Source organism: Stomoxys calcitrans, chromosome 4, assembly GCF_963082655.1.
Source record: "Stomoxys calcitrans chromosome 4, idStoCalc2.1, whole genome shotgun sequence".
Lineage (NCBI taxonomy): Eukaryota > Metazoa > Arthropoda > Insecta > Diptera > Muscidae > Stomoxys > Stomoxys calcitrans.
Window position 1 is genome coordinate 83,467,914 of NC_081555.1, and position 144,179 is coordinate 83,612,092.

The window sequence follows — 144,179 nt, forward strand, 5'->3', positions numbered from 1 at the left end:
AGTATTCAGAGCGCACAACAAGCCGAATACTTGCTTAGGTGTATGCCCATATTGGCACGGGCAGATAAATATCCGCACCCTCTTTTCAACCTAACCTAGCCTTAAAACACAAAATTGGTCTAAAACTTTTGGGGTCAAATAATAATGGTGGACGGAGGCCCTAGTCTAAAACCCACCCAAACAGACATGTTTGCCGATTGGGACAATATGGGTATCAAATGAAAAATATTTAAAAGTAGAGCACGAAATTGATATAACAATTGGCCCCAAGTTTCGAGAGTCCCGCCTCACCCCCCAAAAAAGACAAAAAATTAAATGTTTGCCGTTTGGGGTAATATGGGTAACGAATGCAAGATAATTGGAAGTAGAATTCAAAACTTATATACAAATTTGGGGGCAAATTCAAAAGGGACTGCCCTATGCCAAAAACCACCCCCAAACGGACATGAAGGCAGATCGGGTGTATAACAAACTTATGCTTCAAATGGACAGGTACCCCGAACGGGACAATAAAGGACTCAAACGAAAGGTATTTAAGGGCACAATACGAAATTTATATAAAAATTTGGGTCATTTCACGGGGTCGTCTATTATTTATTGCTCAAAACTTTAAGATGACGGCAACCGTTCACTGTTGTCCGAACGCCGTGGGTTCAAGCCGCGGCCAGGCTCAGCAGAATTTTTTAATTTCTAATTTTATTTGTTCGTCTCTAATGAGAAACAAACAAAAGTTGTAAAAATTAATGAACTTCGCCCTAACAGCAAAAAAAAAAAACTTGAAAATGAAAAAATTTGGCAGAGCCAGGACAGGATTCGAAGCTGGGCACACGGAACAGCAAGAGCAGTTGTCTAGCGTTCCAAGCCATCAAAAAAAATATCCAACAGCTGCACAGAATCATATGTATACCATGACAGTAGTGTAATTTGTGTAGACAAAATGTTTCATTACACAAAAACCCATGCATTGGGAAAAGTACAGCTTATAGACAGGTTTGTCTAGCGTGGTTAATGTGGTTCTTTTAATAATAGAGGTGTTTTCGCTATAAATAAAATAAATAAGTATAACATTCCAACGTACGGCCTTCATACCTTCACACCTAATAGGCTGATGAGTAATTCTAAACCAAATTACGAAACGCGTCAAATAGTGGTTGGTGTATGTTGCGATCTGTGGCTTTCCTTTTCCATTTGCGAAGACAAATCATTGAGCTCGTCTTCAAAGAGATACAAACAAAAAGTATGTTTGTTTTGCCGAGGTGTCGAAGCGCGTCAAATCAAATTTGATGTAGTGTTTTTCTTGTGACTTTCATTTTTCCATATAAATTAGGACCGATTTTAATGAAATTTTGCGCACGTACTGGGATGTCAATTTAAACGTCTCATATAAAATCGGGCGAAAATTGTGGATTCTACAGCCTTAAAAGGCCAAATCGGACGAAAGATATATATTGTAGCTATATCTAAATCTAAACCGATTTTTATGAAATTTTGCACACATATGAAGACGTCAAATAAAGCACCTCATGCAAAATTTTGTAAAGATATTACCAAAATTGTGGCCTCTACAGTTTTAAAAAGCCAAAGCGAATGAAATATATATATGGAAGCTATATCTAAATATGATCCGAGTTTTATGAAATATTTCAGATATATTAAGTGCGGTAACAAAACAGCCCGTGCCAAATTTTGTGCAGATCGCTTGAAAATTGAAGCTACTACGGCCATTTAAGTGCAAATCGGACGATACATATATATGGGAGCTATATCTAAATCTGAACCGATTTTTATGAAATTTTGCACACATATGGAGACGTCACATAAAATACCTCTTGCCTAATTTTGTAAAGATCGGTAAAAAATTGTGGCTTCTACAGCCTTAAACGACCATATCGGATGAAAGATATATATGGGAGTTATATCTTAATATGGACCAATTTTTATGAAATTTTCCACACATATTAGGATGTCAAATAAAACACCTCGTGCCAAATATTTTAAAAATGGAACTAAAACTGTGGCTTCTACAGCCATAAAAGTCCATGTCGGATGAAATATATATATGGGAGCTATATCTAAATCTGAACCGATTTTTATGAAATTTTGCACACATATGTAGATCTCAAATAAAATTCCCAATGCCAAATTTTGTTAAGATCGGACGAAAATTGTGGCTTCTACAGCCTTAAAAAGACATATCGGATGAATGATATATATGGGAGCTATATCTTAATCTGAACCGATTTTTTTTTTCAAAATCAATAACGTTTGTCCTTGGGGCAAAAAAGTGACATGTGCAAAATTTGGTGACAATCGAGCGACAAATACGACCTGCACTTTGATTACAAGAATACAGACTCACAGACGGACATGGCTAAATCGAATCAGAAAGTGATTTTGAGTCGATCGGTATACTTATCAGTGGGTCTTCTCCTTCTTAGCGTTGCAAACAATTGCACAAATCTATAATACCCCGTACCACAGTGGTGGTGCAGGGTATAATTACCAATGTAAATTATTTCATCATTTTTGGACATTATTAAAAGGGGACCGCAAACACTTATGAGTGTAACGATGCACACATTGTATTTGAGCGTACAATGGGAAACTTCGAATTTTTTCAATTACTAAGGAGTCGCCCACCCCAAAATTGTGACCAAAAGGCACATGTGTACAAAACGGGACAATATACATGGTTAAATACATGGTTTTTGAGGTGTCCGCAAACTCTTAAGGATGTAGCGAAGCATGCCTGTCCAGCTACAACTAAATTTCCCATGAAGGAACAGGAAATACAACAACAGGGAACAATAATAAGGGACCTCCTTTTTATGCCGATTCTAAACGGCGTGCCGCATAACGACACCACTTTAAAAAGAAGTTTTAACATTGCAGGATACCTTACAAATGTTGCCAGCATTAGTAAGGGGATAATCACCGTTGAAAATTTTGTTTATGTTCACGCCAGTATTTGAACCCAGGCGTTCGGCGTCATAGGCGGACATGGTAACTTCTGCGCCTCGTTGGCCTCCGTCAGCCAGCTAGTCTAATGTATAAATGGCAGGGTCCTTCCCTAACCCACCTTAATAAAGACCGATTGGTACAGTATGGGACTTAAATGAAGTTTGCAGAGTGGGGCGGATCTACTAATTCTTGGCTTCTAGTTTAGTATTTCAGATTCGTACTCAACGCTCAAATAATTTTCAAATAAGACCCAATTTGTGCCTTTTGCTACTATTTTTGCATGAATTGGCCCACCTATCTCTGATATATCTTGGATATACCATCGAATATGGTAACCTTTTACTTTCGGTGCTTTTATTTTCCAATGCAATACCATAATCTTTTGGAGACCACCGTAGCGCAGAGGTTAGCATGTCAGCCTATGACGCTGAACGCCTGGGTTCGAATCCTGGCAAGACCATCAGAAAAAAAATTTCAGCGGTGGTTTTTCCCTCCTAATGCTGGCAACAATTGTGAGGTATTATGCCATGTAAAACTTCTCTTCAAAGAGGTGTCGCACGCCGTTCGGACTCAGCTATAAAAAGGAGACCCCTTATCATAGAGCATAAACTTGAGTCGGATTGTACTCATTGATATGTGAGAAGTTTGCCTCTGTTCCTTAGTGGAATATTCATGGGCAAAATTTGCATTTGCATACCATCATCTTTACTTGGAATATCACGCTTCCACATTGACTATTGTGCAGTAATATTCCCAAAATTACTATAACTAAAAATTCCATCATTCCCAAAAACCAAACTCATCAATGTTTATACATACATTAATTCTTTTTTCTCAAGAATTCTCATTATGGCACCTGTCTACATTCTGTCAATGGAGTGCACATCCAAAGTAGGTCTGTAGATGATGTCTTACAATTTTTTCCCTCCCTATTTTCATAATTTTTGTTCACTTTACTCAAGCATGTAGAGTTCTTTTTTTTTATTGAGCTTACATAACTGAAGCAGTCGCTTTGAATATTTGAATTTATATCAACTTATTTCCACTAGCGAAGGATATAATGATTCTCTAATGGCATAGCATGGATGAAAAAAAAGGTAGACGAAGACTGAACTGGCAAAGCCACATCAATGAACCGTCGGCAAGGATAGGCAAACAAAATGTGGGGCGAAAAAAAAAGTAAAAAGACCTAATGTTTTTATTAAATTTAATTAAAATTCCCATTAGCTGGCATACCCATTAATGGTGTAGAAAAATGTTTAATGCATATCCCTACTCTCTCATCATTGCAATGAAAATGCGGATATGTGAAAGTTGGTGGCGTTCCCCCAAATGCAGCTTATAAATGCCACAATAACTTGGTGAAAAGCATTTTGAGCGTATCCTAATTTTCCCTTCCACTGTAGAAGTACTCATTAGCAGCATTACAACCGGCAAAGTAAGGTAATGAACACTAAAATGTTGAAAAGGACTCCTCATATTGTTGAGTAATTTTTCTTTAATAGCAAGAAGGGGTGTTAATGCTTTAGTTTTGCCTCTAATAAAAGAAAAACTTTTACCTGCAGCAATAAAGAAGATTTTGAAATATTTTGAAGAGAGGGACAACTTTAAGGAAAACTATTTTTATATTGTGAAAGATACACATTAGCTGAGTAAATGGAGTGGAGAAACATTTTTAATATTTAATTACACAAACCCCTTAAGAAAAAAGGTCGCAGGCAAGAGCTCTGGCCTGAAGCAATTAAATATCATTTAATTTTTAATTAATTAGTTGGAATTTTTTCTTTGAACATGAACAACAAAATTTCAGGCAGTTCATTAGGCATTCCAGGTAAGAGTATTTAATATTTAAAGCCTTTTCTCTTTACGGTTGTCATGAATCTCATCAAACCGCAAAATGCAAATAATTTACAGAAACAAATCAAAGACAACATGCTTTTGAGCTAATTCATGTTGAACTTAAATCCCCGATGACTACAAATAGAAATCACAATTGATGAACATTGATTTTATTCATGAATTTATTATTTATCATGGGGTTGTCATACCAACAACACACAGGGGTATAGAATCAGAAAAAACTAATAAAAATAAATGCCATTTAAGAATGCGTAGAAATAACTCTTTGAAATTTGAAATGGTTAGAGCTAAGGTGCTATCGGACCCTTAGGTGGCCCCGGCGCCCCTAACAGGGCCCTATAGTTGGTCACCTCGGCATTTCCAAAAATTGTACGGGCTGCCAAATCTTCATGTGGTGTACGATTTAAAAAATTATTTTTTTGCTGGATAGTGCTCAAAAATCCCTACAAAGAAGTTCGTTTGGGATATACAATATTTCCACTGGTTTCGTAAGTCGCAATTCTTATCAAAGCATGTATAAAATCCTGTGGAAATTTCTTGTTATTATAAATTTGACTAATGCGATCCGATCTGACTCCGACTCCGGAGTCAACTCCAAGCACTTAATTGTTTATCAACAAAATACTTGCATTGGGAAAAGTACAGCTTATAAGCGGGGTTGTCGAGCCTGGTTAATGTGGTAATTGTATCATAGATCCGTTTTCGCTATTAATACGATTCAAATACAACATACCAAGGCACGGCCCTTGAAGCCATCACACCTAATATGGTTGAAAAGTCTTCTAACCAAAGATGAAACGCGTCCCATAGTGGTTGGTGTGTGTTGCTATCTTTGGCTTTCCTTTTCCATTTTGCATCTCCGATCAGATCGTCTCGAAAGAGAAACAAGCTAAAAAAAAAAAATTAAAAATCTTGGGAACCCACCACCATAAATCCTGCTAAAAAATTTAAATAAAATAAATTCAGTTTGAAAGTACGGTCTAAATTGGTAAACAACCTAAAATAGCTTCCATATAAACCCATTTCCCGATTGGACTTCTTAAGCCCTTGAATACGCAATTTTTGTCCTATTTGGCTGAAATTTTGGACGTATTGGTTGCCCAAAAAGTAATTGCGGATTTTTTAAAAGAAAGTATTTGCATTTTTAATAAAACTTAGAATGAACTTTAATCAAATATACATTTTTTACACTTTCTTTCTAAAGCAAGCTAAAAGTAACAGCTGATAACTGAATGACAGCTGAGAAAGAATGATTTTACAGAGTCACAAGCTGTGAAAAAATTTGTCAACGCCGACTATATGAAAAATCCGCAATTACTTTTTGGGCAACCCAATAATATTCCTTTATGACTTTTAACAACTGTGCGAAGTACGGTCCGAATCGGTCAAGAGCCTGATATAGCTCCCATTAAAACCGATCTCCCGATTTGACTTCTGGAAGCCTTAATTTTCATCCTTTTTGGCTAATATTTTGCAAATGGTGTTCTGTTATAACTTTCAACAACTACGCCAAGTGCGGTGTAAATCGGTCTTTATCCTGATTTAGATCTCATATAAACCGATCTCCCGGTTTAAATTATTGAGCCCCTGGAAGCCGCAATTTTTGTCCGATTTGGATGAAATTTTCACATATTGTTCAGTATTGGATCAGTACGATCCAAAACGGTCGATAACCAGATACAGATCCCATATTTTATCTGAATCCATGGTGGTGGGTTTCCTAGATTCGGCCCGGCCGATTTTAGCACGCTTTTACTTGTCTATTTTGAATAGATACCATCAAATACAAAGACTCAAAATTGGTTTCTAGAAATCTCACTCCAAAATTTTGAGCTATAAACAAGCTATAGTCCGATTCGGACCACAAATGAATTGAATGCTGAACATTGTAGAAGTCATTGTGCAATATTTCAATTCATTCGGATAAGAATTGCGCCTTGTAGGGGCTCAAGAAGCAAAATTGGGAGATCGGTTTATATGGGAGCTGTTTTGGGAGATCGGTTTATATGGAAACGTATGTTGAAGGTCATGAGAGAAGCCGTTGTACAAAATTTCTACCAAATCGGATAAGATTTGCGCCCCCTAAAAGCTGAAAAAATCAAGACCGAAGATCTGTTTATATGGCAGCTATATCAGGTTATGAACCGATTTGCGCCATAATTAGCACAGTTGTGGGAAGTCATAACAAAACACTTTGTGCAAAATTTCAGCCAAATCGGATAACAATTGCGCCAACTAATAGTTAAAGAAGTCAAGACCACAGAGCGGTTTATATGACAGCTATATCAGGTAATGAACCGATTTCAACCATACTTAGCACAGTTGTTGCGTGTAATACCCAAACACCACGTGCAAAATTACAGTCAAATCGGATAACAATTGCGCCCCCTAAAAGCTCAAGAAGTCAAGACCCAAAATCGGCTTATATTGCAGGTATATCAGGTTATGAACCGATTTCAACCATACTTAGCACAGTGGACGTGGTGCCAAAATACCACGTGCGAAATTTCAGTCAAAGCGGACGTGAATTGCGCCCTCCAGCGGCTCAAGAAGTCAAGATCCAAGATCGGTTTATATGGCAACTATACCAGGTTATGAACCGATTTGAAATCATACTTAGCCCATAAAAACTGCATTTATTAGTGAGTTTTTTAAATATGGTCCAGATCGGACAATACTTAGATATAGCTGTCATATAAACCGATCTGCCGATTTAGGGTGTTAAGCCGATAAAAACCGCAATTATTATCTAATTTCGCTGACATTTGAAACAGTGAGTTGATTAAAATCCCTTCCGACATGCGACTCGAATATGGTTCAGATCCGTCTATATTCAGATATAGCTGCCATAAAGATCGATGTGCCGATTTAGAGTCTTGAGCCCCTAAAAAAGCTGTATTTATTATCCGATTTCGTTGGAATTTGACACAATTTATTGTATTAAGCCTCCCGTCATCCAACTAGCATATGGTCCGATCATCCAATTAAGGGTCTTAATCCCATAAAAGGCAGATTTTTTGTTTTATATAAGAAATATCGAAAAATAATTTAAATAAAAAACAAAAAGACTTTGAGTTTGAATTTAAAATAGCAAAATTTAAAAGAACAGTCTTCTATAACAGTAAAATTTTAATTTCTTACTCCAATAACTTTATAGAATGGATTTTTTTTATGGTTGAAATATTTTCTACTACTTTGTCCGGAGTCGAAGCTAAGATAATTTTCTCGACTCCGACTCGTGACAAAATTTCTGGAGCTATATCCAAATCTGATCCGGTCATTGCCAAATTAAAGAAAGATGTGGAAGGGCCTAAGACAACTCACTGTCCCAAATTTCAGCCAAATCGGATAATAAATGCGCCTTTTATGGCCCCAAAACCAAAAACCGCGAGATCGGTCTATATGGCAGCTATATCCAAATCTGGACCGATCTGTGCCATATTGCAAAAGTATGTCAAGGGCACAACATAACTCACTGTCTCTATTTTCGGCGACATCGGATAATAAATGCGCCTTTAATGGGCCCAAATCCTTAAATCGAGGGATCGGTCTATATGACAGCTATATCCAAATCTGGACCGATCTGTGCCATATTGCAGAAGTATGTCAAGGGGCTTAACATAGCTCACTGTCCCTAATTTCGGCGATATCGGAGAAAAAATGTGGCTTTTATGGGCCTAAGACCCTAAATCGGAGGATCGGTCTATATGGCAGCTGTATCCAAATCTGAACCGATCTGGGCCAAATTGACGAAGGATATCGAAAGGCCTAACACATTTCACTGTCTAAAATTTCAGCAAAATCGGATAATAAATGTAGCTTTTATTGGCCTAAAGCCCCAAATCATCGGATCGGTCTATATGGGGGCTATATCAAAATGTAGTCCGATATAGCCCATCTTCGAACTTAACTACTTATGGACATAAAAAGAATCTGTGCAAAATTTCAGCTCAATATCTCTATTTTTGAAGACTGTAGCGCGATTTCAACAGACAGACGGACGGACATATCTATATAGTCTTAGATTTTTATGCTGATCAAGAATATATGTACTTTATAGGGTCTATATCTTATAGAGGGTCCGATTATTAACTGATTTGGATTACTTTGCAACTTCGAATAGTCATAACAAGTACGGTCCGTAACTTGATGTATCTCCTTTGTCATTGAAAAACTCATTGAAAGAATCTTTCAAGGGAAATCTATGGTGAGGGGAATAAAAGATTCGGCCCGGCCGAACTTTACAAGGTTTTTCTTAATTATATCTTAAATTTAATTAAAATGAGGAAATAAGACAAAGGCATCCACCATCCAACCCCATTTGCTAACTCAAAAACGATATTTGATTACAAATGCTAAGCCAATGGGCATCCTTATGCTCGCGCTTTTGGGACTTCTTATATTGATTAATGATTCCAGGTTATTTCAATTACATTGTCTTTTATGAACCTTCCTTTTTCTGAAGTTTTACCTTGATTACTCTCATTACAAAATATGATTTTTTTTGCCTCCGTTGCCTGACTTAAAGAAAAACTAAAAAAAATAATAACTTTTTTTGACCCAAAACTTGTAGATCCCTTGCCAATGCCATTATCCTTTTAATATTTATGTCAATGCTTGCGATTTTTTTTTTTCACCACAAACTGACAAAAGTTCGCACATGGCATTAATACCACTTCGGCGATTGTCAAATGTGCAAATGCAAATGGAATATTCCCAGATGGCACCTGGATCTGTCTTTCTTAAACTATTCGTAAATATAGAGTAACCCATTAATTTAGCACATCCTCCTCTAGCTGGATATTGAGTACCTCCGGCCCAAACTGCTCACTGCGGTGAAGATGTTGATGGTGATTGTGGAGGTTGTGGCGATTCTCCAGCCTGCGTTGATGATGACCCGTTTTTCGCATATCCAATTATGCCTAATAAATAATGCTGCAGGTCACTGGCGACGGTGACGACGACGACGACGACGACTGAATAAGTTCCGTTGTTACTCCTTGGGTCATCATCAAATGGTCCTTTCGCATGAGCCGCCACAGTCAAGTAGTTATCATTCTGTCATCCACATTTCTGCTGTTTGAATTGGCAGGCAACAACTGGGGGATTGTTGGTGCAACGCCTGCTAGTGCTGCCAGTGGCGGTTAGTGTTGGCTCAAGGGAATCAAACTTTTCCACTATCCCCGAAATGTTGAGGACGATGATAACGATATGCTTGTCACCTCTTTGCAAATGTTGTCAGTCATTCATTTGGCAATGTATATGTGTGGGTGTGGTGTGGCAAGGCATTTGTGGTGCCTGCAGTCACGGCTGTGGCCTTGGGTGAAAACTTGTTGACTTTGCCGCAATCTCTCACCCACGACTACACCACAAAAGTCTACCGTTTGGGCAACTTAATGACACCTCTTTGAGCTAGCTCCTCCTGAGGCGGCTCCTCCTTTAGTTGGCAAACAGCACTGTGAGGGAGGGGTATGTATTCATACCTCATTACTTTGGGTTTGTTTGGTTTTTTTTTTTCGATATAATTCTCATTCAAGTCTTTTTCAGTTCTTCGTCTTCTGCTCCTTCAGAGTTTTTGTGTTTTTGCTTTAGGATTTGTTTGCCTAAAAATAAATTTATCACAGCAATTGTCGTCGTGGCGAAATGCTAGCCGAATTCGTATTGAAGCCCGTTATGGTTGTGGGAAAACTCATCGATGGCGAGGCTGTCACAATGGTCTGACGGGCCGTAGTTGTTTCGTAGACTGCCGCTATACCGCTCTCCCGATAGCCCTGGTCTTTGGTGTGGCTATTTCGGTTATTGTCCTCACTTTGGGGGTCGTGGTGATTGGTGAAGCTGGTACGACGTGATAATAACAGATTGCCCGTGGTGCGATGCGCCGCATTGTAGGGTGGGGGAGGCGGTTGACGATATTCGTAGGAGCTCGTCGTATCGGTGGGGGTGGCCGTTGTGGTGGCACTGCAAACAGTGCGCTGTGGCATAAAGAGGGACTTGGTGGGGCGTGTTTGGATATCGGAGACTGGAGAAGTTCGTGTCAAGTTTAGGGAACTACTGGCGCCGGCACTTAGTTTCTCCTGACTTTTTGTTTGCTGCTGTTTTCTACTCATGGAACCAAATTTGTTCTGCAAATAGTCTTGAGCGCTGGTATTGTATTTACTGCGGCTGCCGACACCACCACCAGTTCCTCCCCCATTGCTGCTAGGGGGCAAAGTCGTTGAGCTGCTAAGGGCAAATTGATGGAGCTGTAGTTGCTGTTTTTGTTGGTCTTCGTTGGAATTTATTGTCTTTGTGGTGGTTGAATTGGTTGAGCCGGGTGTTGCCACAGGACTATACATAAAGTCCTGCTGTTGACTTTGATGCTGCTGTTGTTGTTGTTGTTGATGTATGCTGTTGGCTTTCTGACTCGCATAGGCTGGCAGCAAATCTGGTTGAAAGTCCACCGTTCCACTGGTATTTAATAAACCATCATTAGACTGCGTTAGGCCCTCCGAATGACCAGCGCTTCCTGTGACTGCCGCACAAACTTCCGCCGCCGCAGCTCTTCCATGTGGATATTTAATAGTGAGCATATCTGCAAAGAAAAACGAAAGGAAAGAAAGTCAGCAACAAAATTCAAGTTGGTCAATATTGAAATATTAAAAAGTTTTTATTCATAAATAGCATTTTCTTTTTTGTCGTGTTCTTTTTTTTTTCCTTTGCACTTTAGTCTTTTGAAGGAGCGCCCCGGCTCTTTATAGCAATAAACTTAGGGACTGATAAAGTTTGCGTTTTATGTGCCTTCTTAGGATTACCCTTGCAAGGCCAATACAACATAAAAAACTTAATTATTTGCCGGTTTCAATTTCCATTCAGAGCTAAAGGGAAAGCCTCCAACTTCTTGTCTAAGATCTAAATAGCCAGCGGTCTAAGCTTCTTTCAAATTAAGTCTTATTGAATGTTTCGAGGTGAAAAGAGCTCAAGACTTAGCTCAGTGCTGGGCGACTACCATATCATGGTTTTACGACCATTTCAAACAATAAAATGGCCATGTTACTTAGATGCTTTCTTCCACCCCTCGCCTCCCCAGTCCCAACCATCATGAAAAGTGAGAGATGAATCCCTGTCATTGATAGCAGACATGATGGAGTGAAATGAATTCAAATATGCAAATAACTTAATAGAGTTTTGATTTTGGTTTAATAGATTTGGGACACCTTCGCCAACAGGGTGTGTCCGTTTGTACACACTGCCATTTACAAGAAAAAAAACGAGATTAGGAAAAATTTGCATAACACGGAAACGAAAATCTGAGTGCCATTAAGCGGTTTTGGCCGCATACCACATTGTGGCCTGTGTACAGCCAATGAAACAGTGAACCTAGGTCAGATTTTTATGTAAAGAATTCCCCCCGACAACCAAAAAAAAAAAAAAAGAAGATATCTAGGCACCAAGTGAAACAGATAGACTTCCTTTGGGATTATACGCTTAATAGAATAATTTTAATATATTCCAAGTTTTGTGTCAAACGATTTGGTACAATTTTATTTTTATGAGAGATTTTCTAGTAGCGAAGAGGATTTATTAAAAAGGCCAATTATTTTGCATGAGAAAATTTAGATATTGGTAGCAGAGCAAAAATTAGAAATATGCTTTCATGACATCGTGGAATTCAGACAGGTCTTCAAACAAAAGAAAATCCAAAAAAGTTTTTCGAAAAATTGAATAGAAGTATATGTGAAAAGGAAAATAAAGAGTAAACAAGGAAAAGCGTGCCAAGTTCGGCCGAGCTGAATCTTATATCCACCATAGCCGATATCTCTTTATAGGCAAAATAAGGATAATTGTTAAGAATAGCTATAACATTTGAGCTATATCAAGCGTTGAAACGATTAAGGCCATACTTGGTTTGACTGTTGGAGACCAAAGTGGAATTCATTGTACAAAATTTCAGCCAAATCGTCCTACAGTGGCTCCAGAAATTATGTCGGGAGATCAGTTTATATGAAAGCTATATCAGGTTGTGAACCGATTTGAACCACACTTGGCACAGTTGGCGAAAATCAAAACAAAACACTTTATGCTAAATTTCAGTCTAATCCGATAAAAATTGCGCTCTCTAGCGGCTCAAGAAGTCAATCTCCGAAATGGGTTTATATGGGAGCCATAATAGGTAATAAAACGATTTGAACTATACATGACACAATTGTTGATTTGAGGCAAATTACATAGCAATTGCGCCCTCTAGCGCCTCAGAATTCAAGATACAAAATCCGTTTATATGGGAGTTTTATCAGGTTATTAACCGATTTGAGCCATCCTTGCACAGTTGTTAGCGGTCAAAACAAAATATTCACGCAAAATTTCAGTCTAATCGGAAAATCATTGCGACCTATAGCGGCTCAAGAAGTCAAGATTCAAAATTGGTTTATATCGGAGACTAGCTGACCAGTACCCGCTCCGCTGCTCCTTTTTTTACTTTATATGGAACAAAATTTTCCTTTGAATATTTATTTTCGACAATTAAATAGCTTTTAGTGAAATACCATGCTATGAAAAAAGTATATCACTTGACTAACAGTTTAACAATAAAAGAGCCTTTGTCCGAATCCCATATGATCTTTATTGGTCTACGAATTCAAGTTTGGATGTAAGGTGTACTCAATTCTTAAAATACTTAATTTCAGCCCGATATTCTCATGATGTCTGATTTAGTGGTGTTTTCGGGGTAGAGGTGGTCCCCCAGATACTTGGCTCTGAAAATATCAGCATCGTGCTCTTCTCTCTAATACCATTTATTTAACCCACGTATTGCCATTGGCTTATAAGGAGTTAACAGGATGAGGCATCCCGCAAATATATGGCCCCAAAATAGGTTATCAAATTCGTTCTATAATCTCAAATACCTTTCATTTGAGCCACATATTGGAATGGTCGAAAAATATTTCTCCTTTGGGGTTGTTTTGGGAAAGCGGTGATGCCCTAAATACATGGTCCTACATTTGGATATCAAATTCGTATTCTACTCCCAAATACCTTTTTTTAAGTCCCATATTGCGATGGTCACTAAAAAATTGCTGTTTGTGGGGTATATTGGGAAAGGGGTATACCCCAGAAAATTGGTTCCGAAAATGGGTATCAATTCTTGCTCTACCCCCCAATACCTTTCATTTGAGCTCCACATATATCTATACATCATTTATTTGAACCCCATATTGCCATTGCCTTCAAAATTGGATATCAAATTCGTTTTCTAATCTCATTTAAACTCCTTATTGCAACAGTCAGCAAATATGTACGGATTGGGTTATTGGCCCTAACAACTATGAATATTTAGTTCCACTCTCATTACGACCCAAATTGTCTTGGTGAGCAAATACGTCCTATTTGGGGGTTGTTATGGTGGTGGGACGTCCGCTAGACAGTTGGTCCCTAATGTTGATATCAGATACGTGGTCTACTCCCACATACCTTAAATTTGAGCCCCATATTTCCATAGTCGGCAAACAAGACCGGCTTGGGGGGTGTTTTGGGGGATGGGCGGCCACTCAGTGAGTTGGCCTTGAAAATATATATCGGATTCGTGTTCTACTCTGAAAACCCTCTTATTTGAGCCTCGTATTGCAAAAGTCAGCAAATACTTACTATTTGGGTGGTGTTGTGGGGGTGGGGTGGCCCCATAGACATTTTTCCCAAATATTGACATCAGATTCGTGCTTTACTCCCAAAGACCTCTCATTTGAGCCCCATATTGCTATGGTCGTAAATTTGTCCCCTTTGGGGGATGTTTTTGGGGAGAGGCGTAGTACCCTATTTTCACCACGGGATCATTATGGTGATCTGTGCAAATTTCAAGAAAATCTGTTCAGCCGTTTCTGAGTCTATAAGGAACACACAAACATACAAACCTACAAACAAACACAAATTGATTTTTATATATAAGATGTTCCGATTTGGACCAAATCCTAATAAGTAAAAGTCAATGTTCAACTGTGTTTAACAAAATATTGGTCTTTTTAGTAGCTACATCCAAAAATAAACCGATCTGATCCATATACGACAAGGATGTCGAAAAGCCTAACATAAGTCATTGTGCCAAATTTCAGTGAAATCGGATTATAAATGCGCCTTTTTTTTGGGCCAAGGCCTTAAATCGAGATATCGGTCTATATGGTAGCTATATGCAAATCTAGATCGATCTAGACCAAATTGCGGAAATTGTAGCGGGGCTTAACTTAACTCTCTGTCCCAAATTTCGGCAACATCGGACAATAAATGCGCCTTTTATAGGCCCAAAGCATTAAATCGAGAGATCGGTCTATATGGCAGCTATATCCAAGTCTGGACCGATCTGAAGGATGTCGAAGGGCCTAACACAACTCACTGTCCCAAATTTCGGCGACATCGGACAATAAATGCCACTAAGGAACAGAGGCAAACTTCTTTCACAACTCACTGTCCTAAATTTCATCAAAATCGGATAATAAATGTGGCTTTTATGGGCGTAAGACCCTAAATCGGAGGATCGGTCTATATGACAGCTATATTTAAATTTGGACCGATCTGGACTAAATTGACGAAGGTTATTAAAGGGTCTAACGCAACTCACTGTCCCAAATTTCAGCAAAATCGGATAATAAATGTGGCTTTTATTGGCCTAAGATCCTAAATGGGCGGATCGGTTTATATGGGGGCTTTATCAAGATATAGTCCGATATAGCCCATCTTCGAACTTAACCTGCTTATGGACTAAAGAAGGATCTTTGCAAAACTTCATCCCAATATCTCTATTTTTAAAGACTGCATCGTGATTTTAACCGACATACGGACAGACGGACGGATATTTCTAGATCGTCTTAGATTTTTGCGCTGATCAAGAATATTTTCCTTATAGGGTCGGAAATGGATATTTCGATGTGTTGCAAACGGAATGACAAAATGAATATTCCCCCATCCCTCGGTAGTGGATATAAAAATCTTAATATTTCTCTCTTTTGGTTTCATAGCAATATTTGATTTTAATTATGAAATATTTGTATACCCTCTACCATAGGAGGGTGTATACTAATTTCGTCATTCCGTTTGTAACACATCGAAACCATGATCTCATATCCATCAAAAAGCATGCTGCTATATATACCGATCTCGGATCTAGACTTCCTGAGCCTCTAGAGGGCTCAAGTCTTATCCGAATTGACTGAAATTTTGCATGAAACATTTTATTTTTTCTCTAAACAACTGTGCCAAGTATGATCCACACAGGTTTTTAGCCTGATATGTCTGGTGCATAAGCCAGTGCTCATATTTGATTTCTTAAGCCTCTAGAAGGCGCATTTATCCCCCGGTTTGGATGATGTTTAGCACGTAAATTTTGTTATGACTTACAACAACTATGCTAAGCATGGTCCAAATAGGTCCATAGCTTGATATTTTCTTGAGCACTTAGAGGGCCCAATTAACATTTGATTTAACTAAAATTCTGATCGTGGCATATTTTATAAGTACGGTCCATATCAGTCCATTATGCTACATCCCCATATATTTTAGAAAGTCATTTAAAGAACCATAGGATAGATTCCATAATGAATGGTATATAAGATTCGGCCTGGCAGAACTAAACGCGCTCTTACTTGTTTTCCTTATCTTGCTTTGACTGTTGATATATTTTTAAGAAATGTTCTCAGATTTCAATTTAAATAATAAAAACTCAGTAACGTGAAAAATACTCATCCTTTTAACACTGCTGCTGTGCTGATGCTACCATAAAAGACAAAGCATAACAATTTTAAATGAGTTCGCTTTATTTTTTTACTTTTAGAGGGCAAAGAAGCTTGATTCAACAAAATATAAATTTATTTGCTCCTAGAATATTTACACTGTATTTAAATATTTATGGAAAGAAAAAAACTGCTGGGCCAAGCAAACCCACGTTTATAGTCTTACATTGTCTTTTTTTATGATTATCATCCATTCCCTCATTCTGGCTGTATGGGCAGTTTTGGGCATAAATTATTATTAGGCTAATAATTTTTGGGGAACTGGTAAATTGACTGCGGCGCTATGGTAAATTGTGCTTTCATTATCTACAGCGAATAAGCGAAAGTAGTTTCTCATTAACCAAGAGCAATTTGGATTTCCAGTAATGAACTTGAAGTGGAATTCTTATTTGATAAGGGTCGATTGCTAGAGAAACGCAATTGCCTCACATTGTAGTAGGTTGTTAGAAAAATCAGAATTAGTACAACAACACTCACTGTCTGGGTCAATATTTAAACTTTTCTCGGAACATGAGTTGAAACACAAAATAAAAGCATTGCCTCGGTACTCAAACGAACGCAATCGAGGCTATTCCAAGAATTTGAAATAGTTTTGATATTTGAATACTTTTTAATTAACCATTTTTATACCCTCCACCATAAGATGGGGGGTATACTAATTTCGTCATTCTGATTGTAACTACTCGAAATATTCGTCTGAGACCCCATAAAGTATATATATTCTTGATCGTCGTGAAATTTTATGTCGATCTAGCCATGTCCGTCCGTCTGTCCGTCCGTCCGTCTAACTGTCGAAAGCACGCTAACTTCCGAAGGAGTAAAGCTAGCCGCTTGAAATTTTGCACAAATACTTCTTATCAGTGTAGGTCGGTTGGTATTGTAAATGGGCCATATCGGTCAATGTTTTGATATAGCTGCCATATAAACCGATCTTGGGTCTTGACTTCTTGAGCCTCTAGAGTGCGCAATTCTTATCCGATTGGGATGAAATTTTGCACGACGTGTTTTGTTATAATATCCAACAACTGTGCCAAGTATGGGTTAAATCGGATTATAACCTGATATAGCTGCCATATAAACCGATCTTGGGTCTTGACTTCCTGAGCCTGTATAGTGCGCAATTCTTATCCGATTGGAATGAAATTTCGCACGAAATTTGTTGTGATATCCAACAACTGTGCCAAGTATGGTTCAAATCGGTCCATAACCTGATATAGCTGCCATATAAACCGATCTGGGGTCTTGACTTCTTGAGCTTCTAGAGGGCGCAATTTCTATCCGATTTGGCTGAAATTTCGCAAGACGTCTTTTATTGTTACTTTCAACAACTGTGTCAAATAAAGTACAAGTCGGTTCATAACCTGATGTAGCTGCCATATAAACCGATCTGGGATCTTGACTTCTTGAGCCCCTAGAGGTCGCAATTATTATCCGATTTGCCTGAAATTTTGTACGACGGATTCTCTCATGACCATTAACATACGTGTTTATTATGGTCTGAATAGGTCTATAGGCCGATACAGCTCCCATATAAATCGATCTCTCTATTTTACTTCTTGAGCCCCCAAAGGGCGCAAATCTTATTCGAATTGGATGACATTTTACACAGGTCTCCAACATATAATTTAATTGTGGTCCAAACCGGACCATATCTTGATATCGCTTTAATAGCAGAGCAAATATTTTCATATATCTTTTTTTTTTTGCCTAAGAAGAGATGCCGGGAAAAGAACTCGACAAATGCGATCCATGGTGGAGGGTATATAAGATTCGGCCCGGCCGAACTTAGCACGCTTTTACTTGTTTTTATTTTCTGCCATTACAGTAGTTTGAATATACCGAGGCGATATATGTTTTCTTTTTTTTTCCCAAAAGCATACACAAATTTGACTTGATTTAAAATGAAATGACTAGTGAAAAATTGATATTAATTTCCTGATAGTATTGGTTCAAAGCCAATTACCTCGTTTTCCATAATGTATTTTCTCTGAAGATCCTCTAATATGTTTACGGACTGCTGAACAAATTTGGCTTCAATAAATGGAGAAAAATTGCGTTTACGCTAGCAACGAAGCTTTGCAATGCAGATTTTGCTTCTCATAAATGAGAAATGTGAAGATTTATTTTGAAACCAAAAAATCTTTATTGATTTTTTGTATATAAAAATAGGACAAAAACTAGTAAAACCAGTAAGGAAGGGCAAAAGTCGGGCTGTGGCGACTGTATAATACCCTACACCTACCTTATAAGTATAATGTGGGACCTATATCCACTTCCGAACCAATTTTGATGTTCAAACTGTAAAAACTACGATTGACAAATGACGACATTATGGCAAATAACCCAAAATCTGACGAACGTATATATAGGATCTATATCTAATTCTTAACCGATTCCAACAATGTGGAATCGGTTCAGAACTTCTCAGATAATGTGGTAGTCGTCAAGGAAAAGGTTGTGCAAAATTTTGGCAAGATTGGTCAATAAATGCCCTTGCAGTGGCTCTTAAAGTGAAAATCGGGCGATATACATATATGACAGCTATATCTAAACCTGGGCCAATTTCGATGAAATTCAGCAGTAATATTGAGAGTCTTAAGAAAATCCTTCCGACAAAATTTCGACAAAATCGGATAACAAATGATCATTGTTTTGCAATATTTCTCAAAATCAGACGAACATATATATGAGAGCTATATTTAAATCTGAACCGATTTGGAGCAAACTCCTCAAATACTGTGGCAGTCGTCGAGGAAAGCGTTTTGCAAAATTTTGGCAAGATGGATCAATAAATGCGCTTGCTGTGACTCTAGATATATATATATGAGGGCTATATCTAAATCTGAACCGATTTCCATTAAAATCGCCAGTAATATTGAGAGCCAAAAAAAAAATCCTCCTGCCGAATTTTTAGAAAATCGGTTAACAGACCATTTTGTTGCAATATTACTGGAAATCGGACGAATATTATTGAAAATGGGAGCTATATTTAATTCTGAACCGATTTTGACCAAACTCAACAGTAATCTCGACAGTCGTAAAAAGGTCCTTCCTGCCAAATTTCGTGAGAATCGGTTAACAAATGACTATTTTATTGCATTATTACTAATAATCGGACGAACACATATATGGGACCTATCTCTAAATCTGAACCGATTTTGACCAAACTCTATGTACATTGTGGTAGTCATCGAGGAAAGCGTTGTGCAATATTTTGGCAAGATTGGTCAATGAATGTGCTTGCAGTGGCTCTAGGAGTAAAAATCGGGAGATATACATATATGAGAGCTATATGTAAATCTGAACTGATTTCCATGAAATTCAATAGTAATCTCGACAGTTGTAAAAAAATCCTTCCTGCCAAATTTCGTGAGAATCGATTAACAAATGACCATTTTATTGCATTATTACTGAAAATCGGACGAACATATATATGGGAGCTATATCCAGATCTGAACCGATTTTTTTCAATTTCAATAGGCTTCGTCTCTAGGCCGAAAAACATGCCTGTACCAAATTTGAAGACGATTGGATGAAAACTGCGACCTGTACTTTGTACACAATTTAACATGGACAGACAGACGGACGGGCAGACAGACAGACAGACGGACATAGCTAAATCGAATCAGAAAGTGATTCTAAGTCGATCGGTATACTTGTCTCTCTCTTCCTTTTGGGTGTTACAAACTAATGCACTAAGTTATAATACCCTGTACAACTGTAGTGGTGTAGGGTATAAAGAGGCGTTAAGTTCGGCCGGGCCGAACGTAGGATACCCACCACATAGGGAATACGTGCATCATTTTTGCAACCATGTATCGAAATATGGCCTGATTTGGACCAAATTCGGCATAGACATTGAGTGAAAATAAATGCGCCATTTATGGACCCAAAACCTTAAATCAAGAGATCGGTTCATATGCAGCTATATCCAAATCTGAACCGATCGGGGCCATAGTGAAGGAGGATATCGAATGGCCTAACAAAACTCACTCTCACAAATTTCAGCAAAATCTGTGGATATTTCGATGTATTGTAAACGGAATGACAAAATAAATATTCCTTCATCCTTCGGTGGAGAGTATTACAAGTAAAAGCATGCTTGTTAGGCCGGACCGAATCTTGGGAACCAATTCATGGGAATGAATTTTGGCACAACGTGTTTCGTTATGATATCCAACAACTGTGCCAAGTATGGCTCAAATCGGTCCATAACCTGATATAGCTGCCATATAAACCGATCTTGGGTCTTGACTTCCTGAGCCTCTAGAGTGTGCAATTCTTGTCCTTGGAATGAAAATTTGCACGACGTGTTTTGTTATGATATCCAACAACTGTGCCAAGTACGGTTCAAATCGGTCCATAACCTGATATAGCTGTCATATAAACCGATCTTGGGTCTTGACTTCTTGAGTCTCTAGAGTGCGCAATTATTATCCGATTGGAACGAAATTTCGCACGACATGTTTTGTTGTTATATCAAACAACTGTGCCAAGTATGGTTTAAATCGGTTCATAACCTAATATAGCTGCCATATAAACCGATCTGGGGTCTTGACTTCTTGAGCCTCTAGAGTGCGCAATTCTTATCCGATTGGAATGAAATTTTGCACGACGTGTTTCGTTATGATATCCAACAACTGTGCCAAGTATGGTTCAAATCGGTTCATAACCTGATATAGCTGCCATATAAACCGATCTGGGATCTTGACTTCTTGAGCCTCTAGAGGTCGCAATTATTATCCGATTTGTCTGAAATTTTGTACGACGGATTCTCTCATGACCATAAAAATACATGTTTATTATGGTCTGAATCGGTCTATAACCCGATACAGCTCCCATATAAATCGATCTCTCTATTTTACTTCATGAGCCCCCAAAGGGCGCAATTCTTATTCGAATTGGCTAACATTTTACACAGGCCTCCAACATATAATTTAATTGTGGTCCAAACCGGACCATATCTTGATATCGCTCTAATAGCAGAGCAAATCTTTTCTTATATCCTTTATTGCCTAAGAAGAGATGCCAGGAAAAGAACTCGACAAATGCGATCCATGGTGGAGGGTATATAAGATTCGGCCCGGCCGAACTTAGCATGTGTTTACTTGTTTTTTAACTATATATTTTAACCAAGTGTATGCCAAAACCTATTTGAATACTATCTTTATCAAGCACAAACGAATTATGTATACAGCAAAGATATGCTCAATTGGTCTATATCTTAATATAGACCGCATCTATATGGGGTCTGTATCCAACTCCCTAAAAGCGTACTTGTGATCAAAATTTCGCTGAAATTTGGAACATTAATATTTTGATGTCTCTTTGATCTCCAGATATTAAGTCTTGAGGCGTTAAAAAGTTCGATTTCACTTTAACAGTGACTTGTGTAACACTCTTCTCTATATCGATCTAAATATAGCCCGATCTGAACCATATTTGGGTTGGCTTTAAACAACTCACTACTTCCAATTTCAACGAGATAGACTAGTAACTAAAGCTTTTATGGGCTTCAGACCCTTAATCGGCAGATCGGTCGATGTGGCAGCTATATCTTAAAACCGGGTGATTTTTTAAGAGCCATAGAAAAGTTTTCCAAAAAACAAAAAACACCAAACTTGCGAAAAATGCAAGAAATCTTTATTTGAATCGATGGTACTGCCAATATAAATAATTCAATATTTGAAAGTTTGAACCATCCGCTTGGTCCAATTTTGGCATACGTTTCACCTGGTATCTTACAAAAATTAGCTTCAATCTTGTCTTTCAATGCGTCAATTGAAGCGGGCTTGTCTGCATAGACATGAGCTTTAACATAGCCCCACAGAAAATAGTCTAAGGACATTAAATCGCACATCTAGGCGGCTAATTGACCGATCCCGAACGTGATATAAAATGTTCACCGAACTCGCCTTTCAATGACTCGATTGTTACGCGTGCTGTGTGGAATGCGGCACCGTCTTGTTGAAACCACATGTCATGCAAGTCGTGCTCTTGTATTTGGGCCAAAAATAGTTGAATATCATCTATGGGTAGCGTTCACATTAACTGTTACGTTACGATACGCATCATCTTTGAAGAAGTACGGTCCAATGATGCCACCAGCTCATAAACAGTCCCAAACTGTTACTTTTTATACCCTCCACCATAGTATGGGGGTAAACTAATTTCGTCATTCTGTTTGTAACTCCTCCATGTATTGGTCTCAGATGGCATAAAGTATATATATTCTTGATCGTCATGAAATTTTAAGTCGATCTAGCCATATTCGTACGTCCGTCTGTATGTCAACAGCACGCCAACTAGCCGCTGTAAATTTTTCACAAACACTTCTCATTAGTGTAGGTCGGTTGGGAATGTAAATGGGTCATATCGGTCCATGCTTTGATATAGCTGGCATATAAACCGGTTTTGGATCTCGACTTATAGAGTCACTAGAGGGTGCAATTCTATTCCGATTTGACTAAAATTTGGTACAAAGTGTTTGTTATGACTTCCAATAACTGTATGATTAAAATCGGTCTATAACCTCATATAGCAGTCATATAAACCGATCTGGGGTCTTGGCTTCTTGAGCTTATAGAGGGCGCAATTGCTATCCGATTTGGCTGAAATTTTGCATGACGTGTTTCCAATGCTTGCGCTAAGTATGGTTCAAATCGGTCCATGACCTGATATAGCTGCCATGTAAACCGATCTTAAATCTTGACTTCTTGAGCCACAAGACGTCTTAATTCTTATCCAATTTGGCTGAAATTCCGCATAAGGTGTTTTGTTATGACTTCTAAGAAGTCTTGTAAATATGGTTCAAATCGGTTCATAACCTGATATAGCTGCCATATAAACCTATATTGAATCTTGTGACTTCCAATAACTGTGCAATTATTATCCGATTTGATTGAAATTTTGTACAACGGCTTCTCCCATGACCTTCGATGAACGTGCCAAAATCTAAATCGGTCTATAGCCCGATAGAGCTCCCTTATAAACCGGTCTCCTTATTTTACTTCTTCAGCCCCTAAAGGGCGCAATTCTTACTAGATTTGGCTGAAATTTTACACAATGACTTCTGCTAGGGTCTCCAACATTCAATTTAATTATAGTCCGAAATGAACCAAAACTTTATGCAACTCCAATAGCATTGTAGTTTCTTTCTTTTATCCTTTGTTTGCCCAAAAAGAGATACCGGGAAAAGAACTCGACAAATGCGATCCATGGTAGAGGGTATATAAGATTTTACGCGGCCGAACTTAGCACGCTTTCATTATTATGGTTCATTGGTAGCACTTGCAATGCCTCTGGCTTATTTTCTCTCCAAAATCAACAATATTGCTTATTTACGTACCAAAAATGAGCTTCATCGCTGAATACGATGAACTTTTTTAACAGAGCACGCATTTTAATAATTGAATTCAATAATTAGCAAGCGTTGTTCCTTTTTATACCCACCACCGAAGGATGGGGGTATATTCATTTTGTCATTCCGTTTGCAACACATCGACCCTATAATGTATATATTTTCTTGATCAGCGTAAAAATCTAAGACGATCTAGACATGTCCGTCCGTCTGTCCGTCTTTCTGTTGAAATTGCGCTACAAGCTTTAAAAAAAGAGATATTGAGCTGAAACTTTGCACAGGTTCTTTTTTGTCTATAAGAAGGTTAAGTTCGAATATGGGCTATATCGGACTATATCTTGATATAGCCCCCATATAGACCGATCAGCCGATTTGGGGTCTAAGGCCAATAAAAGCCACATTTATTATCCGATTTTGCTGAAATTTAGAACAATGAGTTGCGTAAGGCTCTTCGATATCCTTCGTCAATTTGACCCAGAACGGTCCAGATTTGGATATAGCTGCCATGTAGACGATCCGCCGAATTAGGGTCTTGGGCCCATAAAAGGCGCAATTATTATCCGATTTTGTTGAAATTTGGGACAGTGAGTTTAGTGAAGCACCTTGAAATACTTCTGCATTATGGCGCAGATCAGTCCAGCTTTGTATATTGCTGCCATATAGACCGATCTCTCGATTTAATGTGTTGGGCCTATTAAAGGCGCATTTATTGTCCAATGTTGCCGAAATTTGGGACAGAGGGTTAAGCCCCATTACATATTTCTGCAATTTGGTCTAGATCGATCAAGGTTTGCATATAGCTGCTATATAGACCGATATCTCCATTTACAGTCTTGGCCCCAAAATGGCGCATTTATAATCCGATTTAACTGAAATTTGACACACATACGACGTCCACGTTGTATATGGTTTAGATCGGTTCATTTTTAGATATAGCTACTAAAAAGACCAATATTTTGTTATACACAATTGAACAATGACTTGTACCTATTAGTGTTTGGTCCAAATCGGACCATATTTCGATATAACTGCTATGGGACGTAAGGTATGCTATGGGACGTAAGGTCAGTGGATTTTGACAACAGGTGGTTTACGTATATACCCGAGGTGGTGGGTATCCAAAGTTCGGTCCTGCCGAACTTAACGCCTTTTTACTTGTATTCCATTATGCTTCATCACTGCCTATCATATGGGACTTTGTGACGTATACGTATTATACTTCTGATATTCATACGCCACACTGGTACCACATAACCAATGCAGCGGTATAGAAGTGGTGTTTGCTTCCTTCATGATTCAACCGCAATACGATGTGCTAAGAGAGTTATCTCAAAGATATAAAATTTTAATTTGAATGTATTTAAAAGCAGCAACATTAACATATCTGTAGGTCTTCTTTTATTATCAAGCAATAAAAAAATTATCTTCGAAATTTGTTCAAATTTATTCGAGGAGCAGCTGTTGGTTAATTCGTAGCGACCGCAAATTTTGCTGTCATAAAGTAAGTAATTTCCTAAGAGATTTGACTCATGTAGACATACACAAACAGCAGCAACCTTCAAATGTTCAGTGCTATGACTAAAAGGCTTTATACTGAACTTTATGAGGTGTAAATATACATTAGCCTTATCTTGAAGGTAATGAATTTTTAATGGAGATTCTACGCCCACAAGGCCGTTTGATAACTAAAACATTGAGGAAATAAGTTTGAATTTATTGTTATATTGAGTGGTAATGGATTTTTTTTAATGTTATTAAATCGTCTCAGTTGCCAGAATGTCGACAATCTACATTAACGAAAATGTAAAATAAATTTTAGATATTTATTTATAGCCTGTTTGACAATGTCGAAAAATAGTCTCAGGCAAACGAAAAACAATCTTTTTGATCTATTGTACATTCGTCTATTTAGACGAATTTCGGTATTACGGTAGACGAAAAATTCGTTTCGATATAGACAAACAGCCTATTGATTGTTCAATGTAGATTTTTACTTAAAAAATGGAAAACTTGGTGCAAAAGAGCTCTTAAATAAAAAACGGTTGGGGATATTAAAAAAATCGGCATTGATTTTTTAAAGTTTAATTAATTAATTAAAGTTTTTAGGAACCGAACAAGGATGATCGAGAGACCGGCATATATGGGAGGTATATCATCTTATAGACTGATTTAGACCGTATTTGGCACAAATGTTGAAAGTCGTAATAGAACAGCGTCAGTAAAATTTCAGCCAAATCGGACAAAAACTGCGTCTTGTAAGGGCTCAAGAAATCAAATCGGTTTATATGGGAGCTATATATCTAAATCTGAATCGGCAATTCCCAATTGCTATAAATTTATTTTATATTTACACCATGCTTGGAACAGTTGTTGGAAGTCATACCAAAAGGACATATGCAAAATTTCAGCCAAATCGGATCGGATTGCGCCCTCTAGGGGATCAAGAAATATAATCGTAATCGTTGATATATCCACCACCATATGGACTGTTTTGAACCATACTTAACACAAAAAAAAAGGTCGGTTGGTATGGCAGCTATATCAAAACATGAATCGATTTGATATATTTAAAATCCCAACAGACCTACACTATTAAGATGTATTTGTGCGAAATTTTATTCGCCTAGCCTTACTCCTTCGAAAGTCCGTGCAGACGGACGGACGGACATGGCTGGATCGACTTAAAATGTCATGACGATCAAAAATATATATACTTTATGGGGTCTTCGACTCATATTTCGAGGTGTTACAAACGCAATGTGGAAATTAGTACACCCCCATCCTATGGTGGAGGGTATAAAAATGCAATTGTTTTGTATTTGTATAGCATTTCTTTCGGCCAATCAACATGAGATTTTTCTTTGAGCGATTCATGCAATACTGAATACTGGTCCCACTAATGCCTAAGATTGCCTCAACCTCACGATATGTCACATGGCGATCTTGCAATATCAGTTCTGATTTTTGACGACTTTCAACGAAATTCCTCTGCAAGTGAACTACGACCTCAGTTGAATTCACCATACCATCGATAAACACTAGCCATTGATGGAGCTACATCGCCAAAAATTTAATTAAGTTCATCGATGCACTGTTGTTGAGTTAATCTACATCGAAAGTTGTAAAACATAATATCAAATGTTTACGAATTAACTCCATTTTTGGGCGGGAAGAATCTTTTAAGTTACTGTAAACAACGCAAAAAGCCCTCGTCAAAAGGTCAAAAAAATTGTCAAAATGACAATTTTCACGATTAAGCTTTCAGTTGGCAGATTGCTACACAAGGGTTGTCCGATCCCGAAATTTAAATGCAATCCTCGTATTGGCGAAACACAAGGCAGATATTATCGCCTTACCGGAAATGCGATGGACTGGGAATGGTGGCACTACAACACCGAACGGTGTCGAACTATACTATGGCTGCCATAACACGAGGCATGAATTTTTATGCGAAGATAGGGAAAGAAGACATCTTAGGTCCAATAGTCGGAAAGTTAGGCCTCCAAGATACAACTTCCCATAATGGGTTGAGGCTAATACATTTCGCCACGGCAAAAATATGATAGTTAGCAACACCAGATTTCAATGCAAAAATATTCACAAAGCCACATGGCTGTTACCCGATCAAAACACGAGGCACCAAATTGATCACGTTGTAATAGATGGAAGGCATTCACCCAGCGTGTTAGATGTACAATCGGTCAGTGGAGCGAATAAATATTTGGATCATTACCTTGTTGCAGTAAAGGTTCGCCGTCGTATTAGCATGGCGAGGAAAGTGCGATCCGACACTGCACGAAAGATGGACACTAAAAAGTTGCACACACAACAGATGGCAACGGCATCCTCCACTCCAGGGACCCAACTGCTTGATGAAAGCACTTGTTCCGATGATATAGTGGCGCTGTGGCAAACCATTGACCACTCCAGACAAAATGCAACGAAATCCGTACTTGGGTACCAGATGCCCTTTCCAAGAAACCCATGGTACGGCCAAGAGTGTCGATATGCTACTGAAGCCAAGAATGCGTAATACAGAGCAACCCTGCAATCAGTAGCAACTCGCCATATGAAGGAGAGGTATTCCCGCAGAAAGGAAAAGCAATTGGAAAGACGTGAGTATGTGCGAATTGAGATGTGCAAGAGTCAGAATGAAGTCCGGAAATTCTACTAAAGAATTAAACATCAAATCAATAACTTTGATGCAGGCATATCCTCCTGTAGAGACAGAGAGATCTGGAAATCTGTTAACTGACACAGATAGCGTGCTGAGGATATGGAAAGAACATTTTACCACAATGCTGGTGTCCGAGGATGGGGGAGAAAAGGAAACCGCAGAGCCAATCCCTAATGATGGTGTAGAATGTGTACCTCTAAGTCAAAATGAGTTCCAAGTAGCAGTGACCCGACGGAAGAACAATAACCAATAAGGCTCTGAAAGGGCGTGTGCATCAGCTTGCGTGAAGAACGTACACAAGAAAGGAAAGTGCAGAGGAATAAGTCTCCTCCCCATCACAAACAAGATACTCTCGAGCGTACTCAAACCTAAAGCCAATAAGATAATTGGCCCCTATCAATACGGTTTTTGACCAGGTAAATCCACCATAGACCAGGTATTCACTCTGCGCCAAATCCTGGAAAAGACCCGAGAAGGACAAATTATCGCCCACCATCTCAGTGATGACTATAAAGCCGCTTTCGATAGCCCTATACGTTCAAGCCATGTGCAGCCAATCCGTTTGTAATACCTCGAAATATTCGTCTAAGACACCATAAAGTATATATATTCTTGATTGTCGCGACCTTGGAAGCCGCAATTATTCTCTGGTTTGGCTGACACTTTTCACGTAGTGTTCTGTTATGACTTCCAACAACTGTGCCAAGTACGTTTCAAATCAGTCTATAACCTGATACAGCTCCATATAAAGTGATCTCCCGATTTGATTCCTTAAGCCCCTGTAAGCCGCAATTTTTGCCCGATTTGGATGAAATTTTGCATATGGTGTTCTGTTACGACTTCCAACAACTGTGCCAAATACGGTCGAAGTCTGTCTATAACTTTATATGACTCCCATCCAAACCGGTCTCTCGACCATCCCTGTTCGGTTCCTAGAAGCTTTAATTTTTGCTGGTTTCATAGAAGTATGGTATGTACAATAAAATAACTAAATTTATTGTGTATAAATGCGAAAATAGGGAAGGAAGACATTTTTGGTCCAACAGTCGGAAAGTTTAGCTTCCACGAGATAACGTTCAGTAATGGGTTGAGCCCGATTGATTTCGATGCAGCAATAAACATGGTAGTTAGTAGCACCAGATTTCAACATAAAAATATTCACAAAGCCTCATGGCTGTCACCCGACCAAAACACGAGAAACCAAATTGGTCGCGTTGTGATAGATGGGAGGCATTCATCCAGCGTGTTAGATGTACGATCGATCCGTGGAGCAAAAATATAGATTCTGAGCATTACCTTGTTGCAGCAAAGGTTCGCACCCGTTTGAACATGGCGAGGAAAGTGCGATCCCACACTGCACGGAAGCTGGACATTGAAAAGCTGCAAACACAACAAATGGCAGCGGCATACTCCACTCGACTGACCCAACTGCTTGATGCAGGCACTGCTTCTTCCGATGATATAATGGCGCAGTTGCAAACTATTGCCCAATCCATGGAAAATACCGCGAAATCCATACTTGGGTACCTGAGGCCTTTCCCAATGAAACCCATGGTACGACCAAGAGTGTCGAGATGCTACTAAAGCCAAGAATGTGGCATATAGAGCAACCCTGCAATCAGTAGCAACGCGGCAGATGAAGGAGAGTTATCCGGAGAAAAGGAGAGAGGAGAAACGTCTATTCCGCAGAAAGAAAAAGGAAATGGAAAGACGTGAGTGTGAGCGAATTGAGGTGTACAGGAGTCAGAATGAAGTCCGGAAATTCTACCAAAGAATTAAACACCAAACCGATGGCTTTGGTGCAGGCACATCCTCCTGCAGAGACAAAGAAGGAAATCTGGTAACTGGCACAGACAACATGTTGAGGATATGGAAAGAACATTTTACACAACTGCTAGTGTCCGATGTTTGTGGAGAAGAGGATACCGCAGAACCAATCCCTGATGATGGTATAGAATGTTTACCTCCTAGTCAGAATGAGGTCCAAGTAGCAGTGACCCAACTAAAGAACAACAAGGCAGCAGGAGCCGACGGGTTACCCGCTGAACTATTTAAGACCGGAGGCTACCCTCTGATAAGGCGTATGCATAAGCTTATCTGCGCAATCTGGCTAGAAGAACGCATACCCGATGATTAGAACCACAGCATATTGTGTCCCGTATACAAGAAAGGAGACAAGACGGAATGTGCCAACTACAGAGGAATAAGTCTCTTCCCCATCGCATACAAGATACTCTAGAGCGTACTGTGTGAAAGATCGAAACCTAAATTCAATGAGATAATTGGGCCCTATCAATGCGGCTTTAGACCTGGTAAATTCACCCCGTACCAGATATTCACACTGCGTCAAATCCTGGAAAAGACCCGAGAAGGACAAATCAACACCTACCATCTCTTTGTTGACTATAAAGCCGCCTTCGATACTCCTTTACGTTCAAAGGTATTTGAAGCCATGTCTGAGTTTGGTATCCCTGCAAAATTAATAAGACTCTGCCGGATGACACTTGTTGATACATGTTCCTCAGTAAGAATAGGAAAGAATCTCTCCGACCCATTCAATACCAAAAGAGGTTTCAGACAAGGAGACCGCCTATCGTGTGATTTGTTTTATATCCTGCTGGAGTAGATTAAACGGAATGCAGATGTGAATAGATATGACACACTACCCCCAAGGCAATAAATGCTATTCGCCTAAGCCGACGACATCGATTCCCAAAATGCCCAGTACATTCGATCAGATAAAAAAATGGAAAATGTTGGCAAGCACAAGTTTGAGACAGTCAGCAACTTTATCTAACTCGACATCGCCGTAACCGAAACGAATGACACCAGTTTTGAAATAAAGCGGAGAATACTACTGGCAAACAGATTCCAATATGGATTAATCAAGCAGTTTAGAATCAATCCCACCTCCCGACAGACGAAGATCATACTATGTGGATCCGAAGCATGGTTACTTATGAAAGCAGACGAGGCAGTGCTTGGAATGTATGGGAGAAAAATTCTTCGCAAAATATATAGACCAGTTTGCGTTAATGGAGAATATAGACGACATAAGCGCTGTATGCGCTGTATGACGACAATTACATAGTTACACGTATCAAAATCTAAGGGCTGAGTCGGCTAAGTCATGTTGTCAGAATGGACGAAGAAGCTACAGCAAAAAAGTATTTAGAAGGTAGGCAAAGGTGGTAAACGGAAACCGGGATGACCAAAATCCCAAGGGAAAGATCAAGTGGTAGGAGACACCCCAAAACTTGGTGTCAGAGATTATAGAATGAGCGCAGACGATCGAGGCACTTGGAACGCTATTATACGTTCGGCTAGTGGAACAAATGTTCTGTCCTAGCTAATTAAAGTAAAGTAAAGTATAGTATAAACGTGTCACTCGATTATTCTTTTAGAGTCTGTGGAAGCGCTTTTGATCCGATTTTGAGTAAGATTGCAATAATGTGGTAAGTTTTGATACCCTCCACCATAGATTGGGGGTATACTAATTTTGTCATCCTGTTTGAAACTATAAGATTCGCGGATAGGGGACTATATCTTGATATAGCCCCCATATAGACCGATTTGCCAATATGGGGTCTTAGGCCAATAAAAGCCACATTTGTTATTCGATTTTGATAAATTTCGGGACGGTGAGTTGTGTTAGGCTCTTCGACATCCTTAGCAAATTTGGCCCAGGTCGGTTCAGATTTGGATATAGCTGCCATATAGACCGATCCTCCGATTTAGGGTCTAAGGCCCATAAAACCCACATTTATTATCCGATTTCGCTGAAATTTGGGACAATGAGTTGTCTGAGGCCCTTCGAAATCCTTCTTCAATTTGGCTCAGATTTAGATATAGCTGTCATATAGACCGATCCTCCGATTTAGGGTCTTAGGCCTACAAAAACCACATTTTTTATCCGATTCTGATGAAATTCGGGACAGTCTATTGAGTTAGGCCCATCGACATTCTCTGTCAATTTGATCGGTTAAGATTTGGATATAGCTGCCATATAGACCAACTTTTTGATTAAAGGTTTTGGGCCCATAAAATGCTCATTTATTGTCCGATGTTGCCGACAGTGAGTTAAGTTAAGCCCCATGACATTATTCTGCAATATCGCACAGATCGGTCCAGATTGGGATATAGCTGCCATATAGACCGATCTCTCGATTTAAGGTTTTGGGTCCATAAAAGACGCATTTATTGTCCGATTTCGCCGAAATTTGGGACAGTGCTTTGTGTTAGGCTCTTCGACATTTTTATGCAACTTGGCCCAAATCGGTCCAGATTTGGATATAATTGCCATGTAGACCGATATCTCGATTTAAAGTCTTGGCCCCAAAAAAGGCGCATTTATAATCAGATTTCACAGAAATTTGACACAGTGACTTCTGTTAGACTTTTCGACATCCGTGTCGTATATGGTTCAGATCGTTTTATTTTTAGATATAGCTACTGTACTTATTAGTATTTGATCTAAATCGGAACATATTTTGATACAGCATAAGGTATGAAATTTTCACCGAATTTTGATGAAAGGTGGTTTACATATATACCCGAGGTGGTGGGTATCCATAGTTCGGCCTGGCCGAACTTAACACCTTTTTACTTGTTCTTCTTGAGCCGAAGAAGAGATGCCGGGAAAAGAAGTCGACAAATGCGATCCATGGTGGAAGGTATATAAGATTCGGCCCGGCCGAACTTAGCACACTTTTACTTGTTGAATTTAGCACCTAACTCTTTCTTATTGTTGTTGGCATTTGTGGCAAATGTTATCAAAATTGGTTGAAATAAGTTCATAGCTTTCATAAAATTCATGTCTCGATTGACACTTATAGAGCCGTAGGTATTATAATTTAGAAATGGGGATTCAAAAATAGATATAACGTGTAATGATATCGCTTATGGGGTATTACATAGTCGACTCCGCCCAACTTTCGCCTTACCTTATACTTTTTAACTAAATTTCCCATGAACATTCCATTAAGGAACAGGAGATACTTCTCCCGTATCAGTGCGTGCAGTCCAATTAAAGTTTAAGATCAATGATAGCTGGCCTCCTTTTTATGCAGAGTCCGAACCGCATAGCGATACCATTTGGTAGAGAAGTTTTAAAATGGTAGGCTACCCTACAAATGTATGCAGCATTGGTAGGGGGATAAGCACCGCTGAAAATTTTGTTGATGGTCACGCCGGGATTTGAATCCAGGCGCCTTACCTTATATTATAGTTTAAGGATTTTATGAAAACAGAACGACAAATATTAGTGTTTGAAAACATTTTTTATATATTAAATTTTTAAATTTTAGGTTTAATGGTTAATAACTTTGTGCTAAGTGTATCAGAGAGTGTTTTTTATTAAAGCGACAGCGAGCTATAGGCAGAATGTTTGCCAATCTTATGCACGCAGGCAGCTAACAATATAAATAATGGAAAAAGAGGAAGAGAATCGTTTACATAAATCCCTTATTTTGAGCTATTTATTACGAGATATTTATTATACTGGAGGTATATTTTATTTATTTATTTGTCGCTTTCATTTCTCTTACGGTATTTGTGGCTGTTGTTGTCTTTTTTCCATCGCTTCATTTATTTGTTTATGGCAATGTGCTTTATTTCCTTCGTTCCACATTTTATCCTCCTTCACATTGTGGTCGTAAATAAAATTTACTGCCATTAAGTTTTATTAAATATCAGTGAAATGCGTTGATAATTTACGTAAGGACTTTTTCGTGCGCCTTGGCATGCTTATGTACAATAGCTGTTGGTTGGCGGTGTTGGTGTTGTTCTTGTTGTTGTTCTTCTCGATGGCTAAACCATCCAACCCTCTAACCTTCGCCATGGGTCACCGGAAGTGCGGTGAAAACGGCACACTAGCATTCGTAGATGGAGAGACAGAGCCATTCGAAAATTTTAAATCTCAACATCAATCACGGACTGTTGGTGGCACATGGTAATGAGTTTTCTCTGCAGTCCTCATTGTTTTCGACATGCATTGTTCTGCAGGCTTTCCATATTTTCCTCGGTCTAGCATGACGACACATTTGCTTTTTTTGCTTTTTTTTGCTTTTTGTTTTCCGGCATGCCTACAGCTCAGCTCACGGTGTAAAAAGGTAGATAATTACTTCCGTCCGTTGAATAGTGAACGGTACCCTCTTCATCAGTTTGATTACTGGGGTGTAATTAATACATTTAAACAGAGTATGAGTGCAAAATGTTTATCACAAATGAGCTGTCACAAAGGACATTACCCATGTCGAAGCAGAAGGACAAGAAGGACAACCACCACGCCATTAAAGTGAATGGAAGGCGAATAAGCGTAGCATTGATGCGTTTTTTAAGAATAATCTTCGGCAGAGGAAATTTATCAGCATTTATATCATGATGACAATTGTCGCTAACAGCTAAATGACATAAATTAGTTAATAATACTATTTTGGAATTAATGAAATATGTGGGGTAAGTGCTGTTTATCAATGTTCATTTAAAGCTCAATGCTTTATTTTATTTAAAAAAATGCAAGATAACAACAACTAATTGGAAGATTAAGTTAAGCCAATTTCAACAACCACCATTATTGATAACTTTATAACACGGTGCCAAGATTGGATAGATATACGAATTTTGTTATTTTAATTGTAATATAATCTTATTTTAGCTTAGGGCCTGTGTAATCATAGCTTTTGTTTTTTATACCCACCACCGAAAGATGGGGGTATATTAATGTTGTCATTCCGTTTGCAACAAATCGAAATATCCACTTCCAACCCTATAAAGTACATATATTCTGGATCACCGCAAAAATCTAAGACGATCTAGCCATGTCCGTTTGTCTGTCCGTCCACCTGATGAAATCATGCTACAGTCTTTAAAAATAAAGATATTGAGCTGAAACTTTGCACAGATTTTTTCTATGTCCATGAGCAGGTTAAGTTCGAAGATGGGCTATATAGGATTATATCTTGATATAACCCCCATATAGACCGATCCGCCGATGTAGGATCTTAGGCCCATAAAAGCCACAGTTGTGTTAGGCCCTTCGACATCCTTCTTCAATTTGGTCCAGATTTGGATATATAGCTGTCATTTAGATCGATCCGCCGTTTTAGGGTCATAGGCCCATAAAAGCCACATTTATTTATTATCCGATTTTGCTGAAATTTGGGACAGTGAGTTGCGTAAGGCCCTTCGACATCTCTCTTCAATTTGGCCCAGATCGGTCCAGATTTGGATATAGCTGCCATATAGACCAATATCTCGATTTCAGGTTTTGGGCCCATAAAAGGTGCATATATGGCCCGATATTAAAAAAAAACAACTAAAAGCGTGCTAAGTTCAGCCGGGCCGAATCTTATATACCCTCCACAATGGATCGCATTTGACGGGTTCTTTTCACGGCATCTCTTCTTAGGCAAAAAAGATTTGCTCTGCTATTAGAGCTATATAAAGATATGGTCCGGTTTGGACCACAATTAAATTATATGTTGGAGACCTGTGTAAAATGTCAGCCAATTCGAATAAGAATTGCGCCCTTTGGGGCCTCAAGAAGTAAAATAGGGCGATCGATTTATATGAAAGCTTTAGCGGGCTATAGACCTATTCAGACCATAATAAACACGTATTTTGATGGTCATGAGAGAATCCGTCGTACAAAATTTCAGGCAAATCGAATAATAATTGCGACCTTTAGGGCTCAAGAAGTGAAGATCCCAGATCGGTTTATATGGCAGCTATATTAGGTTATGAACCGATTTGAACCTTATGCGACAAAGTTGTTGAAAGTAAGAATAAAATACGTCATGCAAAATTTCAGCCAAATCGGATAATAATTGCGCTCTGTAGAAGCTCAAGAGGCCCTCTAGAGGCTCAAGAAGTCAAGACCCAAGATCGGTTTATATGGCAGCTATATCAGGTTATGGACCGATTTGAGCCATACTTGGCACAGTTATTGGATATAATAACAAAATACTACGTACAAAAATTCAATCAAATCGGATAAGAATTGCGCCCTCTAGAAGCTCAAGAAGTAAAGACCCAAGATCGGTTTACATGACAGCTATAGCAGGTTATGAACCGATTTTAATCGTACTTGGCACATTTGTTGGATATCATAACAAAACACGTCGTGCAAAATTTCATTCCTATCGGATAAGAATTGCCCACTCCAGAGGCTCAAGAATTCAAGACCCAAGATCAGTTTATATGGCAGCTATATAAAAACATGGACCGATATGGCCCATTTACAATACCAACCGACCTTCACTAATAAGAAGTATTTGTGTAAAATTTCAAGCGGCAAGCTTTACTCCTTCGGAAGTTAGCGTGTTTCGACAGACAGACGGACAGGCGGACGGACATGGCTAGATCGACATAAAATGTCATGACGATCAAGAATATATATACTTTATGGGGTCTCAGACGAATATTTCGGGTAGTTGCAAACATCCTATGGTGGAGGGTTTAAAAAAGATGTCGAATGGCCTAACGCAACTTGGCTTTTATGGCCCTAAGACCCTAAATCGGCGAATCGGTTTATATGGGACTATACCAAGATATAGTCCGATATAGCCCATCTTCGAACTTAACCTGCTTATAGACAAAAAAAAAATCTGTGCAAAATTTCCGATCAATATCTCTATTTTTAAGGACTGTAGCGTGACTTCAAAGAACACTGAATGGAAAATTGCAGCCAAATCAGATAAAAATTGCGGCTAGTAAGGGCTCAAGACGTCATATTGCGAGATCTGCTTGTATGGGAAATTCATAACGAAACACTATGTGCAAAATTGTAGCTAAACTGGACAAAAATTGAAAGGGCTCAAAAAATCAAATCGGAATGGTATATATGCGAGCTGTATCAGGTCATAGACCGATGACGACCATACTTCTCACAGTCATAAGTGAACACTATGCGCAAAATTTTAGCCAAATCAGACGAAATTTGTAATTTCCAGGGGCTCAAGAAGACAAATCGGGAGATCGGTTTATATGGGAGCTATATCAGGTTATAGTTAGATTTGGACCGTACTTGGCACAGTTATTGAAAATCATAACAAAACACTATATAAAAATGTTTAGCCAAATCGAATGAAAATTTCTGCTTCCAGGGGCTCAAGGAGTCAAATCGGGAGATCGTTTTATATGGGAGCTATATCCAAATCTGAACCGGTATGACCCATTTGCAATTCCCAATGACCTTCATCAATATAAAGTATATGTGCAATATTTTAATAGGCTAGCTTTACGCGTTCGACCGCTATCGTGATGTCGACAGACGGACGGACGGACATGGCTAGATGGTGTCGCAGATTATTATTAGGTTAGTATACCCCCACCCAATGGTAGTGCGTATAACAATTAAGTTGTAGGGCATAATTTTATTCTACATACCAAACTTCTGTCAAACCAGCAAAAATTAAAGCTTCTAGGAACCGAACAAGCATGATCGAGAGACCGGTTTACATGGGAGCTATATCAGGTTACAGATTGATTTGCCGTATTTAGCACAGTTGTTGGAAGTCGTAACAAAACACTCCATGCAAAATGTCAGCCTAATCGGACAACAATTGAAGCTTGTAAGGTCTTAAGAAGTCAAATCGTAAGATCGCTTTATATAGGAGCTATATCAGGTTATAGACCGATTCTGACCGTACTTGGCACAGTTTTCATAACAAAAGATTACATGCAAATTGGATATAAATTGTGGCTTATAAGGGCTCAAGAAGTCAAATTGGGCGATCGGTTTATATTGGAGCTATATCAGGCTCTTGACCGATTTTGACCGTACTTTGGCGCAGTTATTGGAAGTCATAACAGAACACCACATGGAAAATTTCAGCTAAATCGGACAAAAATTCTGGCTTCCAGGGGCTCATGAAATCAAATCGCAAGTTCAGTTTATATGGCAGGTATATCTGGTTATATACCGATTTGGGCCGTATTAGGCACAGATGTTGGAAGTCATAAAATAACACTACATGGAAAATGTCAGCCAAATCGCACAAAAGTTACTGCTTCGGAAGATCGGTTTACATATATCTAAATCTGAACCGATATGGCTCATTTGCAATCCCCAATGACCTACATTAATATTAAGTGTATGTTAAAGCAGCTTCCAGGGGCACAAGAAGTCAAACCGGGGATCGGTTTATATGGGCGCTATATCAAAATCAGAACTGATATGGCCCATTTGTAATCCCCAACGATCTACATCAATATTAAGTATCTGTTCAAGTGGCTAGCTTTACGATTTTGACCGTTATCGTGATTTCGACAGACGGACGTCCATAACCTGATATAGTTTACACGTAAACTGATCTCTCGATTATCCTTGTTCGATTCCTAATAGTATGTAGAATAAAATGATGCCCATCAACCAAAATATATTTTTTTAATATTTTATTTTATTTTTTATTTTTATATTTTATTTTTATTAAATTTTTATTATTCCCAAGATTCGGTCTGGCCGAACTTAGCATACTTTTACTTGCTATTCTTCGAAACAAATGTTATTTTTCAAAGAAATTCATCTTTATGTTTACAACCTATATTATTATTCGTCTCTTCTTAAACCATTTCTACCATCTTTTCGGTGTACTCATGCCATCTCAAAAGGCATTTAGTTATTTGATTCAGTTTTGTCAGTCAGAAACTAAAATATTTGATCTTTTAAAAAGCTTTGTGGGAATAAACAAATATTTAGCTCGAAAGTCCAACAAGACTCTTTTGTAATATTTAGTCTTTGATATTTAAGTATTCTCTGATATTATTTCGAACTTTAATTAAATTTTAAATTGCTTTGGACTCGGAAGCAGCATTTATCATGCTCTGAGTATTTCCAAGAATTCAAAGAAAATTATTTGTTTATGTATCCTTGTTGGGCTGTAGCAGAGCTGAAAGGAAAACTCAACATCAACTCCATATTGCCATTGTGCCTGCGTAGTTTTGTTTGTGTGTGAATGTGTTTGTAAATTTAATGCATGTGCTCGGCAGCGCAAACAGAGTATTCATAGGCCTTTTCTATGACTATTGTGGGAAGTGTCTCAAAGTACTCTTACATTGCCGCCTTGTTGGAACTTGTGGGGTCCTGCCCCCTAGTGTGGGATACTCTAACTCGGTTCTACACTGAAAACTAAATTTTTATTTGATATCAAGAGTCGGGTGGAGCCGATTACATAATTCACTATATCTACTCTACAATTTCTAATTCGGAGAATAGATATAATTGGAGAAAGTTGGGAATCACAACTTTGAGACAGTCAGAAACTTTATCTACCTCGGCACTGCCGTAACCGAAACGAATGACACCAGTTAAGCAGTTTAGAAACAAGGCCATCTCTCGACAGACGGAGATTGCACTATAAAAGACACTGACACTACCCGTGTTGTTATATGGTTCTGAAGCATGGGTACTTGAGAAAGCAGATGAGGCAGTGCTTGGAGTATTTGAGAGAAAGATTCTTCGAAAAAATATATGGACCAGTTTACGATAATGGAGAATATAGGCGACGTATGAACAATAAGCTGTATGACGACGATAGCTAGTTACACGCATCAAAATACAACGGATGAAGAAGCTCCAGCAAGGAAGTCTTTTAAAGGCAAACACGGTGGTACACGCAAACCGGAACGACCAAAAGCCCGATGGAAAGATTAAGTGTTGGGAAACACCTCGAAACTTGGTGTCAGAGATTTTAGAATGAGCGCAGAAGATCGAGGCACTTGGAACGCTATCCTACTTTCTACGTATTCTACGTTCATAGGATGGGAGTATACTAATCAAGTCAATCCGTTGGTAACACCTCGAAATGTTCGTCCGCCCGTCTGTCGAAATCACGATAGAGGTCGAACGCGTAAACCTAGTCACTTGAACTTTGCACAGATTCTTAATATTGATGTAGGTCGTTGGCGTTTGTAAATGGGTCATATCGATTTTGATATAGCTCCCATTTAGATATAGCTTCCATATAAAACAATCTCCCGATCTGACTTCTTGAGCCCCTGGAAGCAGCAATTTTTGTCCGATTTCGATAAAATTTTTCGTGTGTCCTGTTGTAACTTGCAACAACTGTGCTAAGTACGGTTCAAATTGTTCCATAACCCATATAATCCGAAGTCCCGATTTGACTTCTTGAGCCCTAACAATCCCCAACTTTTGTCCGATTTGACTGAAATTGTGCATGCTCTGTTCTGGTATGACTTCCAACAACTGTGCTTAGTACGGTTCAAATCGATCAATAACCGGATATTTAGCTCTCATATAAACCGATCTCCCGATTTGACTTCTCGAGCCCGTACAAGCCGCAATATTTGTCCGATTTGGCTGAAATTTTGCATGTAGTGTTTTGTTACGACTTTCAACAATTGTGCTAAGGAGGGTTCAAATAGGTCTATAACCGCGTATAGCTCCCATATAAACTGATATCTCGACTTGACATCTTGAGTCCTTACAAGCCGCAAAACACTCCCCAAACAGGACTTATTTACTGACCATAGGAATATGGGGCTTAAATAAAAGGTAATTGAGTGTAGAATTAGAATATGATGTCCAAATATGGAACCAAGTGTTTGAGGGGCCGCCTCTCCCCTAAAACATCCCCCAAAGGGGACAAATTTACGACCATACCCATATGGGACTCAACTGAAAGTTCTTTGGGAGTAAAGCACGAATCTGATATCAATATTTGGGAAGAATGTCTACGGGGCCACCCCACCTCCACAACACCACCCAAATAGTAAGTATTTGCTGACTTTTGCAATATGAGGCTCAAAAAAGAGGGTTTTTAGAGTGGAACACGAAACCGATATATATTTTCAAGGCCAACTCACTGAGTGGCCGCCCATCCCTAAAACACCCCCAAGTCGATCATGTTTGCCGACTATGAAAATATGGGGCTCAAATTAAAGGTATGTGAGCGTAGACCACGTATCTGATATCAACATTAGGGGCCAACTGTCTAGCGGACGTCCCACCACCGGAACAACCCCCAAATAGGCCGTATTTGCTCATATTAATATTCATAGTTTTTAGGGCCTTTACCCAAAACCGGACATATTTGCTGACTTTTGCAATAAGGAGTTTAAATGAGATTTGAAAACGAATTTGATATCCTATTTTGAGGGCAATGGCAATATGGGGTTCAAATAAATGATATATAGATATATGAGAATAGAGCACGTTGCTGATATATTTTCCGGGCTTAGTGTTTGGGGGATCACCCCATTCCCCAAAACACCCCTAAATCGGGCATATTTACCGACCATGTCAATGTGGAGCTTCAATGAATGGTTTTTGAGGGTAGAACAAGAATTGATACTCACTTTCTAGACCAATTTTCTGGGGGTCAGCCCCTTTCCCAAAATACCCCACAAGCAGCGATTTTTTAGTGACCATCGCAAACTGGGGCTCAAATAAAGATATTTGGGAGTAGAATACGAATTTGATATCCAAATGTAGGACCATGTATTAAGTGCATCACCCCTTTCCCAGAGCGAAAAACGAATTTTATAACCTATTTTGGAGCCATGTGTTTGGGGGACGCCTCATCCTGTAAACTCCTCTTAAGCCAATGGCAATATGGGGTTCAAATAAATGGTTTTTGAAAGAGGAGCATGATGCTGATATTTTTTTAGAGCCAAGTGCCAGTGGGACCACCTCATCCCCGAAAACACCCCTAAATCAGATATCATGAGAGTAGGGGCTGAAATAAAGTTTTTAAGAATGGAGTTCACCTTCATATGGGATTCGGACAAAGGCACTTATATTGTTAAACAATTAGTCAAGCGATAAACTTTATTCGTAGCATTGTATTTCACTAAAAGCTCTTTAATTGTCGAAAATAAATATTCCAAGGAAACTTTTATTCCATATAAAGTAAAAGAAGGCGCAGCGGAGAGGGCCCGGGTAAGCTAGTTAAGTATATATTTATTGAAATCACGCGACTGCCTTTAAAAATAGAGATAATGAGCTGAAACTTTGCACAGATTCCTTTTTTTGTCCATAGGCAGGTTAAATTCGTAGATGGGCTATATCAGACTATATCTTGATATAGCCTCTATATAGACCGATCCGGCGATTTAAAGTCTGAGGTCCATAAAAGCCACATTTATTATCCGATTTTGCTGGGACAGCGAATTGTGTTAGGCCACTCGACATCCTTCTTCAATTTGGCCCAGATTGAACCAGAATTGTATATGGCTGCCATATAGACCGATCTCCCGACTTAATGTCTTGGGTCTACCAAAGGGGCATTTATCGCCGATGTATTCGAAATTTGGGACAATAAGTTGTTTGGTCCCGATCGGTCCAGATTTAGATATAGCTTCCATATACACTGATCTGTCGATTTGAAGTTTTGGGCCCATAAAATGCGCATTTATGGTCCGATGTCGCCGATATTTTAGATCAGTGAGTTGTGTTGTGCCGCTCGACATCGTTCTGCAGTTTGAGTCCGAGCGGTCCAGATTTGGATAAAGCTGACATATAGACCGATCTCTCGATTTAAGTTCTTGGGCCTATAAAAGGCGCATTTACTGTCCGACATCCGTGTCCTATATGGTTTAGATCGGTCTATATTTAGATATAGCTGCCAAAAAGGCCGATATTTTGCTCTTCAAATTGAACAATAACTTATACTCATTAGACCACTCAATTTCCGTGCCGAATTCGGTCCAAATCAGACCATATTTCGATATACCTGCTACAGGTGCATAAATTAGGCATTTTACACTGGATTATGACGAAATGTGCTTTACATCCTAGGGGATGGGTATCGAAATTTCACCCCTGCCGAACTTAATGCCTTTTAGCATGTTCATTATTATTAACTGCATACCTTCCTCTTTATAATGAAATAAACATCATTTAAAAAATTCCACTTTTCTTTGAATACCCAAATGGATAAACCAACATTTGCATCGGCATATCAAACAAGTTTGCAGCGTGGAACTATCTTTTTTTTTGGCGTTAAGCCGCCTCTGTAAAAACAGGCCTTTACCACTACGCCATGGGGCGTAGTTCATTCATTTATTCCTACATATAACCATACATTTTAAATGGAGAATGATTTTGCGAGATGTTTATGTTGTGAATGGTTTTAGTGGCTGTGGCAGTGGTCCTTTTGACTGGCTTTCGGTCATAGTGGAGCGCCAACACACAAACGCACCCTCACACATTCATGTACTTACCATCATTGTTATGCTCATAGTACTTTTTCTCCATTTGACCTAGTTGCACATCACAGCTTACTGCCTTCTTGCCGCCACTCTCCATTAGGGGCGAATTTCCAGTGCCCATAACATCACCCACACCTGGTCCACCGCCGCTCAGGTCCATACCTCCATTGCCACTATTATGTTTTAGAAGTTCGGTATATTTATCTTTAATTATGGTACTGCCGCCATTAATCGACGTTTGTTGGTGTTTCTTATACTTCATGGTGTCGCCTCCATCAACAACCATGCCGTTGACGACACCCAGCATGACGTCCGTATTGCCAGCCACCACATTGGTGGTACCATGATTGGCCACAACTGTGCCATGAGATGTCAACGGATCATTGCCACTTAAATCGAGGTGGTGGTGGCGATGGTGATGTGATGCCGTCGAGGCTATAAAGCGCTTATAAATGCAACAGGTGACCATGGCCAGGAAAATCGAAACACTCAAAAGACCCAAAGCCATTAGCGAGATGACCGCAGCCAAATTGCCTTGCAGCATATCGCGTGCATTGGGCTTTTGCACCAGCAGACTCATTTGGACGGAGTCTTTGCCTCCGGCATTTTCGGCAATGCAAGTGTAGGTACCCTCGTCTGACTTTTCCGCACCCAAAATGGTGAGGCGTGATATGTAGACATTGCGGCCGAATTCCTTCTCCTTAGACTGATCATCTTGAATGATTTGTATGAAGACCCTTTGTTGTTGTTGTGGCGACTGTTGTTGGCCATTGGAGCTGGTACTGCGATAGACTTGCTTATTATAATCCCAAGCAATGTGGGTATTGGCCGAGGCATGGACTCGACACACCAGAGTAACATTTTCCTTGGAGGTATTGATGGAAGCCCCTTTGGCAGGAAATATGATGCGTGGCTTGCAGGCAAAGGCCTCGGGCTGGTCCTCAATCCAGAGCATACCTCTCAGCTGCGCTGGATAGTAGCAGGCCGTGGGTGGAGTGTAGAGATTCCGCCTCAAAACAAAGTCACGAAAGATCTGCAACTCACAGGTGCAGTTCCAGGGATTGCCATCCAAGGAGAGAGCTGTTAAACGTTTAATATATTCAAAGCTTTCCTTGCGCAAAAAACTCAGGCGATTGTTGTTCATGTAGATTTGCGAGAGCAGCGGAACATTCACAAAAACCTGGTTGGCAATCTTCACCAGGCGATTGTCCTTCAACTCGATTTTGTGGAGATATTTTAAATTTTGAAAAATTCCATCACCCAATGCTTCCAGCTGATTGCCATTCAAGACTATGGCTCGTACTTTGACCAAGCGGGCAAAAACATTGGCCTGCAAAACTCTCAGCAAATTATTCGACAAATCCAATTCAATGAGAATTTCCAGCTGGGTAAAGGTGCGCGGGTCAATGTGCTGCAACGAGCTATTGCGTATGTACAGCTTATGCAGATTGGTGAGGTCCGCGGTGAGGAAGGCATTCTCCTCCAAATAGACAATGCGATTCAATGACAAGTCCAGCACCTGCACCTCATTGCTGAGATTCTCCGGCACCGAGGAGAGGGTAAGATTTTTGCAGTCAGCGGTTTTCTTGCCGGAATTCCATTTGCAATGACAATCGCCGCAATCCATTAGCCAGTCGGCAGATACCAGGGGAGGCATTTCACAAAGCAGCGTAAAGACCACAACCAACCGCCAGAGCCAGCCGAATGGTGATAAGGAGTTGGGGGTATGCTGCAAAAACCGTTTCCAATAGAGACTGTTGTTGACCGGGACCCCGCTGTATGGAATTTCTGTTTCCTTTTTCGTGGAGGTTGGCAATGGCGGGATATTTGATTCTGGCTTTGGCAGTGGTTCCTGTTTTCGTCGACTTTTCACAAATATTTCAAATTTTTGCCCAGACCAATGTTTTTGCTGCGGGTTTAGTTGAAAATTCACAGATGGAATGTTGCTTGGTGGTTTACGCTTCGGCTCACAGTGACGCCTGAGTAATCGCTTTTGGTACAGTGGTGTTGGTGACTGCTGCTCTTGCTCCTGCTGTTGCTGTTGGTGTCGCTTAAGCTGTATTTTATTGCGCTTGTTTCTCATGTTTTTAGACTTTGAAGCGCCTTTATCACTTTCTTGCTGACATCAGTCACGTTGACAATTGTGGCCACCGTTGTTGTCGTCTTAGTCGTTGTCGCTGGCGCTTACGTTGCACTCCGGGCACTGAGGGTGGTCGTGTTGGCTTGGTGGATGGCAGCTCTAAATTTTGTGGTTTCCTCCTTGGTGGTCCTCCTAATAACTCTGTTAGTCTTACTCTTTGCTGCTTTTTCATTTAAAATTTGTTCACCCCGTCTAGGTTAAGCAGGATGACGATGAGTATGATGACGATGTTGTTTTTGTTTAGCTTGTCTGTTGGCTTTTCTCCTTCGTTCGTCCCCCTGGTCGAAGGTCGTTTCGGAAAAACAATTTGTCTATTTTCAACGACGTATTGCTTGCGGTTTCGTTAATGTTGGCACAATGACAGGCAGAGACAGCGGCATGGAACCACACTGAAAATAAATGGAAATAAGGCATCGTTAGGTTAGTTCGGTTGGCTCCTGGTAGTTCTCAAAGATGTTAGAATAAATAATTTATGTTTTATTCGAAAATTAGTAGCAAGGGCTTGTTTCATCTGTAGTCTTGCTGGGCATGCTTTTCAGTCCACAGCAGATTAGGGAACTTATAAATGGCTTTCAACTGGTATGAGGGTTAGACATTACAATATGAATGGAATGAAAAATTTATCAAACCATTATCACATTTTTTATGTTGTGCCTAGGTATTAACATTAAACCATTTTGGATGATTAAGCTAAGCTAAATACAAAAGGCACCTTGCCAATATACCGAATCAGCTAAATTTTAAATTCATTTCTTTAAAAAAATTTTGGCCAAAATTTTATTTCTGTGCAAAATGTTGTCAAAATTGTATTTCTTTAAAACATTCCCAAATGGTACATCAATATTAAGATATAATTAATAAGCTAAATTTTGTGAAAAGTTTTATTTAAATTTTCAATATTTTTTACCAAATATATTTTAATGCCCACCACCATAAGATGGGGTATACTAATTTCGTCATTCTGTTTCTGACTACTCGAAATAATCGTCTGAGACCCCATAAAGTATATATATTCTTGATCGTCATGACATTTTATGTCGATCTAGCCATGTCCGTCCGTCTGTCTGTCGAAAGCACGCTAACTTACGAAGGAGTAAAGCTAGCCGCTTGAAATTTTGCACAAATACTTCCTATTAATGTAGGTCTGTTAGGATTGTAAATGGGCCATATTGGTCCATGTTTTGATATAACTGCCATATGAACCGATCTTGGGTCTTTACTTCTTGAGCATCTAGAGTGCGCAATTCTTATCCGATTGGAATGAAATTTTGCACAACGTGTTTCGTTATGATATCCAACAACTGTGCCAAGTATTGTTCAAATCGGTCCATAACCTGATAAAGCTGCCATATCAACCGATCTTGCGTCTTGAATTCTTGAGCCTCTAGAGTGCGCAATTCTTATCCGATTGTCATGAAATTTTGCACGACGTGTTTTATTATAACTTCCAACAACTGCGCCGAGTATGGTTAAAATCACTCCATGTTTTGATATAGCTGCCATATAATCCGATCTTGGGTCCTTACTTCTTGAGCATCTAGAGTGCGCAATTCTTATCCGTTTGGAATGAAATTTTGCACGACGTGCTTTATTATGACTTCCAACAACTGTGCTAAGTATGGTTCAAATCGGTCTATAAACTCATATAGCTGTCATATAAACCGATCTTGGGTCTTGACTTTCTGAGCCTCTAGAGGGCGCAATTCTTATTCGATTTGAATGAATTTTTGAACGAAGTATTTTGTTATGATATCCAGTAACTGTGTCAAGGATGGTTAAAATCGGTTCATAACCTGATATAGCTGTCATATAAACCGATCTTGGATCTTGGCTTGTAGAGCCTCTAGAGGGTGCAATTCTTATCCGATTGGAATGAAATTTTGCATGACGTATTTTATTCTTACTTTCAACAACTGTGTCAAATAAGGTTCAAATGGGTTCATAACCTGATATAGCTGCCATATAAACCGATCTGGGATCTTGACTTCTTGACCCCTAGAGGTCGCAATTATTATCCGATATGCCTGAAATTTTGTACGACGGATCCTCTCATGAACGTCAACATACGTGTTTATTATGGTCTGAATCGGTCTATAGCCTGATACAAATTACAAATTTTGCCCATGAACATTCCACTAAGTAACAGGGGCAAACTTCTCTCATATCAATGAGTGCAGTCGGATTTATGTTTTATGTTCAATGATAAGGGGACTCCTTTTTATAGACGAGTCCGAACGGCGTGCCGCAGTGCGACACCTCTTTGGAGAGAAGTTTTACATGGCATAGTACCTCACAAATGTTGCCAGCATTAGGAGGGGAAACCACCGCTGAACATTTTTTCTAATGGTCTCTCCAGGATTCGAACCCAGACGTTCAGCGCCATAGGCGGACATACTAACCTCTGGGCTACAGTGGCCTCCATAGCCTGATACAGCTCTCATATAAGTCGATCTCTCTATTTTACTTCTTGAGCACCCAAAGGGCGCAATTCTCATTCGAATTGGGTGACATTTTACACAGGTCTCCAACATTTAATATAATTGTGGTCCAAACCGAACCATATCTTGATATCGCTCTAATAGCAGGGAGCGAAATAGGGAAAAGAACTCGACAAATGCGATCCATGGTGGAGGGTATATAAGATTCGGCCCGGCCGAACTTATCATGCTCTTACTTGGTATAGATACCTTTTCCAACAATTTGTTATACTAATCAACGAAGGAATCATTTCGTCATTCCCTTTGCAACACATCGAAATATCCATTTCCGACCCTATAAGGTATATATTTTTTTGATCGTCGTAGAAATATAAGACGACCTACCCAAGTCCGTCCGTCTGCCTCAGATATTGAGCTGAAACTTTGCACAGATTCTTTCTTTATCCATAGCCTGGTTAAGTTCGGCTATGTCGGACTTATCTTCTGTAAGTCTTCCCGACATCCTTGCTCAATTTGACCCAGATCGGTTCAGATTTGAATATAGCTGCCATATACACCGATCTCACGATTTAAGGCTTTCGGCCCATAATTTTACTGAAATTGTGGACAGTGAGTTGCGTTAGGCCTCTCGAAATCCCTCTCCTATTAGGCTCAGATTGGTTCAGATTTGGATATAGCTGCCATATAGACCGATCTCACGATTAAAAGCTTTGGCCTATCAAAGTCGCATTTATTATCCAATTTAGCTGAAACTCGGGACAGTGAGTTGTGTTAGGCCACTCGATATCCTTGTTTAGGTTAGGTTGAAAATAGCGTGCAGATATTAATCCGCCCCATACCACTATGGACATATACCTAAGCCAGTAAACGGCTTGTTGTGCGCTCTAAAAACTAAAAATAACTTCGAAAAAGAAAATTTTAAGTTGGAACTTACTTGCTACTTAAAAAATCCTTCATTGTTTTCTATGCCACTTCTCTTAGTTGGTTCATGTCTGGTGTAGTGTCCCCCCTAAGTGCCGGTATCTGTTCGACGCGAAAGCCGGGCAATGACAGAGGTGATGTTCCAACGTCTCATCGTCTTCTCCGCATGCCCTACACATACTATCACTTGCCGCACCAAGTTTACGTAAGTGAGCTCGTAGTCCTATGTGTCCCGTTATGATACCAATAGCTTTCCTGTACTTCTATATTTCCTTTGCAGTAATAGCCTCGTCTTCCCACGAGCTGGATCCCCCCGTAGGATTTTTGCCGTCCTTCCGACCGTTTCGCTGTTCCACAGTGTTGCATGCGTATTCGTCGTCCACGCCCTTAAATCGGACTGCGTCGAGTTAACCAAGTTAATTGACGCAGACCTCTGGCCTTCATCGCCAAATCATCTGCCCTTTCATTCCTCCTTACTCCGCTTGGGTGGAGTTTGGGTGCCGGTCCATAGTTTGGCCCAGATAAGTTTAGATTTGGGTATAGCTGCTATATAAACCGATCTCAAGGCTTAAGGCTTTGGGCCATTAAGGCCGCATTTATGTTCAATTTAGCTGAAATTCGGTACAGTGAGTTGTGTTAGGCCCCTCGACATCCATGTTCATTTTGGCGCAGACCGGTTCAGGTTTGAATATAGCTGCCATATAGACCGATCTCAACATTTAATGTTTTGGACCCATGAAATTTTAAACAGTGATTTCAATTTTGTCTTGATTTGGATATAGCTGCCATAAATACCCATCTCCTGATTTAAGTCTTAGGCCCATTAAAGGTTAATTTTTTAACCGATTTTGCTGAAATCAGGCATAATAAATTACATTACCGAGTATGGCGCAGACCGGTCTATATTTCGAAATAACTGCCTTAAGGCTTAAACTTTGGCCCATTAAAGCCGCATTTATGTCCGATTTAGCTGAAATTTGGCACAGTGAGTTGTGTTAGGCCCCTCGACATCCTTGTTCATTTTGGCCCAGACCGGTTTTTAAATATAACCGCCATATAGACCGGTCTCAAGATTTAAGGTTTTGGATCCATAAAAGATTCGTTTATTAACCGATTTTGATGAAATTTAGCACAAGTTGTGTTAGGCTCCTCGACATTCCCGTTCAATATGACACAGATTTGAGTATATCTGCCATATGTACGCGTTCTCCCGATTTAAGATCTTGTCACCATAAAAGCACGTTCATGGTTCGTTTTCGCTGAAATTTGACACAGTGGGCTCTATTAGGCTTTCCGACATTCGTGTTCAATATGGCCCAAATCGGTCTATATTTAGATATAGCTGCCATACACACCGATCTCCCGATCTAAAGTCTTGGACCTATAAAGGGAACATATATTGCCCAATTTCGCTGAAATTTGGTGCAGTGAGACCTGTTCTGTTAAAATGCAATTCCAGCGCTAAATGACTAGTTAAAAACTTATTTTAGCAATTGAGAATTGTAGTTAATATTGAATATTTTGTTAATTTCACATTTGGTTTATCCATTTTCCTAAACAAGCCGAATACGTGCGATAGGAATTGAAAACAGCAAACCTGCGTTAAATCAAATAACAAAAAGGGGAAAATTGCCGAAACTCTTCATCTACAACTCGTTGCTCAAACATGCAAAACTTCATAGGAAACCCATTGAAATGTTGATGTTTTTGGCCCCATGAAAAACTTTTCGGGAAACTGACAAAACTCTCCTCCAAGATTCTCTGAAAGCAAGAGATACGTATATGAAAGCATAGAATACATTGTGCAACAAAGTTTTGCTACATTTAAATGCCATTAAAAGTTTATCCCTTGTATAATGCTTTTGCACAATTCAGTAATGAAATGTTGGAAATTTTTATTTGAATGTTGCCACCGTAAACCCAGAAAATGTTGCTAGGCATTGCGTAAAGATACCAAAATATATAATCAGACCAATGCAGGAACTTCAATTTACACTTATGGTTCATTAAACTTTGAAAGATATGCACGTTTCTGTTCTTCGTAACTTGGAGTTAGATTTCTACAACTTAATTGTGAAGGATTTGTAACAGGTTTGTTGTATTCCCAATGCTGGTCTAAAGTTGCTAAATATTTTTGAAACATTGTTGTTTAAAATTAAACTTTTTCAATTGTGAAAGCGATTTCGATTTGAACTTGGAAAATAGTAGTTGTAAGAAAAAGTATGTTTTAATTTTCGTCAATCAAAATATTTGTAGACGATATATTCTGCTAGTTCGTATAACACCAAAAAGCCTTTGTATAAGAACTTTGGATACCCACCACCACGGGTATATATGTAAACCCCCTTTCGTCACAATTTGGTGAAAATCGGATAACTTAAGCACCCAAATTCGGCACGGACATTGAGTGATCTAATATACATGTCACTATTCAATTTTGTAGAACAAAATGTTGGTCTTATTGGCAGATATATCCAAATATAAAGCCATATGATCCATATTAAGGTCGGATATCGGAAGGTTCAGAAAATCTCACTGTTAAAAATTTCAGCGAAATAGAGTAATAAATAAAGTTTTTATGGGCTTCAGTCCCCTTATCAACAGATCGGTCTATATGACAGCTATATCTAAATATACACCAACCAGAACCATATTTAGGTCGGATGTTGGGAGGACCTAACCTACTCACTTTTTCAAATTTCTGCGAAATCGGGAAGATCGGTCTATATGACAGCTATAACTTGATATAGTCCGATATGAACCACATTTACGTCAGATGTGGGGGGGCTTACAATAACCCACTGTTTTAAATTTCAGCGAAATCGGGTAATAAATAAAGCTTTTATGGGTCTCGGACCCTTTACCGGGAGATCGGCCTATATGACAGCTATATCTAAATAAAGTCCGATCTAAACCACATTTTCGTTAGATGTCGGGAGGCTTAAAATAACCCACTTTTTATAATTTAAACGAAATCGGGTAATAAATACAGCTTTTATGGGCCTCGGACCCTTTATCGGGAGATCGGCCTTTAAGGCAGCTATATCTAAATATGGACCGATCTTATCCATATTTTGATCAGATGTCGGGAGGCTTAAAATATCCCACTGTTGCGAATTTCCACGAAATCGGGTAATAATTAAAACTTTTACGGTCGTCAGACCCTTTATCGGGAGATCGGTCCATATGGTAGCTATATCTTTATATAGTCCAATCCAAACAATATTTAGATCAGTTGTCGGGAAGCCTTAAAGTACTCACTGTTTCAAATTTCAGCAAAATCGGATTAAAACTAAAGCTTTTATGCGCATTAGACCCTTTATCAGAAAATCGGTCTATATATCAGCTATATCCAAATACGGTCAAATCTAGCCCGTTCAAGAACTTAACCGCGCGTGCGTCAAAAAGACGTATCTGTGCCAAATTTCAGCTTAATATCTCAATTTTTGAAGGCTGTAGAGTGATTAGAACAGACGGACGGACAGACGTACAGTCGGATAGACGGACAGACACACGGACATCGTTAAATCGTCTTAGAATTTGAAGACGATCCGAAATATTTATACCTTGTAGGGTCGGAAATTGATTTTTCGATGTGTTGCAAACGGAATGACTAAATGAATATACCCCCTTTCATGCGGTGGTGGGTATAACAAGTAAAACTGCATTATATTCGACCGGGCAGAAATTTGGAAAACCACCACCTCTAGTATATATGTAAACCACCTTTCATCATAAGCCGGAGAAAAATGCATTAGTTATGCACCCATAGCAGCTATATGCAAATATGGACCAAATTCAGAACGGACATTGAATGGTTTAATAAATACAAGTCACTATTATATTTGGTTCAATATTGGTCTCTTTGGCAGCTATATCCAAATATGGACCGAACTGAACCATAAAGGACGCCGATGTCGAAGAGCCTTACATATTGAATAATAAACGAACCCTTTATGGGTCCAAGACCTTAAATCGAGAGATCGGTTTATATGGCAGCTATATCAAAATCTGGACCGATCTGGGCCATGTTTAAGAAGGATATTGAGGGGATTACCACAACTCACACTCTTAAATAATCGAAATCGGACAATAAATGTACCTTTTATGGGCCCAAGACCTTAGATCGAGAGATCGGTCCAGCTATAACCAAAGCTGGACCGATCTAGACCAAACTATCCCAAATTTCAGAAAAATCGGGTAATAAATGTGGGTTTATGGGCCTTAGACCTTAAATCGGCGGATCGCTCTATATGGGGGTTATATTATACAAATACATCTTATTAGTGTAGGTCGGTTGGTATTGTAAATGGGCCATATCGGTCCATGTTTTGATATAGCTGCCAAGTAAACCGATCTTGGTTCTTGACTTCTTGAGCCTCTAGAGGGCGCAATTCTTATTTGATTGGAATGAAATTTTGCACGACGTGTTTTGTTTTGATATCCAACAACTTTGCCAAGTATGGTTCAAATCGGTCCATAACCTGATATAGCTGCCATATAAACCGATCTTGGGTCTTGACTTCTTGAGCCTCTAGAGTGCGCAATTCTTATCCGATTGGAATGAAATTTTGCACGACGTGTTTTGTTATGATATCCAACAACGTTGCCGAGTATGGTTCAAATCGGTCCATAACCTGATATAGCTGCCATATAAACCGATCTTGGGTCTTGACTTCTTGAGCCTCTAGAGGGCGCAATTTCTATCCGATTTGGCTGAAATTTCTCAAGACGTCTTTTATTGTTTTTTTTTTTTCAACAACTATGTCAAATAAAGTACAAGTCGGTTCATAACCTGATATAGCTGCCATATAAACCGATCTGGGATCTTGACTTCTTGAGCCTCTAGAGGTCGCAATTATTATCCGATTTGCCTGAAATTTTGTACGACGGATTCTCTCACGACCATTAACATACGTGTTTATTATGGTCTGAATCAGTATATAGCCCGATTCAGCTCCCATATAAATCGATCTCTCTATTTTACTTCTTGAGCCCCCAAAGGGCGCAAATCTTATTCGAATTGGATGACATTTTACACAGGTCTCCAACATATAATTTAATTGTGGTCCAAACCGGACCATATCTTGATATCGCTCTAATAGCAGAGCAAATCTTTTCTTATATCCTTTTTTTTCCTAAGAAGAGATGCCGGGAAAAGAACTCGACAAATGCGATCCATGGTGGAGGGTATATAAGATTCGGCTCGGCCGAACTTAGCACGCTTTTACTTGTTTAAGACTGTAGCGTGATTTCAACACACAGACTAACAGGTGGACGGACATATATATATTCTTGGTCGTTGTAAAAATCTCGTCTTAGGGTTGGAAAGGGATATTGCAAACGGAATGACAAAATAAATATACCCCATCCCTTGTAGGTGGCTAAAAAAATAAGTACATAGATCCTTGTGACTGCTACAAATCTCTTCATGTGATTGCTGAACTATTATATGGGTCTACACAAATATTTCTGGGAATGTTATGGCAAACCTTTATTTTGATTTTATACCTGTACCCATAGGAAAAAGTTCCCATTCCTCCTCTATGCTTTTTATAAGTGTTAGTATGCATCTTGTGGAATAGTTTCACAGCTGGATTGCGAAGTCTTTACCAAAGGTGTAGCATTTTTATTTGAGAAAAGTTTGCTACCACACTGGTGGAAAAGAGAGCAATGTGGCGAAGGGAAAAGTTAAACAGATAAATAAATAAATTGAAGATAGCGGAAAAATAGTTTATTCACCCCACTTCCACACCGAACTTTTAACGGAAATTACGCAAAAACTTATTCCCAGTGGAAAAAGTTTCTCTTGAGCGTATGTTTTAGCTGGCGAAACTAAATGAGGAGGGCTTTACCCTACTCAGATGAAGAAAATATAGAGAGAAATATTTAAGCTACAATTATATTAGCTACACTATGCCGTGTCGGCACTCTCAGCCAAAACATTGTTAAATAAAGGGTGGATCTTGTGTAACTATCGACTAAAGCAAACAATGCTGAAAGTTCTTTCGTTATACTAGAGAGCGGAAAAATATGCACATTATGTTTATGGGCGGAATTAGTCCAAAATTTTTATTAAGGTGTATATCTTAAATATGCGTTTTTATACTCTACACCACTTCTGTGGTACACGGTATTTTAACTAAGTGCATTTGTATGTAACACCAAGAAGGAAGAGGGTTAGACCCATTGATAAGTATACCGATCGACTCAGAATCACTTTTTGATTTGATTTAGCTATGTCCGTGTGTCTGTCTGTCTATGTTAATTTCTGTACAAAGTGAAAGTCGCCATTTCAGTCCAATCGCCTTTTTTTCGCGTAGAGACTAAACCTTTTTCAATTAATTGATATTCATTAATTGATATTCAAGAATTTGGATCACATACACTGAAATAATTTGTCTTCGGGGTCTTAAAAAAAGACAACACCCAAAACAACACCAAACTGTAGGACGACCGAGAATATATTGTACTCAAATAAAAGAACGTGTCAGAGTGCAATCCCCCTCCTCCTATCCTACCCAAACTTAAAATAATGTATGAAGGCCAATCAGGATAGAATATGACAGCAATAAAAGGTTTTTGGTAGTAGAGTACACTTTTTACCCACAAATTGGGATAGACATAGGAGGACCTACAGATATTTAATAATGTGTTGTCCTAAGTGGTAGCTTTCAAATATGTTTTTGAATGCAGATAACCAAAACAAAACAAGTAAAAAGGCGTTAAGTTCGGCCGGGCCGAACTTTGGATACCCACCACCTCGGGTATATATGTAAGCCACCTTTCATCAAAATTCGGTGAAAATTGCATATCTTATGTCATATAACAATTATATCGAAATATGATCCAATTTGGACCAAATGCTGATAAGTACAAGTCATTGTTTAATTGTGTATAACAAAATATTGGTCTTTTTAGTAGTTATATCTTAAAATAAACCGATCTGAACTATAAACGACACGGATGTCGAAAAGCATAACTAAGTCAGTGTGTCAAATTTCAGTGCAATCGGATAAAAAATGCGCCTTTTATGTGTCAAATTTCAGTGCAATCGGATAAAAAATGCGCCTTTTATGGGGCCAAGAATTTAAATCGAGAGATCGGTCTATATGGCAGCTATATGCAAATCTTGATCGATCTAGACCAAATTGCAGAAATATCTGGAGGGGCCTAACTTAACTCTTTGACCCAAATTTCGGCAACATCGGACAAAAAATGCGATTTTTATGGCCCCAAAACCTAAAACCGAGAGATCGGTTTTAGGCAGCTATATCCAAATCTGGACCGATCTAAGCCAAATTGAGGGAGAATGTTGAAGGGCCTAACACAACTCACTGCCCCAAATTTCCGCAAAATCGGATAATAAAAGTGGCTTTTATGGGCCTAAGACCCTAAATTGGAGGATCAGTCTAAATGGCAGCTATATCCAAATCTGAACCGACCTAAGCCGGTCGGTCTATATGGCAGCTATATCCAAATCTGAACCGATGTGGGCTAAATTAACGGAGGATGTCGAAGGGCATAACACAACTCACTGTCCCAAATTTCAGCAAAATCGGATAATAAATGTGGGTTTTATTGTCCTAAGACCCTAAATCGGCGGATCGGTCTATATGGGGGCTATATCAAGATATAGTCCGAACTTAACCTGCTTATGAACAAAAAAAGAGTCTGTGCAAAGTTTCAGCTCAATATCTCTATTTTTGAAGACTGTAGCGTGATTTCAACAGACAGACGGACGGACATGTCTAGATCGTCTTAGATTTATACGCTGATCAAGAATATATATACTTTATAGGGTCGGAAATGGATATTTCGATGTGTTGCAAACGGAATGACAAAATGAATTTACCCCCATCCGTCGGTGGTGGGTATTAAATTATTAATGTGGATCTGAACGAGACCCGTTGCCCTGAATATCTTGATAGCCACCTTCAAAGTGCTTGACATTAAATGGCCAAACAAAATCGTGATCTAGAACGATGCTGATATTAATTCAGGGTTTGCCCTGTAAATTCCTTTCAAACTGGCCATGTTTGCCTTCTATGGGAATAATGGGCTCAAATAATAGGCATTTGATAGTAGAAAATGAATTTTATATCCAATTTTGAGGCCAAGTGTTTGAGGGACGTCCCACCCCATAAACTCCCCCTAAACCAATGGCTATTGGGTCTCAAATAAATAAAATTTGAGTGAGCACGATGCTGATATTTTTCAGGACTAAGTGCGTGGGTGGCCGCCTCACCCCAGATACCTCTTAAAATGGACGTATTTGTGGATTGTGACAATTAAGGGGGTTCAAATCTGATGTCTGTTTTATGGACAAGTGTTTTAGAGACGCCTCACCTAAACCACACATATATAGCGACTATAGCACTATGTTACTCAAATTTGATTTTTGAGAGTAGAGTATGAATCTGATATCCACTTTCCACTTTCGGGGCAAAGAGTTTGGCTACTCCAATGCACCACAAAAACCAAGAGTATGAAGTAGATCTAAGATCCAAACTATAATGAGTAGAGTCCCCCCTTATCTTATTTGCAAAAACTCCAGATCTCGAAGATGGGTGGGGCTATTTAAAATTTAGTTTGTCTATAATAACTCAAACAGAAATTTGGTATCCTTATTTAGGTTGGGATACTCAAGGGGCCGCACCACCTCCAAATCTCACTAAATGAATATACAAACCAATAATGACAATATGGGGCTCAAATTATAAGTATTTCCCTAATATCCACATTGGGGCGAAATATCCGAAAGGCCTTACCAGCACCCCCCAAAAAGGACTTTCCTGACCGTGCCAGTATAGGGCTCAGATAGAAACAGAAAATGATAGAAGGTGCAGGGGAGCGGGCCCTGTCCAGCTAATATATATATATAAATATCGCCCGATTTTCACTACTGGAGCCACTGTAAGCGCATTTATTAACCAATCTTACCAAAATTGTGTACAATGCTTTCCCCAACTAAGAAATTTGGTCAAAATCGGTACAGATTTAGATGTAGCTCCCATATATATGTTCGTCCGATTTGCAATGATAATGCAATAAAATGGTCATTTGTTAACCGATTCCCTAAAAATTTGGCAGGACGAATTTTCTCTTGAGTCTCGACGTCACTGTGAATTATTAAGAAATCGGTCCGGATTTAGACTCTCATATATACATGTAGTCTGATTTTCACTACTAGAGCCACTGCAAGCACATTTATTGGCCAATCTTCGAAAAAATTTTGCACAACGCTTTCCTCGATGACTTCTACAATATCTGTAGAGTTTGGTCGAAATCGGCTCAGATAATTATATAGCTCGCATATATATGATCGTCCGATTATCGAAATATCAATTTCCGACCCTACAAAGTATATACATTTTCGATCATTGTAGAATCCTAAGACAATGTAACGATGTCCTTGTGTCTGTCCGTCCGTCAGTTGTAATCTCTCTGCAGTCTTCAAAAAATTAAATATTGTGCTGAAATTTGCTTCAGAAACGTCCTTTTGCTACAGGCAGGTTAAGTTCTTGAACAAGTCAAATCGGACAATATTTGGATATAACTGGCGGGTCTAAAATCCATGACACCTTCATATATTACCCGATTTCGCTGAAATTTGAAACATTGAGTTCTTTTAAGCCTACCTGGTGATGTGCATTAGCATCACTTCCTACAATGAGGCACTTTTTCCCTACAGAAGTGGCTTTAACTAGCAACTAATGGTTTGAAGACGGCATCTCCGAATCGTGTGCCATATATAGGGAAGCCAGCCAGTAATGTGACTTATTTATATTAAGGCTGGCTACTACTGAATCTTCAATACTTGGGGACGGAAGAAGAAAACTAATTGAGACTACTCTTTGCAAGAATACAGGATTTGTGTCTTCCACGTTAAATCCCCCTGCCATCAGGAGGACCTGTAGTGCCGCCTAAGCGGCTTTACAATGGAGGAAATTTTTCTGCAGAAACCGGACCATAGTCAGGATTTCGAATTTCCACAAGTTTTGAGTAAACCTCGGCTTCTTAGTCCGCCAGGAGTTCATCCTCACAAGATTCGTTCGATCTTGTCATGATGAGTTTCCTTAAGAATCCATTAGCAGTTGAGAAAGCAGTGGAACCATTCTTCCTCAGGACAGCGGATACTTGCGGTATGGACGATTTCTCCTTAGATTCTTCACTAGCTGCTGCTGTCGAAGTTCATTTTGGGTCCTGTGCCTCCCTGCTGGATCACACATTGAGCCCCATTCAACCGGATGACCTACCCACACATGGCTTGTCGGGTACCGTTTTGAAGACTTCCTTTCCTGTTCCGATCGGTTTCCTGCAATCCTCCACACTTTAGAGATGTGGTCGATATTTCCTCATGCAAGTGTTCAGCAGCAACTGCTGAGTCATCTGCAAATTCCGCAGCCCACCGCTTCTATAAAACTTCAGCTTCAACTTGTTGAATCCGTTGAACACAACTCCATCAGAGTTGTTGAGGTCTGCGATAAAGCCAGAGTTTGTTACGAATACTTCACGCCTCCATTCGCCATCAGCCTGATCCAATCTTCCTGTTCGTGGTTGAAAGAATGGAGTTGCAGTCCCTTAGTCTACCATGTATGGATTCAGGATCTCAGGGAATCCTTGGTACCCTGGTATCCAAGGGTGTACCATTGGTCGAGAAGGAATATTCTTTTGAATATCCAGATCCCACCTATCTTCTTTAACGCGCAACGGTACATTTCAATTGAGCGTTGATCCCCAAAAGCAATTAGTTTGTATCGACCCCAATACCAACTTGCATCGTAGCAGACTGGAGGAGGCCATGTAATTCCTCAAAGACATTGGAATATACAGATGACAGTCCATCCTGACTATCCCACTCCAATTGTTCCTGGGTATGCAGCGCTTGTCCTTAGTGACAGTAGCAAAGGTCATTGGACTCATATTACTATTGTTCGCCTTATTTCTTTTGGGAATGGGATGCGACCCAGGTGAACGCTACCTTTTGGCTGACTGCGGTATAGTTTCCGAATCTAGCGGTGTAGCCTTTAGTATAGAGCGTTCAGCGAATCTCCAAGCTTAATTAACGGAGTCTCTCTCTTTATCGGTGTCTTACGATCATTCGCACCATGCCTCTCAATAAATCTGAGAGCGATGGGCCTCTTATTATTCCAACTTCTAAGAGCGTATTGATTTGCCAGAGAAGGCTGATGGCCTAGGCAAATTATAGGTATGCGAAAAAAAACGGGTTCGGCATTGTCCTTATAACTCTAACCGGGTGTCTTCACCAGTCAAGGTTTTAGAAGCAGAACACATGTTACTGTCTAGTACCACTAAACCTTCTCCGGGGCTCTAGATCTGCTGCTCCACTGGAAACAGATGCAGATCATCAACCGCATAACATATAACCCTATCGTAGCTGTCCTTGAGAGACTTATAGTATCAATATCAAAATATGGACCGAATTGAACCATTTACAATCTCGACTTTGAATAGTGGGAGGTATTTATTTTGCGAAATTTGAAGCGTTTACCTTTATTCCTTCATAAGTTACCACCATATACCACAATTGAATTGAAGTGCTGATCGGACCATATTGATATATAGCTGCCATATAGACCGAACTCCCGATTAGGGCGAATTTACTGCGTTTTTACTTGCATCAATTCATTTCGACAATGTTCAACTCCCTATGTTGCATTTTGCGAAGCTCTTTAGCTTTTGTACATTGTTAACATTTCGATGGCATTCGCATTTTTGGAATCGTAATTTGTTTCAATGCCACAGTTTTGCAACACATTCCCAAAACTTCCTCCAACGAATGTTCATATATTTAAGTGTCCTTTACGAGGTGCGCGAAATATTTGGCATGTTTTCATGTTAGGCATTTAATCGTTGCCATTCGCAGTCTTTGCCAGAACTTTTATGACTTTCTGCTTAACAAGTGAATACCTGTGACAGGTTTATTATGCGACTATTTATGATTGCGCGTTTAGGCTTACGCCGCCAAATATGTTGGCAAGTGTTCATGTGTTGGCGATATGAGTGTGTGTGTGTGTATGTGTGTCTATTATACTTAACAACTTTGATGCACAAAATCACTGGAATAAGGGAGAGCGAGTAAAGAAGCTTTTGCTGTTATAGGACTTTATTTCAACTTGCCGAACAACTTAAATTAGAAATTGCAAATATGCGTGTGCAAGTGAACGTGGAGTAGAGTTCTATGCCATATCGTAAGGCGGTATGTGAATGTGTGTGCGTGCACACAAACACTTCCTTTCATCTGTACATATAGCCCTCATTTCCGTACAGAGTTGCCACGTCTTCACTAACTTTAATATTCAGTTTGTAAATAATTTAAATACAGATTTGAAAATTTCTTTATATATGCAGTAATGAGGAGAACCGAGCAAACATTTGATAAATATGTACATCTGTTTTTGTGTATCATTTATCATCATTTTTGTGCCCTACTCCAAACAAAAAATAAATTGATGTATGTCGTTGGGAATTGCATATAAACTGATTTGACTACTTGAGACTGTGGAAGCCACAATTTTAATTCGATATGGCTCAATTTTTGTATGTAGTGTTTCGCTGTGACTTTCAACAACTGTGAAAGTCAGGTCTATAACCTGAAATAGCTCCCATATAAACCGAGCTCCGGATTTCACTTTTTTAACCCCTGGAAACCGCAAATTTTGTCCGATTTGGCTGAAATTTTGCACATAGTGTTTCGTTATGACTTCTTACAAATGTGCCAAGCACAGTCTTTATCGGTCAAGTATCTGAAATAGCTCCCATATAAACCGATCTCACGATTTGAATTCTTGAGTACCTGGAAGCCACAAATTTCGTCCGATTTCGCTGAAATTTTGCACTTAGTATTCTGTTATGACTTTCAATAGCTGTGCCAAGTACGGTCCGAAGCGGTCTATAATCTGGTATAGCTCCCATATAAACCGATCTCCCGAATTGACTTCTTGAGCCCTTACAATCCGTAATTTTTGTCCAATTTATTTACAATTTTGCACGTGGTATTTTGGTATGACTTCTAAAAACTGTGTCAAGTACGGTTCAATTCGGTCTATAACCTCATATAGCTCCCATATAAACTGATCTTCTGATTTGACTTTTTGAGCCCTTGCAATCCGTAATTTTTGTCCAATATGACTGAGATTTTGCTTGCGGTCTTAATCAGTATATAATCTGATATAGCTCACATATAAACCGGTCTCTCGATTATCCTTGTTCGGTTCCTAAAAGCTTTAGTTTTACTAGTTAGATAGAAGTTTGGTATGTAGAATAAAATTATGCACTTCAACTAAATTTAGTTTGTGGTGGGTTCTAAAGATTCGGCCCGGCCGAACTTAACACGCTTTTACTTGTTCAGATATGTTTATGGCTGAAATTTTGAACATTAAGTTTGGCTTTGACTTTTAACAGCTCCAATACCATAGCTATTCTTATCAATTCAAGATAACAATAGCTAGAGATATGCGATCCGTGGTCGAGGGTGTATAAGATTCATCCCGGCCGAACTTAGTACGCTTTTGCTTGTATTTTCCACTCCTTGAAATGATGGTCTTGGACTCTATAATGTGAATATACTTGATCGTCATGACATGTAACATTGCTCCAGCTATTTCTGTCCTTCCACCTGTCGAAAGCATGAAAACTTTGGAACAACAGCTCGAAATTTTCAAATCGAACCATTTGTAAATATAGCTCCCATATCCGAAATGTACTTATTGAGCTGAAATTTTGCTCTTATACAATATTTCTGGTTTTACGAATATGGATAAGACGCATGGAAGCGCATATTTATGTATCGCACAAAGGACATATGCAACTCACTTTTCGAAAAATTAGATATAGAAAATTTCTGTCTGAACTACCATGATTTCCTTTCATAATCTAACTTAATTTGGAATTACTATTTATCCCACTTAACTTAGCCACTAAATAGCAAAGCGGCAACATTATAGTCCTTTCACATGTGTGTACGAGAGTTTTTCTATTACATTTTGTTTGTTTATTTGCTTATGGTTGTTGTTTTTGTCATTGTCATCAGTATGACGCCGCTGCTATTATCATCCAGAAACCATTGTTGTAATCGCCATTTCTGGTTGCTTCATTTTCTTGTCTTATGCTTGTTATGTTATGTATGCGTGTGAAATTTGCAACAGTATATGTTCGAAACACGCATACACTCAAGTACTCCAACAGTTTTGAGTCTTACAATTTCTTTGTTGCTTTATGAAGACTTTTCTATCAGACTTCCTGTTGAAGTTTGCTTCCATTATCTCTGGCTTCGTTAGATTGTTATGGCAGGAAAATGAGTACTCTTCTGCAGAACTTTGTATAGAATAATAGTAGCTGCTCTTGTCATTTGGCACTAAGTAATGTCTAAGTTTTGGTAGCTTTTTAGGGATGGCAACAACAAAAATTTCGTGAAATATGTTTTTTTTTTAAATTTTTTCTAACTTGAGAGAAATATGTTTACATGTAGGTGCTTTGCGGGCCTTTCGATAGAATGGTATTAACTAACCAATCATAAAAAAAAGAATTCATGTATTTCAACCATAAACATGATTAAAAACTAGTATGGAAAGGCAAAAGTCGGAAGGAGCTGACCATACAATACCCCAAGCCACCTAGTCTACGTACTACTTTTAATAAATAGAACTTATCTCAAAATCCAGTCAGACTTTAATCTTGCATACCTATTGAAATATCGAATAGAACTTTGTAGGATAGACAGTGGATTTCTACAGCCTTAAAAGGTCAAATTTATGGGAGCAATATCTTAATCTGGACCGATTGAGACGAAATTTTGCACACATATTAGGACGTCAAATAAAACATCTTATGCTAAATTTTATAAAGATCAAATAAAAAACACGTAAAATCGTGCTAAGTTCGCCCGGGCCGAATCTTGGGTACCCACCACCACGGATTCCGCTAAACATGCACCCTTATTAACTGAGTTTGTATTTAAATTACTTTGGTCTCAAGAAGTCATATCGGGATATCTGTACTTAGGGGGGCCTATAACACCATATTGAACGATTCGGTTAGAACTTGGCACTGATATTATGAGTCATAACATAGGGTTTTGGGCTAAATTTGAAGGGCTGAAGAAGTCAAATCCGGGGACAGGTTTATATGGGTGCTATATCTGTTTGTACACCGATTCCGATCATACTTAGCATAGATGTTGGAATTCATAAATTAAGTTTTTGTTCCAAATTTCAGTCAAATCGGATGAAAATTAAGGGTACTAAGGGAGCAGGAAGTCAAATCCGGAGATCAGTTTATATGGGGGCTATATCTGTTAATAGACTGATTCAAACCATACTTGGCGTGTATGTTGGAAGTCATATCTCAAGTCATTATTCCAAATTTCAGCCAAATCGGACGAAAATTTGGCTTCTAAGGGGTCATGAAGTCAAATCCCGGGATTGGTTGATATGGGGTTATATCTGTTTATAGACCGATCCAGATTGTACTTGGCAAGGATGTTGAAAGTCATAGCGCAAGTCCTTGTTACAAATTTTAGCCACATCGGATGAAAATTGAGGTTTATATGGGTTTTTATGGGCCAAATCTGGACCGATATGGCCCATTTGCAATCACGGGCTACATAAATAAAAAGTATCTGTGCAAAATTACAAGCGACTAGCTTTACGCGTTCAACCGCTATCGTGACTTCGATTGGCGGACGGACGGACATGGCTAGTTCGAATCAGAATGTCGAGACTCACAGAATATATATACTTTGTGGGGTCCCAGATCAATATTTCGAGATGTTACACACGGAATGACTAGATTAGTATACCCCCATCCAATGGTGGTGTGTACAATGAGGCTTCTACAGCCTTAAAAGTCCATATTAGATGAAAGATATATAGGGGAGCTATATCTAAATATGGACGTTTTTTTTTTTAAATTTAGCGCACATATTAGCCCATCAAATAAAACACCTCGGACCAAAATTATGGCTTTTACAGCCTTCAAAGGCCATATATGATAAAAGAAATATATAGGAGCTATATCTAAATAGGAACCGATTTGTTTAAAATCAATAGCATTCGTCCTTGGACCCTGTACCTTGATCACAAAAATACGTGGACAGACAGACACACGGATAGACGGACGGACATAGCCAAATCGAATCAGGAAGTGATTCTAAACGATTAATATACTTTTCAATGAGCCTACCTCTACTCCTTCTTAGCGTAGCAAACAAATTCAATGCAAAAGTTATAAAACTCTGTACTCTTTAGTGCTGATATAGGGTATACCATTGATACAATATCTATTGGTTGTTGCTAAACAGTTTTTATACCTACCACCATAGGATGGGGGTATATTAATCTAGTCATTCCGTTTGTAACACTTGTATTGATCTGGGACCGCATAAAGTATATATATTCTGGATCCTCTCGGCATTCTGATTCGGTCCAGCCATGCCCGTCCGTCCGTCCGTAGGGCGAAATCGCGATAGCGATCGAACGCGTAAAGCTAGCTGCTTGAAATTTTGCATAGATACTTAATATTAATATAGTACGATGGGGATTGCAAATGGGTTATATCGGTTCAGATTTATATATAGCTCCCATATAAACCGATGTCCCGATTTGACATTTTAAGTCACTGGAACACTCAATTTTTGTCCGATCGTGCTGAAATTTCAAAAGTAGTGTTCTGTTGTGACTTCCAGTAACTGTGAAAAGTACGGTCTATAACCTGGTGATGGGTTCCCAAGATTCGGCCCGGCCGAACTTAGCACGCCTTTACTTGTTTTGATTCTCGCGATTATCCTTCATTTCCATGTATTTTACTATATTATATTAGAACAGCCATAACTCATCCATAAGTGCTTAATCATGTCAAAACATTTTTGTTATATATATTTTTTTATACCCACCACCGAAGGATGGGGGTATATTCATTTTGTCTTTCCGTTTGCAACACATCGAAATATTCATTTCCGACCTTATAAAGTATATATATTCTTGATCAGCGTAAAAATCTAAGACGATCTAGCAATGTCCGTCCGTCTGTCCGTCCGTCTGTCCGTCCGTCTGTCCGTCCGTCTGTCCGTCCGTCTGTCCGTCCGTCTGTCCGTCTGTCTGTTGAAATCACGCTACAGTCTTTAAAACTAGAGATATTGAGCTGAAATTTTGCACAGATTCTTTTTTTGTCCATAAGCAGGTTAAGTTCGAAGATGGGCTATATCGGACTATATCTTGATATAGCCCCCATATAGACCGATCCGCCGATTTAGGGTCTTAGGTCCATAAAAGCCACATTTATTATCCGATTTTGTTGAAATTTGGGACAGTGAGTTGTGTTAGGCCCTTCGACATCTTTTGTTAATTTGGCTCAGATCGGTCCAGATTTGGATATAGCTGCCATATAGACCGATCCTCCGATTTAGGGTCTAAGGCCCATAAAAGCCACATTTATGGTCCGATTTCGCTGAAATTTGGAACAGTAAATTATCTTAGACCCTTTGACATGTTTCTTTATTTTGGTTCAGATCGGTTCAGATTTGAATATAGCTGCCATATAGACCGATCCTTCGGTTTAGGGTCTTAGGCCCACAAAAGCCACATTTATTATCCGATTTTGATGAAATTCGGGGCAGTGAATTGTGTAAGGCCCATCAACATCCTTCGTTAATTTGGATCAGATCGGTTCAGATTTGGATATAGCTGCCATATAGATCGATCCTCCGATTTATGGTGTAAGGCCCATAATAGCCACATTCATTATCCGATTTTGCTGAAATTTGGGACAGTGAGATGTGTTAGGCCCTTTGACATATTTCTTTAATTTGGTCCAGATCGGTTCAAATTTGGATATAGCTGCCATATTGACCGATTTCTTGATTTATGGTTTTGGGCCCACAAAATGCTCATTTATTGCCCGATGTCCCCGAAATTTGGAACAGTGAGTTAAGTTAAGCCCCTTGACATACTTCTGCAATATCGCATAGATCGGTCCAGATTTGGATATAGCTGTCATATAGACCGATATCTAGGTTTTAGGTTTTGGGGCCATAAAAGACGCATTTATTGTCCGAAGTCGCTAAAATTTGAGACAGTGAGTTTGGTTAGGCTCTTCGACGTCCTTCTTCAATTTTGCCCAGATCAGTTCAGATTTGAATATAGCTGCCATATAGACCGATCTCTGGATTTAAGGTTTAGGGCCCATAAAAGAGGCATTTATTGTCCGATTTCGCCGAAATTTGGGACAGTGCTTAGTGTTAGGCTCTTCGACATGTTTATGCAACGTGGCCCAAATCGGTTCAGATTTGGATATAGCTGCCATGTAGACCGATATTTCGATTTAAAGTCTTGGCCCCATAAAAGGCGCATTTATAATCCGATTTCACTGAAATTTGTCACAGTGACTTATGTTCGGCTTTTCGACATGCGTGTCGTATATAGTTCAGATCGGTATGAGGTATATGAGTATAAGGTATGAAATTTTCACCGAATTTTGATGAAAGGTGGTTTAAATATATACCCGAGGTGGTGGGTATCCAAAGTTCGGCCCGGCCGAACTTAACGCCTTTTTACTTGTTTTTTTTTACTCCAAAGAACAATTGATATGTGCAAACGATTTTATAATATTTGGATAAGAGTTGTCAAGGAATAGTTTTGGTAATCAATTTTTATAAAATTAAGCGTTATTTAAATCAATATTCTTAACCATGGTTTTTTTTATCAATAGCAAACCGGCTCTATTACCTCATCTTCCTTACCTTTAACTTTGAAAAAAATCCGCTTCTTCAGTATATTAGTGAATAATGCTTTAGTGCTGTACTATTAATGTACCTTTGGAAAATCTCATTTATCTTTACATTTGGCTCGCAAAGGGTCTTGCATTAACTTACTAAAGTCTCATATATAGGGATGAATATTAATAGCTATAATAGAGAACATGTTGAAATTTAAAATAACCGTATCTGTCCTTTAGTTACCTTGACATATATTGTGTTGTGATGCGTGTATTAGAGTGGGATGTTACCAATGGAAAAGTATCAGATTCAATATAGTTCCCACCTTAAGAATACGCGTAATAAGTAAAAACAGCTGTGCTGAACTTTGGATCCCCACATCATGGATAAGCACTCTTTTAAACTTTCGTTAACATTTTTTAATGTAAAAATTTTTTTTAGGCTAAGGATGTTGAAGGGACCAAAACCACGCACTATTATACATTTTGTCAGTGTTGGTTAGTAAAAGACGATTTTATGTGCCTATGGCATTAAATCGGCTTATACATTAGCTATATGGAAATACACACATAGAAATAAATTTGCTGATATCAGAAAACACTGTCTGATAATTATACCCTCCACCTCTGTTTGTAACTACTCGAAATATTCGTCTAAGACCCCATAAAGTATATATATTCTTGATCGTCGAGACATTTCACGTCGATCTAGCCATGTCCGTCCGTCCGTCCGTCTGTCTGTTCGTTCGTCCGTCTGTCTGTCGATAGTACACTAACTTCCAAAGGAGTAAAGCAAGCCGCTTGAAATTTTTTGGTCGGTTGGTATTGTAAATGAGCCATATCGGTCCATGTTTTGATAAAGCTGTCGTAGTACAAACCGATCTTGGGTCTTGACTTCTTGAGCCTCTAGAGGGCGCAATTATTATCCGATTTGAATGAATTTATTCACGAAGTATTTTGTTATGATATCCAAAAACTGTGCCTAGTAAAGTTCAAATCGGTTCATAACCTGATATAGCTGTCATATAAACAGATCTGGAGACTTGACTTCTTAAGCTTCTAGAGGGCTCAATTCCTATCCGATTTGGCTGAAATTTTGCATGACTTATTTTATTCTTACTTTCAACAACTGCCATATAAACCGATTTGGGATCTTGCCTTCTTGAGCCTCTAGGGGTCGCAATTATTATGCGATTTGCCTGAAATTTTGTACGACGGATCCTCACATGACCATTAACATGCGCGCTTATTATGGTCTGAACGGTCTATAGCCTGATACAGCTCCCATATAAATCGATCTCTCTATTTTCCTTCTTGAGCCCCGAAAGGGTGCACTTCTTATACGAATTGACTGACATTTTCCACAGGTCTCCAACATATAATTTAATTGTGGTCCGAACCGAACCATATCTTGATATCGCTCTAATAGCAGAGCAAATCTTTTCTTTTGTCCTTTTTTGCCTAAGAGAAATGCCGGGAAAATGACTCGACAAATACGATTCAGGGTGGAGGGATAATAAATAAAGCTTTCATGAGCTTTAGACCTTTAATCGGCACATCGGTCTATATGACAGCTTTATTTAAATACAGTCCGATCTTTACCATATTTGGGTCGGATGGCCTAAAACAAATTAATGTTTCAAATTTCAGGGAAATCAGATAAAAAATAAAGTTTTTATTCGCTTCAAACCCTTTACCGAGATATCGGTCCGTATGGCAACTATATCTAAATATAGTCTTTATTTGGGACGAATGTCAGAAGAACTAAGTCTACCCACTGTTAAAAATTTTAGCGAAATCGGGTAATAAAATAGAGCTATTATAGTTCGATTTGATCCATATTTAGGTCAGATACCAGGGGGCTTAAGATAACCCTATGTTTCACATTTCAGCGAAACCGGGTAATAATAAAGCTTTTATGGGCTTCAGACCCTTAATTGGGAGACCTGTCTATAAAGCAGCTTTATCTAAACATAGTCCGATCTGAACCACATTAAGGTCCTATGATAGGAGGCGTAAAAGTAATCAATATTTCAAATTTCAGCGAAATCGCTTAAAAAATAAAGTTTCTTTGGGCTTTAGACACTTTATCTGGGGATCGGTCTATATGGCAGCTATACTTAAATATAGTTCGATTTGATCCATATTTAGGTCAGATATCAGGAGCTTAAGAAACCATCTGTTTCAATCGGGCAATAAATAAAGCCTTCAGACCATTTATCGAACGATCTGTATATATGACAGCTATATATAAATATAGTTCGATATGGACCATATTTAGGTCAGATGTCGGGAGGCCCAAAACTACTCACTGTTTCAAATTTCAGCGAAATCGGTAAAAAGCAAAAAGGCATTTAGTTCGGCCGGGCCAAACTTTGAATACCCACCACCTCGGGTATATATGTAAACCACCTTTCCTCAAAATCCGGTGAATAATGCATACCTTATCCCCCATAGCAGCTCTTTTGAAATATGTTCCAATTTGGACCAAATACTAATAAGTACAAGTCATTGTTCAATTGTGTATAACAAAATATTCGTCTTTTTAGTAGCTGTATCTACTATACAGCAAGAGCGTGCTAAGTTCGGCCCGGCTGAATCTTATATACCTTCCACCATGGATCGCATTTGTCGAGTTCTAAGCTCAGTATCTCTTTTTAGGCAAACAAAGAATATTGAATAATAACTGTTATGCTATTGGAGCAATATCAAGTTATAGTCCGAATCGAACCATAAATGAATGCTGAACGTTGTAGAAGTCATTGTGCAATATTTCAGTTCATTTGGATAAGAATTGCGCTTTGTAGGGGTTCAAAAAGCAAAATCGGGAGATCGGTTTATATGGGAGCTGTATCAAGCTATTAATCGATTCAAACCATATTAAACAAGTATGTTGAAGGTCATTAGAGAAGCCGTTGTACAAAATTTCTGCCATATCGAATGAGAATTGCGCCCTCTAGAGTATCAAAAAGACAAAATCCCAGATCAGTTTATATGGCAGCTATATCAGGTTATGTTCCGATTTGCACCATACTAAGCACGGTTATTGGAAGGCATAACGAAACACCTCATGCAAAATTTCAGCCAAATTGGATGATAATTGCTCGCTCTATTGGCACAAGAAGTCAAGATCCCAGATCGGTTTATATGGCAGCTATATCAGATTATGAACCGATTTCAATCATACCTAACACAATTGTTGGAAGTGATTCCGAAACACTTTGTGCAAAATTTCCTTAAAATCGGATAAGAATTGCGCCCTCTAGAGGCTCAGGAATCAAGACCCATGATCGGTTTATATGGCAGCTATATCAAAACATAGACCGATTTGGCCCATTTGAAATACCAACCGACCTACACTAATAATAAGTTTTTGTGCAAAATTTCAAGCGGCTAGCTTTACTCCTTCGAAAGTTAGCGTGCTTTCGACAGTCAGATGGACGGAATGACGGACGGACATGGCTAGATCGACATAAAATGTCGCGACGATCAAGAATATCTTAACTTTATGGGACGCATATTTCGAGGTGTTACAAACAGAATGACGAAATTATTATACCTTTATCCTATGGGGAGGGTATAAAAACTAAAATCGTTAATGAAAATCTATGTTAGATATTCTGTGCTGCTTTCAAAATCCTAAATTGTTTTCCATTCCACGACCCATAGATGGTTCATGTCTGGTATCGTGTCCCCACCTGAGTACCGGTGTCTTTTAGCTGCGAAAGCAGGGCATAAGAATTTTATACCCACCACCAAAGGACGGGGGATTATTAACTTTGTCATTTCGTTTGCAACACAACGAAATACCAAGTTCCGACCCTATAAAGTATATATATATATTCTTGTTCAGCGTAAAAATCTAAGACGTCTTGTCCGTCTGTGTATTGAAAACACGCTAAAGTCTTTAACAAGTAAAAGCGTGCTAAGTTCGGGCCGGGCCAAATCTTATATACCCCCACCATGGATCGCGTTTGTCGAGTTCTTTCCCGGCATCTCTTCTTAGGCAAAAAAGGAAATAAGAAAAGATTTGATCTGCTATTAGAGAGATGTGAAGATATGGTCCGGTTTGGACCACAATTATATTAAATGTTGGAGACCTGTGTAAAATGTCAGCCAATTCGAATAAGTATTGCGCCCTGTGGGGGCTCAAGAAGTAAAATAGAGAGATCGATTTATATGGGAGCTGTATCGGGCTATAGACCGTTTCCGACCATAATAAGCACGTATGTTGATGGTAATGAGAGTATCCGTCGTACAAAATTTCATTCCAATCGGATAAGAATTGCGCACTCTAGAAGCTCAAGAAGTCAAGACCCAAGATCGGTTTATTTGGCAGCTATATCAGGTTATGAACCGATTTAAACTATACTTGGTACAGTTGTTGGATATCATAACAAAACACGTCGTGCAAAATTTCATTCCAATCGAATAAGAATTGCGCACTCTAGAGGCTCAAGAAGTCAAGACCCAAGCTCGATTTATATGACAGCTATATAAAAACATGGGCTGATATGGCTTATTTACAATCCCAACCGACCTACACTAATAAGAAGTATTTGTGTAAAATTTCAAGCGGCTAGCTTTACTCCTTCGGAAGTTAGCGTGCTTTCGGACGGACGGACGGACATGGCTAGATCGACTTAAAATGTCACGAGGATCAAGAATATATATACTTTATGGGGTCTCAGACGAATATTTCGAGTAGATACAAACAGAATGACAAAATTAGTATACACCCTATCCTATGGTGGAGGGTATAAAAATAGAGATATTGAGCTGAAGCTTTGCACAGATTCTTCTTTTGTTCATTAGCAGGTTAAGTTCGAAGATGGGCTATATCGAATCTTGATATAGCCTTCCTCAATTTGGCTCAGATCGGTCCAGATTTGGATATAGCTGCCATATAGGCCGATCCGCAAATATAGGGTCTTATCCGATTTTGCAAAATTTAAAAAAGTTAGTTGTGTTAGGCCCTTCGACATTATATTTAAATTTTGCCCAGATCGATATATAGACCGATCTCTCGGTTTAAGGTTTTGGGCCCATAAAAGGCGCATTTATTATCCGATGTTGCCGTAGTTTGTTACAGTTAGTTAGGTTAAGTCCCTCGAAATACTTCTGCAATATGGCACAGATCGGTCCAGATTTGAATATAACTGCCGGAGGTCCCCTATGACGCTAAACGCCTGGGCTCGAATCCTGGCGAAACCATCAGGAAAAAATATTCAGTGGTGGTTTTCCCCTCCTAATGCTGGGAACATTTGTGAGGCACTATGCCATGTAAAACTTCTCTCCAAACAGGTGTCGCACTGCGGCGACCCGTTCCAACTCGGCTAAAAAAAGGAAGTCCCTTTTTATTGAGCTCAAACTTGAATCGGTCCCCTGTTTCCTAGTACAATGTTCATTGGCTAAATTTTCAATTGCCATATAGACCGATCTCCCGATTTAGGGTTGTGGGGCCATAAAAAGCGCATTTATTGTCCGATGTTTGGGTCGGTAAGTTGTGTTAAGCCCCTCGGCATACCTCTGCAATATGGCACAAATCGGTCTAGATTTGGATATAGCTGTCAAATAGACCGATCCGCCGATTTAGGGTCTTAGGCTCATAAAAGGTGCATTTATTGTCCGAAATATATGGGAGCTATACCCAAATTCGATTTCTATGAAATTCAGCAGTTATATCGAGAGTTATAAGAATATCCTGCCTGTCAAATTTCAGGAGAATCGGTTAACAAATGATCATTTTATTGATGTATTACTGCAAATCGGACAAAGATATATATGGGAGTTATATCCAAATCTGAGCTGACTTCTATAAAATTCACCAGTAACATCGAGAGTCAGAAGAAAATCCTTCCTGCCGTAGTTCGAGAGAATCGGTTTACTAATGTCCATTTTATTGCTGTATAACTACAAATCGGATGAAAATATATATGGAAGATATATCCAAATCTGAACCGTTTTTTCCAATTTCAATAGGCTTCGTCTCTAGGCCGAAAATATGCCCATACCAAATTTGAAGACGATCCGATGAAAATTGCGACCTGTAGTTTGTAGTTTGATAGACGGACATTGCTAAATCAAATCAGAAAGTGATTCTGAGTCGATCGGTATACTTATCAATGGTTATATCTCTCTTCCTTTTGGGTGTTATAAGCAAATGCACTAAGTTTTAATACCCTGTACCACAGTAGTGGTGTAGGGTATAAAAATGGTTCCAAATTATATATTTTCTCCATCATGTGTTTCTAAAGGTTTTCACGGCGTACTCCAATAAACTTCTTTGTTAAAAAATAGATTTTTCATTCCTTTCACACTGACTGACATACCCCGAACCATATCCATATTGAAACATGCCAGGCACCTACGTGCCACCCATTTGATATATCGTATCATTTGAACAACAATGAAATTTCAACTAAAATACAAATAAAAATAAATTGTAAAATTTATTACATGCCATTTGTGCACAATTCACATACATTTATAACATTCCACAAGTTTACAAATACCTATGTATACATACATGCATGTGCGTATATATTGGTAAATGTGGTCACATACATATGCCTGCACATCCATAGATCTTTTTTGTCATGTGTAAATAAACGAGGAGGAAAAACTCCCAACGACAGACATGCATGGCTGTGGTACTGCCAAAACAACAACAACAAAAATCGAGAAACAAAATAAACAAATTATTTGCAATTTGTATATAATTTATGGAGGTTTAAAAACAACAACAACGACAACAACGTTTGCCTCGGATATATTCATTCGCAACAATTTTCGTTAAAATCCCCTCCCTATTGCTTTAAGAGAGGTTTTCATTTGTTTTTAACGATTTTAAAAAGTTTTATTTTAATATTTTGCCATAAAGTTTCATGATCCATGAGTTCTTATATCATAGATAATGAATGCTACGGTATGTTATTTTACAGCTGCTGTTGAATACAGACAAATGTGTAAATAGATTTAAACTCACGTTGCTGCTTTACCCCTGAGAATCCACCCAACGGTCATATAGACTAATCGGGACAAAATGGGACTTAAATGATAGGCATTTTGAAGTAGGGTAATAATCTGATTTCAAAATTTGTAAATAAATTTTTAGAGCTCGACCTCGTTAGGCCAAGACATAGATTAATCGCAACAATGTGAAACAAGTAAGAGCGTGTTAAGTTTAACCGGGGCGAATCTTATATACCCTCCACCATGGACCGCATTTGTCAAGTTCCATGCGCGGTATCTCTTTTTAGGTATTGAATACGAACTGTTATGCTATTGAAGCTATATAGAGTTATAGTCCGATTCGGGCCATACATGAATGCCGAATATTGTAGAAGTCATTGTGTAATATTTCAGTTCATTCGAATAAGAATTGCGCCTTGTACGGGCTCAAGAAGCAAAATCGGGAGATAGGTTAATATGGGAGCTATTGATTGCTTCAGACCATATAAGACACGTATGTTGAAAGTCATGAGAGAAGGCGTTGTACAAAATTTCTGCCAAATCGGATGAGAATTGCGCCCTCTAGAGGCACAATGAATCAAGATCCCAGATCGGTTTATATGACTGCTATATCAGATTATATACCGATTTGCGCCATACCTAGCACAGTTATTGAAAGTCATAACAAAACACCTCATGCAAAATTTCAGCCAAATCGGATGAGAATTGCGCGCTCTATTGGCTCAAGAAGTCAAGATCCAAGATCGGTTTGTATGACAGCTATACCAGATTATGAACCGATTTTTATGAAACTTAGTACAGTTATTGAAAGTGATACCAAAATCGCCGCAGTGCGACTCCACTTTGGAGAGAAGTTTTACATACCATAGTACCTCACACATGTTGCCAACATAAGTGAGGGGACAAACACCGATGAAATTTTTTTTCTGATGATCACGCCGTGTTTTGTTATGATATTCAACAACTGTGCAAAGTATGGTTCAAATCGGTTCATATATATGATATAGCTGCCATATAAACCGATCTTGGGTCTTGAATTCTAGAGCCTCTAGAGGTCGCAATTCTTATCCAACTGGAATGAAATTTTGCACGACGTGTTTGGGTATGACTTTCAACAACTGTGCCAAGTATGGTTAAAATCGGTTTATAACCTGATATAGCTGTCATATAAACCGATCTTGGGTCTTAAATTCTTGAGCCACTAGAGGGCGCAATTCTTATCCGATTTGATTGACATTTTGCACGAAGTATTTTGTTATGATATCTAACAACTGTACTTAATATGGTTCAAATCGGTCCATAACCTGATATAGCTGTCATATAAACCGATCTGGGGACTTGACTTCTTGAGGTTCTAGAGGAAGCAATTCCTATTCGATTTGCCTGAAATTTTGTACGACGGATCCTCTCATGACCATCAACATACGTGTTTATTATGGTCTGAATCGGTTTATAGCCTGATACAGCTCCCATATAAATCAATCTCTCTATTTGCTTCTTGAGCCCCTAAAGGGCGCAATTCTTATTCGAATTGGCTGACATTTTACACAGGTCTCCAACATGTAATTGAATTGTGGTCCGGAACCGGACCATATCTTGATATCGCTCTAATAGCACAGCAAATCTTTTCTCTTGTCCTTTTTATACCCTCCACCATAAGATGGGGGGTATACTAATTTCGTCATTCTGTTTGTAACTACTCGAAATATTCGTCTGAGACCCCATAAAGTATATATATTCTTGATCGTCGTGACATTTTATGTCGATCTAGCCATGTCCGTCCGCTTGTCCGTCCGTCCGTCCGTCCGTCCGTCTGTCTGTCGAAAGCACGCTAACTTCCGAAGGAGTAAAGCTTGTCGCTTGATATTTTGCACAAATACTTTTTATTAGTGTAGGTCGGTTGGTATTGTAAATGGGCCATATCGGTCCATGTTTTGATATAGCTGCCATATAAACCGATCTTGGGTCTTGACTTCTTGAGCCTCTAGAGTGCGCAATTCTTATCCGATTGGAATGAAATTCTGCACGACATGTTTTGCTATGATACCCAACAACTGTGCCAAGTATGGTTTAAATCGGTCCATAACCTGATATAGCTGCCATATAAACCGATCTTGGGTCTTGACTTCTTGAGCCTCTAGAGGGCACAATTCTTATCCGATTTGAATGAATTGTTACACGAAGTATTTCGTTATGATATCCAACAACTGTGCTAAGTATGGTTGAAATCGGTTCATAACCTGATATAGCTGTCATATAAACAGATCAGATTTCACTTCTTGAGCTTCTAGAGGGCGCAATTCTAATCCGATTTGGCTGAAATTTTGCATGGCGTATTTTATTTTTACTTTCAACAACTGTGTCAAATAAGGTTCAAATCGGTTCATAATCTGATATAGCTGCCATATAAACCGATCTGGGATCTTGACTTCTTGACCCCTAGAGGTCGCAATTATTATCCGATATGCCTGAAATTTTGTACGATGGATCCTCTCATGACCATCAACAAACGTGTTTATTATGGTCTGAATCGGTCTATAGCCCGATGCAGATCCCATATAAATCGTTCTCTCTATTTTACTTCATGAGCCCCAATGGGCGCAATTCTTATACGAATTGGCTGAAATTTTACACAGGTCTCCAACATATAATTTAATTGTGGTCCGAACCGGACCATATCTTGATATCGTTTTAATAGCAGAGCAACTCTTTTCTTATATCCTTTTTAGCCTAAGAAGAGATGTCAGGAAAAGAACTCGACAAATGCGATCCATGGTGGAGGGTATATAAGATTCGGCCCGGCCGAACTTAGCACTCTTTTACTTGTTCAGTCTTTTAATGGCACAACCATTGCTGATAAATTTTGAGATGTTTTCGTCAGCATGTGAAGCCAGTCTTCTTGCGTCACAGAACCAATTTTTATACCCTCCACTATAGGATGGGGGGTATACTAATTTCGTCATTCTGTTTGTAACTAATCGAAATATTCGTCTGAGACCCCATAAAGTATATATATTCTTGATCGTCGTGACATTTTATGTCGATCCAGCCATGTCCGTCCGTCCGTCTGTCTTTCGAAAGCACGCTAACTTCCGAAGGAGTAAAGCCAACCGCTTGAAATTTTGCACAAATACTTCCTATTAGTGTAGGTCGGTTTTTATTATAAATGGGCCATATCGGTCCATATTTTGATATAGCTGCCATATAAACCGATCATGGGTCTTGTCTTCTTGAGCCTCTAGATTGCGCAATTCTTATCCGATTGGAATGAAATTTCGCACAACTTGTTTTGTCATGATATCCAAAAACTGTGCTTAGTATGTTTCAAATCGGTTTATAACCTGATATAGCTGTCATATAAACCGATCTGGGATCTTGACTCCTTGAGCCGGTAGAGGTCGCAATTATTATCCGATTTGCCTGAAATTTTGTACGAAGGATTCTCTCATGACCATCAACATACGTGTTTATTATAGTCTGAATCGGTCTATAGCCCGAAACAGTTCCCATATAAATCGATCTCCTTATTTTACTTCTTGAGCCCCCAAAGGGCCCAATTCTTATTCAAATTGGCTGACATTTTACACAGGTCTCCAACATATATTGGGTTGTCAAAAAAGTAATTGCGGATTTTTCATATAGTCAAAGTTTACAAATTTTTTAACAGCTTGTGACTCTGTAATTGCATTCTTTCTTCTGTCAGTTATCAGCTGTTACTTTTAGCTTGCCTTAGAAAAAAAGTGTAAAAAAGTATATTTAAAGTTCATTCTAAGCTTTATTAAAAATGCATTTACTTTCTTTTAAAAAATCCGCAATTACTTTTTCGGCAACCCAATAATTAAATTGAGGTCCAAACCGGATCATATCTTGATATCGTTCTAATAGTAGAGCAAATCTTTTCTTATATCCTGTTTTGCCTAAGAAGAGATGCCGGGAAAAGAACTCGACAAATGCGATCCATGGTGGAGGTTATAGAAGATTCGGCCCGGCCGAACGCACGCTTTTACTTGTTATACCCTACACCACCACTGTTGTATAGGGTATTATAGATTTGTGCATTTATTTGCAACGCTAAGAAGAAGAAGAGCTAGACCCACTGATAAGTATACCGATGGACTCAGAATCACGTTCTGGTTCGCTTTAGCCATGTCCGTCTGTGAGTCCATGTATTCTTGTAATCAAAGTGCAGGTCGTATTTGTTGTCCAATTATCACGAAATTTTGCACATATCACTTTTTTGGCTCAGGGACGAACGCTATTGATTTTGAAAATATAAAAAATCGTTTCAGATTTAGATATAGCTCCCATATATATGTATCGCCCGATTTGCACTTAAATAGCCGTAGTAAGGACAACCGATCTGCACAAAATTTGGCACGGATTGTTTTATTACTGATTTCAACATATATGCAAAATTTCATCAAAATCGGTTCAGACTTAGATATAGCTCCCATATATATGTATCGGGCTATTTGCACTTAAATGGCAGTAGTAGCTAAAATTTTCAACCGATCTGCACAATATTTGGCACGGATTGTTTTGTTATTGATTTTAACTAATCTGCAACTTTTCATCAAAATCGGATCAGATTTAAATAGATATTGCTCCCATATATATGTATCGCCCGATTTACTCTTAAAAAGCCGAAGTAGCTAAAATGTTTAACCGATATGCACAAAATTTAGCATGAATTATTTTGTTACCAATTTTAACATATCTGCAAAATTTCATCAAAATCGGTTCAGATTTAGATATAACTCCCATATATATGTATCTCCTGAGTTGCACTCATATGGCCGTAGTAACAACAAATATCGACCGATCTGCTCAAAATGTTGTTACTGATCTTAAAATATCTGCTAGATTTCATCAAAATCGGTTCAAATTTGGAAGTAGCACCCATACATATTTATCGCCTGATTTGCAATTATATGGCCGTAGTAATAACAATTTTCAAACGATCTGTTTTAAAGTCGGTTCAGATTTAGATAAAGCTCTCATATACATATTTACTTGTATATTACCCGACTTTTGCCTTTCCCGACTTTGCCCGACTTTTGCCTTTCCTTACTGGTTTTGGTTTTAAATTAACCTAACCAGAGTATCAAACCGTATCGTTGTAGCCTCTTTTTGGTGTCACAAACACTTTCCGATATTAAATTTTAATCTCTTTAGTAAATTAAGTCAAAAAATCTTGCCTTAATATCCCTCTCATACATACATAATGCAAAAGGAGTTTTGTGTGTCCTTCATTCCCTTCGCAAAGGTGTTTGGCTTTGGTGTTATGACATTTCAAGCAGAAATTTTCCGAGAAATTATTTCCTAATACAATCGATAAACATTGTGTGAAATTCGATTTGATTTCCTCACACAATTCTCAACACGTTCGTCACAAGTAGAGCATGTCCAAAGACAAGGCAACAAACTGTTCAACACATCCATTTGAGAATTGGCTTAGACTTTGAATGTATATTTAATTTTCTGGCGGCACCATTTGCAGTATGTCCTTGGGGACGGATACGCCAGGCCATGATGCAAGAAAAGGTTTACATCGGTTAATTTAACACACTCAGCAGAGTGTAAAACCAACGAAATTTTCATCTTGGCAAGAAATTTTCCATAGAGAAATTATTTATTTATACCATTTATCTTTATTGCATGGAACTGATGATGACCTTTAGATGAACAAAAAGACAAAACCATATCACAAAATTGTCTTGGGAAATTTGTCACAAAAGTTGAAATGACATTTGACACGAAAGGATTGACACAAACTTGGAAGAAAAATTTAAGACCAATTTTGAGGTAAAATAAATTTGGGTTATCTTTTGCAAAATCAAAGTAATTTTAACACTTTGGCAAGAGATAATCAAAAAGAATTGAAATTCATTGTTAAAAGTTTACAACATCTGTAAGAAAGTTTTTGTTTCCTACAAGGCTATAAAACCTAAAAATATTAAAATTGTGTTAAATTCTGGCGAGCTTAATCTAATATTCTCTTCAGTATGGATTGCATTTGACCAATTCTTAGAATGACTTTTTCAAATAAATATTTTGCTACATATAGAAGCTATATCAAGGTATGGACCTTTAAGGTCATTCCGTTTGCAACATATCGAAATATCCATTTCTGACCCTATAATGGTTATATTCTAGATCATCTTAAAAATCAACAAGTAAAAGCGTGCTAAGTTCGGCCGGGCCGAATCTTATATACCCTCCACCGTGGATCGCATTTGTCGAGTTCTTTTCCCGGCATCTCTTCTTAGGCAAAAAAAAAGGATATAAGAAAAGATATTAAGATATGGTCCGGTTTGGACCACAATTAAATTATATTTATGTTGGAGACCTTTGTAAAATGTCAGCCAATTCGAATAAGAATTGCGCCCTTTGGGGCTCAAGAAGTAAAATAGAGAGATCGATTTATATGGGAGCTGTATCGTGCTATAGACCGATTCAGACCATAATAAACACGTATGTTAATGGTCATGAGAGAATCCGTCGTACAAAATTTCATTCCAATCGGATAAGAATTGCGCACTCTAGAGGCTCAAGAAGTCAATACCCAAGATCGGTTTATATGGCAGCTATATCAGGTTATGGATCGATTTGAACCATACTTGGCACAGTTGTTGGATATAATAACGAAACACGTCGTGCAAAATTTCATTCCAATCGGATACGAATTGCGCACTCTAGAGGCTCAAGAAATCAAGACCCAAGATCGGTTTATATGGCAGCTATATCAGGTTATACACCGATTTGAACCATACTTGGCACAGTTATTGGACATCATAAGAAAACACGTCGTGCAAAATTTCATTCCAATCGGATAAGAATTGCGCACTCTAGAGGCTCAAGAAGTCAAGACCCATGATCGGTTTATATGGCAGCTATATCAAAACATGGACCGATATGGCCCATTTACAATACCAACTGACCTACACTAATAAGAAGCAGTCGGAAGTTAGCGTGCTTTCGACAGACAGACGGACGGACGGACGGACGGACGGACAGACAGACAGACGGACGGACGGACGGACGGACAGACGGACGGACATGGCTAGATCGACATAAAATTTCACGACGATCAAGAATATATATACTTTATGGGGTCTAAGACGAATATTTCGAGTAGTTACAATCAGAATGACAAAATTAGTATACCCCCCATCTTATGGTGGAGGGTATAAAAACGGTCTGTCTGAGCTATTGAGCTGAAACTTCACACAGATTTTTTTTGCCCATAGGCAGGTTAAATTTGAAGATGGGCTGTGTCGGACTATATCTTGATATATCCCCTTTATAGACCGATCTGCCGGTTTAAGGCCGTAGGCCTCTAAATCTTATTTTCTGATTTTCTGGCTGGCCGAACTTTGGATACCCACCACCTCGGTAATATATGTAAACCACCTTTGGTGGCCACCGTAGCTCAGAGGCTAGCTTGTCCGCTATGACGCTAAACGCATGTGTTTAAATCCTGGCGAGACCATCAGAAAACAATTTTCAGCGGTGGTTTTCCCCTTCTAATGCTGGCAACATTTGTGAGGTACTATGCCATGTAAAACTTCTCTCCAAAAGAGGTGTCGCACTGCGGCACGCCGTTCGGACTCGGCTATAAAAAGGAGGCCCCTTATCATTGAGTTTAAATTTAAATCGGACAGCACTCATTGGGAAGTTTGCCCCTGTTCCTTAGTGGAATGTTCATGGGCAAAATTTGAAAAATTTTACCATTGGATAGGGGGTATATTAATTTAGTCATTCCGTTTGCAACACACCGAAATATCCATTTCCGACCTTACAAAGAATATGTATTTCTGATCGTCGTAAAATTCTAAGACGAATTTACAATGTTCGTGTGACTGTCCGTCCGTCTGTCAGTTGTAATCACTCTACAGCCTTCAAAAATTTACACATTTAGCTGAAATTTGGCACAAACAGGCCTTTTTGCTGCACGCAGGTTAAGTTCTTGAACGTGCCAGATCGAACCGTTTTTGGATATAGCTGCTATACAGACCGATCTGCCGATAAAGGGTCTAAAGCCAATAAAGGCTTTATTTATTACCAGATTTCGCTGAAATTGAAAACAGTGGGATATTTTAAGCCTCCCGACATTTCACCTAAATATGCTTTACATTGCAATGTCTGCCGATAAAGGGTCTAAAGCCCATAAAAACTTTATTTACTAACCGATTGCTCCGGAATTTTAAACAATGAGCTTTTCTAAGCCTCCAACCATCCTCCTAAAATATGGTTCAAAGCTGCATTACCCGATTTCGTTAAAATTTGAAATATTGAGCTGTTTTAAACTTCCCAACAACCCGACAATACGAATCTGATCAAACTATTGTATATTTACTTATAGCTGCCGTATAGACCGATCCAGATTTCGCTGAAACTGTTACTTGTATATGAGTTCTAGGGACCTGAATAAAATATGATCGAGACCAGCTCCTATTTAGGTATAACTATGGACCTGGTATATCATAAATCAAAATTGCAAATCTCTTAGTCAGTAATACCAATTCCTTTATAGGACCGATTTCAGCAAACTTTTTTAAATGAATGTAAACAATTTATACCCACCACCGAAGTATAGGGGTATATTCATTTTGTTATTCTGTTTGCAACACATCGAAATATCTGTTTCCGACCCTATAAAGTATATATATTCTTGATCAGCGTAAAAATTTAAGACGATCTAGCCATGTCCGTCCGTCTGTCAGTTGAAATCACGCTACAGTCTTCAAAAATAGAGATATTGAGCTGAAATTTTGCACAGATTCTCTTTTGGTCCATAAGAAGGTTAAGTTCGATGATGGGCTATATCGGACAGTATCTTGATATAGCCTCCATATAGACCGATCTGCCGATATAGGGTCTTAGGCCCATAAAAGCTACATTTCTTATCCGATTTTGCTGAAATTTGGGAAAGTGAGTTGCGTTAGGCCTTTTGAGATCCTTCATTAATTTGGCTCAGATCTGGCCAGATTTGAATGTAGCTGCCATATAGACCGATCCGCCGATATATGGTCTTAGGCCCATAAAAGCCACATTTATTATCCGATTTTGCTAAAATTTGGGACAACCGGTTGTGTTAGGCCCTTCATCAATTCGGCCTAGATCGGTCCAGATTTGGATGTAGCTGCCATATAGACCGATCTGCTGATTTAGAGTTATAGGCTCAAAAAAGCTAAATTTATTATCCGATTTTGCTGAAATTTGGAAAGTGACTTGCGTTAGGCCCTTTAAGATCCTTCATTAATTTGGCCCAGATCTGTCCAGATTTGGATATAGCTGCCATATAGACCGATCCGCCCATATAATGTCCTAGGCCCTTAAATGCCACATTTATTATCCGATTTTGCTGAAATTTGGGATAACGATTTGTGTTAGGCCCTTCAACATCCTTCATCCAGTCGGCCTAGATCGGTCCAGATTTGGATATAGCCGCCATATAGACCGACTTCCGATTTAGGGGTTTTAGGCCCATAAAAGACACATTTATTATCCGATTTTACTGAAAGTGGGTTGTGTTAGGCCCTTTGAGATCCTTCATTAATTAGACCCAGATCGGTTTAGATTTGGATATAGCTGCGATATAGACCGATCTCTCGATTTAAGGTTTTGAGTCCATAAAAGGCATTTATCGTCCGATGTCGCCGAAATTTGGTACAGTGAGTTGTGTTAAAACTTTCGACATCATTTTTCAAATTGGCCTAAATCGGTCCAGATTTGGATATAGCTGTCATATAGACCGATATCTCGATTTAAGGTTTGGGGGCCATAAAGGGCTCATTTATTGTCTAATTTCGCCGAAATTTGGGACAATAAGTTGTACTGGGCTCTTTGACAACTTTCTGCATTGTGGCCCAGATTTGGATATTGCTTCCATATAGACCGATCTCTCAATTTAAGGTTTTAGGCAAATAAAATTCGCCTTTATTGTCCGATTTCGCCGAAATTTGGGACAGTGAGTTGTGTAAGGCCCTTCGACAGCCCTCTTTAGTTTGGCCCAGATCGGTTTGGATTTGGAAAAAGCTGCCCTATTGAACGATCTCTCAATTTAAGGTTTTAGGCAAATAAAATTCGCCTTATTGTCCGATTTCGCCGAAATTTGACACAGTGGCTTATGTGAGGCTTTTTCGACATCCGTGTCGTATATGGTTCAGATCGGTCTTTATATGGATATGTCTACCAAAAAGTTCAATATTTTGTACTACAAAATAGAACAGTGACATGTACTTATTAGACCACTAAATATTCGTGTCCATGGGTCATAAGATATGCCCCTATAGCAGTGGGTATCCAAAGTTCGCCCCGACCGAACTTAACTCTTTTTTACTTGTTTAAAGTTTAATCATTCTAATTTAATTCCTGCAGACAGTGTTTGCTGATATTAGCATACTAAGTTTTCTGGGCGTGGCATTTTAAAGCTGTGGTAGCCACTATTTTGGTCTGATGCTTAAATAATTTAGCATCATCCGATATGGACTTTTAAGGCTGTAGTCGCCTCAATTTTGGTCCGATCCTTGCAAAAATTTTGCATGAGGTCTTTCATTTGACATCTAAACTAGTGTCATCTTACGATATGACATCAAAACTAGTTTAGGTGATATCGTAAGAAAATGTTGAAAGAATCAATTTGATATTTCAATAGGTATTGACGATTTAAGATTTTGATATGGATTCTGTGTATTAAAAGTAGTTCTACACTCGGTGGTTGTAGGTTATTATAGATTTGCTTTTCCTTACCAGTTTTTCCATTTAATCCATCCAATTATAAACTCTAATAAGTAATTTCAGAACTAAAATGCAAATCTTAAAACTTCTTCTAATATACAAATTTGAGTCACTTGGAAAGACTCTTGAGAGACAGAATAAGAGCAATTAGATTTGCAAAGTTGGTGGCAATACTGCAACTGAATACAGTTGGGAGGAAGACTTTTTAAATAAATTTTATTCCTTCATAGATATGCACTTCAATGGCATCCCACTTCATTAACTGGCTTAGGAAGGGATAAACATAATTTACCGGCACTAAATTTGCAATGCAATGCAATGAATGTTTGGACAAACATCTCTAAGTATTCTTCATCCCAGAATACAATGATTATCACTTATTCTTCATTTTTCATTGAAGGCTGTCATAGACATTAAACCCTTGTTGAGACAGAGATATTAGCTATTCTATATAATTTTATATCAATGCTCTCAAATGAATTTAAATATTACGGTCTGAAGTCAATTGGTGTTTTTCTAATTTAATTAATTGACAACGATTAAAGGAAATCCTTCAGATATCCAAGAATGACACATATCTTGCTGTGCAATAGCCTTTAGAGCGTATCCTGCATTTCATGGCAAATGCAATTATGCAAATATTTGAACCCTCACTTAATGTGAACTACTATGCGGTTTGGTAATAATGAATTGCAATGTTTACACAGATGCGTACTTAGTTCCTTTGTGGCAATATGGTAAATTTTATCTACATATATAAAATGCACATATAGAAAATGTTGATTGGTGTAAACATTTAAGTTTAGTTTATACGAAGAATGGAAATGGTAAATGTAGCAATAGAAAAATTTGTAAACTATATTATGCAAATTGGCCTTTTACTGCATGCAGAAAGTTTATATTGATAGTATGGGTTTTCAGGAAAATTTAATTTAGATTTCTACTTTTTTTGCTAATAATTTTAAAATAATTTTTATGTAAAAACATCGAAAAGTCGACTTTCACTGCTAAGAGAAGTTGAAAGTCACAAAAAGTCGGAAAAAAGTCGCCGATTGCACCTCAGCCCAAAAACCACCTAAAATCAAACAAGTTAATCGGCCATGCCGAACATTGGATACCCACCACCTCGGGTATATACATTAAACCACCTCTCGTCATAATCCGATGTAAAATGCATTATTTATGCCCCCATAGCAGCTGTATAAAAACATATTCCGATTTGGACCAAATTCGGCACGGACATTGAGTGGTCTAATAAAAACAAGTCATTGTTCAATTTGGTAGAACAAAATATTGGTCTTTATGGTAGCTATATTTAAAAATAAACCGATCTGAACCTTGTACGACACAGATGCCGAAAAGACTTACAAAAATCACTGTGTCAAATTTCAGCGAAATCGGATAAAAATATGTCTTTTATGGGGCCAAGACTTTAAATTGAGATATCGGTCTCTATGATATCTATAATCAAATCTGATCTGCGCCAAATTGAAGAGGGTTGTCGGAGGGCCTAACACAACTCACTGTCACAAATTTCGGCGACAGCGGAGAATAAAAGCGCTCTTTATGGGCTGAAAACCTTGAATCGAGAGATCGGTCAGTATGACAGCTATAATCAAATCTGAACCGATCTGGGCCAAATTGAAGAGGGATATCGAAGGGCCTAAAACAACTCACTGTCCCAAATTTCGGCGACATCGGAGAATAAATGCGCCCTTTATGGGCTCAAAACCTTAAATCGAGAGATAAGTCTATATGGTAGCTATGTCCAAATTTGGATCGATCTGGCCCAAATTGCAGAAAGGTGTCGAAGGTCCTAACACAACTCACTTTCATTAACTTCATTAACCCCTTTTATGGGCCCAACGCCTTAAATCGAGAGATCGGCCTATAAGGCAACTATGACCAAATCTGGATCGATATGGCTCAAATTGCAGAAAGATGTCGAAGGTCCTAACACAAATCACTGTCCCAAATTTCAGCAAAATCGGATAACAAATGTGGCTCTTATGGGCCAAAAACCTTTAATCGAGAGATCGGTCTATTAGGCAGCTATATCCAAATCTGGACTGATCCAAATTGACGAAGGATGTCGAAGAGCATAACACAACTCACTGTCTCAAATTTCAGCAAAATCCGATAAAAAATGTGGCTTTTATGGTGCTAAGACCCTGAATCGGACGATCGGCTTATATGGCAACCATGTCCAAATCTGGACCGATTTGGTCCAAATTGAGGAAGAATGTCGATTGGCCTTACACAACACAGCTTCCCAAATCTTGGCAAAATCAGACAACAAATGCGCCTTTTATGGTCCCAAGAACATAAACCGAGAGATCGGTCTATATGAGGGCTACATCAAGATATAGTCCGATATAGCCCATATGGCCTATTGACAAAAACCGAATATGTGCAAAGTTTCAGATCAATATCTCTATTTTTAAAGATGGTAGCGTGATTTCAACAGACAGACATCTTTAGAGGGTCGGAAATGGATATTTCGATGTGTTGCAAACGGAAAGACAAAATCCCCATCTTTTGGTGGTGGGTATAAAATGACCGATCTGGACATTATAGCTATCAAATGAAAGTTACTTGAGAGTACAATACGAATATGATATTAAAAATTGTGGTCGAGTACTCGAGGGGTCGACCCAACCCAAAAACTTCTTCACAGGTATATTGATATGAATGTCCATTCATGTCAATATGGGACTCAAATGGAAGGTATTTGAGAGTAGAAAAAGAATCTGATATCCAATTTGGGACCAACTGCTTGAGCGTACTTCTATGAGCGTAGAAAGGCCTCAAGCTGGGCACTTGAAATTTTGCACAAATACTTCTTATTAATGTAGGTCGTTGGGATTGTCAATGGGCAAATCAGTTCATGTTTTGATATAGGTGCCATATAAACCGATCTTAGGTCTTGCCTTCTTGAGCCTCTAGAGGGTGCAATTCTTATCCGATTTGACTGAAATTTTGCAAGTGTTTTGATATGACTTCCAACAACTGTGCTAAGTATGGTTCAAATCGGTTCATAACCTGATATAGCTGCCATATAAACCGATCTCCCGACTAGTCTTCTTGAGCTTCTAGAATGTGCAATTTTTGTCCGATTTGGCAGAAATTTTGCTCATATAATTAAGGATTGACTTTTTACAACTGTGCCAGATATGGTCTAAATCAGTCCATAAGCTGATATAGCTGCCATAAAAACCCATCTCTTGATTAGACTTTTCAGCTTCTAAAGGGGGCACAACTTATCCGATTTGGCTGAAATTTTGCAAAAAGTGTTTTAATATCGTTGAGAAATGACTTCTATCAACTATCCCAAGTATGGTCTTAATCCGTTCATATGTGAATATCCTATTTAGTTGAAATTTTGCATAGGTCGTTTTCGTATGACTTCCAACTACTGTGCCAAGTATGGTCTAAATCGGTTATGATATAGCTGCCATATAAACCGATCATGAGTCTTGACTTTTTCAGCTTTTAGAGGGTGCAATATATAGCTGACATATAAACTAATCTCAAATTTTACACTCTTAGCCACTGGAGGGCGCAATTTCAACTTGATTTGCCTGAAATTTGGTGGTATTTTTCTATGACTTCTAACAGATAGGACAAGTACGGTCCATATCGGTCAATAACTTAATGTTGCTCATATATATATTGAACAATTAAGAGCGTGATAAGTTCGGCCGGCGATGGATCACATTTGTCGAGTTCTATGGGCGGTATCTCTTCTTAGACAAACAAAGAATATTGAATAAGAACTGTTATGCTATTGAAGCTATATGAAGTTATAGTCCGATTCGGACCATGAATAAATACTGAACTATGTTGAAGTCATTGTGTAATATTTCAGTTCATTCAGATAAAAATTGCGCCTTGAAGGGGCTCAAAAAGCAAAATTGGCAGATAGGTTTATATGGGAGCTGTATCAAGCTATTGATGGATTCAAACCATATTAGACATGTGTACTGAAGGTCATGAGAGAGGCAGTTATACAAAATTTCTGCCAAATCGGATGAGAATTGCGCCCTCTAGAGGCTCAAGAAGTCCAGATCCCAGATCGGTTTATATCACAGTTATATCAGGGTACGAACCGCTTTGCACCTTATTTGGAACAGTTGTTGAAAGTCATAATAAAATACGTTATGCAAAGTTTCAGCCAAATCGGATAGGAATTGCGCCCTCTAGATGCTCAAGAAATCAAGTCCCCAGATCTGTTTATATGACAGCTATATCAGGTTGCAAATTGATTTGAACCATTCTTGGCACAGTTGTTAGACATCGTAACAAAATACTTCGTGCAAAATTTCATTCAAATCGGATAAGAATTGCGCCCTCTAGTGGCTCAAGAAGTCAAATTTCAAGATCGTTTTATATGGCAGCTATATCAGGTTATTGACCGATGTGGGCTAAACTAAGCACAGTGGTTGGAAGTTATAGAAAAACATGTCCAATTTCAGGCAAATCGGATAGGAATTGCGCCCTCTATAAGCTCAAGCAGATCCAAGATCGGTTTATATGGAAGCTATATCAGGTTATGAACCGATTTGAACCATACCTAGCGCAGTTGTAGGGCGTGATATCAAAACACCACGTGCAAAATTTCAGTCAAATCGGATGAGAATTGCGCCCTCTAAAAGCTGAAAAACTCAAGACCCATGATCGGTTTATATGGCAGCTATATCAAAACATGTACCGATTTGGCCCATTTACAATCCTAACCGACCTACACTTATAAAAAGTATTTGTGCAAAATTTCAAGCGGCTAGCTTTACTCTTTCGAAAGTTAGCATGCTTTCGACAAACAGACGGACGGACGAACGGACAGGCGGAGAGACGGACGGACATGGCTAGATCGACTTAAAGTGACATGACGATCAAGAATATATATTTACTTTATGGGGTCTCAGAAGCATATTTTGAGGTGTTACAAACAGAATAACGAAATTATATACCGCCATTCTATGGTGGAGAGTACAAAAGCTACAGGCTAGGTGGGATGCCGACCAAAATTGTAAAAAAACTGCAACGACTCTTTACTCTGGTTTAAAAAAGTTTACATTATAGAGCAAAACCACAATAAACCTAACCAACCAATTTTAATGAAGGTTATCTGTTTAAACCCTAAAGGTGCTCTGCATGGTTTCCATTTTGATTGACAATTTGCTCTTGATAGTCTGTAAAGCTCTGTACTATTTTTTTTTTAATTTCGTTTTCCTATAAGAAAAGTTAAATTAATTTTTTTGTTTGTTTCGTAGAAAATAAATGAGTTTAAAAATTTTGCATATATAATCCTTAGTCGAATCTTAAAATTGTCCTTAGCATCCTGGTGCCACCACCATCCAATAATAATCGTTACCATTAAATAACTTAATTCTATGCATTAAGTTGTTAATGTGCTAGAACTTCTTGAGAAAATGTGAAACCATGGAAAAGAAAAACTCATGAATACAAAGTGTTCGTGATACAAGGATGTCTTGTGTGGGATGGCAGACACATCAAGAAATTTTTATAAAAATATATATAACAGCAAACACATTTATGTCTACACTTATTTGTGTGAGATATGGTAGTTATGTGTGTGTGCGTAAATATAATGTATGACTGTGTATTATAATATCATAAAGCCAAGATTGTTCGTTTCCTTGCCACTCTTCATGTCATCAGGTTAGAGGTGACATCACCACATATACGTACATAATTTCTTGCCTTTTCTATGTGACTTTTGCCATACTACGTTCTCTTGACAATATTTACGAGCACCGCTTTCCTCCTTTTCAATATTTTTTAAGTATATCATGCTACTCCACACTGTGTATAATGTTTTCGTATAATATTAACATAATATTTGAAATATATGCATAAATATACAAACAAATATAAATTGTGGGTGTATTACGTTGGCTTTGCGCCACAGATGGTACACCTGTCTCGGGGCATGCTATGGGGTCGCTTGCACATTGATATTCACACTTGGTAAAGATTATGGGCCTGCTGGAAGATATTTTCATCGCAACTTAGTCATGTAATGTTATTGGAATATTTAAGTGAATTCTGTTGAAAATTTCAAGTTGTTTATTTGAATCGAAGTCTAAAGATAGCTATGACCATGGAATTATTTTAATTTTGAACATTGCATGGAAATCCTGAATTCAAGCCTATCGGCATTTCAATGCCCTATGCAAAATAATGACAACTGCAATGGCATTTGATTTAGAATTGAATGTTCATTACACAAAGTCAGCAATCAACAAGACATATTGGTATTTGATTTCCAAAGAATTTGCCCATATTAAAGTTGATATTGGCTTTGCGTAGAAAATGTTCAATTTGAATAGCAGGATATTAAATTTCACAAAAAGTTCCGTTGGAAATTCTAATAGCAATGCATTTGTCTAATTATTCCTTACATAGGCACAGGAGTTTTGTTATGTGCAAAAATTCGGAGGTCAACGTGGTGCCGAGTTTGTCATGTCCGCCTACAACGCTGAATTTCTTGGTGCGAATCTAAATAAAACAAATAATGACGGGACGAAGCCGACCTTTTGATACCCTACACCACATTGGATATGCAGGCTAAGTCGTCGAATTTAAAATTTCCTTATATTTGACATGTAGAATTTCAACAAAAATTCGTATATATTGTAGCAGCCATAGAGTAAATCTTTGTGAATTTTGAGAAGATCGATTGATAAACGCGTTAGCAAAGGCCTTGAAAGTGAAAATCGGGAGATCCATATATATGGGATGTATATTCAAAACTAAACAAATGTCTATGAAATTCATCAGTCATCAGAAGAGTTATAAGAAAGATTCGTGTCTAATTTTGCGAACATCGTTTAAAAAATTACTAAATTATTGAGTATTATTCAAAATCGGCTGAAAATATATATGAGACCTTTATACAAATCTGAACCAATTTTTATTAAATTCAATAGCAATACCGGGAGTCATAAGCGAAGTCTTTGTGCCAATTTTCATGTGAATCGGTTTACAAATGGCCAAATTATTACAATGCTAGTCCTAATCGGACGAACATATATAGGGGAGCTATATCTAATCTGAGCCGATATCTTTAAAATTCACCAATAATATCGACACATACAAGAGAACCCCTAGTGCAAAATTTCGTGGGAATCGGTTTAAAAATGACGAAATAATTAGAGTTATAGTCTAAAGCGGAAGATCATATATTTGGGAGCTATATCCATATCTAAACCGAATTTTATACCCTCCACCATAAGATGGGGGGTATACTAATTTCGTCATTCTGTTTGTAACTACTCGAAATATTCGTCTGAGACCCCATAAAGAATATATTCTTGATCGTCGCGACATTTTATATCGATCTAGCCATGTCCGTCCGTCTGTCCGTCCGTCCATCTGTCTGTCGGAAGCACGCTAACCTCCGAAGGAGTAAATCTAGCCGCTTGAAATTTTGCACAAATACTTCTTATTAATGTAGGTCGGTTGGTATTGTAAATGGGCCATATCGGTCCATGTTTTGATATAGCTGCCATATAAACCGATCTTGGGTCTTGACTTTTTGAGCATCTAGAGGTCTTTAGTTATGATATTCAACGTCTTTGCCAAGATCCATGTTTTGGTATAGCTGCCATATAAACCGATCTTGGGTCTTGACTTCTTGAGCCTCTAGAGTGCGCAATTCTTATCCGATTGGAATGAAATTTTGAACGACGTGTTTTGTTATAATATCCAACAACTATGCCAAGTATAGTTCAAATCGGTTCATAACCTGATTTAGCTGCCATATAAACCGATCTGGGATCTTGACTTCTTGACCCCTAGAGGTCGCAATTATTATCCGATATGCCTGAAATTTTGTACGACGGATCCTCTCATGACCATCAACATACGTGTTTGTTATGATCTGAATCGGTCTATAGCCCGATACTGCTCCCATATAAATCGATCTCTCTATTTTACTTCTTGAGTCCCTAAAGGGCGCAATTCTTATTCGAATTGGCTGACATTTTACACAGGTCTCCAATATATAATAATATAATAATAGCAGAGCAAATCTTTTCTTATATCCTTTTTTGTCTAAGAAGAGATGCCGGGAGAAGAACTCGGCAAATGTGATCCATGGTGGAGGGTATGTAAGATTCGGCCCGGCCGAACTTGGCACGCTTTTACTTGTTATTCCTACTTCCGAAGGATGGGGACATATTCATTTTGTCATTCCGTTTGCAACACATCGAAAAGTCCGTTTCCGATCCTATAAAATATATATATTCTTGATCATCGTAAAGATCTAAGACGATCTAGCCATGTCCGTCCGTCTGTCCGTCCGTCTGTATGTCCATCTGTCTGTTGAAATCACGCTACAGTCTATAGAAATTGGGATATTGAGCTAAAACTTTGTGCAGATTATTTTTTTGTCCATAAGCAGGTTATGTTCGAAAAAGGACTATATCTTGATATAGCCTCCATATAGACCGATCCGCCAATTTAGGGTCTTAGGCCCATAAAGCCACATTTATTATCCTATTTTGCTGAAATTTGGGACAATGAGTTGTGTTAGGCTCGTCGACAACTTTCTGCATTTTGGCCCGGAACGGTTCAGATTTTGATATAGGTGCCATATAGACCGATCTCTCGATTTAAGGTCTTGGGCCCATAAAAGGCGCATTTGTTTTCCGATGTCGCCGAAATTTGGGACAGTGAGTTATATTAGGCTCTTCGACAGCTTTCTGCATTTTGGCAAAGATCGGTCCAGATTTGGATATAGCTGCCATATAGACCGATCTCTCGATTTGAGGTTTAGGGCCCTTAATAGGGGCATTTTTATACCCTCCACCATAAGATGGGGGGTATACTAATTTCGTCATTCTGTTTGTAACTACTCGAAATATTCGTCTGAGACCCCATAAAGTATATATATTCTTGATCGTCGTGACATTTTATGTCGATCTAGACATGTCCGTCCGTCTGTCCGTCCGTCCGTCCGTCCGTCCGTCCGTCCGTCCGTCCGTCCGTCCGTCCGTCCGTCCGTCCGTCCGTCCGTCTGTCTGTCGAAAGCACGCTAACTTCCGAAGGAGTAAAGCTAGCCGCTTGAAATTTTGCACAAATACTTCTTATTAGTGTAGGTCGGTTGGTATTGTAAATGGGCCTTATCGGTCCATGTTTTGATATAGCTGCCATATAAACCGATCTTGGGTCTTGACTTCTTGAGCCTCTAGAGTGCGCAATTCTTATCCGATTGGAATGAAATTTTGCACGACGTGTTTTGTTATGATATCAAACAACTGTGCCAAGTATGGTTCAAATCGCTTCATAACCTGATATAGCTGCCATATAAACCGATCTTGGGTCTTGACTTCTTGAGCCTCTAGAGTGCGCAATTCTTATCTGATTTGAATGAAATTTTGCACGACGTGTTTTACTATGATATCCAACAACTGTGCCAAGTATGGTTCAAATCGGTCCATAACCTGATATAGCTGCCATATAAACCGATCTTGGGTCTTGACTTCTTGAGCCTCTAGCGTGCGCAATTCTTATCCGATCAGAATGAAATTTTGCACGACGTGTTTTGTTATGATATCCAACAACTGTGCCAAGTATGGTTCAAATCGGTTTATAACCTGATATAGCTGCCATATAAACCGATCTTGGGTCTTGACTTCTTGAGCCTCTAGAGTGCGCAATTCTTATCCGATTGAAATGAAATTTTGCACGACGTGTTTTGTTATTATATCCAACAACTGTGCCGAGTATGGTCCAAATCGGTCCATAACCTGATATAGTTGCCATATAAACCGATCTTGGGTCTTGACTTCTTGAGCCTCTAGAGGGCGCAATTCTTATCCGATTGGAATGGAATTTCGCACGACGTGTTTTGTTATGATACCTAACAACTGTGCCAAGTATGGTTCAAATCGGTCCATAACCTGATATAGCTGCCATATTAACCGATCTTGGGTCTTGACTTCATGAGCCTCTAGAGGGCACAATTCTTATCCGATTTGAATGAGTTTTTGCACGAAGTATTTCGTCATGATATCCAACAATTGTGCCAAGTTTGGTTGATATCGGTCCATAACCTGATATAGCTGTCATATAAACAGATCTGGGGATTTGACTTCTTGAGCTTCTAGAGGGCGCAATTCCTATCCGATTGGGCTGAAATTTTGCATGACGTATTTTATTTTTACTTTCAACAACTGTGTCACATAAGGTTCAAATCGGTTCATAACCTGATATAGCTGCCATATAAACCGATCTGGGATCTTGACTCCTAGAGGTCACAATTATTATCCGATATGCCTGAAATTTTGTACGATGGATCCTCTCGTGACCATCAACAAAGGTGTTTATTATGGTCTGAATCGGTCTATAGCCCGATACAGATCCCATATAAATCGTTCTCTCTATTTTACTTCGTGAGCCCCAAGGGGCGCAATTCTAATACGAATTGGCTGAAATTTTACACAGGTCTCCAACATATAATTTAATTGTGGTCCGAACCGGACCATATCTTGATATCGTTTTTATAGCAGAGCAACTCTTTTCTTATATCCTTTTTTGCCTAAGAAGAGATGCCGGGAAAAGAAGTCGACAAATGCGATCCATGGTGGAGGGTATATAAGATTCGGCCCGGCCGAACTTAGCACGCTTTTACTTGTTTTATATGCATTTAGGCCCTTCAATCATATCCTTCAATTTGACCTGGATCGGACAAGATTTGGATATAGCTGCCATATAGACCGATCTCTCGATTTAAGGTTTTGGGCCCATAAAAGGCGCATTTGTTTTCCCATGACGCCGAAATTTGGGACAGTGAGTTGTATTAGGCTCTTCGACAGCTTTCTGCATTTTGGCAGAAATGCTTTCTGCATTTGGATTTGGATATAGCTGCCATATAGACCGATCTCTTGATATAAGGTTTTGGGCCCATTAAAGGCGCATTTATTGTCCACTTTCGCCAAAATTGAGGACAGGGACTTATGTTAGGCTCTTCAAAAACTTTCTGCATTTTGACCCAGGTCCAGATTTGGATATAGCTGTCATATAGACCGATCTCTCGATTTAAGGTTTTGAGCCCATAAAAGGCGCATTAATCGTCCGATTTCGTCGAAATTTGGGACAGCGGGTTGTGTTAGGCTTTTCAAAATTGTTCTTCAATTAAGCTGAGATCGGTGTAGATTAGGATATAGCTACCATATAGACTGATCTTTCGGTTGAAGGTTTTGAGCCTATAAAGGGCACATTTATAACCCGATTTAGCTGAAATTTTATGTAGTGAGTTATGTTAAGCTTTTCGACGTCCACCCACCCGACATCACGCCAACCCCCAAAACACCCCTAAATCGAACATATTTACCGACCATGGCAATGTGGGACTCAAATGAAAGGTATTTGCGAAAAGAATATGAATCTAAATCAAAATGTGGGACCACGTTTCTGGAGGTCCACCCCTTTCCCAAAACACCACCCAAACAGAACTTATTTACTGACCATGGTAATATGAGGCTTAGATAAAAGGTATTTGAGTGTAGAATACGAACCTGATATTCAAATATTGGTCCAAGTGTTTGGGGGGCCGCCTCTCCCCAAAAACATCCCCAAAAGGGACAAATTTGCGACCATAGCAATATGGGGCTCAAATGAAAGGACTTTGGGAGTAAAGCACGAATCTGATATCAATTTTCGGGAAAAATATCTATGGGGCCACCCCACCGCCCTAACACCACCCAAATAGGAAGTATTTTCTGAATATTGCAATATGAGGGACAAATAAGAGGGTTTTTAGAGTAGAACACGAATCCGATATATATTTTCAAGGCCAACTTACTGAATGGCCGCCCATCACCCAAAACTCCCCCCAAACCGGCCATGTTTACAGACTATGGAAATATGGGGCTCAAATTAAAGGTATTTGGGAGTAGACCACGTATCTGATATCAACATTAGGGACCAACTGTCTAGGGGACGTCCCACCACCATAACAACCCCTTTCCCAAAATACCTCATATACCTCATACCTCATACCGCAATATGGGCCTCAAATAATTGATATCCAAATGTAGGACCATGTATTAAAACACCCCCCAAAGGGTAAACATTTTTCAACCATGCCAATATGTGGCTCAAATGAAGAAAACAAATTTGATAACTAATTTCGGGGCCATGTGTTTGGGGGACGCCTCATCGTGTAAACTGCCCTTAAACCAATGGCAATATGGGGTTTAAATAAATGGTATTTAAGAGCAGAGCACAATGGTGATATTTTCTCAGGGCCAAGTGCCTGGGGGACCACCTCACCCCCGAAAACACCCCCAAATCAGATATCACGAAAGTAGCGGGCTGAAATAAATTATTTTAAGAATAGACTACACCTTACATCTAAACTTAAATTCGTAGACCAATAAATATCATATGGGTTTCAGATAAAGGCACTTTTATTCTGAAAATGTTAGTCAAGCGATATACTTTCGTAGCATGGTATTTCACTAAAAGCTCTTTAATTGTCGAAAATAAATATTCAAAGGAAAATTTTGCTCCATATAAAGTAAAAGAAGGGGCAGCGGAGCGGGCCCGGTTCGGCTAGTTCGTTATAAAATCGAATGATAGCAATCTGTTTGTATACTATGCACAACATCGTGCAGGTCAGTCTCCTCCGACCTCACCTTGACATAGGAATACTGCTTGTATCTGAACATTTCGCTGAGTGTTTTACTCTTTATCTTAATGTCCGCAATGCGCTCTCTGCTCAAAGTCATGGAGCTTAAAGGTCTATAAGACTTTGGTGTCGCACAACTTGCCTTGCCGGCTCAAGTATCCAGTCCATCTTTGCCGCCTGACAGTCATAGTGACGATGTTTATATAGCGGCTAGATAATGTGCCGGTAGTCCACTACCTTCTGTTATAATGCTGGAAATATTCCATGAGGTGCTGGTGTCTTAAATGGTTGCAAGCTTTTCAAGGCTTCTTTACCATATACCTCATTGCCCCTAAATACTGCTGTTTTCGTGAGTTCCATTGTATCCTGTGGAAAATGTACTTTCATCAAGAGTCTCAACATATCATCAATCGTCTTCGCTCTTATTCCCATATCGACTACTAGCATCTCAACTTGAAGATGGATTTTTAAGAGGAACTTTTTCATGTTTCATTATTTCAAAATCCATAATGTATTTTTCTTTTTATCGGGAACACAAAGTTCTTAGAAATCCCCTTTTTAGATCAACTGTCTTGTAAATTTTGTTGCTTTTTCATTTTGGGCCCCTAACTTACTAAGGTATGCTATACACATATAGAAATATTCAAATTTTTTTAGTAAACGAAAATTATATTCTACATGCGGCATATATTTTGCATATGGCGATTACAATTTCTCAAAATTTCTTCCTGGAAATGTGCAAACTCGATTTGTTACTACAACGATACCTTTCGAAGAGATTAATTACCATAATAATTACACTTGATATAGGAATTCGGTTGAACGTTGAAATATTGCTTCCCACATTGATTTACATTTAGAGACAGCTTTCCTCTTGGAATGTTGATCTTTTGCATGTGTTAAAGTTAATTTTTCCCATTTTGTTGTAGAGAGATGTTGCGCAAGCAAATAAACTTTTATATTGCCTCAAATGGAATCCAATAAGAGGAATACGAAATGAAATTGCAAGAAGATACTTGTAGTCGTTGAAAGAGAAAACGATTTCTTAAGTACTACAACTTATCCTTATCAGACTCACATGCTTACATAAGCACACACTCACACGCATGAATACATAAGCTCGTCCATAGAAAATGGATCTAGGAATATGTTGATGTAAAATATACCTTCGTTTGCTAGTTGCGTTTGTGTGCGTATGTGTGCTTTTCAAAATGTCTTACATGCACATGAGTACCACTCTATGTCCTACGGGCAACACAAAACAAACCAGAAATGAGCTTCTTCCACTGCCACTAATTCAATTGAAGACGCTTGCCCTACCCCTGACGACACATAAAGGTATACATTTCCACAAACAATCAACAGACGGAAAGGAACATCTATTGCGATGAGGTTCAAACTAGCCTAAGTAGTAGACTAACATACTTTATCTTTTAATAAATATATTGAGATATTGAATAATTGATTGATTGATAATTAATTGAATTAATAAATGTATTGAGATATTGAAAAGGAGGCCACCGTAGCGCAGAGGTTAGCATGTGCGCCTATGACGCTGAATGCCTGGGTTCGAATCCTGGCGAGACCATCAGAAAAAATTTTCAGTGGTGGTTTTCCCCTACTAATGCTGGCAACATTTGTGAGGTACTACGCCAAGTAAAACATCTCTTCAAAGAGACGTCGCACTGCGGCAGGCCGTTCGGACTCGGCTTCAAAAAGGAGGCCCCCTATCATTGAGCTTAAACTTGAACCGGGACTGTACTCATAGTGCCCCGTTCCTTAGTGGAATGTTCATGGGCAAAATTTGCACTTGAATTGCGGTTCTGTAAAGTGAGGTTGTAGGACCTTCAAGTTGTACCAATTGTCTATCTACTGTAATTATTGCAGGCAATTTGGAAAGTATTTATTATGGCCGCTGGGTCTTAATTGGAAGAACGTTGTATACTTCTAGAAAGTTTTAATTAAGAGTAGAAATTTTTATACCCTCCACCATAGGATGGGAGTATACTAATTTCGTCATTCTTTTTGTAACTATTCGAAATATTCCTCTGAGAACCCATAAAGTATATATATTCTTGATCGTCATGTCATTTTAAGTCGATCTAGCCTTGTCCGTCTGACTGTCCGTCCGTCCATCCGTCCGTCCATCCGTCTGTCCGTCTGTCTGTCTAAAGCACGCTAACTTTCGAAGGAATAAAGCTAGCCGCTTGAAAATCTTGCATGAATACTTCTTATTAGTGTAGGTCGGTTGGGATTGTAAACGGGAAATATCGGTCCATGTTTTGATATAGCTGCCCTATAAACCGATCTTGGATATTGACTTTTTGAGTCACTAGAGGGTACAATTCTTATCCAATTTGGCTGAAATTTTGCATGAGGTGTTTTGTTATGATTCCCAACAACTGTTTTAAGATTGGTTCATAACCTGATATAGCTGTCATATAAACCAATCTGTGGTCTTGACTTCTTCTGCCTCTATTGGGCGCTAAAATTTTGCATGAGGTGTTTTGTTATGACTTCCAACAACTGTTCTAGGTACGGTTCAAATCGGTTCATAACCTGATATAGCTGCGATATAAACCGGTCTTGAATCTTGACTACTTGAGCATCTAGAGATCGCAATTATTATCCCATTTTGGGTGAAATTTTGTATAACGACTTCTCTCATGAACTTCAATATATGATTCAATTCAATTATGGTCTGAATCGGTCCTTAGCCTTATACATCTATATGTAACCACCTTTCGTCAAAATCCGGGAAAAAATGCATACCTTATGCCCAATAGCAGCTATATCGAAATATCTTCCGATTTGGACCAAATACTAATAAGTACAAGTCATTGTTCAATTGTGTAAAACAAAATTTTTATCTTTTTAGTAGCTATATCAAAAACTAAACCGATCTGAACCACATACGACACGGATGTCGAAAAGCCTAACAGAAGTCACTGTGTCAAATTTCAGTGAAATCGGAATGCGACTTTTATTGCGCCAAGACTTTAAATCGAGATATGGATCTATATGGCAGCTATATCCAAATCTGAACCGATTTTGACCAAGCTGCAGATAAATGTCGAAGAGCCCAACACAACTCACTGCCCCAAATTTCGGCGACATCGGACAACAAATGCGACTTTTATAGTCACAAAACCTTAAATCGATAGATCGGTCTATATGGCAGCTATATCCTAAACCGGACCGATCTGGGTCAAATTGAAATATGATGTCGAAAGTCTTAACACAACTCACTGTCCCAAATTTCGGCGATATCGGACAATAAATGCGCTTTTTACGGGCTCAAAACCTTAAATCGAGAGAATGGTCTATATGGTTGCTATATCCAAGTCTGGACCGATCTGGGCCAATTTGAAGAAGGATGTCGAAGGGCCTGCTCTTTTATTTGTTAAAGGTCATGCCAAAACACAAAAACAATGATTTTTTAAGGGGATGCAACTTTGTACTCGGAGGGGGAAACACCAGCTAGTATACAAAATATATCCTCCTTCAGTACTATAATTTTTCCAACGGTACAATCCACGGGGTAAAATTTGCAGCTGTATCCAAATATGGCTTACACAATTACTAAGATTTGCGCTTAATTCGGCACAAAAAACAATTGGGCTTCATGGTAGAGGTAAAAAGTATGCAAACAGCAATGGTAGTGCTTCCAAATTATTATTGTAAAAAGTTTTTGCTAGGAATATTATGAAAGTCCTTTATTCCGTGCTTTAGAGATATGTCGTTGTTTTCCTCAACGCCCTAAGTCCTTCAATCTTCCTATCTTATCACCACACTGGCTCAGACTTCAATGCGACAAAAGTGAATAACATTGTTATGTTTGGCATTTGACAGCGTTGTTCCCATTTGTGTCATGTATGCGAAGTTTTGATGTTATTTTCCCATATTATCTTGTCCTGCAGGTTCTTCTTAGTTTTGATTCTTTTTGTTATGTTAACTTTTGATATTTCACTTGAAGTGTAAGTCTACATAGTTGCCTTAAATTCTGGTTGCTGTTTTAAGAAGATATTGGGTTGCCCAAAAAGTAACTACGTATTTTTCATATAGTCGGCGTTGACAAATTTTTTCACAGCTTATGGCTCTGTAATTGCATTATTTCTTCTGTCAATTATCAGCTGTTACTTTTAGCTTGCTTTAGAAAAAAAGTGTAAAAAAGTATATTTGATTAAAGTTAATTCTAAGTTTTATTAAAAATGCATTTACTTTCTTTTAAAAAATCCGCAATTACTTTTTGGGCAACCAATAGTTTAAATATTGGTTTAGAAAACTAAGAGTATTCTAGCGCTTCCTAATTTTATGTTTAAAATCTGCTTAAACTTTTAATTCTATTAACCATTAAAATTTTTTGAGTTATATTTTATTGTCCACAAGCAATACATCAAAATATTTTTCCTAATACCCTAAAGTGTTAGGGAGATACACTCTTCATGCATCAGCATGTCTGTTACATCTGTGGGATGAAGAGACACAAAGAACACTTTTATTCCGAACACTTTTATTCCACAAGATGGCGAAAGATTTTCTTCCTATTAGTCTGCCATCCTTTATGCTGAAGACTGAGTGACGTTGATAGAAATATATTTTACGGCAAAGATAAGTGAATATCGCCTCTCTCGGCATCCGCATGCATACAGCAAGGGCAAGTCCTCTGAAACAGCCCTTCATGACTAGGGATCTAATGTGAAATTGAAAAGTCAAATTTTTCTGATAATCAAAATTCGACTTTATACCCACCACCATAGAATGGCGGTATACTAATCTAGTAATTCCGTTTGTAATACCTCAAAATATTCGTCTAACACCCCATAAAGTATATATATTCCTGATCGTCTTGACGTTCTGAGTCGATCAAACCGACACTTCGTACGTCTGTCGAAATCACAATAGCTATCGAACGCATGAGGCTAGAAGCTTGAAATTTTGCACAGATAATAAATACAGATGTAGGTCTTAGCAAATGGGACATATCGGTTCAGTTTTAGATATATTTACAATAGCTCCCACATAAGCCGATCTCCCGATTTGACTCCTTGGGCCCTTGGAAGCCGCATATTTTCCGATTTGGCTTACATTTTGCATATGGTGTTCCGCTTTCACTTACATAAACTCTGTCAAGTACGGTTCAAATCGGACTATAACCTGATATAGCTCCCATGAAAACCGATCTCCCGATTTGACTCCTTGAGTTCTTGGTAGCCGCAATTGTTGTCTGATTTGGCTAAAATTTTGCATGTGGTTTTCTGTTACGAATTCCAACAACAGCGCCAAATATGGTCCAATTCAGTATTTAACATGATGACTGTGCCAAGTACGGTCCAAATCGGTTTATAACATGATATAGCTCCCATATAAACCCATCTCACGATTTGATTTCTTGAGTCCTTACAAGCCGCAATTTTTTGTCCGATTTGGATGAAATTTCGCATGCGGTTTTCTGTTACGACTTCCAACAACAGTGCCAAATATGGTCCAATTTAGTATTTAACATGATATAGCTCGCATGTAAACCGGTCTCTCGATCATCGTTGTTAAGTTCCTAGAAGCTTTAATTTTAGCTGGTTTGACAGAAGTTTGGTATTAGGGCTGCGACATCGATGTTTTAAAAAGAAACATTGATGTTTTTCTGTCCATTTGTTTTTTATACCCACCACCGAAGGATGGATGTACATTCATTTTGTCGTTCCGTTTGCAACACACCGAAATATCCATTTTCGACCCTATAAAGTATATATACTCTTGATGAGCGTAAAAATCTAAGACGATCTATCCATGTCCGTCCGTCTGTGTGTTGAAATCACGCTACAGTCGTTAAAAATGGAGATATTCTGCTGAAACTTTCCACAGATTCTTTTTTTGACTATAAGCAGGTTAAGTTCGAAGATGGGCTCTATCGGACTATATCTTGACATAGCTGCCATATAGACCGATCCGCCGATTTATGGTCTTAGGCCCGTAAAAGCCACATTTATTATCCGATTTCGCTGAAATTTGGAATAGTGAGTTTTGTTAGGCCACTCGACATCTTTCTTCAATTTGGCCCAGATCAGATTTGGATAAAAGCTGCCATATGGACCGATCTCACGATTTAAGGTTATGGGACCATAAAAGGCGCATTTATTGTCCGATTTTGCCAAAATTTGAAACAGTGAGTTGAGTTAGCCTCTTCAGCATCCTTCTTCAATTTGGCTCAGATTGGTTCAGATTTGGATATAGCTGCCATTTAGACCGATCTTTTGATTCAAGGTTATGGGGCCATAAAAGGCGCATTTATTGTCCGATGTCGCCGAAATTTTGGACAGTGAGTAAGATTAAGCACCTCGATATGCTTCGTTAATATGGAAGAAATCGGTGCAGATTTTGATATAGCGCCCAAATAGACCGATCTCTCGATTTAAGGTTTTGAGCATATAAAAGGCCCATTTATAGTCCGATGTCGCCGAAATTTGGGATAGTGAGTTGTGTTAGGACCTTCGACATCCTTCTTCAATTTGGCCCAGATCGGTCAAGATTTGAATATAGCTGCCATATAGACCGATATCTCGATTTATAATCCGATTTCACTGAAATTTGCGCAGTGATTTATATTAGGCTTTTCAACATCCGTGTTGTATATGTTTCAGATCGGTTTATTTTTGGATATAGCTACTAAAACGATCAATATATTGGTATACATTATTGAACAATGACTTCTACTTATTAGTATTTTATCCAAATCGGAACATATTTCGATATAGTTGCTATGGGGCATAAGGTTTGCATTTTTCACCAGATTTTGACGAATATTACATATATACACGAGGTGGTGGGTATCCTAAGTTCGGCCGGGCCTTTTTACTTGTTTGAGTTACTTGTTTGAGTTATATTTTATTAGTTCAATACATACAAATATTTTTCCTTATCGCCTTAAGTATTAGGGAGATATACTCTTCATGTGTCAGCGTGTCTAATACATCTTTGGGATAAAATAACATATTATATAACAATAATTTGGCTAACATTTTGCATACAGTCTTTTGTTTCATCAACTATGCCAAGTATGGTCCCAATCGGTTTAAAATCTGATGTAGCTTCCATATAAAATGATCTCCCGATTATACTTCTTGATCCTATAGTGGGCGCATTCTTACCCGAGTTTGCTGAAAACACCTTGTATGGCTCCAATAGCACGGCAATTTTTGTCCATTATCCATCGTTTACCTAGAAAGAGATACTGGGCAAAGAACCAGACAAATGTGATCCATGCTGGAGAGTATACAAGATTCGGCCAAGCCAAACTTTGCACGCTTTTGCTTGTTTATATCTGATTACCTTTAAAATAATGCATTACTGAGGTACTCCTATATTTGACCCTGACATGGAGCACAATATACGTTGAGTTTTCTGTGTTAGAAATGGCTCCACTTTTCGTCTTAACCCCGATTTGAATGTTCAAAATGAGACTCAAATCTAATGAGAACTAAGGGATTTTGACTTCTTGAGCTTCTAGAGGGCGGCATTTTCATCCGATTTGGCAGAAATTTTGTACAACAGCTTCTCTCATGACCTTCAACATCTATATAGTCTGAATCGATCAATAGCTTGATACAGCTCCCATATAAACGTATCTCTCGATTTTGCTACTTGAGTCCCTACAAGGTGTAATTCTTTTCGAATGAACTGAAAATGTGCAAATTTTTAGCAGCATACATGGTGGTGGTTCCCAAGATTTACCCCGGCCGAACTTACCACGTTTTTACTTGTCGACTCTAAAGTCTTCATATTCTAAGTCAGTTTGCATACCAAACATTCAGGCTCTCCCTTTATTGTCTTTAATTTGGCCGCCATAAATAATGTCTCTTAAAGTGAAAACTTTAAATAAGGATAAGTTGATATGGAAACATTGACTGAAAAACTCCAACATTGCTTTTTTTATACCCACCACCGAAGGATGAGGGTATATTCATTTTGTCATTCCGTTTGCAACACATCGAAATATCCATTTCCGACCCTATAAAGTATATATATTCTTGATCAGCGTAAAAATCTAAGACGATCTAGCCATGTCCGTCTGTCTGTCCTTCTGTCCGTCTGTCCGTCTGTGTGTTGAAATCACGTTACAGTCTTTAAAATAGAGATATTGAGCTGAAATTTTGCACAGATTCTTTTTTTGTCCATAAGCAGGTTAAGTTCGAAAATGGGCTATATCGGACTATATCTTGATATAGCCCCCATATAGACAGATCCGCCGATTTAGGGTCTTAGGCCCATAAAAGCCACATTTATTATCCGATTTTGTTGAAATTTGGGACAGTGAGTTGTGTTACGCCCTTCGACATCCTTTGTCAATTTGGCTCAGATCGGTCCAGATTTGGATATAGCTGCTATATAGACCGATCCTACGATTTAGGATCTAAGGCCCATAAAAGCCACATTTATGGTCCCATTTCGCTGAAATTTGGGACAGTGAGTTGTCTTAGGCCCTTTGACATGTTTCTTTAATTTGGTCTAGATCGGTTCAGATTTGGATATAGCTGCCATATAGACCGATCCTCCGGTTTAGGGTCTTAGGCCCACAAAAGCCACATTTATTATCCGATTTTGATGAAATTCGGGGCAGTGAATTGTGTTGGGTCCATCGACATCCTTCGTTAATTTGGCTCAGATCGTTCCAGATTTGGATATAGCTGCCATATAGATCGATCCTCCGATTTATGGTGTAAGGCCCATAATAGCCACATTCATTATCCGATTTTGCTGAAATTTGAGACAGTGAGATGTGTTAGGCCCTTTGACATATTTCTTCAATTTGGTCCAGATCGGTTCAAATTTGGATATAGCTGCCATATAGACCGATTTCTTGATTTATGGTTTTGGGCCCATAAAATGCTCATTTAATGCCCGATGTCCCCGAAATTTGGAACAGTGAGTTAAATTAAGCCCCTTGACATACTTCTGCAATATCGCACAGATCGGTTCAGATTTGGATATAGCTGCCATATAGACCGATATCTAGGTTTTAGGTTTTGGGGCGATAAAAGACGCATTTATTGTCCGATGTCGCTGAAATTTGAGACAGTGGGTTTGGTTAGGCTCTTCGACGTCCTTCTTCAATTTTGCCCAGATCAGTCCAGATTTTAATATAGCTGCCATATAGACCGATCTCTGGATTTAAGGTTTAGGGCCTATAAAAGAGGCATTTATTGTCCGATTTCGCCGAAATTTGGGACAGTGCTTAGTGTTAGGCTCTTCGACATGTTTATGCAACTTGGCCCAAATCGGTCCAGATTTGGATATAGCTGCCATGTAGACCAATATCTCTATTTAAAGTCTTAACCCCATAAAAGGCGCATTTATAATCCGATTTCACTGAAATTTGACACAGTGACTTATGTTCGGCTTTTCGACTTCGGTGTCGTATATAGTTCAGATCGGTATGAGGTATATGAGTATAAGGTATGAAATTTTCACCGAATTTTGATGAAAGGTGGTTTACATAAATACCCGAGGTGGTGGGTATCCAAAGTTCGGCCCGGCCGAACTTAACGCCTTTTTATTTGTTTTACCTTTAAGAATTGTTTTGGGAAATATGTTTAATGAATTAAGCTAAAAGTAATTTTTTTTGTATTGTCTTTTAAAATTCATACTTAAATTGAATTTTTACAATAACTAAAACTTAGAAGTATTTCTTTTTCTCACCAATAGATGTATGGTGCTCCTATTAGAGTTTCTCATTGACAACGGAAGAGGCTTTTTTTTAATATATTTGTCGGCATTAATTGATGTAAGTAAGTGTTCGTGTGGCAATGACTTCTTCACTTGTTCATATTTCCTTAGATAAATTAATCTCCACTTACTTTAACATAGTGAAACGCTGACAAGACACAAGTCAGCGTTCTGTTTTCTTTTTTCTGTGTCAAAAAATTTGTTGAAGAAAAACAAATTCTGTGTAATTTATCTTGAAATTTATGTCTTTTACGGAAGGACGTTACTTAGCACAAACAGGCTCTTTCACACTTCTCACCTACATATACACATACATATGAAGGCACATGCATGTTTAGGCAACACGAAACAGTAAGATTGTGATTTATGGTTACCAAGGAGGCATGATTCTTCTCCTGAACATTGTCGTGGTAATTAATCTCTATTTCAGTCTCCATCCATCCATTCAAACTATAATACTTGGCAAAATTCCCATTTCGAAAACAGGGTAATATTTAATTAATATTTTATGGACAAAATCTTAGACACATACCGATTCGAGTACATGCAACATAAATATGTATTGGGTTGCCCAAAAAGTAATTGCGGTTTTTTCATATAGTCGGCGTTGACAAATTTTTTCACAGCTTGTTACTCTGTAATTGCATTCTTTCTTCTGTCAGTTATCAGCTGCTACTTTTAGCTTGCTTTAGAAAAAAGTGTACAAAAAGTATATTTGATTAAAGTTCATTCTAAGTTTTATTAAAAATGCATTTACTTTCTTTTAAAAAATCCGCAATTACTTTTTGGGCAACCCAATATTTATATATATATATATTAGACTGTCCCATCTTATGAGGGAGAACAAAAATACTTGCAAATTTTTCGCTTTTGGACCTAATAAGCGAAATACGAAATATCATGCCGGTTGGTTAACGATTACACGTGCCCCAACGGCATCCAAAATTGGAAATAGTGAATTTTATTGGGATCCATGGCAGATTTTAACGTCTTAGTTATTAATTTTGTTAACTTAATACAAGCTACACCTAGATCAAATATTTTACCGGTTAATAGTGTATCAATCGAAGCAGAATTACTTCCTAGTTCGATCTAGCCATGTCCGTCTGGGCACGATTCCGTCCGTCTACGTTTTGTAATCAAGTTACAGATATACTGAAAGAAAAACCGGTTGTCAAATTAAGGAACAGCGTTTTTTGACTTGCATTAATATTTGTGCAACGAAAATTTTCGTTACAACAATAGCACAAACATTTGCGTTCAGTTTAGTTCAGCCGTTCACATTGTCTTTTGGAACTACGCCAATCGTTGTATTTACGAGATCGTGTTCATTAATATTACGAAAATTTTATTCTCAATATTTAATGAAACAAGTAAAATCGTGCTAAGTTCGGCCGGGCCGGAACGTATATACCCTCCACCATGTGTTGCATTGGTCGAGTTCTTTGCCCGGTGTCTCTTTTTAGGCAAACAAAGGAAAGGAAAGGATAAAAGAAAAGAATTGCTATGCTATTGGAGCTATAGTAGAAGTCACACTAGAAGTCATTGTGTAAAATTTCAGCCAAATTGAATAAGGATTTCGCCCTTTAGGGGGTCAAAAATTAAAATAGGGAGATCGTTTTATAGGGGAGCTGTATTAGGTTATAGACCGATACAGACCATATTAGTCACGTATGTTGAAGTTAATGGGAGAAGCCGTTGCACAAAATTGCACCCGAATCAGATAATAATTGCGCCCTATAGAGGCTCAAGAATTTAAGATCCCAGATCGGTTTATATGACAGCAATATAAGGGTATGGACCGATTTGAACCATACTTTACACAGTTGTTAAAAGTCATAACAAAACACGACGTGCAAAATTTTAGCGAAATCGGATAGGATTTGCGCCCTCTAAAGGCTCAAGAAGTCAAGAACCCAGATCGGTTTATATGACAGCTATATCAGGTTATGCATCGATTTCACCCGTGCTCGGAACAGTTGTTCGAAATCGTAGCAAAACACCTCACGCTGAATTTCAGCCAAGTCGGGCTAGAATTGCGTTCTCAGTCAAGTCCTCAGTCAATAGAATTGCGTCCTTCTTGGCCCAAGAAGTCAAGATTCAAGATAGGTTTATATGGGAGCTATATCAGGTTTTGGATCGATAGGAACCATATTACAGTTGTTGGAAGTCATGACGAAACACCCCATGCAAAATTTCAGCCAAATCGGGTAAAAATTGCGCCCTGTAGTGACTCAAGGAGTCAAGATCCAAGATCGGTTTATATGACAGCTATATCAAATAAACCGATTCCCGGTTTGACTTTCTGAGCCCTTACAAGCCGCAATTTTTGTCCGATTTAGCTCAAATTTTGCACATGGTCTGTTATGTTCTGTTATGACCCCCAATAGCTATACCAAGTACGGTCTAAATCGGTCTATAACCTTATATAAGCTCCCATATAAACCGATCACGTGAGTTGATTTCTTGAGCCCCTGGAAGCCACAATTTTTGTGCGATTTGGCTGAAATTTTGCATGCGGTATTCTGTTACGACTTCCAACTGTGCCAAGACCGGCCAAATCAGTCTAAAGGGTGATTTTTTTGAGGTTAGGATTTTCATGCATTAGTATTTGACAGATCACGTGGGATTTCAGACATGGTGTCAAAGAGAAAGATGCTCAGTATGCTTTGACATTTCATCATGAATAGACTTACTAACGAGCAACGCTTGCAAATCATTGAATTTTATTACCAAAATCAGTGTTCGGTTCGAAATGTGTTCAAATTTTGACAAATTTTGTTCAGCGATGAGGCTCATTTCTGGTTGAATGGCTACGTAAATAAGCAAAATTGCCGCATTTGGAGTGAAGAGCAACCAGAAGCCGTTCAAGAACTGCCCATGCATCCCGAAAAATGCACTGTGTGGTGTGGTTTGTACGCTGGTGGAATCATTGGACCGTATTTTTTCAAAGATGCTGTTGGACGCAACGTTACGGTGAATGAACACATTTCGAACCGAACACTGATTTTGGTAATAAAATTCAATGATTTGCAAGCGTTGCTCGTTAGTAAGTCTATTTATGATGAAATGTCAAAGCATACTGAGCGTCTTTCTCTTTGACACCATGTCTGAAATCCCACGTGATCTGTCAAATACTAATGCATGAAAATCCTAACCTCAAAAAAATCACCCTTTATAACCCGATATAGCTCTCATGTAAATGTAAATATATTTTGTTTAAATTTTTATCAGAATCCATGGTGATGGGTTCCCAAGATTCGGTAGGACCGAACTTAGTACGCTTTTACTTATTGGGATCAAAAGCAAAACAAGTAAAAACGTGCCAAGTTCGGCCGTGCCCAATCTTATATACCCTCCACCATGGATAGCATTTGTCCAGTTCTTTTCCCGGCATCAATCTTGGATTTTGACTAATTGAGCCTCTAGATGGCGCAATTCTTTTCCGATTGGAATGAAATTTTGCACGCCGTGTTCTGTTATGATATCCAATAACTGTGCCAAGTGTGGTTCAAATCGGTTCATAACCTGATATAGCTGCCATATAAACCGATCTTTGGTCTTTACTTCTTGAGCCTGTAGGTGTCGCAACTATTATTCGATTTGCCTGAGATTTTGTACGACGAATCCTCTCATGACCATCAACATACGTGTTTATTATGGTATACAATCCCAACCGACCAACCGATAAGAGGTATATGTGCAAAATTTCAAGCGGCTAGCTTTACTCCTTCGGAAGTTAGCGTGCTTTCGGCAAACAGACGGACGGACATTGCTAGATCGACATAAAATGTCACGACGATCATGAATATATATACTTTATGGGGTTTCAGACGAATATTTCGAATAGTTATAAACAGAATGACGAAATTCGTATACCCCCATCCTATGGTGGAGGGTATGCGTTTCAAAAAAATCTTTATATTTTTTGGGACACTCTAATATTAATACATACATAACGCCTTAATTTAAAGGCGAATCGTAGAAAACATAAATGCCAGATGTACGTGTTTATCGTTTTGCTTTTCTTGTCCAACTCGTTCACTGAGCCCAAAAATCAAGTGTTCTCCGAAATTCATTGCCTGGGGCCTGATTACAAATGTAATAAGAAGTAATTATGCCATTGACATGACATCCAAAGGAAGCCAAACTCTAAAAAATATCTTCTACCATTAATCTCGCAGTTTGTATCCCATTGTGACCGGAAAGAACAATGAATTTATCACACTTCTCTGGCATGGTGGAGAAAGTGGGTTATCATTTACCACAACTTCTTAGCAGTGTTGCCAGCAATTTACAACAAATATGATTACAATATTTAAAAGCAAAAAAAAAACTTCCTATATTTATGTAGGTTAGGTTAGGTTTAAGTGGCAGGCTGCCATCAGACTCACTTAAACGTTTTTGTCCATTGTTATACCACAGCAACAGAAGTGAGAAGATGCTTTCTATTTCCTACCGTTGAACCATCCAGATCGCTTTAAAATAGCCCAATAACTTGCGAATATTCACATCCGCTAAATCAGACAGGTTCTCAAAGAAATGAGAACCTAATGTGGAACTCCTTCTAACTGCTAGTGCGGGACACAAACGCACAGAAGGTGTTCTATTGTCTCTTCTTCTTCGACGTCCTCACAGCTTCTGCAAAAGTCGTTCCTGGCAACCTTCAGTCTGTCAGCATCTTTACCGACTAGACAGTGCCGTGTCATGACAGACACAATGACTGAGACGTCTATTCTAGCCAATGACAGCAAAGCAGTAGACCTCTTCAAGTCTAGATGAGGCCACGCATTTTTGGAAAGCTCACAGCCCCCTCTTTGTGACCATCTATGATTCGTTTCTCCTTCGGGCCTGGTCTTGAAATATATATATGTATACACCGCCAGATTTGGAGCCTCCAAGCTCCATATAGACCGATTGGCCGATTTAGGGTCTTAGGCCCATAAAAGATACATTTATTATTCAATTTTGCTGAAACTTGGAACAGTTAGTTGAGTTAGGCTCTTTGACATCCTTCTTCAATTTGGCCCAGATCGGTCTAGATTTGGATGTAGCTGCCATGTAGACAGATCCTCCGACTTAGGGTCTTAGGCCCATAAAAGCCATACTAATTATCCGATTTTATTGAAATTTGGGACAGTTAGTTGTGTTAGGCCCTTTCACATCCTTCTTCAATTTGGCGTTGACTGGTCTAGATTTGGATATAGCTGCCATATAGACTGATCTTCCGATTTAGGGTCTTAGGCCCATAAAAGCCACATTTATTACCCGATTTTGCTGAAATTTGGAACAGTGAGGTTTGTTAGGCCCTTCAATATCCTTCTTCAATTTGCCCCAGATCGGTCCAGATTTGGATATAGCTGCCATGTAGGCCGATCCTCCGATTTAGGGTCTAAGGCTAATAAAAGCCACATTCATTACCCGATTTTGCTGAAATTTGGGACAGTGAGGTTTGTTAGGCCCTTCAACATCCTTCATCAATTTGGCCCAGATCGGTCCAGATTTGTATATAGCTGTTATATACTCCGATCCTCCGATTTAGGGTCTTAGGCTAATAAAAGCCACATTCATTACCCGATTTTGCTGAAATTTGGGACAGTGAGTTGTGTTAGGCCCTTCGATATTCTTCGTCAATTTGGCCTAGATCGGTCCAGATTTGGATATAACTGCCATATAGACCGATCTCTCTGTTGTGTTAGGCTTTTCGACGTCCTTCTTTAATTTGGCCCAGATCGGTCCAGATTTGAATATAGCTGCCATATAGACTGATCTCTCGATATTAGGTTTTGGGGCCATAAAAGTGCATTTATTGTCCGATTTCGCCGAAATTTGGGATAGTGAGTTGTGTTAGTCTCTTCGACATTTTTCTGCAACTTGGCGCAAATCGGTCCTGATTTGGATATAGCTGCCATATAGACCGATCTCTTGATTCAAGGTTATGGGGCCATAAAAAGCGTATTTATTGTCCGATGTTGCCAAAATTTTGGACAGTGAGTAAGATTAAGCCCCTCGATATGCTTCTTTAATATGGAACATATCGGTGTAGATTTAGATATAGCGCCAATATAGACCGATCTCCCGATTTAAGATTTTGAGCCTATAAAAGGCGCATTTATTGTCCGATTTCGCCGAAATTTGGGATAGTGAGTTGTGTTAGTCTCTTCGACATTTTTCTGCAACTTGACCCAAATCGGTCCTGATTTGGATTTGAAAGGCGCATTTATAATCCGATTTCACTGAAATTTGACACAGTGACTTATATTAGGCTTTTCGACATCTGTGTGGTATATGGTTCGAATCGGTTTATTTTTAGATATAGCTACTAAAAATACCAATATTTTGTTATTGACAATTGAACAATGACTTGTACTTATAAGTATTTGGTCCAAATCGGAACCTATTTCAATACAACTGCTATGGGACTTGAGGTATGCAATTTTCACCGGATTTTGATGAAAGGTGGTTTACATAAATACCCGAGGTGGTGGGTATCCAAAGTTCGGCCCGGCCGAACTTAATACCTTTTTACTTGTTTAAATATTGCCTTTGTAGATATCATATATTGCCTTAAGTATGTCACAAAATTTTTTCAAAATTCTTATTACATTCTTATACAATGGCAACACTGGTTCTATCCCCTTTATACCATGAACAAATAATTTATATAACAACTCTACTATTGGGGTTGGAGATGAAGAAAATGGGTAATTTGTCTTATTTACTACAATGTACACTTCACTCTTTCAGTGCTGCCAAAGAGTCATGGCAACGTGAATTATGATTGGCCTATGTGCGGCAATAATGAGGACTAAGATTGAATGAAAGCGAGAAAATTATGACGGCTCAAATTAAATACATTCCTAATTAAAATGAGAGGAGTCCATGATAAACATCTTTACCCTGAATACATACATAATAAACAATAGTCAGTTAATACAGTCATCAGAATATTTCAACTTAATCAGTCAACTACAGCGGTAATTAAATATTTTGAAGAATATTTCTTACAAAAGAATTGTCTTTAAAATTTTGTGTGTTAATGAAGTTAAAAAATTACATTGAATGTTTGTCAAGATGTAATAGTTTCTGCTGTTAATGCCTTTCGATTTGATAAGAATTTGTGCTTAGCCGATGGTAGGTCAGGTGTAAGGAGGTGTCGATTTTAATATACCCAAACCAACATTTAAACTATAAGTGGATATCGGCTAATTGGCTAGTCCTATAATGACTTATTTGTATACCCACCACCGAAGGATGGGAGGTCGGACAATTGAAGTATACTGACAATGCATAACACGCAGTTTCATTTCCTGTATGGGCAAGATTTGCCTTTCATGCCCCTTCCAAAATATCGAATGCAAAACTTATATTCTGTCCAGCAAAACACCCAGGTATTTTCGGCTTTCAGCTAATTAAACATAACTTACTGACTGTCTCTAAGAGTGCAGAAAAAATTTCCCCTAACTGCAGTAGTTAAATAATGAGCATATGTTAACATTTCTACACCACTTCATTTCAGAGACCATAATATATTGTATTGAACACTACTTGAATGTGTCCTTAATGCCGGCTATAATACGTCTTTTAATAAGCCAGTTATTAATAGGTTAGGTTAGGTTGAAAAGAGGGTGCAGATATTAATACGCCCCATGCCATTATGGACACCTAAGCCAGTAATAGGCTTGTTATGCGCTCTAAAAACAACAAAAAAGTAACCTCTAAAAAGAAAATCTAAGTTCGGAATTCTGTGTTACTTACAAAATCCTTAATTGTTTTCAATACCACTCCCCTAAGTTGGTTCATGTCTGGTATTGTATCTCCACCTACGTGCCGCATGCCCTACACATGCTATCACTTGCCGCACCGATTATGCATAAGTGAGCTCGTAGTCCTATATGTCTCGTTATGATACCAATAGCTATACTGACCTCCTTCTTGCTTCCTTTCAGTAATAGCCTCATTTTCTCACGATCTTGATCCCCCCATAGGATTTTCGTCGTCTTATCGACTAGTATCTGTTGGAAGCGAAAGCCGGACAATGACAATGTAAATGCTCCAACGTCTCATCATCTTCCCCGCATGCCCTACACATGCCGCACCGATTTTACATAAGTGACCTCGTAGTCCTATGACCTCCTTCTTGCTTCCTTTCAGTAATAGCCTCGTCTGCTCACGATCTGGATCGCCCCATAGGATTTTCGCCGTCCTACGGACCATTTCGCTGTTCCACAATGTTGCATGTCGCTCACTCCCTTAACTTGGACTGCGTTGTCCCGAGAGGCTTCGGGTAAGCCAAGTTTATTGATGGCAGTCCTTTGGCATGTACCGCCAAATCGTCTGCCCTTTCATTTCCCCTTACTCCATTATGGCCCGGCACCCAAACGATGCGGATTTTGCCATCCTCAGAGAAGGGGTTAATCTCCTTCTTACACTGCAAGACTGTTCATGACCTTACCGTCCTGGTTGTTATTGCCCTTATGGCCATTTTATTATCGGTAAAGATGTTCACACTCAACATCCTCGCGTTAGCACCGCACCACTTCACGCATTCCGTGATCGCCCGGATCTCCGCCTGCAGGACCGTATTTTGGTCAGGCAATCTGAAACAGATCTTAGTCCCTGGGTCCTCCATGTGAACCCCCAGGCCCACTCTGTCCTCTAGCTTTGATCCATCCGTATAACATGATCATCCAGATGGCAATACTAGGGTTCCGTCAATCCAAGACTGTGCCGATGGCAGCAGTGTCTCGCACTCGACTTCAAGGTTCATCTCAGGTATCCGATCGGAAATCTATTGCCTTCCTTCCAGGTTTCCTATCTTCGATTAATCCGCGATGGTATGAGCTGCTCCCATCCTGAATCCATTCTCCCATCGCGTTAAGTCTCATAACCGTAGTGGCTGTCTCACACTTAATCGGTATGTCAATGGGTTGGATATCTAGAATAGTCTCCAATGCCCTAGTGGGCGTGGTCCTCATCGCTCCGCCTATGCCAATACAACATGTTCTCTGAACCTGTTGTATGGTCCTTATGTTGCACTTTTTCTCCATAGCAGTCCACCAAACTACTGAGGCGTAAGCAAGTATTGGTCTAATCACGCTCCTGTATAGGTATAAGTATTTGACCTTGTCAGATATCGAAATCGTCTTATAGAGGCAACGTGGTGCGTTAAATTGGCCCACCGTCGTCTTCCTCGTGAACAGGCATATTTCAGTCTTCTCTGGGTTAACATTGAGACCCCTGGGTCTAGCCCAGTCATATGCCATATGCAAGACCCTTTCTGCCCTTCTGCATAGCTCTTTCGGATCCTTACCCTTTAGAAGTTTTATAACATCGTCTGAGTAGCAGATGGGTTCAAATCTTTCATCAGTCAGCATCCGTAATAGGTCATTTATGGTGGTCACCCATAGGAGTGGCGATAAAATGCCCCCCTTTGGCGTCCCCTGTGCCACTTTCTCCCTTATAAAATATTTATGCCATGCGACACACAATTTGTCCACCTGTTCCTTAGCATATGGTTTATCCAGTCTCTAAGGACCGGAACTACCCGCTACTGGTCTAGGGATTGGATCAGTGTGTCGATCCGCACATTGTTAAAAGCCCCCTCGATGTCAATGCATACCACCAGAGTGTACTTTTTGGCATCGAAGGATTCTACTATTTTACGCACAACCTCGTGCAGGGCAGTCTCCACCGAACTTCCCTTGACATAGGCATGCTGTTTGTAGTTGAACAGTTCACTGGATGTCATACTCTTTATAATGGTTAATAATATCTGACTGTTAAACGTAGGTTTAGGTTTATATTATTGGAAGCAACCTTAGTGTCAGAAAATGCTTCCATTATATATTCCTTGACATTGAGAGAGCATCCTATGTAGCCTACTAGGTAACTGATTTTGTCATCTTGACCTTCGAATAGGTATGATGTGTTCTGACCGGCGAACTTTAGGAGTCTTCGCCCTAAGCTTTGTATATTAAACCTCAATGGAGTTTTATCATAAAGGGTGACCGAATATCTTCTTATTTCGTTTTATACTCATTCCTACTTTTGGATTGAAAATTACCGTTATCCACATCTGGTTATGTGCATAAGCACTACTACCCAGAATGAGGTTCTTTCCGTGTAGCTCTCCCGATTTGACTTATTGAGCAATATTAAATTTTTAATCCATATTGCTGAAATGTCTTTTATTTGGACTTTAAACTTCCAATCGATTCTTAGTCGGTCTTTTTTGTCTAATTACACACCCACATCAACCAAGGTTTCGATTTTGCTTCAAGAAAATAAGGAGGCTGAAACTATAATATCAATAAGTTTATAGATTTTCTTCATTGTTAGAAATTTCCTCAGAATTTTGAATATGCCCTCTACGGTGGATGTTTTATATGATACCCTATAACATAACTAAAAGCGCATTTCCTTGTTTCTGTTTAATAAATCCGATATACTCACTACATTAATGTAACAGATTTCAGCATATTTGTGAAAGATGTCAAAAACACGTCGAGAATACTCAAAAACAAGTAAAAGCGTATATAAGATTCGGCCGGGCCGAATCTTATACACCCTCCACCATGGATCGCATTTGCCGAGTTCTTTTCTAGGCATCTCTTCTTAGGCAAAAAAAAAAAAAGGATTAAAGAAAAGATTTGCTCTACTATTAGAGCGATATCAAGATATGGGCCAGTTCGGACCCATATCTTGATATCTTGATATTATATGTTGGAGACCTAAGTACAATGTCAGCCAATTCGAATAAGAATTGTGCCCTTTGGGGTTGAAGAAGTAAAATAGAGAGATCGATTTATATGGGAGCTGTATCGGGCTATAGACCGAATCAGACCATACTAAACACGTATGTTGATGGTCACGAGAGGATCTGTTGTACAAAATTTCAGGCAAATCGGATAACAATTGCGACCTCTAGAGGCTCAAGAAGTCAAGATCACAGATCGGTTCATATGGCAGCTATATCAGATTATTGACCGATTTCAACCTTATTTATCACAGTTGTTGGAAGTCATAGCAGAACGCGCCGTGTAAAATTTCATTCCAATCGGATAAGAATTACGCCCCCTAGAGGCTCAAGAAGTCAAGACCCAAGATTGGTTTATATGGCAGCTATATCAGGTAATGGACCGATTCGAACCATACTTGGCACAGTTGTTGGATATCATAACAAAACACGTAGTGCAAAGTTTCATTCCAATCGGATAAGAATAGCCACCTCTAGAGACTCAAGAAATCAAGACCCAAGATCGGTTTGTGTTTTGATATAGCTGCTATACAAACCGAACTTGGGTCTTGATTTCTTCAGCCTCTAGAGGGAGCAATTCTCGTCCGATTGGAATGAAAATTTGCACGTAGTGTTCTAAAGGGTGCATTAGTATTTGACAGATCACGTGGGATTTCAGACATGGTGTCAAAGAGAAAGATGCTCAGTATGCTTTGACATTTCATCATGAATAGACTTACTAACGAGCAACGCTTGCAAATCATTGAATTTTATTACCAAAATCAGTGTTCGGTTCGAAATGTGTTCAAATTTTGACAAATTTTGTTCAGCGATGAGGCTCATTTCTGGTTGAATGGCTACGTAAATAAGCAAAATTGCCGCATTTGGAGTGAAGAGCAACCAGAAGCCGTTCAAGAACTGCCCATGCATCCCGAAAAATGCACTGTTTGGTGTGGTTTGTACGCTGGTGGAATCATTGGACCGTATTTTTTCAAAGATGCTGTTGGACGCAACGTTACGGTGAATGAACACATTTCGAACCGAACACTGATTTTGGTAATAAAATTCAATGATTTGCAAGCGTTGCTCGTTAGTAAGTCTATTCATGATGAAATGTCAAAGCATACTGAGCATCTTTCTCTTTGACACCATGTCTGAAATCCCACGTGATCTGTCAAATACTAATGCATGAAAATCCTAACCTCAAAAAAATCACCCTTTAGTACCATTTGTGTTTAGTATCATTAAAATCAGTTCATAGACTAATATGGTTGCCATATAAACCGATCTGGGATCTCGAGTTCTTGAGTCTCTAGAGGGCGCAATTGTCATCCGATTTGGCAGAAAATTTGTACAACGGCTTCCCTCATGACCTTCAACATACTTGCCTAATATGGTCTGAATCGATCAATAGCTTGATACAGCTCCCATATAAACCTATCTTCCGATTTTGCTTCTTGAGCCCATGCAAGGCGCAATTCGTATCCGAATAAACTGAAATAATGCACAATGACTTCTACAATAGTCCGAATCGGACTATAGCTTGATATTGCTCCAATAGCATAACAGTTCTTATTCAATATTCTTTGTTAGCCTAAAAAGAGATACCACGCATAGAACTTGACTAATCTATGGTGGAGGGTATATAAGATTTCGCCCGGCCGAACTCTTGTTTTCAAATATTTGACAGCATTGCAACTTTTGGCCATAGTGTTTCCTGATTTTAAAGTTAAATTTTCAGATCTTTCGACAAATGTTAAATTTGAAAAATAAGATGATTTCTTATGATTTTATCCTATTTTAAGGTACTGTTGAATTTCTGATCGACTTACTGTGGATATATTGTAGTTATTCGTTGTTGTTGTAAAATGCCTAAAATAAAAAAAAAAAATACAATAGTTAGTATTACAAATTCATTTTAGTAGAGCAACCCATATACATGAGAGGTTACAATTAGAAATGTTAGACTATGGGGGATGGGGGTATATTCATTTTGTCATTCCGTTTGCAACACGATCTAGACATGTCCGTCCGTCTGTCTGTTGAAATCACGCTACAGTCTTTAAAAATAGAGATATTGAGCTGAAATTTTGCACAGATTCTTTTTTGTCTATAAGCAGGTTAAGTTCGAAGATGGGCTATATCGGACTATATCTTGATATAGCCCCCATATAGACCGATCTGCCGATTAAGGTCTTAGGCCCATAAAAGCCACATTTATTATCCGATTTTGCTGAAATTTGGGGCAGTGAGTTGTGTTAGGCCCTTTAATATCCCTCGTCAATTTGGCTCAGATCGGTCCAGATTTGGATATAGCTGCCATATAGACCGATACTCCGATTCAGGGTCTAAGTCCCATAAAAGCCACATTTATTATCCGATTTCGATGAAATTTGGGATAGTGAGTTGTGTTAGGCCCATCGACATCTTTCGTTAATTTAGCTCAGATCGGCTCAGATTTGGATATAGCTGTCATATAGAACGATTTCTTGATTTATGATTTAGGGCCCATAAAATGCTCATTTATTGTTTGATGTCGCCGAAATTTGGGACAGTGTGTTAAGTTAAGCCCCTTGACATACTTCTGCAATATCGCACAGATCGGTCCAGATTTGGATATAGCTGCCATATAGACCGATAACTAGGTTTTAGGTTTTGGGGCCATAAAATACGCATTTATTGTCCGATGTCGCTGAAATTTGAGACAGTGAAATTGGTTAGGCTCTTCGACGTCCTTCTTCAATTTGGCCCAGATCGGTCCAGATTTGAATATAGCTGCCATATAGACCGATCTCTCGATTTAAGGTTGTAACAGTGCTTTGTGTTAGGCTCTTCGACATTTTTATGCAACTTGGCCCAAATCGGTCCAGATTTGGTTATAGCTGCCATGTAGACCGATATCTCGATTTAAAGTCTTGGTTCCATAAAAGGCGCATTTATAATCGGATTTCACTGAAATTTGACACAGTGACTTATGTTAGGCTTTTCGACATCCGTGTCATATATAGTTGAGATCGGTTTATTTTTAGATACAGCTAGTGTACTTATTAGTATTTGGTCCAAATCGGAACATATTTGGTTATAATTGGGGACAGTTATATCCAAATAAGTTATGAAATTTTCACCGAATTTTGATGAAAGGTGGTTTACATATATATCCGAGGTGGTGGGTATCCAAAGTTCGGCCCGGCCGAACTTAACGCCTTTTTACTTGTTAAGACGTTAGTTTCTTCAAACGTTGTGACACAGCTGAATATAATATTTCCAACTATTGTCTGATGTCTTGTGTCAGGATTAATGCTTTATTTATATGTTTAATTGTCATAGATTACATGAAGCCACTGCAGTTCTCAATTTTTCTAGCAACTGATCAAGATACGGAAGCCACCGTAACGCATAAGTTAGCATGTCCGCCTATGACGCTGATCGTCTGGGTTCGAGTCCTGGCGAGACCATCAAAAAAAATATTCAGCGGTGGTTTTCCCCTCCTAATGCTGGCAACATTTGTGAGGTACTATGCCATGTAAAACTTCTCTCCAAAGAGGTGATCAATTTTAACCGATCAACGTTACATCGAACAGTAAATATTGTATATTAGCCCATAGAATCAATATATGAAGTAAAATGCAAATCAATTAGGACTTTTTGGTTTCTAAACCTTTTCTAGCGCACCTTGCATCATGTGACAGATAGTGATTTTAGCAACATAAATATGAACAGTGATTTAGCCCCCGAGATACTTTCGTTCGATTATATTCGTTATGCCTTAAAAAAAAACAATATTATGGTTTGTTGTTTCGTGTAACCCTTTTTGAAACATCCTTTAGTTCTATACATTTGCTAGATAGTTTGGAAGATATGTTATAAGTCCTCATACTATAAGGGCTGACATTTAAGTTTTTGGCCTAACAATAAAAAGCAAATTTTTTTCATCAAAAATAGGTTGAATGTTTCCCAAAATATCCTCCAACAAGATTTGTACACTTTTGCATACGCTCAAACCAATTCTCTTTTTCCCACTCCGACATGGTTATTGAATACTTAAATAGCATCTTACCTACTAACTAAAATCGTTGACTACACATTATTTTACCCACTACCATAAGAAGGGGGTATACTAAACTAGTCATTCCGTCTGTAACACCTCGAAATATTGATCTGCGACGGCAAAAATACATTCTTGATCGTTTCGAGCTTGAGCTTCTAGAAGCTCCAATTTTCATCCGATTTGGCTAAAACGTTGACTTTCAATATTTGTGCCATTCCAAATGGGTCTGTAACCTGATGTAGCTCCCATATAAACCGAAGCCACAGTTTTCGTCCGATTGGGATAAAATTTTGCATATGGTATTCTGGCACGACTTCCAAAAACTTGTGCCAAGTACAGTTCAAACCGGTCTATAGGTCATAGCTCCCATGTAAACCGATCTCCCGATTAGATTTCTTGAGCCCCTGGAAGCCACAGTTTTCGTCCGATTGGGCTAAACGAATTGAGACTTTACAAACTGCAATTTTTGCCTGACATAGCTAAAATTTTGCACATGGTGTTCTGTTATGACTTCCAATAACTGTGGCAAGATTGATTCAAATTGCTCTATAACCTGTTATAGCTCATAAAATTCTCCGATCTGCCGATTTGACTTCTTAAGCCCTTAGAAGCCGCAATTTTTGTCCGATTTAGCTGAAACTTTGCATGTAGTGTTCTGTTATGACTTTCAACAACTATACTGAGTAAAGTCTAAATCGTTCTATAACCTGGTATAGCTATCAACAAACCGATCAGCCGATTTGACTTCTAAGTCCTTACAAGGCGCAATTCAGTTCGATTTGACTGAAACTTTGCATGCGGTGTTCTGTTACGACTTCCAACAACTGTGCAAAATACGGTCCAAATCAGTCTTTAGCCTGATATAGCTCCCATATAAACCGTTCTCTCCACTATTCTTGTTCGGTTCCTAGAAGCTTTTTCTGGTTTTACAGAAGTTTGGTATGTAGAATAAAATTATGCCCTTCAACTAAATTAAGTTTGAATAAATTTTCAGCAGTCCCCATGCAGGTGGGTTCCCGAGATTCGGCCCGGCCGTGCATGCTTTTACTTTGCTTTTATACCCACCACCGAAGGATGTGGGTATATTCATTTTGTCATTCCGTTTGCCACACATTGAAATATCCATTTCCGACCCTATAAAGTATATATATTCTTGATCGGCGTACAAATCTAAGACTATCTAGACATGTCCGTCCGTCTGTCTGTCTGTCTGGTGAAATCATGCTACAGTCTTTAAAAAGAGAGATATTGAGCTATATAGATTCTTTTTTTTTTTGTCCATAAGCAGGTTAAGTTCGAAGATGGGCTACATCGGACTATATCTTGATATAGCCCCCATATAGACCGATCCACCGATTAAGGGTCTTAAGCCCATAAAACCACATTTACTATCCGATTTTGCTGACATTTGGGACAGTGAATTCGGTCAAGCCCTTCGATATCCTTCGCCAATTTGGCACAAATCGGTTCAGTTTTGGATATAGCTGTCATATAAACCGATCTTCCGATTTAGGGTCTTAGGCCCATAAAAGCCACATTTATTATCCGATTTTGCTGAAATTTAGGACAGTGAGTTCTCCTAGGTCCTTCTGTCTTTAATTTGGGCCTGATCAGATCAGATTTGGATATATCTGCCATATAGACCGATCCCTCGATTTAGGGTTTTAGGCCTATAAAAGGAGCATTTATTGTCCGATGTCGCAGAAATTAGGGACAGTGAGTTATGTTAAGCCCCTTGACATGCTTCTGCAATATGGCACAGATCGGTCCAGATTTGGATATAGCTGCCATATAGACCGATCTCTCGGTTTTAGGTTTTGGGGCCATAAAAGGCGCATTTATTGTCCGATGTCGCCGAAATTTGGGACAGAGAGTTAAGTTAAACCCTTTCACATATTTCTGCAATTTGGTCTAGATCGATCAAGATTTGGATATAGCTACCATAAAGACCGATATCTCGATTTAAAGCCTTGGCCTCAAAAAAGGAGTATTTATAATCCGATTTCACCGAAATTTGACAGATCGGTTTATTTTTAGATATAGCTACTAAAAAGACCAATATTTTCTTATACACAATTGAACAATGACTTGTACTTATTAGTATTTTGTCCAAATCGGTACATATTTTGTTATAACTGCTGTGGGACATAAGGTATGCAAATTTCACTGGATTTTGATGAAAGGTGATTTACATATATACCTGAGGTGGTGGGTATCCAAAGTTCGGCCCGGCCGAACTTTCCGCCTTTTTACTTGTTTTTCTTAATGTGCGGGAATAAAGGCTCTACGGATGTTGATCAGTTATACGTCTGGTCGGTCACAAAGTCGCTGTTTTGAGACGATGTGTAATAGCTCGCATTGTCATGCTGAACAATGATTAATTTTCTCTTGGTCGTTTACTCCCAAGACTTAAGAACTGACCGTCAAGCGGAATAGTCGCCACATGATCAGTTTTGCCGAAGAATCAGCCGGCCATTATCTTGGTAGCGTTTCTTCCTATTGCAACTTTTATTGGATTTGGCCCGTCTTCGTAGACTCAAATGTTCGATTATTGATTTGTTTCGGGCTCATACGTATATATCCACGATTCGCCACCTGCGATCATCTTATGAATCTATTTTGCAGCATTGCACCGTATTTTTTCATACATTTCTTCGCACAAATCTGCACGAGCATTTTTCAAGGGTTTGTCAAATTGAGCGAAATCCAACGAGAACAAACCATTCTTATGGCAAGGTGTTCATGCAATATCGAAGATATGCTGGTGGAAGATATACCCAAGGATGCCTCTATCTCACTGTAAATCACATGACGATCTCGCATTATAAGTTCACGCAAGTCATCAATTTTCTCTGGCACAACGGCCGGTTTTGAACAATGTTCACGAAATTCATCTTTGAGCGAGCATTGGCCTCGATTGAATTCATTATACCAGTTTTTCACAGTACTACAGGATAGTGATTCATCACCATACAAAGGTTTAAGTTCATCAATGCACTTTTGACGTGATAATCCTCGCCGAAAGTTGCAAAAAATAGTAGCAGGAATATGTTCAAGATTATTCTTGAAAATGTCAAACTTTCCAATGGAATTATCATATTGGACCTGGCAATACTTGATGTTGTCTAGGCCTGAAACTTATAAAGCAGCCGTTGTATCCCATACTATTCCTTTTCCCATATTTAATCAAATTAACTCTAAGTGTAAATTATGTAATATACTAATTTACGACTTAATACTATAACAATGTTATCGCTTTATTCATGTTTACTGATACAACCTACTATGTCGCCGTTCGCTGCTCATTCTGTGTTCTTGACATTTCTATGACACTATTTTCTTTATGGATTGGCACCAATTACTTTGGATTGTTAAAATATCATTAAAATTAAATGACATAAAATTATACTGTAATGCATTCATTATTCGCTCAAAATAATAATGAAACTGTGCGAGAATAATTGAAACCATACCATCATTGGGCTTTTGGTTAATTCATTCAGAATTCAAAACCATTAATTGTATAAATGGATTAGCAAAGCTTTTTTCTGACATAATTTGTGGCGTAGATTTTCCTGGCCATCCAGAGCAGATGATGTCGCAATTACGTATAAATATATCATTACAATTGTGTCCTTGAAAAAAATAACTTAATTGGTTTTGCAAAGTATTAGAACAGTTTGAACTTCGGTGTTACTTTTTATTGTGCATTATTACTACAAGTGTTGCACAAATTTTATATCCACCACCATAGGGTTCCATACCAATTTAATTGTTCCGTTTATAACATCTTAAAATATCGATCTGCGACCCATAAAGTTGATCATCTTGACATTCTTAGTCGATCCGTCCGTCTGTCCGTCAGCCCGAATCGCGATAGCGGTCGAAACATTGAGATTATCCTCGGTGCGCTTGAACTAACATTAAATAATAAGGTCTTACAATTAGAATATCAGTAGAGGTGAATTTTCAATGTTCATAGATGAGAAAAATAAGAACACTAAAATAAACTGTGAATAGATTTTTAAATAAATCCACCACCGAAGGATGGGGGTATATTCATTTTTTCATTCCGTTTTCAACACATCGAAATATCCATTTCCGACCCTATAAAGTATATATATTCTTGATCAGCGTAAAAATCTAAGACGATTTCACCATGTCCGTCCATTTGTCCGACTGGCCGTCTGTCTGTTGAAATCACGCTACAGTCTTTAGAAATAGAGATATTGAGTTTAAACTTTGCAAATATTCTTTTTTGTTCATAAGCAGGTTAAGTTCGAAGATGGGCTAAATCGGACTATATCTTGATATAGCCCCCATATAAACCGAACCGCCGATTTAGGATCTTAGGCCCATAAAAGCCACATTTGTTATCTGATTTTGCTGACATTTGGGACAGTGAATTGTATTGGGCCCTTCGACATTCTTCGTTAAATTGGCCTAGATCGGTTCAGATTTGGGTATAGCTGCCATATAGAGCGATCTGCCGTTCGAGGGTCTTACGCCCATAAAAGCCACATTTATTATCCGATTTTGCTGAAATTTGGAACAGTGAGTTGTGTTAGGCCCTTCGATATCTTTCTTCAATTTGGCCCAGACCGGTTCAGATTTGGATATACAATAGCTGACACATAGACCGATATCTCGATTTAAGGTTTTGAGGCCATAAAAGGCGAATTTATTGCCCGATGTCGCCGGAATTTGGGACAGTGAGTTGTGTTAGGCTCTTCGACATAGTTTTGCAACTTTGTCCCAATCGGTCCAGATTTGGATATTGCTGCCATATAGACGCATATCTCGATTTAAAGTCTTGGCCTAATATAAGGCGCATTTATAATCTGATTTCACTGAAATTTGACACAGTTAGGCTTTTCGACATCCGTGTCGTATATGGTTCAGATCAGTTTAAGGTTCAGATTGAAGGTTTTGGGCCCATAAAAGTCGAATTTATTGTCCGATGCCGCCAAATTTGGCACAGTGAGTTCAGTTAAGCCCCTCGACATACCTCTGCAATATGGCTCAGATCGGTTCAGATTTGGATATAGCTGCCATATAGACCGAAATCTCGATTTAAGGTTTTGGGGTCATAAAAGGCGCATTTATTGCCCGATGTCGCCGAAATTTGGGACAGTTAGTTGTGTTAGGCTCTTCGACATCCCTCTGCAATTTGGTCCAAATCGGTCCAGATTTGGATATAGCTGCCATATAGACCTATATCACGATTTAAAGTCGATTTAAAGGTAAAGGCGCGTATATAATCCGATTTCACTGAAATTTTACTGTTAGGCTTTTCGACATCAGTGTCGTATATCGTTCAGATCGGTTTATTTTACGATATAGCTACTAAAAAGATCTATACAATTAAACAATGACTTCTACTTATTAGTATTTGGTCCAAACATTTTTCGATATTGCTGCTATGGGGCATAAGGTATGCATTTTTCACCGGATTTTGACGAAAGTTGTTTTACATATATTCCCAAGGTGGTGGGTATACAAAGTTCGGCCCGGCCGAACATAGCACGCTCTTACTTGTTTTTATTTTTTGCCGTTGGGATGATTTCCAACAACTGTGTTGAGTATGGTTTAAATCGTTTCATAACCTGATATAGCTGTCATAGAAACCTATCTGGGGTCTTCACTTCTTGAGCCTCTAGAGTGCGCAATTCCCATCCGAAATTTTGCAGGAGTTGTTTTGCTATGACTTCCAACAACTGTGCTAAATTTGGTTCAAATCGATCTATAACCTGATATAGCTGTCATATAAACAGATTTTGACTTCTTGAGCCTCCAGAGGGCGTAATTTATATCCGATTTGTCTGCAATTTTACGACATTACCTTCAACATATGTGTTAACTATGGGCCGAATCGGCCTATAACCTGATACAGTTCCCATACAAACCGATCTCTCTATATACTTCTTCGAGGCTAAAGGCAGCAATTCTTACTCGAATGGGCTGAAAATTTACACAATGACTTCTACTATGGTCTCCAACATTCAATTCAATTATGGTCCGAATCAGACCATAACTTGATATAGCTCCATTATTATGGCCAATTCTTTTCTTTTATGCTTTGTTTGCCTAAAAGGAAATCGGGAAAAGGACTCGACAAATGCGATCTATGGTGGAAGGGATATAAGATTCGGCCCGGCTGAACATAGCCCGTTCTTATTTGTGGTCCATATTTGCCCCAGTTCACTCTTTGAGTTCGCCGGAAATTTATTTTTCACCATCTTATATAAATTTCAAAACGACTATGCAGTTAATGTAGAACACTTGTTGTCTTTCTTAACAAAATTTAAAATTCATTGAAAGGTCACTTGCCACATTATGTTCGCAGGTCAACTAAGTTTTCACTAACCCCCATATAAATCTTGTTAACCTTAGATGGGCATAAAGAGAAATACCTTTTCAGCATAAAACAATAAACAATTAATGGTCGGACGGTTAATTTTATTGTTTGGCTTATGTGGACCATTACAAATATTTAACTATTATTAATCCCTATGGTAATTTTCCATCAAAACAGCCCAAAAATGTAATTAAAAATATGATAATGTGTCGAGCGGAAAGAAGGCATTTTATGACAGTTTTATTAGTTTTCTTGTATTATTTTTTGGATTTTATGTTTTCGCAAATCTGACAGCAACAACGTACATTTTGTCAAAAGGATCAAGGAAAAGGGTAACATCACATTTTGCTTTTATAATTCATTATGTGCATAAATATGTTTGACAAACGACAACAACAAGAACCATGAAAATGTTGTCAGTGGCTAGGGCTTGTCCTTTTTTGTTGTGGGGGAATGAGTAGGATGAAAAAGCAAAGCAACACTACACATTATACCTTGTCAGGTTAAAATAAACCTCATGTCACAGCATTTCGGAGCAAGAAAAAAAAAACACAGTATAATCGAAAAGTGAAAAGTCGACTATTCATCCTGAGGCATTCCAGTATAGGCTCCTTCCCTTGACAAAGGGGGTCCAAATGGACGCAAAAGACAAGTCCCCACTTAAGTACCTGAGCATATGTTGTTGTTTTCGTTCTCCCCATTCTCTTCATCAGCAGCAACACCACATTGAGTGGATAGGTTACTCTGCGGGAAACATTTGAGTAACAAATATGTATACATTTTCGGCCATAAAATAATTTATGAGTATAACCTTTTAAATGTGACAGACACGCACAGAATTCCAAACATGTTGGCCTCGTTTGTTGCGCTCCTACTTGAATGCTGTTGCTATTCCTGCTCCCTTTTCACATACTCCCGCCAGCTGTGCTGCCCGTGTGGGCATGTGTCGTACATGTATTTAATGACGTACGTGTAATATCCACATTTGTGCGAAAGTGTACTCAAACCAACTGGCCTGACTGCCTGCCCGCCCGCTTATGTAACCGAAAACACTGTTGACGCGTATTCCTATGAGTGCTCTAGTGTCCATCTCAAGGACATGGGCATGGCTGTGAAGTTTTGTGTACACCGCACCATTAAAAGCGATCGATTGAAGTGTCCAAGGATCAAAAGGGTTAAGAGGGTAGAAAATTTGGCAAGTATTTTGTTTGGCAGTTCTTCCTTTCAAATATCGTGCCTCAAATTTATAGATGATCTTTACATACCCCGATTCAAATTCAAATGACTCGTTGTTGAATTGTTTGCAACCATTTGCAAATATAGGAAAAACGACCGGATATTAAGCTGTCTAGAGTTTAAGGCGTAAAATCGGTAGATCGGTTTATATGAAAGCTATGAACCGATTTAGATCATACTTGGCATAGTTGTTGCGAGACAGAAAAAATACATATATCAGGCTATGAACAGATTTAAAGCACACGTGACACAATTGGAAGACACAACTCAACATCATGCAAAATTTCAGCCAAATTGGATAAAAGTTGCGCCTATTAGAGTCTCAAGTATTCGAGATCCCAGAAAGGTTTAGTTGGCAGCAATATCGAAACACCGATATGGCCCATTTACAATCCCAACTGGCCTACACTAATAAGAAGTATTTGTGCAAAATTTCAATCACCCAGCTGACAACTTCGAAAGTTAGCGTGCTTTCGACAGACAGACGGACACACATTGTAAGATCGATTTAAAATGTCATGATGAGCAAGAATTTATTTACTTTATGGGGTCTTAGATGAATATTTGAAGTGTTACAAATGGAGTGACGAAATTAGTATGCCCCATCCTATGGTGGAGGGAATAACAATAATACAAATGATATTGTGGCAGTCAATGCATTACTCATACATGTAATGGTAGTCCAAAAATTTAATTAATGTTAGCACAGGGATTTTTAAGGAAGTTTGATGACTGAGATTGTTATATAGTTGCCATATAAACCGATCTTGGATCTTGACTTCTTGCGCCTCTAGAGGGCGCAATTATTATCCAATTTGGCTGAAATTTTGCACGAAGTGTTTTGTTAAGGCATTCAACATATGTGTCAAGTATGGACTACATCAGTCCACAACCTAATATAGCTCCCATATAAACCGATCTACCGATTATGCTTTTTGAGCCTCTAGAGGGCGCAATTCCCATTCGATTTGGTGAAATTTGCCATAAAGATTTCTACTATGATCTCCAATATCCAAACCAAGTGTGGTCTGAATCGAAAAGCATATCAACTCTTATCCGTTATCCGTTGTTTGCCTATAGAAGAAAGATATCAGGCAAAGAACTTGACAAATGCGATCTAATGTGGAGGGTATATAAGATTCGGCTCGGCTGAACTTATCACGCTTTAACTTTTTTCATATAATCTATATATAAAAATCAATTTGTGTTTGTTTGTTTGCTTATTTGTTTGTTTGTATGTTTGTTCCATATAGACTCAGTAACGGCTGAACCGATTTTCTTGAAATTTTCACAGATGGTGCATAATGACCCCTTGGTGAAAATAGGCTACTACATTTTTTGATATCTTAAGGGGGGGCGGACACTCCCCCTTACCCTAATTTTCAGAAACGCCAGATCTCGGCGATGGGTGGTGCGATTGGAGCGAAATTTTGTGTGCTCTCATATAGTACCCTAAAAATAAAAATGCGGTATCCAAATTTCGGATGGGGTACCTAGGGGGGCTGCCCCACCCTAAAACCTATCAAATATATATTAAGACCAATCGAGACAATATGGGACTCAAATGAAAGGTATTTTTGATAAGTAAACGAATCTGATATCCAATTGTCGGACCAAGTGCTAGGGGGACCACCCCAAGCCCCAAAGCACCCCTAAATCGGACATATTTACCGACCATGACAATATGGGACTCAAGTGAAAGGTATTTGCGAGTAGAATACGAATCTGATATCCAAATGTGGGACCACGTTTCTGGGGGTCTACCCCTTCCCCAAAACACCCCCCTAACCGGTTTTATTTACTGACCATGGGAATATGGGGCTTAAATAAAAGGTATTTGAATGTAGAATACTCATCTGATATCCAAATATGGGATCAAGTGTTTGGGGGGCCGCCTCTCAACAAAAACATCCCCCAAAGGGGACAAATTTACGACCATAGCAATATGGGGCTCAAATGAAAGGTCTTTGGGAGTAAAGCACGAATTTGATATCAATGTTCGGGAAAAGTGTCCATGGGGCCACGCCACCCAGACAACACCACCCAAATAGTAACTATTTTCTGACTATTGCAATATAAGACTCAAATAAGAGGGTTTTAAAGAATCCGATATATATTTTCAAGGCCAACTCACTGAGTGGCCGCCCATCATCCAAAACACCACCCAAGCCGGTCATGTTTGCCAACTATGGAAATATGGGGCTCAAATTAAAGGTATGTGGGAATAGACCACGTATCTGATATCAACATTAGGAGCGGACGTCCCACCACCATAACAACCCCCAAATAAGACGTATTTGCTCACCAAGACAATTTTGGTCTTAAAGAGAGTGGAACTAAATATTTATAGTTTTTAGGGCCAATATCCCAAACCGGACATATTTGCTGACTTTTGCAATAAGGAGTTTAAATGAGATTTGAAAACGAATTTGATATCCAATTTGATCCCCATATTGCCAATGGCAATATGGGGTTCAAATACAATAAATGATATATAGGTATATGAGAATAGAGCACGTTGCTGATGTATTTTCAGGGATTAGAATTTATGCCCCTAAATCGGGCATATTTACCGACCATAACAATGTGGGGCTTAAATGAAAGGTATTGAGGGGTAGAGCAAGAATTGATACCCACTTTCGGGATCAATTTTCTGAGGGTCTACCTTTTTCCCAAAACCCCACAAATAGCAATTTTGTACTGACCATCGTAATATGGGGCTCAAATAGAGGTATTTGGGAGTAGAATACGAATTAGATATCCATGTATTTAGGGCATCACCCCTTCCCCAAAACACCCCCCAAAGGGTAAAAATTTTTCGACCATGCCAATATATGTCTCAAATGAAATGTATTTGAGATTAGAAAGCGAATTTGATAACCTATTTTTGGGGCATGAGTTTGGGGGACGCCTCATCCTGTAAACTCCCCTAAACCAATGGCAATATGTGGTTTAAATATATAATATTTAAAGAAGAGCACGATGCTGATATTTTTTGGGGACAAGTGTCTGGGGGACCACCTCACCCACGAAAACACCACTAAATCAGATATCAGGATATTCTCGTTCTGAAATAAATTATTTTAAGAATGGTATACGAATTTAAGTTTGGATGTAAGGTGTACTTACATCCAAACTTAAATTTGTAGACCAATACAGATCATATGGAATTCAGAGAAGAGCACTTATATTGTTTAACTGTTAGTCAAGCGATATACAATTTTCGTAGCATGGTATTTCACTAAAAGCTCTTTAATTGTCGAAAATAAATATTCCAAGGAAAAATTTGTTCCTTATAAAGTAAAAGCGGAGCGGGCCCGGGCCAGCTAGTGTAGAATAAAATTATGACCTTCAAGTAAATTTATTTTGTATACATTTTTAGCAGAATCCATGGTGGTGGGTTCCCAAGTTTCAAAGAAGATTTAGCATGTTTTCCTTGTTTTGTTAAAGCAACAATTTTATTTTATTTTATCTTTTCGACCACTAATTTCTCCGACAAAATTGTGGCAAATTACCCAAAATCTGACGAACGTGTACATGGAAGCTATATGTAATTCTGAACCGGTTCAGAGCAAACTTCTCAGATAATGTGGTAATCGGCAAGGAAAGCGTTGTGCAAAATTTTGGCAGGATTGGACAATAAATGCGCTTGCTGTGGCTCTTAAAGTAAAAATCGGGCGATATACATATACGACAGCTATATCTAAATCTGGGCCGATTTCTATGAAATTCACTATTGAGAGTCAAGAAAAAATCCTTCCTGCCACACTTCGACAGAATCGGTAAACAAAAGACCATTTTATTGGAATATTACTGCAAATTGGACGAACATATATTTGGGAGCTATATCTAAATCTGAACCGATTTTGACCAAACTTTATGTATTTTGTGGTAGTCATTGAGGAAAGCGTTGTGCAATATTTTGGCAAGATTGATCAATAAATTTTCTTGCAGTGGCTCTAGGAGTGAAAATCGGGCGATATACATATATGAGAGCTATATTTAAATCTGAACCGATTTCCATAAAATTCGCCAGTAATGTCGTAGAAAAATCCTTCCTGCCAAAATTCGAGAGTATCGGTTAACCATTTTATTGCTTTATTACTGCAAAGCGAACGAACATATATATGGGAGCTATATCCAGATCTGAACCAATTTTTTCCAATTTCAATAGGCTTCGTCTCTAGGCCGAAAAAACATGTTTGTACCAAATTTGAAGACGATCGGATGAAAACTGCGACCTGTACTTATTACGCAAATTAACATGGACAGATGGACAGACAGACAGACAGACAGACGTACATAGATAAATCGAATCAGAAAGTGATTCTGAGTCGATCGGTATACTTATCAATGGGTCTATCTCTCTTCCTTTTGGGTTATTTAGCTAATTCGCTAACTTATAGTAGCCTGTACCACAATAGTGGTGTAGGGTATAAAAAGGCTGCTCTGGGCTCCTCAGGCTGCTGATAAGGGATTTATTTATACTATTTATATTTCTACTATACATATATACATATACTCGTATAGCAAAACATTATTAGTTCAAGGGCTTGAAATGGTTAACTTAAAATGTTTAAAAAATGTTTATTAAATATCAACTGATACTGTACTATGCTTCCTCTGTTCCAAATCAAATGTTACAGGTAGTACGTCCCCTTCCTATGCAGGAGGGATTAAATAAAGAAAATTCAGCATTGTTCGAAATACTGTCTTCCTTTTTAACAAGAACTGAATCCATATTTAATATATGTATTTAATAACTTAAATAACTTGTAAAACTTTCCCCTTCTGTATGGTTTAATTTATTCTTTTAATGATTGATGAGCCGTGAAGTGTCCAAACCACACCCTTCTAGTAGTCCCCATCTTTGTTAAACTCCATTCTTGCAGCCCCTACAGTGTGGTCGTAATCAAAATATGCCATAAAAACAAATTTGTTTTCGGATTTGCTAACATTGATTCATTGACATTAGTTCAAGCTTGAAATAAGTTGCGTTTGTCCTGGACAGGTTGAATGTTAATCTCCACATAATAGGGACACATTAAATGGGACCGGGATTCTAGGTCACATATAAATTTGTATTCGCACGTAGTCCTTTTGTATGTATTAATTTTTAATGTTTATGGTCATTTTTTTGTAAATAAGTCCTGATGTCACTTTAAATATTTTTTGCCTCTTATCTTCATTATCATCATCATCGTCACAGTTTACGTGTTTAAGCATTAGCAATTAGTTATAACCACAGCGGGGGGTCCTACTCGCGCCTATGTAAGTATCAGTGTGTGTTTGCATTTGAAGGGTGTGTGCGTGCACGTGTGTGAGTGTGCCGTATTTGCGTGCTCTGAGTTTAGTTTAACTTCTGCATATCCTGTCACGTACATGCGTGTATATCAGTGGCTAATGCCCACATTAATTTTCCTAATACGCAGTTTTCCCCGCATTTGGCTACCAAATTTTTTAATCAAAGAACATACTTATGCTTATGAGCAACTCCGTGATATGTTCAGTGTTGCCTCTAAACTACTTAAAAATTTGATTTTGGTTTCATTGTGGCAGAATGTTTTTAATCAGATTTTTGTAGAAAATTTTGGCGAAATTTAATTTTTATAGGATCTAGTTGAAACGAGCTCGCGCCGCGGCATCTTCCTTCACACATTAACCTTTTATTACTCTATATAGCCTTGGTCAATACCCTGTATAGCCATGGTCAATGCCCTGTATTGCCTTGGTCAATACCCTGTATTGCCTTGGTCATTACTCTAAATTGCCTAGGCCAATACAAAAAAGTCCAATTAAAAGGTTGGAAGGCACCTCAGAAATTTTGCGACCTTACCTTTCATTTGGGAATAGGGCGGCCACCCAGGCACTTTTGCCTAAAAACTGGTAACCAATTGGCTCTCTATTCTCAAATACCTTTTTGTAAGGCTCTTATTTTGAGGGGTGGTTATTAGATTAGTTATTAGATTAGTAGAATTTAACTCTCAAATATCTTTGAGTGCCATATTGTCATGATTGGTTTTTATAATCTTTCGGTGGTTTTGTAGGTAGGTTGTACCCAAGGTACCAAACCCCAAATCAGGATAGGTTAGATTAAGTTTAATCTTCTTCTTACATTCCAAAGTTGTTCGTTATCTTACCATCCTGCTTGTTATTGCCCTTATGGCCATTTTATTGGCCGTAAAGATGTTCACACTCAACGTCCTCTCGTCAACACCACATCAACTCACGCGATCCGCATCTCGACTTGCAGAACCGTATTATGGTCAGGCAGTCTAAAACAGATCTCAGTCTCTGGGTTCTCAATGTAAACCCCAGGCCCATTCTGTCATCTAGCTTTCATCCATCTGTATAGCATGATCTTCCTGATGGGAATACTAGGGCTCCGTCAATCCATGACTATGCCGCTGGCAGTGCCTCGCATTCGACCTCAAGTGTCGTCTCAAGTATCCGATCGGAAACTTCTTCTAACCCGTCCGGGTTTCTTATCGTCGCCTTGATTATACCTAACCTCTATCTATCATCCCATCGCTTTAAGTTGCATATCCGCAGTAGCGGCCTCACACTTAATCCCTATTTCTATTGGTCGGAACTCGAAAAGTCTCCAGTGCCCTAGTGTACGTGGTACTCATCGCTTCGCCTATGCCAAGACTACATGTTCTCTGAACCTGTTGTATGGTCCTCATGTTTCACTTTTTCTCCATCGCAGTCCACCAAACTACTGAGGCATAAATAATTATTGATCTAATAACGCTCCTGTAAAGCCAGTGGACTATCCTCGGATTCAGGCGCCATTTCAAGCCTACCGCGCGTATTTAGTGCCCAACATCTGTGAGCCTTCTAAGTACGCTCCTGAATGTGATACCCAATTCATCTTCCTGCACAAGATCACACCAAAGTATTTGACTTTTTTCGATATCCTAATCGTTCTATTGATGGAACTTGGTGCGCCAAATTGGCAAACTCTCTCCCTCCTCGTGAACAGGCAGATTTCAGTATTAACATTGAAACTCCTGGGCCCAGTCGTATGCTTATTAGAATCCTTACCTCCTATTATTACAACATCGTCTGCATAGCAGACGGGTTCAAATATACCCTCAATTTATCCACCTGTTCCTTAACATATGGTTTTTATACCCACCACCGAAGGATGGGGGTATATTCATTTTGTCATTCCGTTTGCAACACATCGAAATATCCAATTCCAACCCTACAAAGTATATATATTTCGGATCGTCATAAAATTCTAAGACGATTTATCTATGTCCGTTTGTCAGTCCTTCCGTCTGTTGTAATCACTCTTCAGCCTTCAAAAATTGAGATATTGAGCTAAAATTTGGCACAGATACGTCTTTTTGTTGCACGCTGGTTATGCTACTGAAAGGGCCAAATCGGACTGTATTTATAAAAAGCTGCCATATATACCGATCTACCGATAAAGGGATTGAAGCCCATAAAAGCTTTATTTATTACCAGATTTCGATGAAATTTAAAACAGAGGGTTATCTTAAGCTCCTGACATCTGGATTAATTCGGACTATATTTAGGTATAGCTGCCATATTACATATATACCCGAGGTGGTGGGTATACAATGCCTTTTTACTTGTTTCAGTTTCTATGGACCTGATCCACCCAGGTCTGGTGTAAGGATTGGATAGGCACTCTGTCAAAATAGGAGTCGGGTGGGGCGGCAGATAGTCGGCCCCCTTTTGGAAAAATATCTTGGAAAGACTCCACTAGTGCAGTCGTAATTCTATAGACATTGTCGTCAACGTCTACTGTGCTTGGACAATTTAAATTATCTTGACCAAGACTTCTGTGCGTTAGATGACATTAAGTTCTCTGTCACTGCACTGCCTTATGTTTCAGAAAGTCGTTGATGGTTCCGTCGCTGGGTCCTTGTTCGTCGCCCCTGCACTGCCTGATGTTTAAGTAATAGTATCTTTGCCTTTTCTAGTCTTTCCAATGCTGAGAGAAACGGTGAAAATCTCGTCATCAGCACCCGCCACAGCACCGCACGATGACTCATTATAAGGATATTTGCCTATCCTTATCTTCCCAATCTTGAAAATAACGGTCGTGGCCCTATAGTACGCTATGACTTTAGTCTTAGCCAAACTTGTTACGGAGACTTGATCTATGCCCATGATAAGGAGACTTCCTTCCACCTTTTCCTCCTTTTGAAAAACTTCTATATAACCACGACCTACTCTTGGTTTTGCATGTTTAAGACTTCCATCATGTGTTCCGTTGCATTTTCGCCGCCCACATCCTTGATAAAGACCGTCGCCTTTATGAGTAGTGAGGTCAAGCTTTGCACCCTAGGGAGTGTGGATACATCCAACGAGCTTTTTGACGGTATCAATACATTCCGCTGATGCAAACCGCACGTTGAGATGTCCCCTCTATATTCGCAGCTCATATTTCGTATGGGTGGACCCCCTTCAGAGTTCAACACATGTTCGATAATACGTTCGTTTACCAAATGCCCCACTTGGGTCCGACAGTTGTTCTGTCCCATGTATTAGAATCCTACCGGATGCACTGCCGATATCGATGACTGGCTTGGTCTTCCCAGAGTATTTGAAAGCGGGGAGCTCTTTTTCTTCTTCAGCATTTTGACAGTGTTATGATCTTCGATTTCTATCCCTTCTATCCAGCATCCTGCACTTTCGCCCGATTAAGCTGCAGGTACATAACCCTCTGTCTCCTTTGTCGTGGCCCGCATCGCTTTCCCAGTCTGCTTGTGATTTTAGCAAAGCCATCGCCGACATCCCCTCATCTTTCTATTCGGCTGCGATGACTGTTTCATTGACACTGTCTCTGAATCTGAATCCGAATCGAAAACGCCACCTTTACTTAAAGACTGGGGACGAACTGTGCATCCCTCTGGCTTATGCGTCTCTTCCCCATAAATTAGTCTGACGACTAGATGTGCGCTTGAAGCATAAATCTCGACTACAGGTGCCAAGACACCTACACCTGTAAGAGGGGCAGACGACATGCTACAGTCTGATGCCACCACCGCAGCTGTTGGGTCTTTGGAGTGTCTACTGAGCCTACTCCTAAAATGTTTTAAAATTTTTCGTAATAGGTATCTATTTCGAGATATATTCTTGGAGGAGCAAAACAAAAGCTTGTCCGCTCCACTCAAGGGTTACCTATCCAATAGCAAATTTTCGATTTTGAATTTCAAGTGTCGCTAAAATTGCTCCAAATATCCCCGAGATCTGGCGTTGACAAAAAATGGAATTAAAGGGAGGGTTCGTCCCTCTTCACACATAAGATATGTAGTATCCACAGGACTATTCCACACAATGAAAATTTAAACAAATCGATAAAGACGTTTTTGAGTCTATACAGAATATACAAACACACACGCGGACAGACACTTATTGATTTGTGTACAGAGTACCCTCTGTCTGGCACGAAGTGCTACATATTCAAACGACCACATTCTTCTGTATTCCTTCCAGGTTGCTACTTTCATTTATTCATTGTACCATCGCCTTAAGCCGCAGTGGCTGATGGATATGTAGAATGGTCTTCAGAAGGCGTGATTCTCATCGCCCTGCCTTTGCCTAAACAACTTGTTTTCTGAACTTGTTGTATGATCCTTATATTGCACCCCATCGTCGTAATCCAAATTTAATATGCCAAGTCTGTACCCTAATTAATTTGCATCTAAATAAAATTTTCATAGATAATGCTGACAACATATTTTTATTGGACGCAACCATAAACATACGCGTGTATATCAAAGTGTACCATGCAATGTCGATTTTTCCTCTTTAGCATTGAATATCTCATACACAAAGGATATACAAAACTGGGTGTTTTTGTGGTCGCTTCCAATGTCATATTGAGGTGCTTGTACCGTCATTGTCAATTATTGATCTCATAAAATCATTAGTGAATGCTTTTGTTTTTCTTTGTATTTAAGCCATTAACATTTCCAATCGTCGCTGTTCACAAACATTCACATTTACAAAAGTTTTATTTTGTTTCCTCATCGCCTAGCTTCAATGGTGCGAGAAGAAGGTTGCCGCTTATGATCAATCCAATACGTAAATTGTAGGCATTTTTGGAATTTAACTGTGGTGTTTTATCTATTTATGTCACCACAATAACGGTTTCAATATTTTTCTTTATTCACAAAAGAGGAACTAATACAAAAAGGAAAGATCTTATCGTATGTCCTTCATGTTTATCGTTTACCTGTTCAGAAGTGAAAACGTTTATCAATCAAAACGATTTTACATAAGAATTAAATGCAAATGACCGCAGTATACGAAATGAAATTTTCGTACTGTCCTCATTATAGATTTTTTTTTGTTATTTTTGGATAACTTACGACCACATCTACAACAAGTTGTAGTTAAATATTTGCAACAAGTAATGTCGAACTTAATATAATGTGATATATTTGCTTTGTTGTGTAGGAAATTTTCTTTCAATAAAGAAACAAGTCAATGTGCGTCAAAGAGGAGGCGACAATCTATGATATTTTTATAAAAAAAACAAGTAAGAGCGTGCTAAGTTCGGCCGGGCCGAATCTTATATACCCTCCACCATTGATCGCATTTGTCGAGTTCTATGCGTGGTATCTCTTTTTAGACAAACATAGAATATTGAATAAGAACTGTTATCCAATTGGAGCTATATCAAGTTATAGTCCGATTCGGACCATAATTGAATGCTGATTGACATTGTAGAAGTCATGTGTAATATTTCAGTTCATTCGGATAAGAATTGCGCCTTGTAAAAGCTCAAGAAGCAAAATCGGGAGATAGGTTTATATGGGAGCTGTATCAATCGATTCAGACCATACTAGACACGTATGTTGAAGGTCATACGTGTCTAGTTGAAGGTCATGAGCCAAATTGGATGAGAATTGCGCCCTCTAGAGGTTCGAGAAGTCAAGATCCTAGATCGGTTTATATGGCAGCTATATCAGGTTCTATATCGATTTACGCCATACTTAGCACAGTTATTGGAAGTCATAACAAAACAGCTCATGCAAAATTTCAGCCAAATCGGATGAGATTTGCGCCATCACCTGGCTCAAGAAGTCAAGATTCAAAATCGGTTTATATGACAGCTATACCAGATTATGAACCGATTTGAATCATACTTAGTAGAGTTGTTGAAAGTAATACCAAAACACTACGTGCAAAATTTTATTTAAATCGGACGATAATTGCGCCCATTAGAGGCTCAAGAAGTCAAGACCCAAGATCGGTTTATATGACAGCTATACCAGATTATGAACCGATTTGAACCAAACTTGGCACAATTGTTGAATATCATAACAAAATACGTCGTGCAGAATTTCATTCCAATCGGATAAGATTTGCGCCTTCTAGAGGTTCAAAAAGTCAAGACCCAAGATCCGTTTATATGACAGCTATATCAGGTTATGAACCGATTTGAACTATAGTTATCACAGTTTTTGGATATCATAACAATACACATAGTGCAAAATTTCATTCCAGTCGGATAAGAATTGGGCACTCTAGAGGCTCAAGAAATCAAGACCCAAGATCGGTTTATATGGCAGCTATATCAAAACATGGACCGATATGGCCCATTTACAATACCAACCGACCTACACTAATAAGAAGAATTTGTGCAAAATTTCAAGTGGCTAACTTTACTACTTCGAATGTTAGCGTGCTTTCGACAGACAGACGGACGGACGGACATGGCTAGATCGACATAAAATGTCACGACAATCAAGAATATATATACAATACTTTATGGGGTCTTAGACGAATATTTCGAGTAGTTACAAACAAAATGACGAAATTAGTATACCCCTATCCTATGGTGGAGGGTATAAAAATTATCACTAATTAACCAGTTCTCTCGAAAAATGGCAGTAACGATGTTTGTTATTACTCTCGACATTACTGGTGAGTTTCATAGAAATCGGTTCAGATTTAGATATAACTCTCATATACAAATCGCCCGATTTTCACTCCTAGAGGCCCTGCAAGTGCATTTGTTGACCACTCTTTCCCAAACTTTCTACAACGCTGTCGTCGACGACTACCAAAATGTATGAGAAATTTGCTCGAAATCGGTTCAGATTTAGATAAAGCTTCAATATATATTTTCGTACGACTTTGAGAAATATTGCAATAAAGTGGTCGTTTGTTAACCAATTCTTTAGAAATTTGACATGAAGTATTTCTTTATGACTCTCGACATTACTGATGATTTTCATAGATTTAGATATATATCTTACATATAAAAATCAATTTGTGTTTGTTTGTTTGTATGTTTGTGTGTTCTTTATAGACTCAGAAACGGCTGAACCGATTTTCTTGACATTTTCACAGATGCATAATGCATAATGACCCCGTGGTGAAAATAGGGTACTACATTTTTTGATATCTGGAGGGGTGGCGGATCCTCCCCCTTACCCTAATTTTCAGAAACGCCAGATCTCAGAGATGGAAGGTGCGATTTAAGCGAAATTTTGTGTGCTCTCATATAGTACCCTAAAAATAAAAATTTGGTATCCAAATTTTGGATGGGGCACCTAGGAGGGCTGCCCCACCCTTAAACCTAGCAAACATACATTTAGGCCAATCACGACAATATGGGACTCAAATGAAAGGTATTTAAGATAAGAAAATGTATCTGAGATCCAATTGTCGGACCAAGTGCTAGGGGGACCACTCCAAGCCCCAAAACATCCCTAAATCGGGCATGTTTAACGACCATGGCAATATGGGACTCAAATGAAAGGTATTCGCGAGTAGAATACGAATCTGATATCCAAATGTGGGACCACGTTTCTGGGGGTCAACCCCTTTCCCAAAACACCCCCCAAAAAGGACTTACTAACTGACCATGGGAATATGGGGCTTAAATAAAAGGTATTTTAATCTAGAATACGAATCTGACATCCAAATATGGGACCAAGTGTTTGGGGAGCCGTCTCTCACCTAAAACAACAGTTATCAGCTGTTACTTTTAGCTTGCTTTAGAAAAAAAGTGCGCGATTTGTTTACATTTGTTTGTTTGGCGTCAATTTTAATATGGGTACCACATGTATTGAAAGAAATTCATTTAACAAACCGAATCAACGCTTTTGATATGCACCTTAAACGATCATGGTCCAAGCATGGTGAACCAGCTCAAACCACTTCAAAGGCTGATATCCACCAAAAGAAGGTTATGCTGTCTGTTTGGTGGGATTGGAAGGGTGTGGTATATTTTGAACTGCTTCCAAGGAACCAAACGATTAATTCGGATGTTTACTGTCAACAATTGGACAAATTGAATACAGCCATCAAGGAGAAGCGACCAGAATTGGTCAATCGTAAAGGTGTCATATTCCACCAGGACAACGCACACATCTTTGGTCACTCGCCAAAAACTGAGTGAGTTTGGCTGGGAACTTTTGATGTATCCACCATATAGCCCGGACCTTGCACCATCAGACTACCATTTATTTCGATCTTTGCAGAACTGCTTAAATGGAAAAACTTTCGGCAATGATGAGGCTATAAAATCGCACTTGGTTCAGTTTTTTCGAGATAAAGGCCATAAGTTCTATGAGCGTGGAATACTGAATTTGCCAGGAAGATGGCAAAAGGTTATCGAACAAAATGGCAATTATATATTTGATTAAAGTTCATTCTAAGTTTTATTAAAAATGCATTTACTTTCTTTTAAAAAATCCGCAATTACTTTTTAGGCAACCCAATATTTGTTAACCGATTCTCTCAAAATTTGTCAGGAAAAATAGTCATATGTCCTTTATATTACTGGTGAATTTCATAGTATCCTGTTCAGATTAATATATAGCTGTCATATTTCGCCCGATTTTCACTTCAACGGTCATTGCAAGCGCATTATTGAGCAATATTGCCATAATTGTGCACAATTCTTTCCTCAATGCCTACCACAATATTTTAGAAGTTTGGTCAGAATCGGTTCAGATTTGTGTTTGTATGTTCGACATATTTTGGCTAATTTGCAATAAAATTGTCAATTGTCAACAATATTTGCTTGAAATTTGATGCGGATTGTTTAATAAACCATCTGAAAACATCCGCCGAAGTCCATCATAATTGGTTCAGAATTGGATATAGCTCCCACATTGTACTTATAGGGTAGGTGTAGGGTACTATACAGTCGGCATTGCCCGACTTTTGCCCTTCCTTACT

General features: G+C 38.7%; 1 protein-coding gene across 1 annotated transcript; it reads right to left on the bottom strand.

Moving 5' to 3' along the window:
- Positions 1–9,315: 9,315 nt before the first annotated feature.
- Positions 9,316–120,221, bottom strand: LOC106091462 (uncharacterized). The gene is made up of 3 exons (XM_059368278.1): positions 120,186–120,221; positions 43,295–45,811; positions 9,316–11,392 (listed from the first exon to the last, which is right to left on the bottom strand). Exons 2-3 carry the CDS (start codon positions 45,363–45,365, stop codon positions 10,440–10,442), a joined length of 3,024 nt encoding a protein of 1,007 aa, XP_059224261.1. The 5' UTR covers positions 45,366–45,811; positions 120,186–120,221; the 3' UTR covers positions 9,316–10,439.
- Positions 120,222–144,179: the final 23,958 nt, after the last annotated feature.

What these genes read in the sequence shown, in the direction of transcription:
- LOC106091462 (XM_059368278.1), bottom strand. Translation starts at nt 45,365, where the DNA reads ATGAGAAACAAGCGCAATAAAATACAGCTTAAGCGACACCAACAGCAA. An exon ending in CTATGAGCATAACAATGATG is followed by an intron (nt 11,393 to 43,294) that starts GTAAGTACATGA and finishes TTTTCTTTGCAG; the next exon opens with ATATGCTCACTATTAAATAT.